This window comes from Nymphalis io, chromosome 19 (genome assembly GCF_905147045.1).
Source record: "Nymphalis io chromosome 19, ilAglIoxx1.1, whole genome shotgun sequence".
In the NCBI taxonomy this organism is placed as follows: Eukaryota; Metazoa; Arthropoda; class Insecta; order Lepidoptera; family Nymphalidae; genus Nymphalis; species Nymphalis io.
In genome coordinates this window covers 8,483,352-8,627,530 of record NC_065906.1, presented here as the reverse complement: position 1 = coordinate 8,627,530, position 144,179 = coordinate 8,483,352, and the positions used below count along the sequence as shown (strand labels likewise).

Below are 144,179 nucleotides of genomic sequence, written 5' to 3'. Positions count from 1 at the left end.
TATCGAGTAATAAGATATAATTGACCTATTTTGTGAGAATGTTTTTATCAAAAAATGATGTATCGTGGACAAAACACCATTAACTAATAAAAACAATTGATTTCATATGTCCTGAAACACTTTGGTTTCGTCATGTTTTCTTTTCACTTGTCAAGTGTAGCCACTTAATAAACCCTTACCATATTAACCGCCTCGGGGTAAATAGCTTCTGTGATGACGCCCCGCTGCGAGGTGACGTACTCGACCATCTCGAGCAGGGCGGCTCGTTTCACTTCCTTCCATTTTAAGTCCGACAGCGGTTCATCCGCAAAGTCGAATAGTAGGCAACATTGTCGCAGTTTCTGCACGAATAGCTGCTCCTGCTCAGGTGCCGGTGCATCTGTTAAAAGTATCATTTAGTCAGCAAAAGGGAGAGAAGAAAAAATAAATAGACTTTCATCAAAACGATGAAACAAAATGTATGAACGAGTTACAAAAGTCTTGTTAGGCAATACTTAAAATAACAAAATAAGTTTTTACTTGGCCGAGTTTAACGATAAGTTTTTTAATTTAAAAACTTTTTACTCCAGTAGTGTTTCAATGGAAATAACAAGATAAATTTGTACCCACGCTATTATTGTTTTTGTCAAGAATAAACCATAATTAAAAAATCTAAAATTACCAATGTTAGATGTAAGTGTTACTTGAATTGGAACATAATGGGATCATTACTACGATACTATCGTGTCCGGCTGTAGGTGTGCAATAGTTTCCCATTAAAGTGTATACCGTCGACTGACCCATCAACTGAGCTTGTCTAACGTAATTGAATTCCTGCATTGGTGTAATGGAAACAGTGTCAGTCATATAATCGTGTTCGTTTTATACAGAGCACTGTTTTGTCACGCCTTTGAAACTATTTCTTCACCTTGAAATATCATATCGAACATTACAGTTTACTGTTATCATATTTTTAGACTTACCAAATGAATAAAATAAACAATATCGTAATATGCCAAATCGGTAAATACATAACACATTTTAGCTGAATTTATCTAAACAAAAAAAAGAACGACTCGTGAAAGATATTTGTACCCAGATGCTATTTTGGAAAATAAACATTTATCTAAGCAATTTATTTTATATATGAAACTCTTCTGTTTTGCTAAATAATGGCGATAAGTAGGTACATACGATAATCCGGGTTCATAAGCGAATATGATCTAAACTTAAACATTTCACGCTAAATTGGGCTAATGATCTTAATTTAAGTGATTAAAATGTTGCAGGCGAACAAGTCAGATAAGAATGAAGTACAAATTTATATTCATGCGTCAAATCCGAAAGTCTTGTATTAAGGGATATAAACATATAAGAAGCGTAAGACGCAGAACGTCACATTCCGTTACCCATGCCTATAGTTATAATTTTATTGTAGCCGTCAACTGCCGGCCAACGATCGGTCGATATGTTTCTGCGGCGGTCTCGCCATTTGCTGAACTAAATTGCTTCAGCAAACGAAATATAATTTATTACAAGTATTCGCAGTTTGTTTTCTTCGCTACACAATTCACATTTGGTTATGGAACCTGCATGGTCGATAAAGTCATTGACACGTCAGAAGCATCCGCAAACTATTCCGTTTCACCAGAACATTTTTTTTGGTCTGATAAGACGCCACATAGTCGGCTACCGGTATATTTAAGAATATATAATACTGTGCTAATGTAATTTTCTAAGATGTAGTTGATAAATAAAATAACAATTTGTAATTCCGCGAACCTTTGAGCAACGGCAGCTGTACCATCAAGCTCTCTTTGTCATTATTAGGAGCTGGTGGGCGCTCGGGCGAAACGGCGACAGTGGCGACAGCATTGACGGGTGGTTGCGGAGAGCGCGCATCCGGAGGCGACGGCGCCTTCTGAGGCCCTTGGCCTTCCATACCGAATAGTGCGAAACGGAACGCGCGCGCTACGTCAGATACGCTCTCGGAGCGCTTGGTGCCCTGGTTGGCGACGAGATCGAGACCGGAATGGAACGACGGCGACTTAGGTATCCCAAGTGGCGAGACAGCGCGGCGCGGCTTGGTCTCAGCGGCGGCGAACATAGCGCGAGAGGGCGCGCGCGCGGCCGGCCCGGCGTGGACCATCGCAGGCGGCGGCCGGCAGCGGCATCCGAACGGGAGCCGGCGGCGCCGGGACCGGAGCGAGCTGCGGAGGCGGCCGGACTGGCACGCGTCTCTGCCCGCACCCGCACCCGCGCCGCCGCGATAGGTGCGCGCGCACTTGCTCGCCCCGCACCGCCTCACCCGCGAGCATCCTATGCAACCTCCGTTACCACTGCCTCCGACCCTTTTACACAACATATCACTATGCTTACGGAAGTGAGTTATTATTTTCATATTATGTTTAGCCGACTTAAAAAAGGACTTCGAAAAGGAGTTTACTAGTTCAGTTGCTTTTTTTGTATATCTGCAATAATCGATATCGTCGCCGATTGGGAACCAATTTTAATTTAATATTAATTTATTGAAATGTGTATAGTACGTACAATATTTTACAAATTTATTTATTATATCATTTCATTTGTTTTAGTTAGTTAATACCACCGAAGACAGCACTCCATAAATCTTCAAAGATAACGAAAACTGTACTTTAGTATAGCAAAATTTTTATCTTTTCAGTTGAATCTAATACACACTATCATACTACACATTTATCCCTATCCTTATCTTGTAATGATTAGAAATTAGAAATTAGTTATGCTAACTAACTAAAACAAAATCACGTCACAATCTTATAATCGGACAATAAAGTCATAACGTGACAATGTCAAACAAATTGCAGGTTTCTAGCAATACTGACGATTATTTAAAACTTTTAGACATCATAAATATATCGTAAATATATAACCAACTTGGAGGAATTTTTCCGAGAATCACTGAGGGTCGAAGTTTGTTTGGATGTCTGAGGGTAGAGCCAGTAGACAAGGGGAGCATTCTTGTGTCAGACAAGTTCCCCCTTGATTAAGCCATCGATCGGCTATGGGCTTTAAATATCCTGACTCATGCTTAAAAAGGACTTTATGTAAATCACCCAACTATGTAATGTTTTATGTTTACGTACGTTGTCTTGAACCAGATTGTTTTTTTTTCATTCAATCATTGATACTAATAAAAATTATATGTTTTTTTGATTAAAGATTGACAAAAAACCTCAAATATTGCAAGATTAAAAAACTTGAAAGGTGAATTTGAGTGATAAATTTATGACAATCATTAAGTGTAACGCTTCTATAATTTATGACTTTGCATACAAACGAATGTTTAAACCGTTTTTTTAAGCTACTTTTTTAGGCCACTTGACTTTAGTCTATCCGCCTACGTCTAACATAAAAAATACAACATTGTCTATGCGTTATCGCTTAATAGATGTGACAATAGCATAGGAGACCAGGGTCAGAGGAACAAATATCGCATCGTCAGTTAACCGTTAAACTATAAAACTTTATTATTAAATTTAAACAATAAAATGACATACAAAAGAACATATTATTAACAAATATTTTTTTTATTTATCAATAATCAATAAATAAATGTGCAATACAAGTCACTTAAAATTAATTTATAAAAAAGAAAATAGATAAGATACCCAAATATTGCCATTAAAAATATTATTTTTATATTAATCAGCCTTCATATTAGGTAAATAAAAATAATAATAATAGACGTCGTCTAATTTTATTATTATTATTTACTTCAATTAATCTAGACTGGTTAATAAACTGATTAAACAATAAAGCTATGGTATTATGATGGTTTTAAATACTTTTAAGGCTTTACTTTATTTATAAGAGCCGAGATGGCCTAGTGGTTAGAACGCGTGAATCTTAACCGATGATCGTGGGTTCATACCCGGGCAAGCACCACTGAATTTTCATATGCTTAATTTGTGATTATAATTCATCTCGTGCTTGACGGTGCAGGAAAACATCGTGAGGAAACCTGCATGTGTCTAATTTCACTGAAATTCGGCCACATGTGTATTTCACCAACCCGCATTGGAGCAGCGTGGTGGAATAAGCTCCAAAACCTACTTCTCAAAAAGGGAGAGGAGGCCTTAGTAACAGCCTGTGAATGTCCCACTGCTGGGCTGTACTGTACCCAAATATTATGCAAATAGTCTCGTAATCTCCTGGCTAAACTCTTTGCCGACAATTCCGTCATCGATGATTGTAGTGCGCTGCCACCTACAATACCTTCATGTGGCCATACGATGCCTGACATCAAAATCAGGCAACGTAATGTGCGTGCGGAGCTGCAATCACTTGATGTACGGAAAGCTAGCGGTCCCGATGGAATACCAGCCATAGTGCTGTGTTAGAGTTTCCGCCAAATGGGGCTCTGATAATCTTGTTGACTTTAATGCCAAGAAAACACAGGTATGCGCTCTTACGGCGAAAAAGTCAACATTTTCCCCTCTTCCCTCCCTCTGTGGTACTCCGCTGGTGATGCAAAGCAAAATCGCCACGCTGGGGATTGACGTTCGCTGCGACCTTAGTCCAAGGGATTACATCGAGGCTGTTATAAAAACAGCTTCACGGAAACTCGGAGTTCTGAACAAGGTGCGGCGTTTTTTCACGCCACAACAACTGTGCCTGCTGTACAAAACACAGGTACGGTCTTGCGTGGAATATTGCTCGCACCTTTGGGATGGCTCCGCAAAGTACCTACTGGAGGCCTTGGACCGGTTGCAGCGACGTGCAGTACGCATTATTGGCGACGTAAAGGTCACAAAAACCCTTGGACCTTTACAATTGCGTCGCGAGATAGCAGCACTGAGCGCTTTCTATCAACTGTATCACGGCGAGTGCTCTGAGGGATTATTCTCTCTAATTCCTGCTTCCCCCTTCCTTCTTAAGTCCACGCGAGCTGGTTCTCGATGTCACCGCCTAACTGTGACATCAATTCCATCGCGAACAAAGATATTTGGCAACTCCTTTCTTTGTCGCACTACCAAAAAATGGAATTCCTTACCAGCTCACATGTTCCCCTCCTCTTACAACCCGGGTTCCTTCAAACGAGGCGTGAAGAGGCATCTTGCGGGTCGGCAAGGCGAAGGCGGCTAGTGCAGAACGTTTTTCCCGCCTGTACTGGCCGTCGTCGCGTTTGGAATCTACTACCACTTACCATCAGGTGGAGTAGAGTCATTTGCCCTCCCGGCGAATATAAAAAAAAACGGACTATCTTAGAGCTTTTATCTTTCGCAAAAAATGTATATATATATATTTTGTATGTAATAAAATAGTTCTTAGCCGCGACTACTTGTGAGGGGAGGATGCATGTCAGATAGCCTACGTGAAAAGTCACATCTATTTCTACTTCAAATTTCATTCAAATCTATTCCTACTGAATAAATATTTTTTGAAATAATTTTTGAACTCTCACGTTTATAATATTAGTACGATTATGTTCTTTTAATCATGCTGTATGATCGAGTTTTCGAATTCGGGAAATAAAATGTCAAACTCCTCGCAGGCTTATACGTGGAACAAAAAGGAAAATTAGATATATATTTTATGAGTTTAATTATTATTATTAAAATAGTCTAACAGCCTTGGAAAGACAAGATACTATCACATAAGTGATAATTATCTTATCGCATTTCCAGTTTAATAACAATCAAATAAACAGTTATTAAACAAAACAATATACAAACGATCGGCCTGCACTCGGATGAATGCATATAGTTTTTGCATTTAAACACGAAGGAATGCATTCCATTTTTCTCAAATATTATTCAAAATGTTTTAGATAAAATATGTAGCCTTGGCAAATTCGATACTAAGTGCCTGGTTATAATAAACCAAGCAGATAACTACCTACATCGTACCGCATAGCATAATTATTTGCCTTTTTAAGACAATTTTTTTAAACATCTTATAATATGTTTAAGTTAAGGAGCACATTTTGTCAATAAATTTGACTTAGGCATAAATATGATTATGGTGATGATGTCCTCGGGATCGATGTCGGCAGTGGCATTCTCTCGTTCATAATCCGATGGGACGGGAATCCGACACGACCGAGGAGAGTTCAGGCGCAGGATTAACGGCTTTATGCGCTTTCCGAGAAAACTTATTAATCTTATTTCTATTTAATTCGTTTTTCTGTAAAAATGGTTTTAAATATATAATATTTTTTTCCGTTGCTATATACCATGACCATTAGTTGGCTATTTGCTAGACAGTCTACATATTTTTAAATAAAAAAATAAAAGAAACAAACGTTTAATGATATTATAATTCAATAAATATTGCAGAGAGGTTTAAAGTTATGTAAAATCTGCATATGTGCAAACTTTTCAGTTAAAATTTCTTGAAACAACATTTAGTAATATTATCATATGTGATTAATATTATTCGTTTATACTTTATTTATTATCTATGAATTATTAAATAAATACAAAAAAATCAAAGGTACTTCAAAGTTTGAACGAGATAATGCACAATGTAATTTAATTAAAGATAGAGAGAAAAGAGACCCCCTTTAATTCAAAATTTCCCAAAATCCTATCTTAATGACCGATTTTCCACTCGAATCCACCTTCATTAAAATATCTTGGTCATTAGAAATTTGGCAAAACGTGAATTCGTCTGTGGAGTTTTATCTGCTCGTTAATTGCTTCTGAGGGCAAGACATGGGATGAGAAATGTAAAGAAAATGTCAACATAATGTTTAACGGCATAACTAGGTCACGCGAAAACTGAAAAGTGGAAATAAACTTCCTAGATTCTTTTGAAGATCGTTCAAAGAGCGAATGTAGTTCATATCTTTTTTGCATATCTACTTATGCATCAATGGTTTTCTGCTCGAAAGAATGACACTATTGTCAGTTTGTTAAAGTTTATTTTTTAAGCACAATATTATAATTAGCAAGTTTTTAAAGTAAGGACAACTTATACTGCCACCTGTCAAACATCGAGCCTGGTTTGATTTGAAACGTGCATTTACAGCTACAAGAACATTCTTGGGTGCAATCCGAATAGCGGTCGAATTCGAATGCAACTTTTATATATGTAATGTTTTAAAATGAAACCTTTTTGATGCAAAAAAATACGTCAAAACAAGTTTCACATCTGCTGAGTTTACAGACAGTCTCTTATTTTTAGTCGTAAAACGGTTTTCATTTCGAACCTTTTAAACTAAACTCGAAAATTATTTCAGATCTTATATACTTACAGTTAACATAACGTTAACGATGTATACACATTATGTATATGTATTCAACATTATATATAAAGTTAAGACTTAAAAGTATTTAAAACCATCATAATATCATAGCTTTATTATTAAATCAGTTTATTAACCATAGTCTAGATTAATTTAAGTAAATAATAAACAAAAAAATAGACGTCGTACCTAATATGAAGGCTGATAAATATAAGAATAATATAACTAATAAAATTATTATAATCAATAGTAAAAATATGTACAATTAAAAATCTACATAAGTATTGAAACGAGATTGTTAAACTTAAAAATAATTACTGTATGATAACATTAAAAATTTTCACTAGATACTGCCGGAGGAGGTTTCCTTTAGCTTTATTATCAAGACATAAGGCGATGTCAAACAGTGGATAAGGTCAGACCGCAATTAAGATAAGAGGTCTAATTAGCCTTCTGTCGACAAATTAGCTTTTGTTAAACGACACAATTTATGGGCCACTAAAGGGCTTACACTATTCTAATGGTTAAATACTGTTCTCTCGCTCAATAACTGCCCACGAGGCAATTCTAATTGAATTGCACCCCTCGAACGCAAAGCCACGTGGTAGATAGTGCTCTTTTGTCCAGAAAATAAAAATCTAAAACCACACAACAAATGAACACAAACGTATGTCCGTTGACTTTGAATTTATGTATCTGAACTTTTGTGAATTTGTTTTTTTTTTTTAATTGCTCTTATAAAAGAAAATCAGCATTATGCAACTTTAAAGAATTACGAAATATTTCAGAAAAAATAATCGAAATCGATAAAAACAAAGTTGAGAGCAAAATGCGTAGTAAGCAAATACAAATAAACAAAACTCACTTTTCCATTTATAAGGATTTTTATTTTAAAGTTAAAAAAAACAGTTACGATTCTATTTTATGTTAATTAACAGCGTAATTCTGAAGTATTAGCTCTTTAAATTTCTAAAGTTTAAATTAAGCGTTCTTGCAAGATTTTAATTTTGAATAAGGGAACCTTTCTGTTTTTGACAAGTACAAGCGAGCTCAAGATAAATGTTCGCAGCAAAACTTAGATTACAGCCCGGGATATTTATTGCTAAGTAAACAAATATATGTTAGGGCGAGCGTAGTTTACGCTTTTAGATTTTAATTGAATTAATGCTTTGTTTAAAAAAAGGGCGATAACTCCTTTTGACTTTCAACCACATCTTAGTGAGTTTTTAAATACACATTTCCATTATTAACATTCATTAATCACTTTTGGTTAATATTATTTTATAACTTTAATACGGTTTATTTTAGCGACTTGAGACGAAGTGTCGTGATTTTTTATATATAAAAATATTACTGATCGCTGTCTGTACATGGAGGATATTCGTGTAAAGCTATATTATCGGGGGGCCTTTATCAACGCAATAGAACCTAAAACAATGATTGTTAGAATTTTTGTCTGTTTGTCTGTGCGTTTGTGCACGCTAATCTTAGAAACGGCTTAATTATTTAATTTATTAATTTTTATTTTATTTGTTAATTTATTAATATTAATGATTTGATGCGGTTTTTACCAATGTATTATGGCAAACTTCACTTAAAATTTAGTGTTTGTTTTATTTCAATCGGTGTATAAATAAGTTATGAAAGAATCACGTTGAATATTGATTAGATAAAAATGCTATAAAATTATTGTTCAGTTGAATTGCCTAAAACTTTAAGCTACCTAAAGAGTCTATCAAATGATAACCTGTAAAATGATGATGATTGAAAATTTATAGAACCAAAACAAAGTTAAAAATGGACAGTTTAGGAGATTTAGACTCTTCCAATGCAAATTGACCTCACGTCTATATGATGAGTCATATTAAATAGGGTTTAGCGTATGCTGGACAATCTGCGGTTAAGCGCGCCCACGCGTATATGTCAAGCGCTCCGTTTGCCGTGCTGCTACCTATAGCATTGAGTTTTTTTCTAGCGAACGCACGTATGTATGTAAGAGACGCACGGCGCTGTCTGGCAACAGGTACTTGGTAAAGCTCTCTTTGTATTCTGTGTAATAATAATACACATTTCTTTTATTTTTCGATACTAAATATTTAACTAGCTATTGCCCGCGGTTGCGCTCGGGCGTAAGTATACGTATAAAAAGTAAAACTAAGAATGTTGTTTATAGTGAAATAATATAAATCTGAACGTAGTGACTTCCTTAAGTTATACGTGGGTGAAACCGCGGACACAGCTAGTCATAAAATAAATGTAAATAAATATATCTGTTATTTGAAACTAAGCCAGACAACAAGAAGTCCCAAGTTAAAATTCTTCATGGTTCAAAAGGCAAAAGTAGACATCGAAGAAACAAAGCGAATTGAATTTGATTAATTGGTTTCTTCCTTATACTGGGCGCTTCTAAGTTGTCTAGTAAAGTGTACTGAATTAATAACAAGTTCAAGGTTGGGCGGTGAAGGAGAAAGTCGACCGGATGCGTCACTTGATGGCGAGCAACTTTTGTTTCTTCGCAATATCCTTTCTCACTTGGGATATTTTCAAGATTCACTTATAATTCAGTTAGATGAAGCCCTGATCTGTCTTTGTCAATTAACAATATCGCTAGCAGCCAGGCTATCATTGACATTGTGCATTGTTGGTGTAATGTAAAATCGACTTGTAAATGTTTATGTACACTGGCTCGCTTATCCGACAAATCTGTTTGGGTGCAGATTAACTGATATTGATGGTAGTGACTATCGACTAAATTAGCCGGACTAATACAAGTTCGCACAATTTCCTGCCACCATCAGATACCCGTAGATTCGTATTGGTTGGTTAGATAAACTCATGCATACGTATCACAAGGGAGATATAAAGAATCTTCTCACAATCTGTTCTTTACAGTAAGTCTACAGAGTTTATTTACAAAAGTATTACGGTCTAGTTTCAGCGACACCATTTCTATGTAAATCAATACAGACGAGTGTCGCTGTCAGACGTCTTATACAATCCACTTGATATGAATTTCCAATAATATTCATTCGCCATTATTATTTGGATGCAGGATAAACGCCCGGGTATATTTCTATAGACTGTATAATGTTTCTTCAACGGGTTATTGATAACAAGGTAATCATTGATATTTTTTGTTATAGTACTTCAATAGACTCAGCGACATTTTATATTTTTTAAAGTTACATAAAGTATTGGTAAAAAATAATCTTCCAGAAGAAACGGCTTTTTAATATTTACTGTGACAGACAGTGACGGGGTCAAGTGATTTAGATAAGGTTATCATATCTTCAATACAAAAAAATCCTAATATTATAAAGATATAAGGCTTATTTTGTTTTTTTTTTTTTTTTTTTAATTTATCATAACGGTAAGTGGTTACCACTTTTTATAATAACTACTCCAAATACCGTCAATGACAGGTAACATAATTGTTCTTAGGATGTGGTATCTACTCGGACGAGTTTACACGAGTCCTTTCCCAATAATAAAATAAATGATTTTTTTATGAATATTACAATTAGTAGACTTATAAGAGAGATTTATGAGAGAGTAAGTATATATAATTATGAAATGAGATGAAATATGTATAATTTATAAAGCAAAATTTAATTGGACACATGCAGCTTTTCTCACGATGTTTTCCTTCAATGTCAATAACGACATGAATTAAAAAACACAAATTAAAAACGTCAAACATACGAACCTACTTTAAATCTGTTTGGTTTATTCAATTTCTATAATAGCAAGCGTTACGCGTGTCTATATAATGTTAACTAAAACAGTAACAGCCTGTTAATGTCCCACTGCTGGTCTAAGGCCTCCTCTCCCTTTTGAGGAGAAGGTTTGGAGCTTATTCCACCACGCTGTTCCAATGCGGGTTGGTAGAATACACATGTGGCAGGATTCCAATGAAATTAGACACATGCAGGATTCCTCACGATGTTTTCCTTCACCGTCAAGCGCGAAATAAATTAAAAACACAAATTAAGCACATGAAAATTCAGTGGTGCTTGCCCGGATTTGAACCCACGATCATCGGTTAAGATTCATAGCATATTCATAGGATTCACGCGTTCGAACCACTAGGCCATCTCGGCTTTGGGTGTCCTGCTATCCTCGGTAAGTCGTAAATACGTGTAATTACCTTGGAACGTCATGAGGTGAATTCGACTTTGACCAAATCATAACTAAAAGTTGAGACAAAAATAATAGCCAACGATAAATTAATTATCTTCAGTATTAAACAATATGTTGTCGATGACGATAATTGAGTTCTCATCAAAAATAAATTATGCACCGATAATAGGTTGTCTATACAACCAAGTAATAATTACACATGTTCTTTAGCGCTACAGAATAATCATTGGAAGTGTCATCGTATCGTGGAGTCGAGTTTCCTCATGCGGACCAGACTCACGTTGATCGGAATTGAAAACATTTATTTTCAATTTAATTCGTATTGATTGAGGACAGCCTTTATAAATCGGCTTGTGAAACAAATATAGAGTAATTAAAATATAAATTATTACGTGTCGAAGTTTATATACATATATATACCTGCCATTTTGTAACTAATTTCTGAACTAATAATTCCACGTTCTGCTGATGGTTATTTCATAAAATGTATTACATTTGTATAAACAATGCAGATGATTAAAATGTAAGAAGCGTGTTGTAAGGTCTTATTTCTGATAACGTACAGGCGGTTGTATGAGACATCATGCAATTTAAATGTATGTGTGCCACATACAAGCATTTATGAAAATAATAACAATTACTATTATTTACGTTACGACTATGTTATTCATAAAGTTTATTAAATATTTTCAGCGGAATCCTTGTTTTGTTTTTATTTACCACATGAACAAACAGTAACACTACTAAACATGTAAAAACGGAATTGTATATTAAGAAAAATATTTAATTCTTTTTTGAATAGTTGTCAAACAGTACCCGTTAATGAGAAGTGCCCTTGCCCCGTTTGGCTAAGTGGCATACGTTCGTCCCGGCTTTTTGCCCGGCATCCTCTGCTTTGTGCTTAGTTCCGCTTCCTCTCCCATTCAACGAGCTGTTTGTTCCTCATGCCCACGTATCCACATGCCCGAGTACTATTCTCGCACACAACTCTCGTGTTGTCTATGTGACCTGTGACTGGTTGTGTCTACTTCACCACTCTGATGTTAAAACGTTCGTGTAGATAATCTATTTAATAATGCTTGACATTGAAGTACAATAGTATTTAGCATGGAGAACACAATATTGGAATAATTTTTAACTGTTTAATATTTACATTGAAGTTACCGGAGCAAGCTAAAAAAATAATTCAATCGGATAAAAATACTTGAAACTCGGCCAATAAGTAACTCTTACCTTTTAAAGGGGGTAGTTTGACAAGTTCTTGATTGTGATTGTGCACGTTGAAACGGCTGGAGCCGTGCCGCCGCGGTTGGCCGTTCCACCCGGGAGGGCGCGGACCATCTGCGGATTTTGGCACAATGGCCGCGGGCGGTGGCGGCCTTGTTCCCAGCGCGGGTTTCTCTGGACGACTCTAAAACGAGAAGAAATAAAAGTATTCTTTAATGATTTGAAATTGTGATATTTTTGTACTTTAATAAATCTACATATAAATAAGTAAGGAAATATATTGTGATAAGGATATAGAGAATCGCTTAATTATAATGAAAAACTGAGTATATGTAATTTCGAAAGTATGGAGTAACTAAAAAGATTAAGAATTTTGTTTTTGATTTAAATTCAAAATTGCAATGACAGCTCTGGTTTATCTCTCCTTTTTTACCTATTACCCCTATTAAAAATAATCTTTAACTACTTTGCATTGAGGTCCTTTTGTCTTTGATCCAGATTTAATTTCTTAACAATAGCATTTCTTAGAATTTCCTACCTGGTCTCTTTGTTATCTAATTTTCTCCTGAGTTTATGATTGTTACTGTACTTTTTATGTACCGATGGATAGCTAAGGAAACGCAGATGTTTTTAAAATGATCCGCACGATAAGAGCCATAGTGATTTTTACAAAAAAATTGCGAGTAACTTAAAGAATCAAAATTAAAAATCGAAAAGTTGTACAATTTTGGATCTGTAATTTAAAAATGCTTGAAGATTGTTTTTGTTTTATAACTGGTTATTATTAACTAGGATGTACCCTAGCAAGAAATACAAAAAAAAAAATAGGGAAAATACGTTGATTTTTTTTTTATTGAATTTTAGAATCTTAAACATCCTTTAAATAAAAAAAATATTAAAAAATTAATAACTCGAAAACGATACACTTTTGCATAAGCATTTTGGGGGTCATTTGATAGCTATTGTCCTGAACTATAACCCTTTAAAAGGATCGTGACATATTACCCTGTAACCCTGTATATTAAATGAATAAGTAAAATCGAATGGAGGAGATAGTAGGAAACTACATGGTCATAAATACATAAAAGTTGGCACAACTATTGTAATATAGTTTTATATCAGCATACATTCCGTTTTATTTTATATTGTCTATATGTTGTCGATGACGATATTAATTGAGTTATCATTGAAAATAAATTAAGACAATATAAAATTAGTAAATAGGCATGAATAAAACAATTCAATAGCTTTTTCTCTCATTTGTCAAAAAAAAATATTTCTTTTTTTTTTTCGTTTGGCAGGTATTGACGACCATTAATGTTATCAATAAAATAAACACTTTGAAAGTAAGGGGAAAGATATGTTTGAAACATGGCAATTCATATATGTATGATTTCATTAAAATTTTCACCAATGATCAAGGTCGAATTTCGATCACTGCGCGAACATAACTACAAAATAAAAATCTTTGTCAAGTACATTTTAATTAAGTATTTCTAATGATATACGGTAATCTGGACGAATATATATACCTCGGGATGTAAAACAGGCATCATATGGATAACATGTAGGTCAAGTGACGTAACGTGCCGTGGGTTGATCACAACCAATTCAATGTCAATAGAAAACCATTGGAATGACATTAACGGTTTGTTATTTTTAGCTCCGCCATCGGTTGCCTCATCACGGAACACTTTGAAACTTATCATGGTACAAACATAGAGTTGGGAATCTTCTGTTTTGCTTAACAGCTATATCGATATTATTACTGATGCTATAAGCTGATACCTCATCTTAGAGATGCCGTTACGTCACGACCTCGTGTGTACTGGATTTGTATATATTAAATCTATTCATTTTTGCACACAAATAAATCAGTCTGGTTAGTATGTGTATAATGGAAAAAATAATTGGCAGTTTTGTGCTTAATTTTAACGCTTCCACATTACTTAATCTTAGAATGTCTTTATTTAAAAATGTGACAGGTTCGAGGCTTAATTGACGATTCATTTTCATGCATGGAAATCTTTCTGAAGACTTAACGGTTCCAAAGGCGTTTTTTTTTCCATTTAGTCGAGCCAAAAAAAGGGCCAAGAAACCGCATCGTGAGCCCAGACCGCCCAGTGGCTAGAACAAGTTAATTTTATTTAACAGTTGTTGGAACAAACCGGTCAAACACCACAGAGGTTTCATGCCTTAATTTTGAGTAATAATTCTATCTCGCGTTCGGGAAGTAAGAATTATTAGATTAAAAACATAAAGAGTACACTTATTGTTGCACACTCACTTCGGTACTATAGTAATAATCGCATTTCCAATCCGTATTTGTCTACTACTTCATGATTAGGACACCGTGACTAAATTTGACCAGGAGGACCTTAAATTTATCTTCTCTCTATGCTTAGGAATGAGAAAACGTATTTTTATAATGACTAACTGAAAAAAGATTACTGAACCAATATACATAAAACTTATAATTAAAATTTACGTAAAATTAAATGTGTTTTATTTCGTTGTAAAAATATTAATTATTCTATGATATTATGTCTTATGCGAGTCGATGCAAGTAGCAATTGAATGTGCAGTCGGTTATGTACATGTCTATCTTAGTAAATACCCTTATTGCTATTATATACATATTTATATATTGTAACAACTGTTCTGACCAAGGTTAACACCTCAAACCATTGTCAATATGTAGCTAATACGTAACTAATTATATAACTTGTACCATTTACGTAATAAATAGCATGTGACCTTTATAAATTATTATTAAATATTTGATAATAGCATTATTCAAGTACCTCTTTTTAAAATTATTAAACTAATTTGTAACGTCTAGTACCTAGCTAGTTAGTATATCCTGAGGCGCTGGATTCAAATCCCAGGATAAGCAGTCCAGAGTTTGGAAGTTTATAGTATTTACAATTCCTTCGTAATACACTCTTGTTGGTGTCGGTCTGATGGTGAGAGTAGTGGAATAGAGATCTCCTTTGTTTATTCACTATAATATCGTTTACGCAACATGTTAGATTTTTTTTTCTTAAGATAACCTTCTTTCCCTAAAATTTAACTTTAAGCCTTAATGTTAAAAAAAAAGAACAAAAGCTCAAAAAAGAAAAATAGTCTACTATCTATATTATTGTAACCACGCAATATGCGTATTCGCATTACTATCTCTAGTTACCGCACGCACTCCTCGCAGTCACACGTGACTTATTAGTTATTTCTAACAGACTCACTAGATTATGCGTATTACTAAATTATTTTTTCAACGAATAAAAACTATATTTGTTATAGTTCTTAAGAAAATCATTTAAATGACTTGGATATAGTGACAGAGAATATAAAAAATTTAACTTTTTTTTTTATGTAGGATGGCAAATGACTCTACTCCACCTGATGGTAAGTGGTAGTAGAGTCCAAACGCGACGACGGCCAGTACAGTCGGGAAGAATGTTCTGTACTAGCCGTCCCCGCCTTGCCGGCCCGCAAGATGCCTCTTCACGCCTCGTTTGAAGGAACCCGGGTTGTAAGAGGAGGGGAACACGTGAGCTGGTAAGTAATTCCATTTTTTGGTAGTGCGACAAAGAAAAGAGTTGCCAAATTTCTTTGTGCGCGATGGAATTGATGTCACAGTTAGGCGGTGACATCGAGAACCAGCTCGCGTGGACTTAAGAAGGAAGTATTAAGTAATTAATATATTAATTAAGTATCACTTCAACTACCCTTCCCAGTTGATCTTAGTATAATTTAACAAAAATAATGGTTAAAGTACTGGATGTTAGGGCGCAATTACAATAGATTAGTCGTATTTGGGTGATAAAAAGCATATTGTTGCATAAAGTTACTTGTGTATATATAGGCGTTAACGAAATACTATACTTGTCTAGTGTGGATTATGGCCCAACGTACTATTTAAAATATATTCACTTTTTCATTTTGTTTTAAATATCATGTATTGGCTATTGTTTCGTAACTACTTAGCCATTAACGCTACCATTCCATACCGTTCTGAAAGTTCCAAATAACTGCCATCGTTACGAAGCGAATTTATTGAATAATCTAAACGATTTGGTAAATCCAAAATATATTTTTTCCAGTTATTTGTATTATTAAATGATCCTTTTTTTTCTCTTCGGATAAATCAAATACGTACAATATAATTACAAAATTGTTACATTTCATATCAGTTTTCCGTGTATTGCATATTCTTTGCACTTGCAGAATAAATAAGTAAGTTTCCCGATGCATATTACTTAACTTAACAAAAGCTGCGCCGAGAGGTAAAGATCAATGTTAATCGGAGTTATTAATGAATTTTTTTCTATTTCAATTTTGTTCCTTGTCATCAACGTTTTGTTTCGATTAAGTAAAAATAAACACCTTATGAGCAGTATTACCATAGATGCCTATGGCATATTATATTTTTCATATCTTGCAATATTAAATTTGATCACTTCATATTATAAAACATAGTCTTTCTGCCGCTTCTGTCTGTCTGTACGTGATAAACTCAAAAACTACCCAACGGATTTTCATACGGTTTTCACCAATGGCCGGAGTGATTTATGTGGGAGGTTTAAATATATAATCCATTAATGTTTTGTGTAAATTGACTGAAATATGACTTATTGAAGATGTCGGAAAAATTATGCTGACTGGAAGCTTTACTGGGGAGCTCCTCGTAAACCAATAGTTATATGTATTATATCATAATCGTTTTATGTGGACCCTTATTCTACCCGTGCGACAGGTAGCCACGACGAGTAGCTAGTATATATATATACTCGCTATCCGTCATACTATATAAATATATAGTATATAAATATATAGTAACGGAAATATATTATTCACAACAACATGAAATGTTTCAAACATAATAGCTTTAAAGAACAAATACATCTTAAAATATAATCTGTTCAGCTTCAGTTTTAAGTTTATGACAGTTGGACATTGCTTTTATTTGTAAACTCAGATGAAATCATGATCGAAGATATTTAAACACTATGAAATTACTTACTTGTTTTCCTTACGGAACTCAATATTAAAACTCAGATGAATGGAGCCATTAATTGTTTGTGCTCGCCAAGGTTACCTTTATTTATAGCTCTGTTCTTATTACATGTATATCATCTTCTATTGTAGGAGTATATTTTGTACTTTGTGCATACTTTAAATTGTACCGTAGTGTTAAAATAAATTGCATATTTTGTTTTATATAAGACAAAAGAATGTGAAATTCAAGCTTGTCACGTCAATAGTTTAAATTTAAAGAGGGTGAAACTGCGAAACTAAGTTAATAATAATGTTATATACTAAAACCTTCTCTGAAACGCGTTACAATTTCGGGTATAAGTTTTATGTATATTGATTAAGCAAAAATTCTTCTCCTCATTTATTAGTATACCTAAATTTATAAATGATTTAATTTTTCTTTTGTTTGTTGTGTGTATTTGGGCCCATGAGTGTGTTTTTATAGGTCATTATACTTATCAAAAACAAATCTGCCTAACGTCATAAAAGGAACCATTAATTTCATTTTCTAGAAAGCCGTTAGGCTTATTCCGGCACGGCTGTATCACGCCGCTGCATCGTTTCCGCATATGAGATGTATGTATGAATCGTAAAGAACACACCCGATGCGTTGCTTCTAAATGTTTTATATTCGAATTAACTTTTCAATATCATATGAAAAATGCCCTTTAACATTTGAAAGTTATTGTAAAACGTGTTAAAGATGAAGTCTTAGTCTCTTTGTGTATGTATGTATTTATGTGTTTTCTAATTTCTTTCGGTTCACATATCTTAAAAATAAAGGATTAACACGCAGTAAATGTTTCACTGTTTGCTGAAGTCTCCTTACTTCTTAAGAAGAGGTTTTGGGTCTCATTCCACCACGCTGCTCCAACGTGAATTCTCACATGTGACATAATTTAATTAGACACGCATTTTCTCATGACGTTTTCCTACACCGTCGAGTAGGAGATGAATTATAAACACAAATCATTCACATGAAAACTTAGTGTCAATTGTCTGGGTTCGTACCTGCGATCTTCGATTAAGAATCTCGTGTTCTAGCCACTGGACTCCAATCTTGAGAAAAATAATGATATCTATATTAACTGATAAAGTTGTCATCAAATTCAAATCAAACTGAATTTTAGATAAACAACACTTCAAAGCGCCAAACGAGAAGTTAATAGTATGAGCAAACCAAAGTTACAGGCAGATTTTTTTTGTCGTTATAACATGATTTCAAAGGCCGAAATGTTGACAGAAAATAGCTTTGTACAAAGGTCTTTCGTAATTCGAGAATACGTGATAATAACTTCGGGCCAGGTCGAGTTTGTAGTATAGATATATTTAATCGAAACCACAGTGTAGCCCAGCAAAGCTAACACGTACCGTCTTAACGAGCGTGTTGTGTCGAGCTTAAATATACATATATCTGCGGGTTTTTTTTTATAGAATAGTTAGACGAGCATATGGAATATCTGATGGTAAATGGTCACCAACGGCCATAGATATTGGTGACGATGTAAGACATATTAACCATACCTTACATCGCCAATGCGCTAGCAACCTAGACTTTGAAAATGTTATTAAAATGCGTAAATATTTTATTAACGGATAGATTAATCTTTTGTAGAAAGTAAGTTTGTTTGTTTGTTATGCTTTCAAGTCCTAACTCAACCGATCATCATGAAATTACAAATATAAACGTCAGAAATACAGAAGAGGACCTAGGGTACCTAGCACCTCCCACTTCCCCCTAACTTTTAGACGAAGCCGCAGACGTAAACTACCATAAAAAAGCTACTCACTATGAAACCCCTATGCGGTTCTGAGCCCATAGGCATACATTTACGAAAAGGTTAATCCGAGTCTAGTTCTCCATTCAATATTAAACAATAGACTAATTTCGTTACTAAAATCATAATTTAAAATAAAATAATCTCTTAATATTGTGATAATTTTTGAAAAAAAAAAAAACTATTGTGTGTAATTCCTACAGTGCTAATAGAAACTGATTTAAGAACTCAACTTTGCAAATAATAACTAAACCAGTATTTGTTTAGTTTGTTCAATCAATTAGCATCGTTTCTTACATTAGCTGTAATGTGAGACAAGGTTACGTCGCGATTCCCTACAAAAGACATTGTATCATTCATGTATAGAAATGTATGTGCCATTAGATAGACATATAAGTTTTATAACGTAAGATACTTAGTATTGAATATTCTATTATTAACAATAAAAAACGAAATGATGGATATAATGACATTACTTATGAACGTTGTTTAGCGAATATTTACTTAAACACTGACTTCCCTCTCTGTCATCATTGATTTGACATTCGAAAGAAGAAGACAGCATTGTTTAACGAATCGCCCGTTAAAAGAACATTGAAAGGTAAAGCCATTAGCTGTTAACAGGTCATTTTCATAACGACGAGAATTTTTTTTAATTGTTACAATATATGGCATATTATAAAACAAAACCGCTGTGTTTGTCGATATGTATAAACGCGATAAGCTCAAAAATTACCGAAAAGATTTTCATACGGTTTTCGTCAATGGATTGAGTGGTTCACGAGGAAGGTTTAGGTGTTAGTTAAGGTTTTGTGTAAATTGGCTAAAATATGAAGACGATCGTTGAAGATGTCACAATAACCATGTCCACTGGGAGCTCTATTGGCGTAAGCCGCGGTATTACGATATAAATACTTTATATGGACCATTATCCTAGCTTGTATTTTAAAACAAACATATATTTATAATGCCTCGTTGGTCTAGTGGCTTGATGTAAGGCCGCAGACGCAGAGGTCCCGTGTTCAATTCCCAGGTCGGGCCAATAAAAAGTTATTGGGTTTTTGTTTTAGAAAATTCTCAATAGCAGCCGGGAGTCTGGAAGTTGGAAGTGTGGACTCCCTCCTGCGCCTGAACTCTTCCGGTCGTGTCGGATTGCCGTCCCATCGGAATATGAGGGTTAGGGTCATCTGTGTTTGCACACACACACTTGTGCACTATAATATCTCCTGCGCAGTTGGCTAATCTCTCTTGAGATTGGCCGCCGTGGCCGAAATCGGTCTGGACGACATTATTATTATTATATTTATAATATGAAAATATTTGTTTATATATAACAATGCTTTGTTTAACATTTCATCGCATCAACCTTTGTTTACCAGCGATCGTGATTACGTAACTATATAAAGTTATTTTTACATGATTTTATTTATAGCTTCATTAGCTAATGTATGTAGCGCAAGGATCTTCAAACAAAGTTTTAAGCCAACACCAGCCAAATGATGGAGCTAAATTTCTGCACATTTTTATTGCTGGTTACAATATACTATTTAGATATGTTAGTTACTGAATATTTATTATTACTTTTAGTAAGTAGTAGTACCGTAACAGTAACAGCCTGTGAATGTCCCACTGCTGGGCTAAAGGCCTCCTCTCCCCTTTTTGAGGAGAAGGTTTTGGAGCTTATTCCACCACGCTGCTCCAATGCGGGTTGGTAGAATTCACATGTGGCAGAACTTCAGTGAAATTAGACACATGCAGGTTTCCTCACGATGTTTTCCTTCACCGTAAAGCACGAGATGAATTATAATCACAAATTAAGCACATGAAAATTCAGTGGTGCTTGCCCGGGTTTGAACCTGCGATCATCGGTTAAGGTTCACGCGTTCTTACCACAGGGCCATCTCGGCTTATAGGTGTAAATAGTAGTATTAGTATTAAATATTGCAAAATGACGATAAATAACAGCTAGTTTTTAAAAATTCAAAATGTTTTTTTTTTTTTTATTATTTTAACTATACTCTCAACTACTACTTGGTGGTGGGGCTTTGTGCGTGCTCATCTGAGTGGGCACCGTCGACAGCGACACATCAAATATTCTACCGCCAAAAAGCATTATATATTAAATTACATACATACATTATTTAGTGTATTATTATATATTGCAATGTTTCGATTTGACTGAACCAGTGAAATAACAGGCACATGCGACATATCATCTTAGTTCTCAGGGTTGATTGCGTATTGGCGATATAACCGTTGGAGTTTAGATTCTAGCGAGAAGAACTAATGTATACAATATCGATAGACATAGACATTGGCATTGTAAGAAATGTGAAGCGTCGCTTACATCACCAATGCGCCACCAACCTTGGGAACTAAGATGTTATGTACCTTGTGCCTGTAATTACACTGGCTCACTCACCCTTCAAACCGGAACACAACAATACCAAGTACTGCTGTTTTGCGGTAGAATATCTGATGAGTGGGTGGTACCTACCCAGACGAGCTTGCACAAAGCTCTACCACCAGTAATTTAAAAATTAGCATCGAGAACATACATATATAGTTACATATCGTGGCACTTCGTTTATGGAGTCATCTAGAAGACGATCCGATTGTATTTTTATCGAATGTAAACATTTGATTCCGTAAGTGTAATATAATACTTAGCAGTTCAAATGTAAGGTAGCAGAAAATATGACAGGATACATTTACTCTTATAATACTGCTTCATATTAAGTGTGAACGTATCGATATTTTACTCGTGCATGAATTACACGTATGCCTTCCTTTTATATTATAGTTAGGCAGACGGGCAAATAGACCACCAGATGGTAAGTGGTCATCATCGACGATAAACATTGGCGCCGTTTTGAATGTTATTGTATCTGCTTGATATGATTGCCAAACTCAAAGGCTAGCCAACTGCGCAGAAGATGATGTACAAGTGTGTGCGCGGTGACAGATGCATCGATTCTTACCTCACTGGACCGCATAGACCAGACACAGAACACAACTTTATATACTTTCAAAAGGCAAAGCTTTCAAGAGTCTAACTTAGACAACTTTTATAAAACTAGCTACTAGTTATTAAAAAGTTTTACTTTAAATAAATGTAAAAAAATCAGACGAGCAAATGGGCTCATCGATGGTAGGGGCTACTTTCGCCAAGATACTGGCACTACAAGATTCGGCCACTCCGCGAACCCACCACTACGCTAACCAAGATTAAAGATGGTTTATCCTGTACTTACACGGGCTTAATCGCGCCTCAGACGGAAACAGCAATACAGTGTTAGTATGTATGAATGTTTGGTGAGTTTTAGATTAAAAAAATTAAACTCGGAACATTGGGATCTAGAGCCTTATATATACCCTCTACACAGTTGAAGAATTCTTTGTGTATATTGTATTGTTTACACAAATAATTACTTTCCCTAAATTATTAGGTATTTATAAGATACATAAGGTCACGGCGAAGGTCGACCAAGCAGTCGTTAACATAAATCAATAACATATGTAAAATTGTTAGTATGTCAACTAATAACTACGATGGTTACGACACTTGTGAAGGACGTTTGCGGTACGAACGCGTAACACTATACTAAAGTTATATTTATCGTTATTATTTTAAATACATACAGTACAGTAACAGTAACAGCCTGTTAATGTCCCACTGCTGGGCTAAGGCCTCCACTCCCTTTTGAGGAGAAGGTTGTGGAGCTTATTCCACCACGCTGCTCCAATGCGGGTTGGTAGAATAAACATGTGGCAGAATTTCAATGAAATTAGACACATGCAGGTTTCCTCTCGATGTTTTCCTTCACCGTTAAGCACGAGATGAATTATAATCACAAATTAAGCACATGAAAATACAGTGGTGCTTGCCCGGGTTTGAACCCACGATCATCGGATAAGATTCACGCGTTCTAACCACTGGGCCATCTCGGCTTTTTTAAATACATACACACACATATACAGAGCATATTAAATTAACCGTACGTTTTTGTTATTTTTAATGTTCTTTTAAACATATTGAAATGTGAAGAAAATCATGTCATGAATGATATATGAATACTTTAAACGATTTCGCTTTGTGCAATAGAAAATTATAAGAACTACACTATATTTAACTAATCGTACGTAATTAGCTTAAATGATCAAAATGCTATTCATACAATAATTACAAGTTACATATTATGGCGCCATATAATTAAAGAAAACTGTAACAGAGAAGTGTTTTTTTTTTGTATATCATGCATTTTCTTTCTTTCTAAACGAGCACGCATCACGCGGGTGACCGGCGGGATTTTAATTAAATTCGATATGGCGATAGCTTCACGTTCGACATGCTTATAAGAATACTAGTTTCTATTCGCGACTTCACACCCGGGAATTTCCCCGGAATAAAATTAATTAAAATTAAAGTAACAGTTTATTTATTTACGTAAGATTAGATTTTAATTAAATATACAAATAAACACATATATCACAACAAGTATGTGTATAGCTTGAATGTTGTAACCGTTGATATCATACTTAGAGTCCCTCTGCACTATCAGCCACTCCACAATACGAAATTACATTTAGCGGCACATAAGCTACCTATACAAAACAATCACGTCAATATGTCGCTCAGTTAATTTGCGAAAGAAGAGCACACAAACAAACTTTTGCATTTTTTACATACTGCCTGCACAGCATGTGGTGCAAGGGCCATTTAAATCTGATCCGTGGTTAATATGGATATATTTGAAACGGGACCTCACTTTATAATAGTTGGAAATGGTTGGAAAAATCTCATTTTATTGTTATATCTCCACTCCCAACATCGTAGCGACACTAAAATACATATAATTTTAAAGCTTTTAATAATATTTAAGACAGATTTCATCAAAATCAATGTTTACGTTATTGTTAAGTTTATATATATATATATTTGTTCACCTTTTAAGTGCACTTGCAATATACCTTAGATACAGAGCATGGAACAGAGAGGTTAAAACAAATCAAATTTCAGCCACGTCCATAGACTCTAAACTACACAAAAACGGTTAGATCTCGGCATTAGCAACCAGTTTTTTATTGGGAATAGTTTGCCGGTGTCTCAGATCAAATAATTGACAGCGAACTTTTTTAATACATTTCCGTATTAACTGGTTTCAAAATATTGCTTAAACAAAATTTTCTATTTAGGATTAATGTCACAACGGAGTCCAAGGACTTACTCTCAAAGATAAAACAAATCTTTATTCTATACTTAAGATTATGATATTGTTCTAGAAATTCCGAAGGAAAGAGTTACTTTTCATTAAAACAGGTTCATTTATTTCTAAACTATGCAAATATAACGAGGATCTGTTAATTCCGTAAGAGCATTTCGCTATCGCTATTACTGCGATACATCGACCTAGATAAACTATACTTTACATAGAAAATCAAAACAAAATTCATGTATCCAATTTTATTTAGCGTCCAAAAATTTAGGTCACAACGCGCACTGAAGACGTTCGCGGATTAAAAATTATTATTAGCGTTTTGCATTTGTATTAATATAAAACTTCCAATTTCTTAGTAACAATGTTTTTGGGATATGTATTTTAGAAAAAAATATCAATTAAATGGTACCTCCATTATTTTCATTCAATTAAAATATTTTATATTTTTAACAATAATTATGGTACTTTATCAATTAAAAAATAATTTAATCGATGTTTAATTATTTTAAAAACAGAATAATTCAATTGCGAATGATAGACATCATTGACATGATATATTAATAATGTTCATAAATCCCTGCTTTGAGCACCCGAGTTATTGCTTGCAAAGCAAATTTTATAAAGGCCCCAAATCACTAAACCAAAATCCATGTAACTCACCATAATTAGAGGCCTATCGACCGAACGTCGCTTCTGGAACATGGCGGAGAGCGAATGCCGACTCAGGTTGGCGGAAGCCGCTGACGCCAACATTTTTGCCACTAAACACACTCTAAGAACCAACGCCGTTTCTTGAACTGCCTTACATTTATCCATAAACACTTTATTATCACTTGCACAAACGTATCACCTTAATCGTATCACATATTTTTGGCAAACTGGCAAAGCTTTAGAAAAAACATATGAGGTCTATGTAAATACTAGTTAGGTTGTTCAAGTCGCACTTCGACACTAACTTTCTCTACAAATGATTCACATAAACTGAATAGATGCTCGACGAACAGGATATTTAGACAGTAAAAGAATTATCGAGATCGCTTCATACAAAATTAGATGGTGGATAAATACGTCAACTAGTTTATTAACTAAAAAACGCATGCAGAGTAATCTTTTTTATATTTGTATAATATACACTGGTTTATCATGACTGCAAAATATAATTAATGAAATTAGGACGAAAGGACCAGTACATAAGCCTAAATAAAGACATTTAATTGCTAATGAAACACGTATATAACCCAACACGTAAAAAGTAACTAATGTAGAAAACCAATTTCGTTGCGTTTCAGTTTTATAAATCCGCATTATCTTGATTATTTACAACGTATAAAAACTAACACTGACATCATTGCTGTAAAAATTCTCGAGAATTATGTTATGCATTAAGCCACGCTTTGTGACCGACTCAATGTTAGCTTTGATGTTTGTACAGACAGACGCAAAAGTTTGTACACTAGATCTGAAACGTATTAGGCATCTACGTGTATTTCTACAAATATTATTAATAATTTTTGCAGTAGTTAGAAAACCTTTATAATAACTTAACGTTTATAGTAAATTGCGAGGGAAACTTCAAGCCCAGGAGGACTGATTTCTTTCATCACGTGTTGATAATTCATCTAGTGCCCAGTGGTGAAGGAAAGTATAATCAGGATATCTGCATGTGCCGGATGAAAATGTGACTCAATTGTATCCGTGGCCGCCTCCTCAATAGGAGACCTTAGCCCAGAAGTAGGATATTAACAAACTATTACTTTATGCTATGCCGTGTGGTGACGGCGACGAATATCACCACCCCATCTCATCCCGTGGGGGGCGTAGAAGTCGACCCGAGGGAATATACACCAGAGAACGGGCAGCAGCGTCTCTCTGAGTACTATGACTAACTTACTGCGATCGCCAACCCGTCTGCCAAGCGTGGCGATTATGGCATATCCCCTCATGATTCGCGCAACTAAACCACGGCCCCTAGTCCCCGGCAGCCCTGCTATTCCTAGCCTTGGTAACAGCTGTGGTAACGGCGAGGCAGGGGGTGCTAAGAATCCCCGGCAGATTTCGTGTTACCAACACCGACGAGAAGATCATCGAACTGGAGGAAGAATTGAGCAGGTTACACTGGGATATCGTCGGATTATCCGAAGTCCGAAGACAGGGGGAGGATACGATGATCCTGAAATCCGGTAACCTTCTCTATTTCCGAGAGAGCGATCAACTGTCTCAAGGTGGTGTCGGGTTCATAGTCCACAAGTACCTCGTTAACAACGTTGTGAAAATCGAGAGCGTGTCGGCTAGGGTGGCGTACCTTATACTCAGAATCACCAAGCGGTATTCTTTGAAGGTCATACAGGTATACGCGCCGACTTCGACACACTCCGACGAAGAGGTTGAGGTCTTGTATGAGGATTTATCTAAAGCCATACATACCAACAAGACTCATTTCACTGTTGTAATGGGGGACTTTAACGCGAAGCTGGGCAAACGATTCGGTGATGAGTTAAAGGTGGGACCTCATGGAATTGGAGACCGCAACCCTCGGGGCCAGATGTTGGCCGACTTTATGGAGAAGGAGGGACTCTTTATGATGAACTCCTTTTTCAAGAAGCCAAGTCAGCGTAAATGGACCTGGGTGAGCCCTGATGGGAAAACCAAGAATGAGATAGACTTCATCTTGTCGACGAGAAGACAAATATTTAATGACGTCTCCGTGATCAATGCAGTCAAAACTGGGAGCGATCACAGACTCGTAAGAGGCTCGTTAAATATCAATGTTAAACTCCAGAGGTCCCGACTGATGAAGTCTACGCTCCGACCATCACCTCTTCAAATCCGAAATCCCGAAGCCTTTCAGCTCGAACTCCAAAACCGATTCGATTGCCTAGCAGACTGCGAGGAAGTGGACACATACAACGACAGGCTTGTGGAAACTGTCCGTACGGCTGGGTCTAAGACCTTCAAGACCAGCCGTACAAAAGGAACCAAAAGGATCTCTGCCTCTACCCTACGGCTTATGGAGGAAAGACGGAAAATGATTCTGACGTCCCCAGCTGATGCTGCCGGCTATCGGCTGATCAACAGACAGATTTCAAAGTCTCTAACTCGCGACACTCGCCAATTTAATACAATGCGCTTTAAAGAGGCCATCGAGCGGAACAAAGGCTCTAAAGTGTTCGCCAGAGATCTGTCTGTTGGTCAGAGTCAACTGACAAGGCTGAAAACTGAGGATGGCAGAATAGTCACGTCAAGATCTGAGCTGTTGGAAGAGGTTGAGAAGTTCTACGGTCAGCTGTACACGACAGCTCAATCACCTGTCAGTAGTCATGCTGCAGATCCCAGAGCAAGACTAACCCGACACTACACTGAAGATTTTCAGGACGTCAGTCTTTTCGAGATTAGAATGGCTCTCGGACAACTCAAAAACAACAAGGCACCTGGTGATGATGGTATTACAGCCGAGCTTCTGAAGGCGGGTGGTACACCGATCCTCAGGGCTCTTCAGAGGCTTTTTAACTCCGTCATTGCCAAAGGTCAAACGCCAAAAGCATGGCACAGAAGTGTGGTGGTACTTTTCTTTAAGAAGGGTGATAAAACCCTTCTGAAGAATTACAGGCCCATCTCACTGCTGAGTCATGTTTACAAGTTGTTTTCGAGAGTCATTACGAATCGTCTCGAGCAAAGGCTTGACGACTTCCAGCCACCCGAACAAGCCGGATTCCGGAAAGGCTTTAGCACCATAGACCACATACATACGCTGCGGCAAGTTATACAGAAGACTGAGGAGTATAACCAGCCACTTTGCTTAGCGTTTGTGGACTATGAGAAAGCCTTTGATTCGATCGAAACCTGGGCCGTGCTGAATTCTCTTCAAAGGTGCCAAATTGATTATCGGTATATCAGGGTGTTAAAGTGCTTGTACGAGAACGCCACCATGTCGATCCGACTCCAGGATCAGAACTCAAAACCTATCCAACTGCAGAGAGGTGTAAGACAGGGAGACGTGATATCTCCGAAACTGTTTACCGCTGCATTGAAAGATATTTTCAAGCTTCTGGACTGGAACGGACTTGGCATCAATATCAACGGCGAGTACATCACTCATCTTCGATTTGCCGATGACATTGTAATTATGGCTGAGACCTTGGAAGACCTCGGCACTATGCTCGATGACCTCAGCAGGGTTTCCCAACAAGTGGGTCTAAAAATGAACATGGACAAGACGAAAATCATGTCGAACATCCATGTTGCACCCACTCAAGTCAAGGTTGGAAATTCTGCACTCGAAGTTGTAGACAACTATGTCTACCTAGGTCAGACCATCCAACTAGGTAGGTCCAACTTCGAGAAAGAGGTCAATCGTCGAATTCAACTCGGCTGGGCAGCGTTCGGGAAGCTACACGATATCTTCTCATCCCAAATACCGCAGTGTCTCAAGTCGAAAGTCTTCGACCAGTGTGTGTTGCCAGTGATGACTTATGGATCAGAGACGTGGTCGCTCACAATGGGCCTCATAAGAAGGCTCAAGGTCACTCAAAGGGCAATGGAGAGGGCTATGCTCGGAGTTTCACTGCGAGATCGAATCAGAAATGATGAAATCCGCAGGCGAACCAAAGTAACCGACATAGCCCGAAGAATTGCTAAATTGAAGTGGCAGTGGGCGGGGCACATTGCTCGCAGAACCGACGGCCGCTGGGGCAGAAAGGTTCTCGAGTGGCGACCACGAACCGGAAGACGCAGCGTGGGCAGGCCCCCTACAAGGTGGACCGACGACTTAGAACGAGTCGCGGGAAGCCAACGGAAAAGAAAAGGGAAGGATCGGCCAACGTGGAAATCCTTGGGGGAGGCCTTTGTCCAGCAGTGGACGTCTTTCGGCTGGTGATGATTACTTTATATCAATTCAAGAACATGAAATTCACGCTTGTCATGTCAATAGCCTAAAAAAGCGGGTGAAATTGCAAACCGCGGCTATTTACATGTGTATATAAAAACATAATATATATAATACGTGCTGCTTTTTCTGGTTTATTTATATAGTAGATTAAAAGATTATTAACTGATTGATCTGACGTTACAAAAAAAACCGTCGTGTTTATTAGTATAGATTGACAAATATATGTATATATATATATACAATACAATACATATTATATGAAAATAATCATTTATACTTGATCGTCTGCACTTTATTTTATCTTATAATATTAAATTGATGTGGAAAGCATGAACTTCTTGACTGTATTTTTTAAACATTTTATGGCTCAAAAAGAGAGTTTTATATATATATATATATATATATATGTTTTTATTTTATGTTACATAATTTAATATTTAAAGTATTACGTTTTTATTGATGTTGTACGTAAATCACATTTTTTGTTATAAAATAAAGTTATTCTTAGAACATTTTTTTTTATATAAAGTAGATAGGCGGGCGGTAAATGGTTAGTGACCAAAGCCCATAGACATTGGCGCTTTAAGAAATATTAACCCATCCAACACGCCTTACATAGCCAATGAGCCTTTCTTATGTCATTCATTGTTATATTCTCAGCGACAGTACTGCAATTCGCAAAGGAAATTCATTTAATGAATTAGATACGGAGCGGCGTACAACAAATGCGCGTTCAATAGTGATAAGGACAAAACAAGAAAACCGATGCTATTGTAAACATGTTTAGAGAGTAAAACGTAACTGTTATAATAATAAAGGCGTATAAAATTATAATTACGATGCAATTAAATCGTTTATCAACTATAATTAATCCAATAGGCTAAGGCTTCTCAATTTCAAGAAAATCAAATGGGTATGGAATCTCTTTTCTTTTAATAAATAAAAACATGGAGTTTGATTATTTTCATATTTTTAAAATTGATACATTAGCTTATAAATAAAAAGTTACGTATTTTTAAATAAAAACATTACGCTTTCGGTTGCAATGTCTAAAAATTCTAATATCAAAATAAAACAGATGACCTGCTCTGCTGCGCACACGCAGTTAATTTCAGCGGGAGACGCCCACGTGACACAGAGAAAGCAAATAATGACGCGCCAATGCCAAGAATATCCGCAGATATTTTTTAAACTCGCGGAGATCTTTTACTGTATATGGCAAATGAATACATAATTCAAGACATCGCCGAACAAGATCAGTGAAAGCGGCAACTTTACCTTGGAAATATATTAAGACGTGTTTTATTCAAATCGAGTCTGTATCAATCGATCTTCAAGACGCAACATGAAGATCTTGTAAAAATAAATTTTCGTATATCCTTTAGAAACTTACTGACCAATTATCATGTAAGTTGGCATATATTTTTATTTTTCCATAAAGAAGGTTTTAATACTAAACACTGTTGTAAATGCTACTGATGGCACTGCAGCTCATGAACTTCTATACCATTCAAGTGATTGCCATGAGTATTAGTATATATATAGACGGCAGACGGACGGACGGCGTCTGCCGGGTTTTCCTAGCAATCTAAATTATGGTGTAAATATATAGGAATGTTTTCATCGTTAAATCGTCTTCAAACAAAAACGACGATGCCAAACAAAACGACATATAATGACGATATGACATACAACGATAGATAAGGAGCAGAGGCTTTTTCTTGCTTCCACAGTTTAAAATCTGTAATTGAATAAGAACAATATTTATAACATGTAACAAACATTTACATTACAATAATTATATACGAGACTATAATAATTAGATACGAGACTATCAACAAATCTAACATTAAAACCAGCGAAAGTAGCGGAACACCATTTAAAAGCACTTCGTCATAATTATATAATCCGTTATATCATTCTTGAATTCTTTAACGTTTTTTTTTAATTTCCGAAACCTGCACAGTACAAATTAACATTAAATTATTCAACAGTTACCAATCCAGTTTCCGAATTACCCCAGACTGAATACGCTCACCTGTGGTTCTTACATTCGCAATTATTTAAAAAGAGAAAATTTATACATTGTCATTGTATATTTATATTAATCGCAAAATTAATAAAACCTTCGTGGGGCGTAGTATTCGTTTCTCTTGTAAGATACCGTAGACTTTTTATCTTAGCTTATCAATAACTTTAAATGTAACTTAAAAAAAAACATTAATAAACAAGGTTTATAACTCGTTAAAGACTATATAAATGATAAAATAGAGCGATGTTAGTAGTCATCAATTTTCATGAAGGGTAAATTACAAATTAACTGTATTCAATTAACATACATAATATGTTAATTGGTGGAAAAGAGTAACTAGTGTTTTTTATTTATTTATTATATTTTATTTTTTTATTATAGTATAGGTATGCGGACGAGCATATGAGCCACCTGATGGTGAGTGGTCACCAACGCCTATAGACATTAGCATTGTAAGAAATGTTAACCATCGCTGACATGGCCAATGCGCCACCAAACTTGGGAGCTAAGATGTTTTGTCTCTTGTGCCTGTAATTACACTAGTTCGCTCACTCTTCGAACCGGAACTCAACAATACCAAGTGCTGCTGTTTTGCGGTAGAATATCTGATGAGTGGGTGCTAACTACCCAGACGAGCTTGCACATAGCCCTACCACCAGTATTGAGTTTCTCGCTGGTTCTTTTCAGTAAAATCTACATTCCAGACAACTATTAATTAAAAATAAATAAACCTATTGATACGTTTATTGGTTTTTAATAGTCATATTACAAAGTATCTACTTAAAATATTTTCAAAGTTAAGCTACATAGCGCAAGCCCAGTATATTTAGGCAAATATTAATTATAGTCAAGATATTTTTTATAATATTACATATATTATATGTAATATTATATATATAATATATGTAATATATATAATATATAAGAACAAAATATTCTACATATATGTGCATGTGTTATTTTAACACAAAAGATAATACCTTTAACATTAAAATGCATTATCTTCTGATTACAATCTAGCCTCTGATACGAAGTATGCCCGAGTCTATTTTGAACGTAACTAATCTAAATAAACTGCAAGACAAACATTAACATGTGATAGTTTAAAATAGTTTAAAATAGTTTAGATCACACGAAGTTAAACATTACTCGTTGGAAACGTTTACAAAACAAAATTTTCCCAGTAGATTCATGGCGTCTGCTGTTTACTTGGTGAGGTAAAATAATTAATTTTCAAATACTTCACACCAATCGCAATAGTGTGTGTGTGTGTGTGTGTGTGTGTGTGTGCGCGCGCGCGTGCGTGCGCGTGTGTGCACTGCATACATACTTTGACAGAGTAATAAACTTTTCTTATGAAAAGAAAATAAAATACTATTTTGTTATCAGATCTTTCGCTCATATCTTAATCTGTACTCACATCTCTTATTATCATAAAGATACTACACAAAAATTACATATTAATTAAAAGAGTGCCCACATGATAACAATCTTTTGAATACATAAATATGTACGTAAAACACGTACCTAACATTATTTTATGATGACGTGCTATCGTTATAAATTCACAGAAAAAAAAAAACAAAGTACAAAACACACCAAAAAGCTTAAACACAAAACTTGACTAACATTTATCGTCCGGAATTAAAAATGAAAGGCGTATTAAATGATGTGCGTTTTACTCGAATGATAGCTCAGGTCGTTATGATTTGAATTTTTCTTGCAGGACCAATCGTTGTCCTCTCCGTCATTACACAACAAACACAACAATATATTGTAAGACATTTTTTTACTGACATTCCTTTCAGCAATAGTTGTACAAAATTACATTGACCTTTATCGTATCTTTCGTCTTATTGTGTTCAAAGTTCTGGAAACAAATAGAACATCTACTCGTGTTTTCGAGTTTCATTGATCCAATCCAATTGATTGGCATATTGGAAAGGCGCTATAAATAGAAGAGCAAATTCGCCGGTTTATTCGTCCAAGGGTTGTTTGGGGTTGGACGTGTGTAAATGTCGAACAGCACGATATCGAGTTACAGCCAATAGCCAATTAACACGCGGTGTTCTTAATTTGAAGTTCGTTAGTGGAATTGGGCAAGCAGCAGTTTCTATAATAGTATTTATAGTACATTTGACAATCTTTGGTATATAATAAGAAAAAGAATAACATTTCACCAAGATAAAAACTATATATAGTATATAGCACAGGACTATGCTGTACAGTTCTAATTACATGACTGAGATTAAGTAATATAAAAAAATACTTTCATTTTATATAATGTCTTTTTGAATAAAGTATATTGTGATTGATTTGTTTTTTTTTTTCTTGCACTTGAATTTAAAAGGATATCAACGAGATGATTGTACAATCAACTAATTTTGTTTTAGAATACGCGCAAACAGAATCATTAATATTTTTTATTCAAACTAAAATATACATTATGAAAAAAAGTCTGGTATCAGACAGCAATTTAAAATGATTGACATTTAAATGTAGTTCATTATCTGCTACCTTATTTATAGCTTTATATATATATTAAAACTTGTTTCGCATAATTCAATGTTTTAAACTTTGTTCTCAATACAAATTAAACGAGACTTGATACATGTTCTTATTACTTTATTCATCGATTTCAAATCTAGATTTCTAATAAAACAAAATATATGGTCCTATTTAATATCGCTTAAAAGTAATTTGAAAATAGTTTCAACATCAAGGAATGTCGATAGCCCATTCTTAATAACGTAATTATAAATACATGTAGCAGTAGTATATATTATTCGTAATAGCGATATCAGGTACCATTGAAATACAAGTTAATAAATAATTATTAGTATATTATTAAAATTTTTATACGTGAAATAACGGCATTTAAAACGTATACTCAGCTTATAGAACAATTTGAACTTAGAATTTATGTTTCCTTAATCTGCTTAATAAACTCTTAAAATGACTTACTAACATAATACGCACAGTCTAAGCCGCTGGGTCTAACAGGATGAAATTTTCCGTAGGTGAGCACCAAGAAAGATTTTTTTTTTCAAAAATCATCTTCTAAAGAGGTTAAATAGGGGTAAGAGTTTCGTCAGAGCGTCACGGTAGCGTGCGAAAGCGATCCCGTGGCGCTCCTCGTTAAGACGGAAAGGGTACCGCTGGTTTTTTAGTGGGTATTCCGATGTTCGGGGCGCACTCGGCGCCTTGGACACCGGCGAGCCCCACATACCCCCCCCCCCCCACAGTTCCCGTGGGGGAAATGCGTAACGCATTTTTCCAGCGTCAAAAAAGGGGGTAAGAGTTTGTATACAAATTCATCGTCTTTTATGTAAAAAATATATGGAAATCGGTATTTAGCCTTGTGGCTGACTAATGAATTAATGACAGTTGGTAAAGCATATTTGAAAATTCATCACTTAAGATAATTAATCTTATAATGAAAGTTTGTACGGAATAATATAACACTCAAGCTGAGTTCGGTTAGCTTGTTGTTCTGTTTCTACAATTTCCAATTTTGAAATCATAAAACAAACATCAAAAACATCGTGATGAAACCTGCATGTGTCTAATTTCACTGAAATTCTGCCACATGTGTATTCCACCAACCCGCATTGGAGCAGCGTGGTGGAATGAGCTCCAAACCTTCTCCTCAAAAAGAGGAGAGGAGGCCTTTAGCCAAGTAATGAGACATTCACAGGCTGTTAGGGTAAACAAACAAAACATATTTTTACATATATATAATTATATAGTCGAAGAATAAAAGATATTTTAATGAAATAAACCCATCCAGGAAAACAAATGCAACGTTATAAACCGCAATGAAATCTATCTGTTAGCGGTTTTAGTCATAAATATACAAAATAGATAGATATATAGTAGCAGTTCTAATTGCGTCGTTACTTTATCTTCATGAAATTATATTCTATTTTAAAACAATCGCAATACATTACGTTCAAATTATATCTTTATTTATTATATTTGTCACCAGATGTAAACCATCACACTTAGACTTGTATAAAGTAAGTGGCAAGTAAGAGCGGTTACTCTTTACACTGTCATTGCTCCACCGACCGAAAGAGAACCCGAGATGTATCCCTTGCGTCTTTAATTACACTGGTGACTGGCTCAATCAGCCTTCCAACCATAACACAAAAATGCAGTGTTGATGTATCGTGGTAGAACACACTTATTACTCATCCAGAATAGATTGTAACCCCGACCAACGGTTTAAAATATAGTATAATAACTATAAGTAATTAATTAATTGACTAAATCGATTACTAAATACGCTTTTTATAACTAACTATTGCGTTGCTATTTATATTAAAACAACTCTCTACTTACTTTGACATAATATGATATATCCCATTCAAACGAAGTCATAGTAATTTTCTTGTGTTCTATAAAACTGTATTATTATTTCTCAACTTCTTTAAACGGTATATAAAACGAAGGTTTTTTTTTTGCACATATACTCGTTTTTTGTTCGCTTACTATATACAAACTTCATTGTTAAAGAATATATTCTGTACGAAATCACTTCATCACACACCCGTTACATTACAGACTTATGGTGTTATACAATTTTGATGGCTGTATTCTTTAAATGTTAAAATTACTAGTCAATATCGCATATCACTTTCGGACATTTCACGACCGTTTTATGCGGTGAGTTTCGCGTTTGTTCTTACAGAATAACCCAATAGGTTTTAATCACTGAAAATCGAAGACAAATGACAAATAAACTTTTTACATCATTCACCGTACATAATTACCGATGTAAAATTTAATTTAATGAAATTGACAAAATAATTTCCAACGTCCGTTTTACTTTATCCTACGGGACATTGGTATATAATATGTGCCCTGCTTGCAGAGCTAAAAGCCATTAACGAAAGAAAAATGACGTTTATGCCATCCATATATTAAAAACTTAAACTACATATTCCGTTGAAACTATCACTAAGATTATAGACGTCGTATTGTTATAACTGTACTTGAGATAGGCGAACAATTATTTAGCAAGCGGTTTACACTCGCTGCGACATGATGACAACCACATTTCGGAGATACTTATAGAGCCGAGAGGCCCAGTGATAAAATAAAGGTATCATAACCGAAAATTTTAGTTTCAAATACAGACTTTCATGTGCTCAATTTATTTTTATAATTCATATAGTGGTCCGCGGTGAATGAAAACATCGTGAGGAAACCTGCATGTGTCGGTTGAAAATTTGCCACATGTGTATCTACCAATCCGCGTTGAAACGGCGAGGTGGAACAACCTTGAAGCCTTCTCCTCAAGCGAGAGCAGACCTTCCAGCAATGAAACATTTAAAAGCGTTACACCGACAACAAAATGACTGGTATGGATAAAACATGGTATGTACGAAACTAAACGGGCCTATGGGCTACCTGATATCGAGTTGATAAGAAATGTAAGCCATTCAAGATGACCCTTGTGTGTACAATTACATTAAATCAGTTATTCAGATAAAATAACTCATTATCGTTGATTAGTTCTGTTATAATTCTTTATTATAACGTTTTTATTGAAAACTTAACGCAATATGAAATGTTCATTTAAATTATATTGCGTCGCATTTTTTCTATTAATATAAAGTTCACGATATTAATTAATCTTTTTATATCGGTTCCCCTTCCGTACCGGTTGTATACTATAAATATTAATTTTATATATATATATGAACACTTGACACTTATTTCATAGCTATGGGTATATAACAGGTCATTCTAAGCTAAAAGAGATATGGGTCAAGCTTTAGTGAGCTTATCAAAAGCGAGCAACGCCAGGAATCGCTATTCAATGAGAAGTGAAATTCGAAGAAACGAGGTCCCTCATTCATCTTCATACATGAAGCTATGTTATCACCTTAATTCACTCTGTAAATAATGGCTTGAAGGAAGAAGTTATTATGTCGCTAAATAAATAAATTGTAGTTTTGATAAGGAAAAATATAACTGTTTTCAAGAGCAAAATTAACATCCGGCATTTATTTAATACGAATCTACCAACCCGCATTGGAGCAGCGTGGTGGAATAAGCTCCAAACCTTCTCATCAAAAAAAAAAAAGCCGAGATGGCCCAGTGGTAAGAACGCGTGAATCTTAACCGATGATCGTGGGTTCAAACCCGGGCAAGCACCACTGAATTTTCATGTGCTTAATTTGTGATTATAATTCATCTCGTGCTTTACGGTGAAGGAAAACATCGTGAGGAAACCTGCATGTGTCTAATTTCACTGAAATTCTGCCACATGTGAATTCTACCAACCCGCATTGGAGCAGCGTGGTGGAATAAGCTCCAAACCTTCTCATCAAAAAGAGGAGAGGAGGCCTTTAGCCCAGCAGTGGGACATTCACAGGCTGTTACGGTACGGTACGGTGTTACGGAATAAATTTACAATATAACATAATGAGACATAAAATTGTATTGTAAATCGACACCAGACCTAAACACTATATCCTATGATTGACAGCACATTAGCAAGTAATATTAAACTCTATGGGGCAGTGATTACCTAATACCATGAGACAGTAAATTCGTTAGTTACACTTCCCAGTATCCATAATATATATACGTATATAGATATATATATATATTGCACGTATATATATATACATATATATACGTGCAATAAAAAAAACTGCGTAACATAACCTAATATACTTTTCCATTTCATTGCTTTATTAATAAAAGAAATGCTTTTATGTAAGGCGATGTGCATATTGCATTATGCTGTCGAGTTTAAAAGGTATTCGGAGTAATACGCAGTGAAATTGTATTATAATTGTCGCTGCATTTACATCACTCGTGAGCATTGAAATAATTATTATAAAATGTATTACAAATTACTAAATTAGCTTTATTTACAATATTGCATTTTCTATGGTTTCGCAAATACAATATACGTATACATATTTACAGTGACCTCGATTTTTGGTACATTTAAATTTATTACAATTTTTAATTGATAATTTAAATTACAAATACCAGTGCCATATGATTTTTTACAATTAAAAAATTAAATACCGTCCAACACCAATGCTCTGTGTATCTAAAATTTTCTATTTACGTAAAACATAACGCGAAGGAATTCCAGAACTCTGCCAAGTTACCAAAAAAAAAAGTCAACATTTGCAAATATTACACAAAAAGTGCACTTTTCACACGTAAACAAACTTGACACGAGACACGACTTGAGTAGAAACTTAAAATATAAAAATTCACGATTCGAATACTGCTAGTGTTTGGAACACACGCATACAAACTGTGTAAAGAATAGAGAGTGCTGCCAAATCGTTGCAATAAACAACACCTATCACAACATGTCAGTCATTCATACGATAATAGCCTGTATTACTTGCACATACGTCATATAATTCAAAGTTCGCGATCATTGCGATCTACTGAATTGTAAGCTTCGTTACTACAATATTGACATTTCAATGATAATGTAGCCTTTTATTTCAATGAAATAAGGTTCAAAATAACGAAAATAAAACGTAATTCAGGTAAACATGTGATACTGAAATCTGATATCATGTTTGATAAAAAAATACATTTAACAAAAAGAATAACATATTATTTTTATTTATGTTATATGTAAACAAAAACAAATATTTCTCTTTGAGTGTAAAGTGTAATTTTTAAGCCTCACTATTTGTGAGGCATATTTACTCTGATGCACTTTTGTATTTCAATATTGCTTTAACAATTATATTTTTCTTCTTTATATAAAACCATATTATACTTATTCAAGTAGGCTCTTATAAGGACTTCTGAATCATCATTTCAAAAATATTTTAATGTAAAGATACCACTGGTTCAAAATGTACATAGATTCAAACAAAAAAAAAATTGCCTATACATTTCACATCAACATCTACTGACAAACCAACAGATAAACAACCTGTGCCTTCAATATTATTTAAGGATTAAATTTTCAAGTCTCTGAAAGATACAAACAGCATAGAAAAAGTTATTAAGAAATAATATAGAGAAAACATAATTTATAACGATTATTTTATAGTCAGTATTTTCTAATCAAAACTAAGTAAAACCTACAATTTTTTTTTATTACCTTTTATATATACCTTACCCATGGGCCACGTTTGCTTATTCTTAAACCAGCTAATATGAGCATATATTAAAAATAAAATATTTAAAACATGATCATAACATTGATATTTCCAATAAATCTTTCATATAAGGACACTGCACCATAACAAGTTATGAGGCGGATATTTATAGATAAAATCTTGTCTACTCGTCACTTAATTACCTTTAGAAAAATGATATAATACTAATAGCCTGTAAATGTTTATTGCCTGTTTTAAGGCCTCTTCTCCTTTTTTTTTTTTGAGGAGAAGGTTTGGAGCTTCTTCCACCACATTGCTCCTATGTGAGTTAGTGGAATACAACATATGCAGGCTTTCTCACAATGTTTTCCCATACCGTCAAGTACGAGATGAATTATAAACACAATTTAAGAGCATGAAAATTCAGTGGTGCTTGTCTGGGTTTGAACTCACGATTATTGGTTAAGATTCACACTTTTAAACCACTGGGCCATCTCGGCTATAATGATATAATATTAAGATTCAATAATATAATATGAATCTTGACTGCCTTATTGGTCTAGTGGCTTGATGTAAGGCTGCAAACCCGGAAGTCCTGGGTTCAATTCCCAAGACGAGCCAATAAAAAAATATTGGGGTTTTATGTCAGAAAATTCTCAGTAGTGGCCCGGAGTATGGATGATGGAAGTGTGTACACTCCAAGCACGTAAAGCCATTGGTCCTGCGCCTAAACTCTTTCCGGTCATGTCAGTTTGTCGTCCCATCGGATTATGAGAGTTAGAGAATAGAGTGCACCTGTGTTTGCGCACACACTCATGCACTATAATATCTCCTGCGTAGTTGGCTGATCTCTCTTAAGATTGGCCGCCGTGACCAAAAAATCGGTCTAGAGGACATGATTATTGTTATGAATCTTGAATTTGAAGTTACACTATATTTAAAAACATTTCACTTATAGATACTTGTTGAAGTTTACATGAAATAGGATAAAATATGAATATATATTAATAAGATTAATCTGGCCCACTTAGCACTTGACACACATAAATCATTTTGCTCACTCATTCATACCACTATCTATTTCTGGTTTTTATGTGTAATATGCATGAAAAAACGACTTAGCTTTAGCTTGGATTTTGATTAAAGCTGTTGATGTCCTTTTTATTAATATCGGCTACTGCGGCCATCTCAAGAGAGACTAGCCAAGAGATCAACAGCCTTTTATTTTAGTCACTATACCAATGATGCAATCAATGATTGATTTAAACCATTACTTGTATGTATACACCATTCTGAAAGAATGAGTAAATAAAGAGATTTGTATAATCATTTACTTAGAAGGTACTGATAAGGATGAAAGTAAGGCCAGATTTAAAGTTGTTTATAAAAACTGTTAAAATTATGTAGTAAAATCGAAATAATCTTCAGTAGCATGACATAAATTTGGAGTTACTCTGCCATATCTTAGGAAACAGGTAAAAATGCTTGATTTGTACTTGTATTTCCAAGTACAATTTCATTTGACAGAGGGAGGGTAATAGAGTTCACCCGAGTTTGTACACATACATAATTTTAGTATACTGTATTTTTTACATATTGGCTGAATTACTTTGAGAATGGTTGTTGTTGTAATCAGTCACTTGGACATATTAAGATATTTTATTATGATGAATTATTGTAATAGAATTTTAGCTTAAATAAATAAATGGGATGATCATAAGTGAAGTTAATGCGACATTTCTCTTTATTATAATCAAAAATATTACTCAGCAGTTTATTGCTAAATTAGTTTAAAATTTTTTTAAGACTAAGATTTTCTTATTTAATTTCTTTCTTAATTACATATGCTAAAACATGCTTAAGATGTTATCCAATTCTTAAAGAAATTTAATTGTTTTCTACTGTTATGTCATTACAATTTGTAACATTACCTTAATAATGTTTGTTTTTAAAGTCATTTGAAATTATTATTATATGTTCAGATATTTTTAAAATAAACGTGATTTTAATTTCATTTTCATTTCATTCGAGAGAAACCATCAATAGATAAATGAACCCTAAAAATACCGTAGAATGCGGACTAACTGTCAAAACTATGTCAAAAATCAGGCGGTAATTTTAATACAATGTTTTTGAATAAGTCGTGTAGACGTAATTATATATACACCAAAGCCTTATAACTAAAAAATAAATAAACAATTTGTAATATTAATATACCAATAACAAGTTAGAAAGATTCTCATACAAATTTCAAACTTACCTCAGTGTCACTGTCGCCGTTTTTATTTTTATCACTTTTAGTCTTCATCGCCTCCTGTAAACAACAGTCTTCACTATAACTTTCACAACACCGATATTAAATAAGTTCACGAATAAACTACAGTATTAAACACTTAAATTATGCAGAACCGCATACCATAAACGAACTGACATGGCATGGCATAGCTTACAACTCGCGAGTGAAGCGTATTGTAAACGCCGACAACACTAAAGTACCGTTTTTTAGTTTTTAGGACGACGCCAATGTCGCTACGAATTGTTTTTTTTTATACAAAATTTGTTTTTTCTTAGCTCACCTTGTCTTTCTTCGGCATCATTTAATTAATAAATAAATCTCAAATCATAACTTGTAATAGGTAATCGCTTTAATATATTTACAAATCTTACAATACGTACCGATAACTAAATTACTGACAATACGGATGTCAAATGTCAATGTCAAGCTGTACTGTGATTGGTTAGGAAAGTCACGTGATCATTAAATTGACATTGTCGGCGAAAAATAGAGATGGTTTTAATATCGACAATCGATAAAATTGTAACTTTAAACGTTTAAAGTATACATAATTATGAAGGTGGTGAACTTGTAAAATATTAAGCCGGAAAGATCTATGGTAAATGACTGATCACAAAAAAAATATTAGTGTTATTTTTAAAAAAATCCTTTAATAAAGGATTGTAATTGATTGACAACTAGTACTCGTAATATTTAATCAAGTAGTAATTTACTTAAGTTCGAGTTTATTTTAAGTATACAAAATGATTTTTAAGTAAAAAAATATTTTATGCTATAGGATATGATATTAATAACATAATTTTATTACATTAAATTCAATAATATGTTACAACTATTTATTTCTTCTTCTTTTCACCGCCCTTCTTTTTAGCTTTATAAGGACCAAGTTGACGGCGAACTAATAGTCCTCGCCACCAAGCTTGAACGATTATTGCAGACTTAGTCATGTTTTCTCTGTATAGACGTGCTTTTTCACGTTCTCCTTTAAACTGTATCCACTCCTTTATCATGGTCTTATGTTTTTCAATCTAAAAAAATAATAAACACATATTAGCTCATCCTTATAGTTTAGAACTAGTTATATAATTAGACTCAAGCTAATGTCACAAAGCGTACAAAATGAAAACTTTTATAAAGTATATATACCATCTCCTCTAAATTAATTCTCTTATCTAACATGTTTTGGTAATCATTTTTCTTAAGCTGTATTTTCAGTTCTATATTTTCCATATCCTTGTCATATTTATTCATCCAATCGTCTATTTTCTCTAGAGTTTCCTATGATTAAAAAAATTAATAACAGGCTACGACATGTACGACATAGAATAAAGAAAAACATTACGTTAATAGAAATGGTAACTAAAAGTTCCACTTCAGAGTGAACTCTTTGTTCACTGTCGGCTCTACGCTTATAATATTCAATAACTGTTGTTGGTAAAGCTTCTTTGTCGTAAATTGTCTGATTATGTTGCTCAGTACGAGCTACTTGCCAACGTTCAACGTAACGATTACGAATTTCGGCATTAAGATTTGCATCCTATAAAAATATTTATATTTTAAATAGGAATAAATATGTTCAGTATTGTGAAGACCGCATACAGTATTTCGATATAAAATTTTATAATTGTTATATATTATTGTATCATTACACAAAAGCAAATATATATATTTGATAAATAAACACGAACTTCAACTTCACTCCTAAGAGTATCAATGGTAGCATCAGTATCATAAATAATTGATTTGATATGATTATGTTGCTGCCTTATTTGCTTGTTAAGTTCACGACGCAGGCTGTAAAATAATTTGAGAGTAATTTTTCGAGATATAGTTAATTATAAAAAAAAACAATCATAATTGATATCCTTACACTTTATTTTTTTCTTCTTCATTACATAATTCTACGCGGTAATTGTCTAGATTTACTATTGTATTAATACTATTTTCTAAAGCTTTATATGTTTTTGTTTGTATTAAGTCTATGTAAGTAGTCGTGATTGCAGTGATTATTAACTTCCTGTAAATATTATTCTTATTATATGTGATCACCATCATCTAACAATAGATTATAAGCAAGAGACTTACCTATCACTATCAAGTTTGTTTATTTTATATTCATTGCAGTTTATTTTTCTGTAATCAATACTTTCCAATTCGTCTTTTATTTCGGGTTGAGATATTCCATATTTTAATGCAACCAGAAGTCCCATATCTGACATAGTCTTGGTCACACGCAATTCATTGTTACATTGAACTATAACATAGGTGAATGTATTAATTCAGTAGATAACTGGATATTTAATAATAAAAATTATAAAATAAAATACCCAGTATGCGCATTTCAGTAATAGTATCTTCTAAAGTATTAGCGAATAATGCAGCTTGTAAATATGGTAAGCTAAAATTGAGAAACATTATTTAATGATAATTGTTTGGTTAAAGTTATATATGTATTTTTAAAACAATGAATAACCTTTTATGACGTTCATAATTCTTATTTTCCTGGTCAATATTAAACTGAAACAGAAATGTGATGATAATAATAATAATAATATCGATATAATTTATCAACATATGCTGCACACAACACTAAAACTATCACTCCTGACTCCATCCAAGTGAATACAAATTGCAAAATGTTGTTGTTTTTTTATATTATGTTTTTGCATATACATAATTTATGTGCATAACTATTATTAAAAACACCGAAATCACACGAATGCTACCGTTGTTTAGAAGGTAATGCTAAAAAATGTAATCTAAAGATATTATGAGTTTTTAGAAATAGATTTAGTTTAAATTTGAAGACAAGCAATCGTGTTTGTTTAAAAATTAGCCCGTTCTGACTTCGCACGGATTGAATAAGGATCTAATTAAAATGTTTATAATAAAGGGCATAGAAAGAACAATTTTGTTTTTTTTTTTATTTTATTTTTTAATAATATAGTTAAATGATAAAATATCTACTTCCAGTTCACTTGAATCATCTTCACATACATCACCGGTTACAGTATTATCTAATTCACATACGCTTAAAAGCGACATATTATTTAAACAAACTGGATAGGTACTTAATAAGTGATGTCATTAGTCAATCAGTCTTTTTTCTTTTATGAGTGGCCAGTGCACTGTCATTATTTTTTATTATATCGTTACATTAGTATTTCGTAAATACAATTTTTTTTCTCGTGTTTTTTTTACTTTTTATATATTTATTTCTGTATAATCTGACAAGAATATTTTGGTCAAAATCGGAACTAATTTCGACATCGTAGACAGAGAAAATAATAGACGCAATGACGATTTCCTTCTCACTTACACAAGAAAGAGAACGAAAATTACGTTACAAATGATTTAGACAGAGATAGAATTATCAAATCTTTTGTCCCTTAACGCGTAACCAGTTTTAGTGTTTCGCTACTTAAGTAGCGAAACAAACTTGACGGTTGGTGCGTTCATTGTGTTTTTTGTTCAATTTTCGCTTATTTTTATATTAGAAAACGATTCTAATTCAGTGAAAAGGCCGAGAAACAATCCTTATATAATATCGAATGTTATAAAATGGTGCATTTTCGTATTATTTCATGTTAAAGCGATATCAAGAAAAAAATTGCCGGCGTGTGTTTTCACGCGTAAGTACGGCTATTTTGTCCCTAAATGTAATTGTAAATGTAATTCTCAGTGATGTTTATTTATGCCATAGCATGACGGAACCTTATATTGTATTAAAATCCTAAAGATAATAGGATTTTTCACTTTTTATCATTCATAACCTATAATTATTTATCATGTAAGTGCTACCAGCGTCACCTAAAAAAATGTCCCGATTTTCGATAAAAAATATGGACTCGTCGATAATGTAAACAAATAAATAAGGAGTCCAATAACCTTAAGCGTTTTGTTATATGTTAATATGTTATTTTAATCTATTCGTTTTCCTATTTATAATTTCCTAACGACAATATTATTTAACATTCTTCATGAATTTATAATAATATTAGATACCGAGTCAAGAGAAATATATGTGGTATTTACCTCTCTGTCCACGATTGACATCTTGTCAAATGTCATATTTTGACAGCCTGCATTTGATATCGATATATAGTAGGTATACCTAGTGATAGATTTACATCTTTAAATGAAGAGTTTGACATGCGACAATTTAATTTAATGATTGAAAAACATAGTTATAATAAAATAACTATGATTTATTGTGATTTTTTCGTTATGCCTCCTGGACCAGACATAATATCTAACATAGTAAATACTATTTGTATTAAAATATCTGCATTTAAAATCTAAGTTTATTAATTAGAGGTTTGGTTTAGTAGAAGGAATTTAATATTAAGAAAGATAACAAGTTACAAGACCTATTTAAAAAAATAATAATTTAATGTAATTATTATTCGCGATTTCATCAAATAGTGAAAAGTCGATAATAAGCATTAATGTATTGCCTAAAACTAAGGAAATTTTAATTACTGGTAGCCCTTAAATTACAACTAACCCTGCGTCAGTGTCCGTCACTTCCGTCAGTGTCATTGGATTGGATTAGCACAAGATTCTTGTCACACTATATGTATTTAAAAGTATAACTGCCTCGTTGGTCTAGTGGCTTGATGTAAGGCTGCAGACCTGGGGGTCCTGAGTTGAATTCCCAGGTCGGGCCAATAAAAAGTTATTGGGTTTTTCTGTCAGAAATTTCGCAGTAACAGCCCGGACTCTGGAAGTTGGAAGTGTGTTCACTCCCGTGCCTCGGAAAAGCAAAGCCGTTGGTCCTGCGCCTGAACTCTTTCCGGTCGTGTCGGATTGCCGTCCCATCGGGTTATGAAAGTTATGGAATAGAGAGTGCACCTGTGTTTGCGCACACACTTGTGCACTATAATACCGCCTGCGTAGTTGGCTAATCTCTCTTGAGATTGGCCGCTGTGGCCGAAATCGGTCTGGAGGACATTATTATTTAAAAGTATGTACCGTACTGTTTTACGTATATTATATTAATTTTATTCTACATGATTAGTTCCACATAGTTTGCGCAGCTTAAAAGTTATTGTATATAATATGCATTTTAATCTTTTATCCGTTTCTCTATTATTGATAAGTAATTATTAGAGGCCGAATAATATGCATATACGATATATTCATGACATAAACTCGAGCCACGGGTGGAAATTGGTTTACAATATTTTTCGGTAGGCTATTTCTGTCTTTACGTTATTGCCGGCCAAACCTATAACCGTACTGCTCTTAGAGCGCTCTCACCAGCCGCGGGTATTTTGTTTTGGTAGGATAATTGAATGAAATAAAGTAAGATGTGAAGTGAAGTGAAGTAAGTAGACAAACAGCTCCCCAGTTCTATACATATAAATTTAGGCACTGCCCAGTTACCTCAATAGAAGTGGGGCGACCTTTATGGCAAATACTGGATGTATTTTGAATGGTTGAAAACACAATCTTACTTCTAAGCTTTTGGGACAATAACCGATTGAATACGTTTAATTAAATAGTTATTAAATCCATTGTATTATATCGTCTATAAAGTAAATACATTCTGATGTCGTCAATTTGTAAATGGATACCTACGTAATTTATCAATTTAACAATATCCATGCACATCACAGTCCGCAATTATGTTTATATAGCATGACTATTCTTAACCTTTTTTCTTTTCTTTTGACTTGTATTTGTTTTTTTTCCAGTGTGCAATAGTTCCGTAACAGCCTGTGAATGTCCCACTGCTGGGCTAAAGGCCTCCTCTCCTCTTTTTGAGGAGAAGGTTTGGAGCTTATTCCACCACGCTGCTCCAATACGGGGTGGTAGAAATCACATGTGGCAGAATTTCAGTGAAATTAGACACATGCAGGTTTCCTCACGATGTTTTCCTTCACCGTAAAGCACGAGATGAATTATAATCACAAATTAAGCACATGAAAATTCAGTGGTGCTTGCCCGGGTTTGAACCCACGATCATCGGTTAAGATTCACGCGTTCTTACCACTGGGCCATCTCGGCTTTTTTTTTTTATATAAAATAGTTATATATTAATAATAATAATATTTTAAGCATTTTTCAATGTGCATATCAAGCTTTTTAATTGTCTAATTTATCTCTAGTAATTATAAAAATCAATTCAGTCTTATTGTTGAATCGAGAACCTCACCTTTTTTGGAGTCGGTTAAAAATAATTGGTAACTATTATATCAACGATTTTGTTTTAAATTTTTAACTTCATATGATTTCAATAACTGAATAAAACTAAAACTAGCATTCATTCAACACAATTATAATAACACAACATAATAATGAAAATATTTAATAAATAAGTAGATATATCTAACAAACAATAAATAATTCTATAAAAAATATTATTCATCGGGCTATTGGCTTATCATTTCTTTTTTTTGCCTGACTTTTCTTCTGGTTTGGGTGCTGGTCCTTTCTTCTTAACGATTTTATAGGGTCCTAGTTGCTGTCGTACAAGTAAGCCACGCCACCACGCCTGTACTGTAGTTGCGGCATTGAACATATTTACGCGGTATTGCCGATCTGCTTCTCTTTCATCCTTGAATTTCTTCCAGCTATTAATTGATTCTTCGTGTTCTACAAGCTAGAAAAGTTAGAAATTGTTATATTAGACATTATTCTGTAACATTATATTTTATGATAAATGTAGATAATTAAATATTTTTGTTGGTATTTTTAATGTATTTTGTTATGTAAAGCTTATTATTTAATCGATTAAGCAATATTGGACGAAGCGCCCTAGGCAAATCGCAATAATGGCATAAAAAACATACTTATGTAATTTGTATAAAGTTAATTATTCAAGATAACAATGCATTAATAATACAAGTCATGGTGCCAAATTTTCTATTATTAAGAAGCGCAAAACATTTCTTCAAAGCAAAAAATTAAGTTAAAACGAGTTTGTAATTGTTCAGGAACAATCAATATTGTGAATGAAAATCCCTTCCTCTTTCACCCACATTGGTGGAGAGTCGCTTCTAGTCGCCTAAATTGCATGAATGTGACTCGTCTGTTAGAAATATGTCTAACTGGTTCAAAAGTAGTGCTGTCCAAGGGAAAATCTTAGTGTCTTTAATTAATATCGGTCCATAAAACGCTATATTAGTATCGTCTGTGTCGGATAGCCTAACAGAATTGAATAGGTATCTATATAGAGTATTAAGAGATATACAAGACTAGATTAATAGTGGTAATAATACACCGTCCATATGCAATGTGGACGAGTAAGACGTTCAATGCAAACTGCTGCATGCAAACCGGGAACTATTATAAATGTATAATTATCGGATACAATTCTAACCATTTCTTCGAGTTCAACTCTCTTATCGCAAACAGCTTCGTAGTCATTTTTCTTCAATTGTACTTTTAGATCCAAGCGTTCAATATCTTTGTCGTACTTACCCATCCAGTGTTCGACTTCAACAAGGACTTCCTGACGAAATGAAAATTAGAGTACCATTTTAATAGAAAGGTAAACCTATCAAATGTCCCACTGATACACACGCTAAGCTAAGCTAAGCCTCTCTCGTTTTGATGAGATTTGGAGTTTACCCTACCGTGGGTGGATGGATGCACAAGAGGTATAATTTCCTGTTGTTGCTCTTCACCGTCGAGCACGAGATTAATTATTTAAACAAGAATCAAGCGTATGAAAATTCATCTTAGGTAGAACTCACAATCTTCGATCACATTCACGTGTTCTTACCACAAATGTGTGGTACTAGAGATGAGTCTTGTACCCGTAATATGTACTTAGCTGTCAGTGCGATTACTTAATAATATTTATATAACAAGAGTTAGACCAACATTGATTCTAATATTATTCAACAGTTCGATTTCGGTGTGGACGCGTTGTTCCTGGTCGGCTTTCATTTTAAAATATTCAATGGCATGATTTGGCTTGAACTCTTTATCGTGGATCATCTGGATGTGCTGTTCTGTTCGAGCTCCTTGCCAGCTAAGAACGTAGCGGCTTCGAATTTCAGAATTTAACTCGGAGTCCTGTAAATTTATTGTATTTGAGAGAGGAGAGAGCCTCGGGGCATTGAGCTCACTGCGGAAGAGCCTAGCGGTAGTAAATATATTGCTAGCTGGACAAATATCTATTCATATAATAAATGCGAAAGTATACGTGTTGGCAGTTGAGACTCGTACGAAGGAGAACCCATGAAATATCACAGAACGACTGTCCATCGTAAAAGGCCTGATTTTTGACATTTTTATCGTGGATAAGAGAATTTTATACTAATACACGGTGTCCTTGTTTTTGCGCCTTAGCGCAAAGAGGCTAATCTTGAATCGAGAGAATCTTGAATCGTCTCCTCTAGCGTAACAAATAATGTGTATATCTAGGTAAAACTTTTTTAAGTCTATGAAATAAATTTAAAAAAGCGGATAACTTATTATTGATAATATTACTTACTTCTAAATTAGATTTGAGGAGTTCGATGTCAACGTTAGTGTCATAAGTTATAGATTTTACATGGTTCCTTTGCTGGCGGAGCTGCCGATTTAGTTCGCGTCGAAGGCTAATGAAATAGAATTAAAAAAAGATATATATGATAGTAGGTGATAAAAAAACGCCTTGAAATAGTGTTAGTTAATTTATGCTGCATAAACAAAATTTAATTATAATCGCTGCTTTAATAGCACCGTGTTGGATAAAGCTCCTAACTGCTGCTCTGTTCTTGCACTGCAAGAAGAATGGAAGCTTATACTACGTTACTTCAGTACAATCTGAACTGACGTCAATTTACTTATGTTTTGGAGTTTTTGTTTTCATAAATATATATTCTATTACATTCTATTGTTAGACTCCACTTCAATAAGGTTTTTAAGATGACATTGACGATCCCAAATCCTGTTAACGTTTTCATATAATGCGTTGTATTGACATTTAAGTGAGAGATCCATGTACGTGTCTTGAAGGACCTTCAGAACTAAATACCTAAAAAGAATAAGCATATGGTTATTTATTAAATTAAACTCGAAACCGCGGGTAAAACTTGTTTAAAATAACATAATAAAAACAATTATGACAATCCTTACCGGTCCGATTGCAGTTTTTTCAGCTTATATTCGAGAGAGCCAAGTTTTTTAGGATCGATTTCATCAAGCTCGTTTATCACTGTTTTCTGTTTGACTCCATATTTACGAGCAAGGTTTTCTATCATTTCCGTTCTCATTTGAAGCACACGCAGCTCTGTGTTTATTTCAACTGTGAAGATGCGAATATGATATATAAATTATGCGTATAATGTTATGCATACAGTTTGTTACTTCGTTATTGAACATTATGATATTGAGGCCTGGTGCCAAAAGGGCTCATATTAATTAAGCTTACTTTTGTCAATCCGAATTGAAACAATGAACACGTGTCGTTTGTTTTATATAATCTATGAATTTTTGTATATTATTATTATTATTAAATTTATTCTTTTTAAAATGATTGGCAAGTGAAAAAATGTGGTTTAAATTTTACCCAAATATATACTTCGTCCCATTTAGCACCAGACCTCAGAATTAATACTGTAAATTTACTTCCATTATTTTTAATCACGTTTTTAGTTAAAACGGCTATTCAATTCAAATAATCAACCTTTCTCTGGTATGAACTACATTAATTGGCTCTTTAAAACGTCTTATGTGATATTGTCCGTATATATTCAAGCACGCAGCTCCACGGAGGTGGGTGATACAATACACGTGACAAAAAGTTATCCGACACAAGCAGGTTTCTGTATAATATTTTCTTTCACAGCCAAGCAAGAGATGAATCATAAACCCAGATATATTTATCGATATTCAAGCTCAATGATCTTACAGGGATTGATACTTGTGGTCTTTGATTAAGATTTTAAATGATATCTCGTAATCATATTTAAAAGATTTCACTAACTAAGAAATTAAATTATAATAACGTCTTATGTACATAGTACGTAGAGCTGAGCCATGATGTCCTCCAGTGTGGTGGCGAACAAGCTCGCTTTGAAGAAAGGTAACCTGGAATAAATGATTGTTTAGGAAATTTATTTACCTACAAATTAAAAAAAAAACACTGTAATTACATTTTCACCCTTATTCTATTGTAATTGTCTATATTTTAATTTTAACAATTAAGCTTATTAAATATTTTATTTTAACATAAGTTTGTTTATCTATTTTTATGTTTCACTAAGGCTTTCATAAACAAAATAGTAATAGAAAATATGTTAGGATGTCTCTGCGGTTCCGTTGGAAGTGTTTTTTTAAATGAATTTGAATTGGCATAATTCAATATTACCTGTGAACATTCTTTGTATTTCCGTCACGTGTTTCTAGATCCTGTTAACAGAATTAAAATAAAAACTGTAAAATAAGAGTAGCTGCAAATGTATAAAACTTTTTTTATGAAATAGGCGGACTGGCAATTGATGCTAAGTGGTCACCATCGTCCAGACATTGGCGATGTAAGAAATATTAACCATTCTGTACATCGCCAATGCGCCACCAACCTTGGGCGCTAGGTGTTATGTCCCTAGTGCCTGAAGTTAACTGACTCGCTTTCCTTCAAACCGAAACACAGCAATACTAACTTACATAGGCGGGCTTGCACAAAGCCTTATCACAAAAATATTGTTTACTTTACTTATAAACCCAATATGATGCATATAAGAACTCAGTGTGAGCTGATGTGATTTTTGCGTTATCATCTGTGCTTGCCAAGATTTTAATCTACAATTTTAACTAATATGTTCTTAATGAGTGAAATGTGTTTTATAATTACTTGGGATTTCGAGTCTCTTTCAAAAGAGCTTAAATCGCTAGCACGTCCCCAGGATGCTTCCACCTCACTGATCCTCTTACTCTGTGGATATGTCATTGAAAATAAAATATAATATTTATTAAATATAAATCAAAAAAATTACAAAAATACATGTACAAACGAAACTTCAAAAATAATAGGCAATAATAGTTGCCATGGTTTTTAAAACAAAAAAAAAATAGTTATGGTTTTTGAGGTCTGTTGACCTCATTTGCATTTATGCAAGTGTTAGAGGGGTAAGGTATAAAAAAGACTATGTCCTTCATTGGGGTCCAAATTTGCTTCATACTAAATTTCAACAGAATCATTTAAATGGTTTAGCCGTGAAAGCGTAACAGAAGGTCAGTTTGACAGACGCTTTCGCATTTATAACGTTATTATAGATAAGTATAGTAGTATATTTTAGGAATATGTCAAAACTTTAAGGAGTACTAAAAATTGTCTATGCTCTCATCTCGATGTCTTGACAATCCGCCTCCAAGGTTGCGTGTGAGCAAGGTCTATGTCAGTTAACTCGGTGACAACTAATTCGTTAATAGTGTATATACAAAGTCTAAGGACCAATTATAAAAATAATACAGTTTTTTTTTTATAGAATAGGAAGGTGGACGAGTATATAGGCCACCTGATGGTAAGTGGTCACCAAACGCCCTTAGACATTGGCATTGTAAGAAATGTCAACCATCGCTTATAGCCAATGCGCCACCAACCTTGGGAACTAAGATTTTATGTCCCTTGTGCCTGTAATTACACTGGCTCACTCACCCTTTAAACCGGAACACAACAATATCAAGTATTGCTGTTTTGCGGTAGAATATCTGATGAGTGGGTGGTACCTACCCAGACGAGCAGACGATAAGGTTGGTGGCCCTGGCGTGAGGAGCGATCGCTCTAAATGCTAGTTAGCGAGGGAAAATGTCAAAAATTACCTCCAGGCGTAAAAATCCTTCCGAATACAATTCACTTGTTCTTCTGAGGTTTAAAAGTGTTTATTTCCGAACGCGTTGTAGACTTTTTGACAGGTGAATGAGCTTGTCTTGAGGAAGTTAGCAGATATAACAATTTAAGAGTACATGGGCGCCGGAAAAAGAAAAGTGTCTCTGTTTGGTAGTAGGTTGTAGATATTAATAGACTGTATTTCATTTCTTGCAGTGGCTACATAATTAATTTAATGCTTATGTATTTATTACTAATGTTATATTTAATTAAACAGGTTTTTACGTCTAAAAAAACAGTAAAACAGGAGTTTTACGTCTGTGGTGGGTAATAGATTAAAAAAAAAAACAAAAATAAAAATAAAAATTTAATACCAGATGTATCCACAACTTAATTTATGACTTGAAATAGCTTTAATTCGTTTCAAAAGCTAATAAATAAAACTGTTTTGTTGGACAACACGGAATTTTAAAATATTTATAACAAGCTATAAAATCACAAAATAATAAAAACGCTTTCATGACAAAGCTATATTACTTACATACAAAATTACAATTTAAATTAGGAATATAACCTTAGCAAATCTAATTTTATAATATATCTGTATAAATTTCAATACTATATTTTTACACACTGTTCGTAAACAACACACCTTATCATTATGAAACTTTACAATAGTGCTGTTCTGTTGTACATGATTTACCACTGGTGTAGCCGAGACTTTATCCTCGAGAGCCGAGAATAATAAAATAGTGATATTAACTTTACGTTAAATATTTTCATTAAATAAGATGAGAATGAATATTTATAAATTGTTTCATATTATCTGGCTACACTCAATGCTCATGACAATCTTTAAACTAAAATGGCTATCCTTTTTCAAAAATACATGAGAGAAAGAGAAAGCCATAACGGTCCTGTCAATAATTGAGATTGTATGGAAAGACGAATTGTTATGTCTCATATTGGTTACGTTTATCTAAATAAAATCTAGTATAACAGTATTTACATCGATATCTTGTATATGTAATATGTGATGGTAGAGAAGTAAATCTTTTCGCTAGTAAAACATAAACGACATAACTTTTTAATAGTTTTTTTTTTTTTTTAAATACAGATTGTTCTACAATTCTGTTGGCAGTTATCACACAGCTAACAAATTTTACGTAATTCCCATTATATTCTAAATATTTAAAATTTTTGTGACAATTATTAAAATATCCACTTATTAAGTTAATTTCGACAAATCAATACATTTTTCAACATATAAATCTGATCAAGTCGTTTTTAGCTGATAACATTCAAAATTATTTACTAGACAAATACTGGCATTGAGCCTTACTGTTACAAATTAAAATTCTCCATCATCAAAAGTTGTTATTTACAGTAAAAAATTAATACAACAATAAATATAGTTATATAACATAGAAAATCTCTAGATATATTGAATTGAAATTTTATTTATCGTCAGTCTTAAGTTACAAACATCATACTGATCTAAAAAGACAACAACATATAAACGAAATCTAAAATGTCTATAATTTTAAATCAATTAAAATCTTGGCATAGTTACTTCAAGTTGTGTCACCCGGCATAACGCCAATGTCACATGAAATGGGTAAGTTCATCCGTTTAAATAAACTGACAAGTAATTTTCGATTTAATTAAAAAAAATTCTTTTGAAAATTGGATTTGTGATTGTTATTATACCAAAAGGGCAAATATAATATATATTACCAAAGGCTCGCGGACCGGCAAGGCGGGGGCGGCTAGTACAAAACATTCTTCCTGACTGTTCTGGCCGTCGTCGCGTTTGGACTCCACTACCACTTACCATCAGGCGGAGTGGAGTCATTTACTTTCCCGGTATATAAAAAAGGGCCAACTAACTGCTCAATTGAATTGGATGAACAACAACAAGTATTTTTTTTAATAGATTGAAAATTATAATTAACATCAGTGTAGTCGAGCTAAGAATTGCATTTAATAAAACATAATACTTAAGAATCAACTTAAATTAATATAAACTAATCTTAGAAAATATATTACAACGAAATGTCGAAATAAACACAATTAATTTCAAACATAATTCGAAATGAATTATGTAAAACAGTATTTCTTTTATTTTAGTCTATGTTCGAAAACATATTTGATATTTCTAAAAAAATAAACAGAAGAAACATGAATACATCGTTAAGGAAATTGAAATTTGTATTTAAACAAAAAAGTCATTGCAAAAATAATTTTATAATGAGATATTTCTTATATCTTATACATATAACTTTGCTAGTCCTCATCGTACGCGGGATGGATTTTACTAATGTACGTGTTTAATTTTTTAATGTTATAATTTTTTTTTACCAATAACATTTCATTATATTTAGCTTATACAGAAGTTCTAAAAATACAATAACTTTTTACAACGGCATCCGATTAACTGATCACATTCTCCAATTGTCATATCAGCAACCATAGACTATAAGTTGCGCTACCAATCGTTCGATCGACTCGGTCACGGTTCGGGCCTTGTGTACCCCTATATTTATAATCTGTATCTAGTGGCAGTTCGCTACGAGCACGCGACGCGCCTGCTGCCGCGCACCCAACATCACTTGCTCGACGATGGCTGTCCGCGTTCTGAAACAGATTATTTATATTATAATTATTATACTTTCGCTCATAGACGTTGGCACTGTAAGAAATGTTAACCATCGCTTACATCACCAATGCGCCACCAACCTTGGGAACTAATATGTTATGTCCCTTGTGCCTGTAATTACACTGGCTCACTCACCCTTCAAATCGGAATACAACAATACCAAGTGCTGCTGTTTTTTAATTATGTGAGAAATTAAAAAAAAATCATGTATTGAAAAAAAATTGAAAGTTTAAATAATAGTAACTTACTGTATTTTCTTACTGCATCTTCTCGTTCCTGAGCATCGAAATACCACAATGTAATTGCATATCTGTAATTAAAGTTATGGGAATTTTATAACAGTAGAATTTAAATGTTTGGCAAATTTTCTAGTATATATATATATAGTCCTCATTGATTTCAATGACGGCGACCCTAGAAATTATTTATTATTTCTAATATGAGCCCTAATGTTAGATATGTGCTACAGTTCAGTTGGCCCGCAGAGTTGTATGTACAGGAGGGTTTAGGTCTCTATTTACTTAACTGGCGCTTTTCGTCTAGTGCTTGGAGGCGGTTTACCTCGAACGTCTCGATCTTCTTGTAGATGGTAGAGCGCCACGATGAATTTCGAGCGAACATATAAATAATGAAGTGACATTGAAGTAATTATTGATATTTCTGAATTCTTACCTAGTTGCGTACGCAGGTTGTACCTCGTGCGGGTTTCTTCTATCTGACCAAAAGAACAGCATCCTATCGAAGATCGGCGCGATATCTGCCACCTGATTTGTACCTTCCGGGAACACCCTGTAAAAAACAATAAGATTAAAATTTAAACAGATTCTTTTGTAATCCGCAAGTTGCGAAACTCCGTATCATTTAAAAAATAATATTATATACAAATATTAAAAAAATTAATTCAAGATAAATTCGGGAAATCCGGGTTACGGCTTATCTTCACAAACCACAACTAATATACATTATACATTTTATAATATTAAAATAATTATTAAATTATTTACAAAAGTATGTTTTTAAAAGTACATATGTTAAATAGAAGGTGTCCTTTTATATTTATTTAAGACACTAAGCTGTTTTGCGTGGTTTTATCCGTTTTAAACGACGCTGCTTCTACCCCTTGGGTCGTAGCGTATTTACATTTAGTAAAACTTTCTCAATAAATAAGCTAATCTAATGTAAATATTTTCTAAAACGGACTGGTAGATCCTGATTAATTAAAAACTAGGTTATAATATTAGTATAGATGCCATAACATACAAAATATATCAGTATCTGAAACCTCCTAAGTGGTCCTCGGTCTGATTCACGATAGGTCACTAAACTGCTATGGAGAGAGCAATTTATAATGGAGAAATCCGTTGACGAACAAACATTAAGACCGAAATAGCTCGTAAGTTGGATGACGTAGCAATGAGCAGGCCACGTGATTCGATGGAGTGGTAACCGAATTCGGAAGAAAGGTCCTTCAATGGAGAAGACAAAAAAGAGCATATGATACCACCAGGTGGACTAAAGTCCTAAAAAAGACATTTTGAATCAGCCACAAAACCGGCCGAAATGGCACTGATTTGAGAAGGTCTATGTCCAGAATGAGACCCGATGGAAGTTGTTTATATACATATATTTTTATTTATAATTTGAATTATCTATGTTTTTAAATATGGATTCGCGAAAAAATTGCGTCGCATCGCATGGAATATGTATGTAAACTAATGTGTGTTTATCTTTACCCCTTCCTCGATTGGATAGGATATAGAAGTAATTGAATCGATAGCCCATCGAGTTCATCGAACAAAACAGTACATAATATTATATTAATATAGTAACTGGTATGAAGTTAAACGGTTTTGAATACAATGAGACCAAAATTTAAAGGTCGATTTTTATTTTCTGATTCAGTTAAATTTATTTTCGTATGCTTAGTTGAAGCAAATGATTGAATTTCAGTACAGGTAGCAACGGCCCTGAGGCATCAAGGATGCGGAGGCCCCCGATTAATAAAAAAATCATGTAGATAAATAGTTACCTAAGTAAGCCGCCATATCGCTTGACGTCCCAGTCAAGGTTAAGGTAGTATATTGCCGTTATACATCGCCCATCTTTATTTGGGTTATCTACATGTTTAACGTAATGGCTGCCAGATCCTGGGTAGCAGGCCACCATCGCCTGCGAATGAAAGATTAAAATTATAACTTATGTTTTAATACAATACTTCCTTCTATCACTATAATGTAACAACTTGTTTATGTCAAAATGCTGGGCAAAGGGCTCTCCTCTTGAGGAGATGATTTGGAGCCTATTCCACTAAGCTTCTCCAATGAATATAACAGATTTTCAACCAGCACATTTAAGTTTTCCCGCAATGTTTATCTTCATTGCCAAACACGAAATGAATTACGAGTAAAAACACAAATTAATCACACGATAATTCCATGGTTTGTACTTGCAATTTTCGGGTATGATTCCCTGTGGCTAGAATACTCTACGACTCTATGATACTTTGGCTCACGCACCAATACAAGTGAATATCCAGACAAATTAAAAGTAAAAATATTTATTTTATTTAGTTAGTATTGCACTTGCTTATTGATCGTCAAAATTCTACCGTCCTACCGGAAGGAAATACTCAGACCTGAGAAAAACGGATGACACAAAATCAGCGACATATTTTTCTTTTGTTCCTGGTATATAATTAAATAAATAATATCATTAACATTAAAAAAACCGTTAAATATAAAGACAGTACATATGCATTGGTATAGAAAAATCATAATATGATGGATTTTATTGTCATTTTAAAAGAATGTGACGAAAGTGATTTGATTAAGTGGGAAATTCCAGCCAATGATAACGGGCGGTGCCTAACCCTGGCAATACACAAGGTTAACTGTACACTTAGTACTGACTCCGTTTGTCTAGTTAATGTGTTTCAGACATTACACGTCAATCTAAATTTTTTTCATAAATTACCTACCCGTACCCGCTTTGTTATGGGTAGAATACGTATATGGGTAAATAACTATGCAATAATATTTAATACAACTCTAGTAAAGCTCCCAATTGGCATGATTTTTTCCAACATCTTCAACAATCACTGTCATGTATCAGCATTCTCAACCTTCCTCATCTCTTCGTCCACTAGTGAAAACTGTATTAAAATCCGTTGCGTAGTTTTTGAGTTCATCGTGTTCAAACAGACAAACAGACAGACGTGGCGGGGGGTCTTTGTTTTGTAATATATACTGATAACACGCATCATATAAAGATAAAAAGATAATATTTGAATGTCATTGTATTCAAAAATTATTATTAAATAATAGTAATCCTGTAGTAAAACAGCAAGGTTCCTGGGTTTGGCTCTGGTTGTCATTTACTCACTGTAACACCTTCCTTGAGATTCAAGCTTGCTTCATACCAAATTTTATCAAAATCGATTTAGTAAACTTAGCCGTGAAAGCGTAAAGGACAGACAGAGTTATTTACGCATTTATAATATCAGTATAGTATTTGAGTAAGTAGTAAGTAAGGAACAATTTTTTTTTTGACCAAATGATATTTGTGTAGCAAAACATATACGAAAACTTGCACAGATATACGAAATCGATTGGTGTTTTCATTAAAGTATCTAAAAACTAGAGTATTATAATTCGAAAAAGTTTTAAACTCGGCTAATATTGAAATAAGATCAAGTAAAAGCATACATTTATTTAACAAATCCAAACGCAACAGTTTTCCTCTTAGCGAGCAATGTTAGTTTAGCCAATGTACGTACATATATATTTCGTAATGGGTGTGAGATGTACGTTAGGGAATTCCCTTGAGCAAATGAAACTGGATTCGTTGACTTGTGTCGTACTTGTTTTATTAATAAAGTATGAAAGTCTTATTTTCCTTGTAAACATTTAAAAAAAAAAAACAATTTTTTTTATATTTATATTCTCTTACATTTATTTAAAATATTATTTTTTAATAAGTTTTAAATGATTTACCTGTAATAAGTATTTTTTATATTTTTTTAAACAGAATCAATATGAATGTGACGGAGATAAAGCTTTACATCAATAACGTTGCATTTTAAACGTCACATATAGAAACGTTGCTGTCAAATTCGATACTAAAAATTAAGCAGCTATATTTAATTATGTGAATAGTAATTCAATGGTGCTTGTTATGGTAGTTTTGATGTTACTACAAGTACATTATTACTTATGGCTAACATTGACATCTTTTTTAATCTGTTGTGTTTAATGTTTGCTTATAAGATATCGCCTCAAGCGTCACGATGTATTGGGCATGGACGTATAGTAAAAGCAGAAAGTACACAGTCTGTGAATATCACTACTGGTGGTAGGGCTTTGTGCAAGCTCGTCTGGGTAGGTACCACCCACTCATCAGATATTCTACCGCAAAACAGCAATACTTGATATTGTTGTGTTCCGGTTTGAAGGGTGAGTGAGCCAGTGTAATTACAGGCACAAGGGACATAAAAACTTAGTTCCCAAGGTTGGTGGCGCATTGGCTATACGCGATGGTTGACATTTCTTACAATGCCAATGTCTAAGTGCGTTTGGTGACCACTTACCATCAGGTGGCCCATATGCTCGTCTACCTTCCTATTCTATAAAAAAAAAACCACTGCTGGGAATATCCCAATGCTGGGCTAAAAAGAAAGGGAGGCCTCCCTTTTTTTTTGACAAGTACGTTTGGAGCTTATTCCACCATACTGTTCAGATTTTCATCCGCCTTATCCAGATTTCCTCACGATGTCTTCCTTCGACTTTCTACTTAAATATCGATTTAATGTTTATCTCATCTATTTGTGACCTTTGTGACACCGGCATTAATATTGTATGTAGAATACATAAATATGCAATAATAATAATAAATTGGTATTTAATACATACGTTTAATAAAGAAGTTATTTATATTTTTTAATATTGTGATTGAACATAGACGTTATTTAATTTCTTTATATATACATGAACAAGAAATCAGCTATGGCTAAAAGCACCTAATTACAATAATAAAGCTGTAAAATACAAGATCAGATAACAAAAACAATGATACGCCTTTTAAAACCGTTTAATACGAACTTGTATTTGGATTTTCCGTTTTACGAATGTTTTTGTTAATATTTATTGAATATACATAATATTATATGTTATGAGTAATTTTTATCTTTTGCAAAATAAAAACAGATAAATGTTTATCTTATTCCATGTCACCCATATAAATAAATAAAATAAATTTTACCCAAAGAAATCCTCGGAAACCTATGTGTATTTTGATCAAAGTTCAAGAATAATTTGTCAGGCACTAAATAACGAAACCACATTATACAAATAAAATGACGCATCTTGTGTCCTATGTAGCTAACAAATAGAAAGGTAAACAAACCACAGCATAATAACATTGCACTATAATATATAGTAGTTGTAAAATCGTTCTTATTGCTGTTGAAATAAAATACATATTAGTTTAAACGATATATTTCAGGGTCGTCAAACGCGCGCAAGATGCACTCGATATTGTAGTGATGTTATTATTTCCGTATATAATAGCACGTGCGCGTATTTACGTATACTATATAGTACTATAAGAGACAATAAAATTGTAATATATAATATTAAACGTAATATGTATTATAATTAAACATTGTTGAAGAGTATCTGTCATTTTTCATATTAAACAATAATATTCTACATTTTTAATCTGTAAACAAGAACAATGACAGATACTCTTTACGGCGGGAAGGATTTTATGATTGCAACGAATACATTAATTTCATCGAAATCCCGTTTTATTTCTGAGAATAATCTAGTTCTTTCAGTATACAGAGCCGTATTTATCATACTAGGGGTCTTGAGAATATAGAATTTGAGGTCATTGGACGCACAATTTGACGTATTTTTGAAAGACAAAGGCATATAATGGTTATAGTAAGTTTTTGCATTAAAAAGTACTATGAAAACTGGAGGCGTTGGCTAATTGAGTTATTATATATTTATATATATAGATTTTTTAAACAAGATAAGGAAGCATAATATAATAGTTTTAATTTATATAAATATGATTCTGAGTTACAACGTTTTAGTATATTTTTTGTACTCGTAACAGTTGCATTCATATTTAAAGTCCAATACATTGATTTTTTTTTAATAAAATCTTTGTCAACTAATTATATACTTATATAGTTTAGAGGTATAATATATAAAGAAATTCTAATCAAAAAAAGAGTAAAGACAATAAACAAATCTGACATTGAATCGACATTTTATCAGTGGTCGAGATCGAAAATAATCTAAGCTATTAATTGTGTAAAAAAAATGTCGGCAAAGTTGTTATCGGAACATTGTAAGTAAAATTAAAATAAATATAAATGTAATAGACAAATATATATTAATCAAGAACTGTTTGTATTGTATAATATAGAAGAGGCATTAGCAAATCGCATGGATTATATAAATCTATGCATTAGGAAGATTTTAAAAGAGTAGTAAGACACTAATTATGCATAATATTACATACAAAAGTGTAGGAAACAGCACTTAGATGAATAATTAGAGATGGCATTTGGCAATGTTAAGATGAAAATTATCCATCAACTAAATTCAATACAATTTAATACTACGAATAAAAGTAAATAAAATAGAGTAAGCGTTTTATTTATCTCATAGATCTAGCAAAATTTTCACAATAAAACCCTTAACTTATCTTACACACTAGCTACTTTTGGGACATTACTCAGAATTCACATTGTTTTGTTAGTGGACATTTGGTTACCTGAGCAAAACGATAGCCCGTATTTAACACATCCCTTGGCTGAGTAATGGCCCCCTTTATAAAGGAGGTGACGTAAAAATCTTCTTACTTCGAACCACTATTTAGAAATTGTATGAGAACTGTAATAAAGATTTTTTTTAATGTTCTCAAATTCGGGTTAATATTATATATTCTGTTTTGTTTACAAGATAGTCGTTTAAAGGCTAATGTGTTTGTAAGTTGGCGTACGTTCAAGAACCCGTGTAAATATCTCAATGTTTGGATAATACGTTCTACGTTAGCAAAGTTAGAGCAATATTAACAGAATTATTAAAATATTTCCTTAGTTTATATTTGAATTCCTTATTTATATTTGAACTATAATTAACTACGTGACTCAAATAAGCTTTTTATACTTTATACCTTGCGTAGTTTTCAAAAACAAATATATTAAATATTTTACATATTAAGAAATAAAATGAAATTTTAATATTTGTTAAAATCAATAATCAATGTCTAACAATACGTACACGTGGTGACATTTAGGTAATGCTACAATAAGGAGGGTACTTTATAGCGCGCATGTCGTCACCGTTTGTAAACATACGGGGGAAGCGCGGACGGCGTGTTCATACGGCAATGTTTACAGCCCACCGCCCCCGCCACCCGTCCGCCCGCGGGCGCCATGCCGTTGATCACGTACGCCGTACGGTCGTACCAGCGCCGCGCATGCGCCGCACCGCCCGCCGCCCGCTAACACTTATCAGCGCGATCCTAAACGATACACATTCACATTTGCCACTGATAACAGCGCAAATAGAAATAGATTGGCAACGGTCTACGCTTGTGCGAATCCGTTAGCTAAGCGCACGGCGCCAAACTATGATTAGTTGATGCGTGGGCTTTAGCGTAATCTGCACCAGATTAATATTTTAAATCTGCATTTTAGTTATAACGTGTTTCTTTAAATTTATTTCGCTGTTATTATGTTTTATTTTAATAATGTATCAACGAGTATTTTTCCAGAGGCGTCTTTACAAATAAACAATCATAATGGACGAGCGACATTCCATAGTAGGAAAAAAAGAAAGTATTCTGCCCTTGCTACCTAGCCCTTGATTAATTGCAACTTAATTGTCGCACCATCAAAGGTCATCAGAAAGGTCAAAGGTCATCGAACAGAACTATTTTTAAGTAGATACAAAATAATATGCTTACTCAAAGTTAAAATTTATTTGCTAAGCTATATACTTTTAATTTACAAGTACAAATAATTGATTACAATCCTAACATTGGCCTATAATTTGTTGATTTATTATCTGTGAAACATTTTCTAATATGTAGATACTTAAAAATATAAACCGCTTCAAAAAATGTCCTAGCTTAAAATTTAGCTAGTAATTTTTATTCTTTATATATGTTAGTAATATTTTACAATTTCCAATATTGTCGTTTTTTATATATATAATAGTTAATTACAAATAGGAAAATGTTCTATAAATCAGGATTAATATTAATCATTTCTGTGTAAATGAAGGAAGGAATATCGAAAAGCCGCCAAGGGTAAACAATAAATTAATTATTAATTAAATTTTATTAGTATCAAGATAATAATTGAAAAATATTCACTAATTTTTTATCGCTGGATTTTTAAAACTTTTGTCAAATGATTCAGAATTTTCGTTAAAATTAATGTCTGGGGAAAAGACGAGTTTTTGGATTACTTGGGCATGGAACATATTACAAGCAAAAATATTAATATTTCTGGCAACACTATTTTGACAAAAAGTCTTTATTCCATTGCAATATATGTAGCTTGCTACTGTCTATACAATTGTGATATTTTCATTTATTATTGGATCAAGAATTACAATTCTTAGTATTAATTTTTCGTACATTAGTGTGCATATATATGTCTTTTACAAGTAAAATGCATAATAAATGCATGCGCATGGGTTAAAACAACATTTTACACATTGCATTCATTTTTCTTTCGAAAATTATAATTTAAATATATTATTGATACAAATTCATTGAAGCAAATGATTAAGACAAATGTGTTAAGTGATTTCAACAAACAATTTATGCAATGGAATGTCATCAACTATTTTTAATATTATATAAAGTAATTAGTCAACCGCTTAGAGAAGAAGGCCTTATTGAGTTATTAATTTAATCTATAAGGTGCTAGTAACTGATTCTCAAAATGAGCTATCTATCTATACGGAGCCCGAGAAGAGTGAAAACGCTAAAACTCAAAACGAATCTCGGGGCAATTTTCATCGAAACTAAACTAAATCATAAGATTTTTGAAAATCTTTGTATTTTATATTAATGCACTAGCCGACAATGTCGCGAATAAGGATTAAACCTTGAAGAGTAATATGAAATGACATTCGTGATTGATTCCTCGTATATATATCAATCAACGTTAACAGTCAATAGTGTACGCCAAAGCGCGGTGTGCCGTGTGCCATCTTCAGAACTATAAGAACGAACTCGTATCCCATCGCAGAAAACGATCGTCAGATATCAGAAAGTAATATACGTCATTGACTTATAATATAAATAACATTTAAAGGATAAATACATTAAAATAACGTATCAGTATAAATCGATTTTAAACAATTCACGGAATCAGCTAGCGAAGTGAGTCTTACAGAATAGCACTGCTCTACAATGTTATGTATATGTACATACGGTGGAATAAATGTCGCGTGTAGGAATCAAAACAGGAACTTTAGACTCAGGTTCATTGATCAAAATATAGTGTCAGGGTTGTTTATTCAGTTAAAAATAGACATACCTGGCAATCGCCTAGTCCTTAAGTATATTGTATTTATTTTATAGAATTAAAAATATCTTACCTTCGTCCTACCGTTAATGATGTAGTTGCCCATTTTTCCATTGTCGACCATTTTATTCGCCGTCAGTATTATGCTATCGACCTGTAAAATATTCGATAATTTATTAAATAAAGAACGTATCGAGCTGTGGAGAGCATAATTTTATGAACACATATAATACAATCATATCATCTAATATTTCATTTTAATTTATTTTACCCCTGACAACGTGTATTGTAAAATTTTATGATTGGTTGTGTAGTTTAGTGATAAAAGCGTAACAAACAAACTCACTTTCGCATTTGTAATCTTAGTTAAGATTGTTATAGATTTATATACATACATACATATATACAGTATATATACTTGACACATTTTTTAAAGTTTTTATCACAGTAAAAAATATGTTTAAAAACAAACAAAAACGTGGACCAAATAGTTCTTTTCGTTGTCATATTTGACTGATAATTGTTTTTTTAATTAGCACACTTAATTACATATTTGTATGAATTCTTCGATCTTATATCTACGTATACATTATTTATTCATTTTGGCTGTATGTATGTTGCTTGTACATAGCTTTATATGTGTGTCCGACACAAACAGTGTGTTTGAACGTTTCAATTCAGATGAAATTCAAATTTCTTTATTTACTAAACAAGTACTTACTTATTGGTTGTGTTAGAATTGGTACCGGTTCTTAAAATAATTTAAGTTATAGGAAATACCGACGGAAGAAGTTCAGCGCGTTTTCTTTGTCATTATTTTATTATAAAATTTAAAAAAATAATTCGATGGTTAGTTGTCATTACCATAGATATTCCATAGATGGTCATTAACCTATGATATGACTATATAATTTATTAAACCATTTCTTTATATTCAATATCTATTACTAAAGCAAAAAATAAATAAAAACTTGCTACTATTAATATACTATAGAAACAAAAACATTGAAGCTCTTTATATTAAAATTGCCACGAACGATTCATATCGTGACAAATACACGAATCATCGTTAACTTTTATTTAACGATGTAATCATTAAACCTCTTTTATGTCTATTTGTCTATATCACAAAGCCGTTCCCCGATTGTTTATAAGAAGGTACATATCATAAAGGGCGATTACTCACGCCCTTGCAATTATCACGATGTTAATGATTTCCATACATTTTTCTATGTTTAGTTACGCCTAACGAAAGTGTGATGCTGGTCACGTTTGCCTCTCGTGAAAGGGAATGGGCATCGTGTATTCGTTTTGAATGAATAAGTCTAATTTTTTTTTTTTTCTTTTTCACACACGGCCATCTGATCCCAAATTAAGCTTAAACAAAGCTTGTGCTATGGAAACCAGACAACTGATATACTACATATACTACTTTTCTTTTGTAAATACATACTTATATAGATAATTACACCCAGACTCAGGACAAACAGACATGTTCATGCACACAAATGTCTGTCCTGGGTGGGAATCGAACCCACAACTTTCGGCGTAGAAGGCAAGTATCTACCAACTACGCCAACCAGTCTAATGCTAACATATAACGCAATGACACAGTTTTTGACAACGATAATTTCATAACACGCTATGGAGACTTAGAGATAATTGAATGTACAATAATTTATATACATATATACGTGTTTTGTTAGATGGACTTTGTATATGATGCACTATATTATTTACTAGACTACCCTACTTCACATCACAAAATATAACTTGTTTGCAATGTACTAATATTATTAAGTTATAATAATGTAACATTCATCGTATTACCATGTACGAATATTCGATTTAATTTTTTTGATCTTTTGAGAAAATAAATATCTCTAACCGTATTGTTTACGGATGTCTGTCTGACTACATTTAGATTTTTAGGTCACAAAAACCATTATACGAATATCATTATTCATTTATTTATATTGGGAAAGCTATTATGTTATGCCATTATCAACACAATAATTTTATCAATATTAGTATTATAAACACGAAAGTAACGGCTAAAACACTGAACCGATTTTAATGAAATTTTGTATAAAGCAAGCTTGAACCCTAAGGTAGCATTGGGGTAGGGCATTGTGTAAACTCCTCTGGAAAGGTACCACCCACTAATCAGATATTCTACCGCAAAACAGTGCTTGGTATTGTTGTGTTCCGGGTTTAGGGATGAGCCAGTGTAATTACAGGCACAAGGGACATAACAGCTTAGTTCCTAAGGTTGGTTGCGCATTAGCGATGGTTAATATTTTATACAACGCCAATGTCTATGGGCGTTGGTGACCACTGACCATCAGGCCCATATTCTCGTCCGCCTACCTATACTATAAAAAAACATAGGTCTTTTTACGCCTAACACCCCTCGCTCACCAAATATGCAATTTGTATATCACAAATCTTATCATAAGCTATATGGAGAGAACTCGATTAGAATTTGTCTTACGAATAACGTTTATGAATCAAAATAGTTTTAACTTTGTCCTCGGACTATCGAATAAAATTCAGCTTGAGATGTAAATTAATACGACCAGACACAATAGGAAATATAAATGAATAAGAAAAAACGAATCGAAATGAGACGAAATGTCCCCGAGGGTTTTAACTTAAGATCTTGGGCTTAAATCTGGACCGACGCCATTGAGTTTTCACATATATACTTTGTGTTTACAATTTATCTTGTACTCCTGATGCATATATCTAGGACACAAAATGTCGGATGAAATACTGCCACGTGTATTCAACATCCATACAACATGGTATATTAACTTAAAAAAATCAAACATTTATTTGAGAAGAGGCTTTGCCTGGTTGTAGTAGCATCTATGAGCTGTTATATATATGTATGTATAGAATATTATTGCATTGTACCAGCTACTGAAAGACAATGCAATCGGTGGCGCCATTAAATCGAATTATTATCAGTTCTTATCAGTTATAGAATTTCATAAAGATATTAAATCACTAGTCTGGTATTTTATCATATGTAAATGTAATGCGAATTTAAGTAGCGCATAAACAATAATAACGTCAACTTCATTAAAGCGTTTATTGCTAATCTTTCGAGTTCCTGAGCTGTGAGTCATAACACCATGATTACTATTTCAATAGACCAAAAGCATAGGAAGCGGTTTATTGAATTCGTAAGCGGCTGGTTGAATTAATGAGGTGTGCGAAATGAACAATTATTTTGAAGATCCTGTTATTTCGCGTATGCCTATATGATATTTGTGTACATTTGTGTATATTCATAATAACTAAGGGATTTCGAAAATACGAACAAATAGTTGAGAGTTTAAAAAGTTATTTTACATTTATGGCAAAGATTTGATAATTTCTATTAATACACCTTCTTCCTTGGACACTGATTTCTCTCTTTCCGTCATTATTGATTCGAAATTCAAAAGAAGAAGACCCAGCATTGTTTAACTAATCACCCGCTAAGCACTATATATGAATAAAGCTGTTAGTGTTTTTTTTTTGGTTCTGCATAACGTGTAATGTCACAGTAACGAAAATGCTATGGTGTTGTATTTAGGTTCTTAATTTGAATACTTACTTGGTTGATGAGCTGCCCTATGTGAAAGCAGTGGGGTTCCTTGCCATCGATCCACGTGATGCGATCGCTTCGTATCGTCTGAGCTTCTGTACTGCCTGGATTCGACACTAGTTGACCTGCCTGGGGAAGAGTTGTTGATATACATTCCAAATTTAATTAATATTTTTAGAAATAATGTGTTTGTGTAATTTTGTAAGAATGAATTCATTAGTCACTAAATTAGTAAATGGTTCGCTCGTACGCGATTTTCTTAATGAATTATATAAATATATTATAATCCGATTTTTTTTGATGTTCAATCTGCGTCTTTATAACAAAATAGAATTACATACATCGGATAATTAATTTGACTCAATTTTTTGGCGTTCATAATCGTTGTGTTTGTTGTCAGATATGGTAGTAAATATAATACTAAAACGAATTTCTAATCTACAATCGGACATTTAAGTACAGTTTTTTTATTGTTAAAGTTACATTGATCCTCCATTCCCATCGAAGAACGAGTAAAAGTAAACAAATACGTAAAACTGAGTATTCCATACGTTTTGCAAATAGCTCTGCTACATTATGCACTACAAATACTTTATTATACTAATACTTTATAACTTGACTACCTCGTTGGTCTAGTGGCTTGATGTAAGGCCGCAGACCCGGACGTCATGGGTTCAGTTCCCAGGTCCGGCCAATAAAAAGTTATTGGGTTTTCCTCTCAGAAAATTGTCAGTAGCAGCCCAGAGTCTGGAAGTTGGAAGTGTGTACACTCCCGTGCCTCGGAAAGCACGTACAGCTGTTGGGCCTGCGCCTGATCTCTTTCCGGTCGTGTTGGATCGTCGTCCCATCGGATTATGAGGGTTAGGGAATAGAGAGTGCACCATGTTTGCGCACACACATGTGCACAATAATGTCTCGTGCAGTTGGCTAATCTTCCTTGAGATTGGCCGCCGTGGCCAAAATCGGTCAAGAGGACATTAAGCTGTGCTGTTTGGCGGTAAATAAGTAATGACTGGGAAGTACCTACCCAGATAGGTTTGACAAAGCCCTACCTCGAGGTACACTTAAAAAGAAACAAATTTCCTTTCCTAAATATTATTTATATTTATCTATAATGTATTTTGTATAAGAATAAATTGTAAATAAAATTCAAGTTGTAGTCCATCGTGGTGGGAGTTAGGTAACAGTGATGACGTAACTTTATTGCAACCATGCAATATTGCTTCACAGTAACTTCCTGAGTAATGTCAGACATGTTATTGTCTGCATAGCAATATATATCTTAATTACATAGTTAATATTAAATTATCATTAGTGTGACAATTATTGTCTTAACTGCCTAGTTGATATGGCGTTTAGTAAAACTAGTTACTATTAATTTGAAATTTTAATAATATGGATATTATATATGAGAAAAGAAATTTCTTTTTCTATCGCTATGTAGTGACATTAAATCTTTTCTAAATTTAAAATAATTAATGTAATTTCAATAAAAAAACCATAAACAACCTTTTAAATGTAATTTTTGTCACCTATATTATGAAAATATTAATTAAAAATATAGTTTGTTATTTTGAACAAATGATAAAATAAAAAATCTAAGCCATAACCCCACTTTATTTACTACTTACCTAACCTAACCATATTGAAACAAGTTTTAAATTTTATTGTATAATAAATTAAATAAGTCCCAACTTCATTTTGTAATTAAATCATTTAAATATGGAAAGTGTGCCTCGTAATTTAAGACTTTCAAGGATAAGCCATTGATTATTATGACCAAGAAGAGAGAAAAGTATAGTAATTCTATTTATACTAAATATTTTTAATTCTATATAAAATAAAAACTTTACTACATATCAAGACAACCACTCATATTCATACTAATAAAAACATATTTACTACTATAATTGCATTATATAATATAAACAACAGCTTATTGAAATCATATATTTATAGTTTTGTTAAAAAAAACATTTAATTGTAATTCTAGAATAATCAATTTGAAAACTAGTACAATTGTGCTGCATATTTATTGTAAGCTCGTTTTCGCCTGCACCTCCGCCTACATGTTTCTATTGGCATGACAATTTGAAATTTTGCATGCTGGTTGCATTAGAAATTTCAGGATGACCAGTTAAGTAGTTTAAACATGAAAGCTTATCAAATAAATAAACAAACAAACTAATTTTCGCATTTATAATATTAGAAAGAATATAATTAACTGTTGTAATAGCTTTGCAAAATTATTTATTATAGATTAATTATAAAGCGACTTTTTTGTAAACATTGAAATAGATCTGTAGAAGTCACGTTCAAGTTGCATTATTTACAAAATAAATGTTTACAAATTTGTTTCTTGTATGGAATGGTATTAATATTTTTAATCTTTAAATGTAATTAACAATTTAAAACTAGCAACACTTTAAGTATCAATTGTTATAAAATAAATATGATTGTCAATATATAAAATAATAATAAATATTGAAGGAAACATGACTGTTTATAATTATTATTTTTAAACTAATCATATTAATTTCTACACCAGACTCATTGAAAAGTCTTATTGTAAAAACAATATGCTTATTATAGAAATGTTATTGATTTATTTCTATATTGTCTTAAGCATGACAACATAAACTCAGTCACGGCAATCAGTGACAAAATAAAAAGTTGTTTACTTCAATTATTTCTATGATAAGACTATAATCAATTCAATTTGACAATATATATTTGTATCTAGCTGAATTGAGTGTATCAGTGATAATATTTTAATTTAAATACTTACTGTGAATATTCCCGATCTGTACATTTCTAGAACTTCATTTAATACTAAGAGTCCACGTTCCTTGCCTAGGAAGTTATTTAACACACACACACCATATTGAGTCATGTCCCTGATTACTCTTTGACAGATTTCATAGTTTGGATCACTTGGATCCATGTAGTAACTGTTCATCATGTTGTTGAAGGGTGCTCCGCTACCTCTGAGTGAAGCTTCTGGGTATTCTCTCAACCTAGGAGGCTGCTCACTAGGTAAAGCTGGCATTTTTACATCGGTTTTATTTACCTCCTTCAAAACATTAGATGTACTTGCAGTAGAAAAATCCACTGTACCTAACTGTTGAGCTTTTTCACTCAATATTTCTTGTTCTGAAGATCCCTCGTGAGTTATGGCACTTACTTTAACAATGTTTTTATTACTATACACGACACTTGAAATTACACTACTGTCATTTAAGTTTGCTTTATTATGAGTTATAATCTCTACAGATTGAGAGGTATTTTTATTATCACTAGCAATGTCACTAGCCTCCTTTTTAACGGTTTTCTTTTTCGATTTTTTTAAACGTCTCACTTCGTTGCCTACTAGTATCGTTTCTTCTTTATTATTATTATCCACTGAAGTATTGATATCTATCCTTTTTTTTTCTTCGACCTTTATTTTTTTATCTTTTTGAGAAGATGGTTTAATAGCTTTGTCGTTTTGTAACTTTGGTGCACATTCACTTTTGTGTCTTTTCCAATCCTGTCTTTGATGTTCTGTGTTACAATAATAAATATTAATACACCGACCACATCTCCGATAAGTCTGCTGATTACAAACGGCGCAACAAGCAAGTACGCCCTCTTGATTCATTCTGATTCTGAAATATTCCGTGTTGGGTCGGCCCTTACGACTGTCAATTCTAAATGTCATCCCATTTTTTTTGAGTATATGACATGGACTCTCCTACTTTGACGCATAACCATGTTTGTTCGGATACAAGTTTATATATATATATAAACTTATATTATATATTATATAAGATTATATAACATTTAAGATGTGTATTTAATTATCTACATTTTAAAGCTACATTTAATAGTCAAAGATATTTGGTTTGGTACAAGGTATTCAATTTAAGAATGATGAAATGTTACGTCCGTTTTTGATTCTTATACTCAGTTTTTTTGGAAATATGATCGTTATTCTTGATTTCCATCTATTAGAAAAAGCGTTGATGTGTTTTCTAAAAGTTAGGAAATTTTATTAACTGGTAGTCCTATGGTAGTCAATGTTATTGGATTACCACGACACATGACTTTCGCTTTATTTATCTGTCGTAGCTTAAAGTAGGTCGACTGGGTAATAGTAATTACAGACTATTATTATATGTATTTGTTTGTTTCGTGCAAGTAAATAAAGCAAGTCACATTATATTGATATATATGTTATTAATATATACAAACATATATAAATATATGTTTTTTTCATTGACGATTACTAGCTGACGTTCACACGTACCAGCTTTATTAGGTTCGTAGTTACGTGTCAACTCGACATCAGTTATAAAATTTATTACGCATGAGCTTACCATGATAGTTGTTTTCAATACAGAAAAAAGCTTACAAAGTATATTTTACTAAAATAACCCAATGTTTAAAAATATTTCATATTAAAGATAGTATATATATATTTTATTAATTTTTTTAACTTCCCGGCCCCGGCTTTACAGGGGTAGAAAAAAGATCTACATAAAACTTTTATGTGTTATATCGTAATGCACCATGTTTTTTTTTGACATCTTCAACAATCATTGCCATATTTCAGCCAGTTTACTAAAAGTTTACAAAATCTTTATAAAATTAAAGGATCTAGATCATAAGCTATAAAAATATAATAATGAATAATGTCCTCCAGACCGATTTCGGCCACGGCGGCCAATACAAGAGAGTCTAGCCAGTTGCGTAGTTACGCAGGAGATATTATAGGTCACAAGTGTGTGAGCAAACACAGGTGCACTCTCTATTCCCTAACTCTCATAATCTGATGGGACGGCAATTCGACCCGACCGGAAAGAGTTCAAGCGCAGGACCAACGGCTTTACGTGCTTTCCGAGGCACGGGAGTTTACACACTTCCAACTTCCAGACTCCGGGCTGCTACTGATAATTTTCTGACAGAAAAACCTAATAATTTTTTATTGGCCCGACCTTGGAATTGGAATTGAACTCAGGACCTCCGGGTCTGCTGCCTTACATCAAGCCACTAGACCAACGAGGCAGTCAAATAAGTATAGTATAGAAATATATTGTGACAGCGACTGCAGCTAACTACTGAGTTTCTTCATCCATTTCCAAATTCTGAATGCCAATGAACTATACATCAATATTTTAAAAGTAGGTTCTCTCATTGTGAGTCAGTACACGGGGCCAACGTCGCCCAAAAATGCTGGCCCAGTATGCGAATCATAATAAAAAATATATATTTTAACTAAGTAAATTAAATAGGAAAATGAAAAGAAAAATAGGTGTTTATTTTTATTTGACATAGTAATAATACATACATAACATTAATCTATAAAATTAAATATTAACTTAAGATTAATTTAAAATAATACAGCTAGTCAGATAATTAAAATAAAATACAGAATGAAAACTTTTAAAACGATACATTGATTATAATTAGTAAATATGAAGTTATTTACAATAAAGTAATTATGTTTTTAATTGATAATAAGGAAGAGAAAACTGAATATAAAAAAGACTAGATTAGTTCTACGTCGAATCACGATCTATTAGGTATTTAAAATTGACATTACAAAATTTCTACTTTTTTTTAGAGCGAGACTCGACAAAAGATACTAAAGGTGCGTGTAGGCGTTCGTCGATTAGTTCGACGCACGCCACTTCGCTTTCTTAGTACTTATAAGCTAAAAATACTTACTAAACGGGTTTTTTGTAAAATTAATAGTGTAAAAAAATAAATGGTTTATTGATAGGCATTTGTCCCAGTCGAAGATATCAAGTTGAAATTGAATAATGTGTTGTTTACAATCTATTATCAGTGTATAACTTGTCTATTATTGTGCGCCCGAATTGTTTACAGTCAATAAATTTGAATCTACTCAGAAATTAAACAAAACAATTTACTAAAATCATTAAGGCAAAGTTACCTATGTAATTTTTTTTTTATTATCTATTATATTTTAATTTAAATAAAATAGAATGGTTAAGTGTTTAACATCACGAGTTTCTAGCCAATTGGACCCTATAATTATATATTATAATTATTAAAAGAAACGTTAATAAACATTTCACGAGCGTGTACCGCTGCTACACGCAAGTGTAGCACCAACTCAAAAACTTATTAGTCGACACCAAACACCAACACTAATATATTAAACATACCAACATATTAATCTATATAAGTAACATGAAATTCAGTGCCAACATTTAAACTTTCACCTTGTGGTCGATACACGTAAAAAATAGAACAGTCTAAACTTATAATGAAACAACTCCTGACGCTTTGAGTCACAATCTTACATTTTGGAAAAGCGATAGCGTCAGTGTTTTTTGCGATACTACGCCACCATGGATATTTGAAACATGACAGTATTAGCAATTCTTTAGTGTAAGCATTTTGCTCATGAATTATTTTATATTATTAGGTTATTTGCATTCAAATAAGATATAAGCCTCATTTACCTTTTTATATTAAACTATCACTAACGTATGCAGATTAAACTTGATATTGGTCATTTGAGATTTGAATGTTTTTGTAGATATTCATGCACTTAACACATTAATGAAAACATTTTTTTGATAGTAAAAAGATATAGTTCTTTTTTTATTTTATTTAGAATTTTTCAGACTTGACAAGATGTTTTTAGACACTATGCATGTTATTGAATAAAATTTATTTTACACGCCCGATTTTGTGTAATTGTAAATTTAATTATATATCTACAAGTATAAATTTCCAGAACAATATTTTAACAATAAAATTTAAGGCATTATACTATAATTATATTCTGTATATACTTTTTCTTCGTCTTTGGATATTCTCGACTAATTTTTTGACATCACATTCGAAAGTCTTTTCCGTGTGTCAAATCGAGAACTAAAAATCCATGAACATTAACATCACAAATTAATTTACAGAAATATTATCACTGAATATTAAATTCACAATGAGAGACGCATTGTTTCATTTATTTTAAAATTTTAACAGCTTATTAATTTAATTTATTTCAGTATGATTGTGAAATCGAAAGAACCTTATTCGAAATTTGAAAGCCCACCCTACACTCTCGAGTGATCGTCGTTAGAGGGTGGGACTGGTGCTGGAGGAGCATGGAGGACCCTTGCAAGTTCCGCCTTCTCATCCGCAGAGAGGACGTATACAGGGGGCGCTGCAGGTAGAAACCTTTCAGCTTTGTGAGGTTCTCTCTGTAATCTAGCCCTGTACAGCATGACAAGAACGCATAGTACACTGATGATGAAGGCTGAAGTTGCTGCTAAGACAATTAAAGCTGTATGATATGATGTTGCGGCAGAGACCTGGAAATAAAAAAATAATTGATACTCGAATCAATAATCTTTTGAACATTATATTCATTATATTTTTATGAATTACATCCAATAGTCAGTACTCAGGTGTTTTTCATTTTCATATTTCTATTTTTCAGATATTTTATATTATAAAAGATCAACTTACCGTTGACTCGCTCAATATTTCTCTCTGCATGGCTGGTGATGGTGTCACTAGTCTGTACTCGCTACGAATGACGTCAGCGCCCAAGAAACCTTCTGAATCTTTATTAGCTCTGGACATCTTCTCCTTTTTAACCTGTTTAACAAATTTGTTAATATACTTATCATTCTTTATCATTGGACATACATGTAGTTCATATCGAAAAAGCAAAGCGATGTTAACCATTAAAATATATCGGATTTAAAAACGCTGCTCAGCGGCTGTTTAGTTAAGCACTGATTTTGCTCTTTCTGTCATTCTTGATTTAACATTCGAAAGAAGAAGACACCGCAGTGCTGAACTAATCATCCGCTGAACAACGTTTGTAAGTATGGTCGTATAATAAGCAGATGAGATGTGGTTATTTTTTATTGAAATCTAAAATATTTTTTGATTTCCAATTTGCTTAAATTTGCTCTATTATTCTTACCGCGTTTCATTGCTTTTGTGACTTTTACTACGTTGACTAGTTTACATCTGTAATTCAAAATACCTGTAATTCTAGATGGTACACTAAGTCAGCAGCTCGAGGTCCTGAGAGCAAAGCACGTAGTTTCACCACCCCTCTGTCCTTGGTAACTGACACGGGCACTTGGGCTCCTAGAGCAGATAATCTTGACACCAGTAGTGCTTGTGCCTTGTTTGCTGTTTCTTCTTCAGCGCCTATTATTTCCAACTCCAAAAGCGCGGATTCGATTTGGGTGACCTCTGTTGTAAAAATATTTATTAACCAATTAATTTATAACATAAATTCTTAGCAAAGTCAACACAATCGTTATTTTATTTTGATGAAAAAGGTAAATAGAAGCGATGATCCTGGAAAGATTATCCTATCTCACTCACCACAAGGGTCATTCGGTAGAGCAGCTGCACCAGTTCTTGCCTGACCCGCTGCATCTACGCACCAACAGCGAGCTCGTCCACATTGACGTGGTGAGAAGGAACCATCTGGGAGACATCTAGGTCGCCAGCCCTCAGCACCTTGGATAGCAAATAATATAAATAAATTAAATACTTCTGTCCGCCGTATTTTTTTTATTTGTATTTGTTTGTTTATGTCTTTCAATCGCTCAAAATTATCAAATAAATATTGGACTGTGGGTTATGGTCTGGTCAAGATAACAACTGAATATTTCATAATTTAAATTTGGCAAACTCAAAATAGCTAAGTAGTGGATAATTAATTACAGGGAAGTATTTTTGTTAATTGTGTACGTTCTTGGATCATTACATGAAATAATACTAATAACATACCATTGTCAATTTCTTCTTGCATCAATTGGCATTTAGTTTTGAAGTTAACTCTATCCGTCACTACTTCGACAGGGATCAATTTCCTCTTCGTAGTCTCCGCTAGTTTTGGTTCGACAACTTCTGATAGCAGGGAACTGTCTTCATTGGATGATACCTCTGCTGACAAATGCTCACTGTCTCCACGGTGCTCTCGTTCAAGTTCGATACTGTCGAAATCTTCTTCTTCTTCGAAATCATCTACCCTATACGCTGTCATCTGCCTGATTAACTCTTCTAGCACTAAAAAAATAACCAATAAAATGATTGCCTTTAATATTTTGAGAAAACAGTTTAGTACTATTTGAAATTAATTAGAATCATTTGGTTTTGGATGACATTAAAACTAGATTAATTGTATCTTTTTATTTTATTAATATATTTATATATTTACATAAGTAAAGCTTTTTTCCAATTAAATAATTTAATTGAAATTCATACCTTCATCAGCTCTCGCTTTTTCATCAAGCGGGTCTCGTCGTACCCACTTGCGAGCTTGTCTGAAGTTACAGGTCGGTTTCGCTCCACGTACCAGTGAGCCCTTTTGAGGTTCTCCTCGAGCACTCACACACCAACACACATCTATGTAGCGAGAAATGTCAACGGTTTAGAAACAACTTTAGATATAAGGACTAGAACCTCTTTTTATTAAAAAGTTGTAATAGTTTGTAAAGTGTCTTTTTTTCTTCTTCATTCCAGAAGAAGATTTGTTAAAAACTAAAGTTAATAATGTTCCACCACGCTGCTCCATAGCTCTCCATGTGTGCATACGGCTATTTTATTTAACTCAATGAAAACTCTGCGGTGTTGGCCCGGCTTGCACCCAATCTTCGATTAAAGTTCGAATATTCTAAGCAATAGACCATTTTTTGTCACACATGTTTTAAATAACTGCAATGAACTGAAGATTTATTGGAAAAAGATTCTTAAAATTGACAATATCTATATGTGCCACAGACTGCATTTTTTAAGTACCAATTTTATTAGTTAATAGTAACTTGATTAAAGTTCGAATATTCTAAGCAATAGACCATTTTTTGTCACACATGTTTTAAATAACTGCAATGAACTGAAGATTTATTGGAAAAAGATTCTTAAAATTGACAATATCTATATGTGCCACAGACTGCATTTTTTAAGTACCAATTTTATTAGTTAATAGTAACTTTTAACACATAAAAATAAATAAATAAAGTTAAAATAGTGTGTAGCTAACCGATATGAGACATGCACTGCACGGACTCCCAAGCGCCACTTGCGTCGCACTTCGGCACGAAAGTACCTTTGCCGTACTTCTGTACCGCTGCTTCATTCTTCTCGCGTAATCTCTCACAAGGACTCAAAACTGGAAACGATATAATTAAGATATATATAAAAATACCCTAAACTCATAGAAATATAGCTATTATATAGCCTATCCCAATTGAAAAAGGAGTAAAGATTATTAAACCTTAGATTTACGTATTCCATGCGATTTGCTTATGCACTACAGTTTGTAGATTAATATATATTAATAATACAAAAATATTTCACATAACTACGTATATGTACTTTTATTTTACGACCAGTTTGTGTTTACTCCCCTTGTGGTTGGAATAAGCTAAAGTTTTGTTAATTTGTATATAATGAAGATTATAACACATTATTAAATAATCTAAAAGTAAAACAAAATGAATTCAAAGACATAATCGTGCGGTTAACACTAGTTTAAAATATAACGTGCAATGAAACAAATATGTGAAAGCATAATTATCTACTGCTGTTGCCTGATTATGTTATACCATTGACTTTTACAATTTATGGAACAAGTCAATAAATCTATATAAATTAGCCACATGGTGCACCCAGATCTACTCTTGTATTGTCACCAATCGTTCCAAGCATCTATAAAATATCGAAAACATGCCTTCCGAAATTTTCACTTTTTGTTCTGGCTTCTTCGATATCGCCGTTGCGTTTACTGTTAAACACATTTATTTATCATTAAGAACAATATATATATCAAATTTAAGAGCTCTAAGTCAGTACCGATATGAGTCATGTAATTTTTAACCAATTTATATCCCGGAGCCCCATTTTTTATTACTATTGCTATGCTATATAATATGTATATTTAATTAAGATGTTTACTTTTAGTTTGCCGACCTTGCCTTAAATAATAAAAAAAACAATGATTAGCTTGTTTATAAGAAAGTTAGATGATATATTATTATAAGTCTTTTATATAAATAAAGACTGCTTGGTCTATATATAGGAGAACTTTAATACAAATATGATACAATCTGTAGGTAATACAGTTCTTACCAGGGCATACGGAGTTACATTCTTCTTTGGTGCGGAAGTTGTTATGGTTGCCAGAACAGCCGTAGTAGCGGAACCGTTCGCAACGGTTACGCTCGTTGTTGAAGTGCCAGCGTGTTGTGTTGAGACCTTCGCTGTTAACACATTCGCCTTCATCTTTGCTTTCCGAGCAGACAGTTCCTGTGTCAAGCGTTTTATTGTCAATTCTTCAATCTATTTGACTTATACAATTATGTTATATAAATAAGTAACCAGTTACGTCAAGATTACCTTTAAATAAATAGGTCTAAATAATAGGCTGAATAGGAAAACCAACGCTGATTTTCGGTGTAATGAAAATATTGTAAAGAAACTTGAACATCGAATGGATTTGTGCTATATTGGTTTATACTTTATTTAAGCTCTTTTATAATTTCATATACAAATTATTACAACGTACGTGGCTTAGGACAGCAGAGCGAAGGTCTAGAGTCGTGTGGTGCGAAGCGACATGCGTGTGTGGAGGGACAGGCGGCAGCGTTTGGGCCACAAAGGAGGGCTCCAGAACCATCTGGAGCCTGGAGAGGTTCTCCTTCCGGGCATTGAGGAGATGGCGAACAACGAGCTAAAGGAGGGCAAGATTCACCCTGAAATAAAATAATGTGTTTAATTTATTTAGGTGAAGTATTAAATATTTAATAATTGGAAATAATCATTATCGAAAAATATGTTTTGGTTCATTACATTACGGCTGCCGTTGCTCCGATTTTGACACACGTAACAAATATCACTAAATTAGCAGATAAAATTTTAACTGTTTAATATTTTTCGATAAATTAGATGATAGTTATTTACCTCGCAATCTAACGGAACAAGTTCACAAGTCTCATCGTCCCTACATTTTGCTTCAGCACACGGATCTCTGCAGGAACAGGTCGGGCAGCCCTTATTATCCAGTTCTGGTCCATGGGTACAGATTTCTTCTTCATCACAACCTGGGTCTGGACATTGATTGGGACTATCGCAAGATGGTGTGGAGTTTGTCGATCGTGTGCCTGGAATCTATTAAATAGAGTGACCATAAATATTTACAAATAGGACATTATAAGTTAGTAACGTGTAATTTAATTTTGAATTATGATAGAAAATACTTTAATGAATCCAAAAAAAAAGTTTATGCACTCTGTAAAAGAATACAAATTTTTGCGTATTTTTCTTAAATATTTCCAAATTGTTTTCCCCAATCGATTTTAATCACTCACCTCATTACCAGCTGAGTCCACACACCAGCACATGTTGCTCGAACCACGACACTGAATACTTTCGTAAGTTCCATCTTCCTTACACTCCGGTACCCAAGTCCATGACGGAGGGTTGCCGTTCTCTGCTGCAGTGTGTAGAGCAACAGCTCTGAAATTTGAATAAATGCATTCTATAAAATTGTTAGTACATTTTCGTAGGTCTCTCAGTGACTCGTCAACGCAGGTTTGTTGAATTCAGAAAATAGACCAGATATCATTAGCGTTAGATCAAAATGACACAACATGTCGTGTATGACACGACGACAATATTAATCATATTATTATGGTGATATTGATTGGTTTTTTTAGCGGGTCATATTAAATTAAATTAATACTCCCACTTATTTTATATAAACTTTGTAACTGATGGAAATCATTAATCTAATATGAGTGTAGCGTTGCGTACCTGCGCTGCTGGCAGGCGGTCTGGTGCACGGCGGCGGTGCAGGCTGTGCCGCAGCCGGTCGCGCAGCAGCGCTGCCCCGCGCCGCACTCCGCGTCCCCGCGACACGCCCACTCGCACGCGCCCGTCCACGGCACCAGGTACGGACATTGACCGCTCTTGCGTGGTAGGCCTGTATCATATAAGTACTCTTTCGTAAGAACCAATAACCATGTGTTTCGTAAATTGTAAATTATTATCTGAGCCAGTGCTAAAAGATTTTCGACTAATACTTTTATTTTATTCTTTCAGTACACTTCAGCTCTGTGAAAAAGACGAACATTGTGAGATGTGTTGGATGAGATTCTGTGTTATATTTATCCGCGACTGTATTAAGATAGAGATAGACAGCAATTTTCTTAATAGTGCGACGCCAAATATATTAAGATTTATTATAAATTAGATAAAACCTTACAGGCTGGTACAGGCGGGCAGTAGTCGGCATCGCAAGCGACGTCCACAAGCGCACAAGCGCGTCCCGTCGGACACGACACTCCGGCACACGGGTCGCGACACTTGCACGTCGGACAGCGTCCCGCACCCAGCTCGAAGCCGTAGTCGCAACCCATGCGACACGTCAGCTCTAGGCATGTCAGTTCTGAACGTAGTCTGAAAATAATTAAGTGTGTAAAATTCTTTGTACATTATATATAGGAAAAGTGAGGGGTGAAGGTAGAGCGAAATATCTGATGGTCAAATTCAATTCAAAACTTTTAAATTACCAATTATTTATATTCTATTCAAAACATTGACACTAAAGTAAATAAATAAAATTACCCATAAAAATTTTAGTTAAGCAGGTCAATAATAGCTTTTTAATCCCCATAATTCTTTTAATAAGTTAAATTTATAACATAAATATTTAAAAGTATTAGTAAGTAGCAATAATTTGTTTAAGCCCATACTTATCACAGTTCACGGCTGATGCGTTTCTCGTACTGGTATCAGGTATCTCCGTGCCGAAGGAATCGACACACCAACACCGTCCGTTAGCGCATTGCTGGGTCGTGAAAGAACCATCGGGTTGGCAAGTTGGCGCTGGAAGAGCCAGTTTCATACCATCCACAGTGCCTTCCATTTTCTCGTCAAAATCACGAAGGTATTCACACACTGCGGGACAATCGTAAAGTTTACTAACATGTTACTTATCCTCAATTAATTATAATCGAATTATTACAATAATATATAATCCCGTTATTGTTTACTGCTGGTTAAACTTATGTCTTTCCTGTTGCAGGGAATAATTAAAGCTGTTTATCTACGTATAATGTTTTTTATACATCAGGAAGGTCAGGAAAACAGCTTATTAATTTATCTCCATAAAATCAAAATATTATGAATACAGACAGTACCATTGATATTAATAGTAAAGTTCAAATGAATGCCGTCGGAATGTGGATTCCATCAAAACATACAGTCAAGAAGTTTAGTGGTTACATTATCTCTTCTTTTTTTTATAGAATAGGTAGGCGGACGAGCATATGGACCTAATGGTAAGTGGTCAAAATGGTGGTGGAAATGTTAACCATCATTTACATCGCCAATGCGCCACCAACCTTGAGAACTAAGATGTTTTGTTCCTTTTTACACCAGCTCACTCACCTTTCAAACCGAAAAAAAAACAATACCAACTACTGCTGTTTTGCGGTAGAATTTCTGATGAGTGGGTGGTACCTACCTGGTAGTACAAAGCCCTACCACCAGTAAATACATAATATATTTATTACATATATTTACATTTACTGCTTAAATGATGTCATATGTATTATCACCTTAAAATTAGTGGTTATTATTTACTTACTAGTAGGAGTATCATCAACTCTATCCGTCTGTAATCGCATCTTTGCAGAGTCCACACATACAGGTCCACAGCTCGCAGTGGAACAGCAGACAAGACCCTCGTCACACACACCATCAGTGCAACTGCTTGTATTGTTCATGGTGCAAATTGTTTCTGCTTCCGGACCGCAGGATTCGAAATTGATCTATGGAAAAGATATATTATTTAAAAAATGTCAGCAAAACTGTTTGGCGTTTCAATTTAAATAACACTTTTTACCAGTACTTTCTAAAAAAGTTTTGTGACGGCGTACTTAAATGTAGTAGTTATTGCTATATCTTATGTATTTGGGTTTACGAGACTCGCCTCTAAGAGCTCGGCGTCGGTGTTGTTGTCGGCACTGGGGTCAGGGCAGCACACAGCGGCGCCGGAGCGGCGTGTACGCTCACACACATGCGCCGCAGGGCAGTCGCGCGCGTCACCGCACGACACCACTGAGCCGTCTTCGTCGGTAGCCGGCACGCCTACTTCGCATGGGTTGTCGTATGAGATTTTCGGTCGACCTGTCAAGGACATGATATTTGCTGATATTGAAGAGTTATTACTTGTATGCCAATATTTATACACTTTTGTGACTTCCGCAATGCCTATTATTCATTTTAAATATTGATTATAACATTTTCAATTTTTCCAGAAATTACGTCAATGTTGCACATGTGTTCATGAGCCGACTAAGAGCGCGGCGCGCTATCCGACGTTAACTGCGCGAATTTTTTGAAGCTGCCACCATACCAAAAACTTATGTAGTCGGCGACTCTCTCAGTCAGCTCAAGAGCACGACAAGTGCTAGTGCTTAATTCAAGTTATTATATTATATGAATACTATTGTTCGCGCATTTATATAAATAAGCGTTATGCATGTTAAGATTAAACGCGAAGGCCCGATGATTGCGATCAAACTAAGGATTTATCACTGTCCCAGTGTTTCTAATTTGACTCATTAAGCGTTGAAAGACTGTGACGAATGAAGTTATTTTAATGTTGGACACATTGGGATGAATTACAGCTCAGCTTTAATAAAAACAAACCAAAAAAACTCTTATAAATAAATTATAAATACGTTACCAACGACATATTTTTACTACACCACCTTTTAAACCGAAAGTCTTTTTTATCTGTACTGACTATACTATACATATCACATTCATCACTAACCCTTCGTTTACGGAAGTTATTTACTAGATAAGTATTGTATTACCTAAAAAATATGTCATACAATTTATACTCACATACGGGATATCCAGTACATAGTTCTCCTGAACAATCCGAATCTCGTACCCTTACACACTCCTCCCCATCTGCACAAGGATATCCAGCACATGGATCGTCACATTCACAGGTCGGACACCCATCGCTTCCAGTCTTGTACCCATACTCGCAAACTCCTGCACAGAGGGCTCTAGCACAGGAACTCAAGCTCCTAGCACCAGATCTAGCAGGACGAGGTGTTGGAGAGCATTGGACTGAGGCTGACGGACCCATTGAGCCGCGGAGTTTATTTCCATCAGTATCTACACACCTAGAAATTTTATTTAGTAGTTAAAAACATCTCAATTTTTCAAGTTTTTTTACTACATTTTTATTCCAAGGGAATAAGCTTCTAAGCATACTAAAATAAATATATCAGTGAAAATAGAAAAATCATTATATCAGTACCCTACAGAAAATCTTACCAACAAACCAGTCCATTTCTTGAGCACTGTTTCGAGAGGAAAGACCCATCAGGATTGCATTGCGGTACATAACCTCGACCTTCCTTTTCGCTAACAACGAGCAACTCCGCCAACATCTTCTGTTGAGTGCACATTGTCACATTATGTGGTAAAGTACAATGCCGGCCACATTCACCACCGTCGCAACATTTCTGCATAGACGGACATTCCAGATCATGAGCACAAGGTGTTCCGCAGTCCAATTCATTAGCAGAAGATGGTTCAGGACAGGTACCAGCTTTCTGCAGCTCCAAAGAAGCGGGGCAGCAGACACCGTAGTCGTTTCCTATTAAATGAAGTTTGTAAAGCTGTTTAGTTTCAAGTATGAATGTAACATTGATATTTTTAGGCATAGAATGAAGACTAATGGTGATAAGATTTTTGCTGTGCTTATATTATATTGATACAAATATTGCTTAAAATATAATCGATGGGATAGTATAGTATGTAACTTGACATGGTTCGTCAATAGTCAAAATTTAAAGCTGTTGATACTGTGAAACACATTTACTTAAAACAATGATATTATATTTAATATTAAATGTAAGCAAAACGCGCTGTACCTTCTGGTATTAAGTTTTTTTTTTATAGAATAAGAAGGCGTACGAGCATATGGGCCACCTGATGGTAAGTGGTCACCAACGCTTAGACATTGGCATTGTAAGGAATGTCAACCATCGCATTATATTTTAAGCAATAACCATCGCTTACATATCCAATGCGCCTTAACCTTGGGAACTAAGATTTTATGTCCCTTGTGCCTGTATTACACTGGCTCACTCACCCTTCAAACCGGAACACAACAATACCAAGTACTGCTGTTTTGCGGTAGAATATCTGATGAGTGGGTGGTACCGACGAGCTTGCACAAAGCTCTACCACCAGTAATGTATATTGGTTTAGTAGTTTTCAGTTAGGCATTACAAAAAATACGTCTCCTTATTTATTAGTACAACATACAATAATATTAATTTTGTATGTACTTTTTAATTTGGTTTCAAATTTAATAACTTTAAATTTAAAGCTCACGTGTATATTTTTTAGTAATATATCGTTACAGTGCTTTAAGAGTCTAATAAAAAACAAAAAATTTGAGAATGACACTTACAAAATGAAATATGAAATATTTAAAAGTGACAACATCAATAATGGATGTCGCTTATAGAAAACTACGTGAGTATATATTAGCATGAATGTCATTGTCTCTCCATAATGCGTCGAGTACTTTAAGACAACAATGGGCAGTTGATAAATAATAAATTCAACGTGTCATCACGTACCTGACTCGACTAGACATCTGTAAAGTGGGGGACAATTCGGTTTTCCTGGATCAGTACCGCATAAGAACGGCCGACTCGTCTCTGATATCAGGAGAGGTTCACCAACAGGGCAAATGTTTTGCAGACTACGTCCCCTTTTACCTGGAATTTAAGTACTAATAAAAATAAACACTTATAATTGATATAGACTAATTTACTTTGTAGTCTAAATGATAAATTTAATAGCAATAATTTCGGATTATTTAATTTATTTTATTTAATATCCCCGATATTAACCATTAAGACAAAACCAGAACGGAGCTTATATTACTCATACTTACATGTTGGAACAGGAGGACACGGTGGTCTCAAGCAAGGAGCTTCTTCCAACTGGCAAGACAACTGACCAGGACAAGTAACTGTCGAACATGGATCTCTACACTTGCATAGTGGACAGCCACGGTTGTCTAAGTCAAAGCCCAGAGGACAAAGCATACGGCACGTATGGGCAGCGCAAGGAGCTGTTCGTGTACAGTTGACTAAGCCAGCTGCTGGTGCGCGAGTACCTGGCACCTGGAGATGGGATTATAATAACAAGCTTTTAATAATTACCTTACTTTCTAAAAGCAAAAAGCAGTACAATGTTTACAAAATGTTATCGTTATGAGAACTAATGCGAGTTACTTATACTCGTAACTAAAACTATATTTATTTTAGTCAAGCCTTATAAAGAAAATCTTGCAACAGTTCACGATCAAAATTATCTAACGCGTTTAAATCATTCTTTTACACGGCTTACATTTTGGGTTGGAGTTGCTTTGCTACCCGCTGAGATGAAATTTATTGTTGTTGTTTTAATTAGTATTAAAAATGTATAAGACCATATTTCAGTTTAATAGCATATTTGGAATAATAATGTAAAGGTCCGATAAGGATTTAATCTAAGATTTTGGGTAAGTGTACCCCTGGCAATATAAATATCACAAAATCTATTTGTTTGTCTATTATAAATTTAAAGTTTCAACAGTTTCAGTTATGGGCTAAGAGTCACTTAGTGAATGTCCTGAACATTGCTTTTTATATTTATTGAGATTTATATAACTTATATTACACAAGTTATCTCGATATCTGTATTTTAATGGAAAACTAAAGAGTCCGTATAGTTGAACGAGCTAATAATAATAGAATATTTATCTTTCTTTGTTTCTTAGTAACATTATTCAGAAAGGTAGGCAATATAGCTTCACAATATGACTATGAAGCTGGAGTAGTTACAATAAACGGATAATATGAATCAATATGGAAAACAGTATGACACCAGTACATCAATGCTATGTTGTGTTGGGTTCACACCGACTTCGAACCGACTTAAGGTGATTCGCTATTTTGATGCGTATATTTGTAATAACTGCATAGTTATCATACTTTTCTGGTCTAAGCAATTACAAAAGTACAGTTATAAATGGATTTAAATAAGATTTTTTTTTAAATGACGCACCTCAAATCCAGCTGTATCCACACACCAACACGTGCTGACGATCTCATTATCGCACTGGATCTCCTCAAACTCTCCGTCAGAAATTCTACATCGTGGTGACCTCAGTGAGCGAACAACACCTCGTCCACTTCGACTGTTCTCTGCAGCGAGGGCACGTGATATCCGCTCCGACGATAGCTTTATATTTTCACAACCTGGTATATACATAATTAAATTGTTATAACAACTCCTAATTTTCCCTTTCCCCAATCATTTAGGAAATAAGATTTAGAGCTTCTTTCACCAAGTGGTCATCATAACTTCCTAAAATTATTTTAGTATTTTTTCTGTTAGGTTCTGCTGTGAAGGGTCCGGGTCTTCAAATGTGTCATAATGGTAGACTAGGGTGATGAGATATGAAGCCCTATCCTACCAACCACTTACAATATTAGCCATGCCAAGCGGTCATTCATTCTATAAAAGAGTTTTAATCTAAAATTGTACATTATCAACGATCACAGTGTTTTTAAATGAACTAATAATTGATAGATTTAATTATCTTTTTGTTTCCTTTTTTTAATTAAATTAATTATGACATTGATAAACTTTGCCATCTACTCTTATTTATTTACAGATTATTACCTAATCTGTGGCGGCATCTAAATGTCAACAATGAAGTAGTTGACATATCTGTTTCTTTATTTACCTGTATATAATGGTTCTACACATGATCGTCCACAGGAAGTATTGCAGCAGATTTGTTCCCCGCAATCGTCATCCTCATTACAGGGTTTTGTTCGTGGTGGACAGGCTGCATCTTCAGCCGGACATCGACCTCTCAGCTCGGCGCTTGCTGAATTATAATAATTTTATTTTACATATTAAATTTAAATATGTATTTAAGCGTATGAGTAATTCAAAACTCGAAGAAGTAACTATTATATGAATATTTTTAATCATAATAATGTGTAATATAAAAAAAAGCCATAAACGAAGTCGTATTGGTTTTTTTTATACTATATATCATACAATAAACTCAAAAACTACTGAATGGATTATCATTCAGATTTCAATAGATGTTCCGCCAGTGGTTCGTCCATTGATGTAGTAGGTGTATAATTCATTAAGGTTTTTTGAAAATTGGCTGAAATATGAAGATAAATTTTGACGGGAAAAGATCACGCCGGATGAAAGATTATGATGAAAAACCATTATATAATATTCTGTTTCCATTGTTTATTAATTTGTAGATACTAAGTTTAAGAGATATAATATACCTTGTTGTAATAATAACAGGCATGCGCAGAGCAGCACCGCCCTCACCGCTCGCGTCGCCATCGTTGCATTACACAGGCGACCCCTGCAAGAAATTGAGAAATTGATAACAACTTTGACGCATATCTCTTATGCTATTTTTTATTTTGTGTGAATGATATTTGGTTTTTAAGATATTGTATACATATTTCAGTTGTACTATAATGTATGTATATAATAACAACAACAAAAATTCCGGAGTGAAGCATTTAATTTTTTGTATAAATGTATACGAAGATCACATATCTACACAACAGAACTACCTTTGTGGAAGTTATATAGTTATATCTATTTGGTAGATCTTCTACACTTGCACAACTTTGAGAATTTATCCGCCAAGCGGAACCATTTATAAACCTACAGTACTCTGTGTCTCTGTCTCTCAATTAAGTGACTGCTGTCCTTTTTGCAGTCTCGTTACACATATGTACTGTCATATGTAGCACTAGCTTTTTAAAACAAACGCTTCTCAGTCAATATTTAAATTTAAAAAATTCTACAACGATTTTTTCGTTTTTTTTTTACACATAATTTTTTATTAAGATATATAAATTTTGTTTCTTGTTAATTTATTGTAATAATCGTTCCGGAGGATCTTCTATACCACGGACCGTAATAAATTACCGTCAAAGATCTCTCATGAATAATGCGCGGGTGTGTGTATGAAAGCGCCATTTTTAACAATGTAACTTTCCTAACAAGGGTCACGGTTTTAATATTCACTTCGAGTAAAATGTGAGTCATTATAAATTATAGGCGAGTATCTCCAGCCGAATGCATAGCTGGCCTTGTAGGCGATTGTAAAACGATGTACTTAACTGCATCGCGGTTGGGCAATCGTATAATATGATTTTATAATTTCACAATCTAATACGAATGCCTCGTTATTATGAAATCGTAATGTTTTATTTAATTTTCATATGTAACAATTCTATAATAGTAATTTATTATACATGGGTGTGGGTGTTGGTTGCACGCATACGAAACTTTTGATGCGATCAAGTATAGTTTTAAAATTACATAAGTTTGAGTATATTTTTATACTTTTTTTTCACTGAGACTCCACGACGTTGTTTAAATTGCTGTCAAATTTGTAAAATAAACTTTATAATTTCTAATCTTACTTTAACAGGCGGTAGTTTTTAACAAGATTTTTCTAGCAACGGCAATGCTACTGGCCACTTTTATGTTACAAGTGTTAAAAAAAGGTTATATAATATAAGTCATTACACAAAAAAGAAGGTTTAATTAATTATTATTATTTCCTTAACTATTGTAAAATCAAGTTTAGTTTTTATTTTTATTTATTCTAACATAGCCTGTTTTGTGAGAACAATGAACGAATTAATGAAAGAGCCCGCTTAAACAATATTGACATAGAATTTATCAATTTCAATCTCGGGAACATATAAATCTCTAAAACTAAAAACACATAATACCTATAGTGTACGTGCTATGGTGTGATGCAGTTTATTCAATCTTTATAAATATATTATATTATCATATACAATATCACGCTCTGAGAGCAGCCATTGTTTGCTTATCATTACACCGAAGAGCGCTTACGTAATTTTAAGTAGAGCATTATCATGCTAATTCTGCTTTCTCCTGCTTGCACTCAATTTTCTTATATAGGTTACTGAACCCAAATTAAAAAAAAAAGAAATGAAAAAAAAATCATATGGACATAAGGCACAGTATTAAGTAACAAAAGTCAAAAATAATATATTAACGGTGAAGTATTTTTTCTTGTATCAAAAGTGTTTGTAATATGTTTTTCGGTATCTACATATATTGTTATAACGAGATAGCTACAATTGTGAAGTAATTACTTTTTATCCAGCAGTGCTATTATGAATTCGCTTCATTACTCAACCTTGTAATTTTGACAGGCGATTTATGGTGTGTTATAATTGTTATGGGCATTGTCGTACATCACTTTTTGAAGCTTGTTCTTACAGAATAGGCCTACGAGTTTTTAATTTTACAAATTTTAAAAGTCAAAATTATGCAGCTTCACACACAAACACACACACCGTATTAAATTATAGATTAAAAAGTTTATTATTTGAGGTTCGAAGCCTCGAAGAATAATTTTTGTTGCTTCGTAAAATTATCTGATACCAAAATTATCTTTTTAAATTTGTGTTCCTGAGACATAATGAGTTTTATACTACTTGAAATATTTTATGGCTTCACCTGTTTATAAACGGCATCTGCTTAATAATTAAAACATTAATACGTTTTAAAATATTTAATAACTAACGGCTTAAACTATAAATTATATTTAGGGAGTATTTAACGTTATAGTTTTTGTAAATTTATTGTACACAATGGATCGTACAAGAAATAACAACAACAAAAAAAACGTACAAAGACTGACTTGTCCCAGTAAGAGATCTCTTGTATTCAACCTTTGAGGTACTAAAAGGAGAATATATCAAATTACGGATAGCCAGTGTACAAACTTAAAGCAAAATATAAATAAAGAAAGTAAAATATAAGTAAAAACTTCTGTTTAAGAACATCGATGAGAATAAATAAATAAATATAAGAAATATAAGAGTAAATAGTAAAGATATTTTATTGTATATTGTCGACATACAAATGTCATATACATTAAGACAATGGAGTCTGTATTAATTAGCTCGATAAAAGTAAAATAAAACTTTATGGTAGTAAAATATCAAATATATACTTCGTAAACAAAGGCATATATTATGCATTTAGACGTTAATTAACTTACAAAGAGACTTTAAATATTTCGAGCAGTACTTTATAATAAATGCAGAAGACTATACGAATGTTTCAAAGCTAGTTTTAACTTGCATTAGTTAAACGTGCTTTCGAAATAATAATATGCAATACTGCATACAATAGTTGATTCATGGAACTAATTCTAAAGATTGAATAATAGAAAAATAGTGGACATTATTTATTTGTTGTTCTTAATTTTTTTATTAAATATAAATTGAAAACTAAAGTAATTCTAAACGTACTCGTAATTGATGAGGTGTAGTTTTATATGCACTTAATAATGTTATACGATGAAAGTATGTAATAAATCTTTGTACACTCGTAACTCATAAAATGAAAACAGAATGATACCGCACAGTTTTCCGAACATGTCAGTAAAACCCAACAACAGTGAACCCGAAGCTTGAACGAAAATAAAACATAAAAGTTGTTTGTGTCCGCTATTGGGCTGAACATCCACGTGGGAATGAATATTGTGCGATCTATCGCTTATTACAATGTCGGGGGCAGTGATTTAAAACGATATGGTCAGTTTTAGCTGGCCATGTCATGAAATTATCTTATGTTTCCCGTATCTTATGTAAGTCTGTTTTAACTTGGGTAGCTTAGGTAAAGATTTTTTTCAAGCATGCGAAGGCGATCCCGTGGCGCTCCTCGTAAGATGGAAAGGGTACCGCTGGTTTTTAGTTGGTATTTTGATGTTCGGGGCCTTCCCGTTCCCCACTGTTCCCGTAGGGGAACGCGTAACGCGTTTTTTCAGCGATAAAAAAAGGAAAATATTTTTTGCTGTTATGTACTTAATTGTATACCCTATTTCAAGCGGAATAGGAGTAAAGGTAAACAAATCGTAGTAAACAAATTGCATCCGATTTTCTAATTGTTCTGCTGTATTACGCACTATAAACAGTTCTTGATTAATTTACCTTTGTTTATAATACAACACTATTCCATTTAATTAGTTATAACCACATTAATTTAATTTTCGAAATTCCGATTACAACTTTGCGGACATTGAAAATGTCATTTTTTCGCGAAGCCATAGTGAATCACAGATTATTCAAGTTCTCGACCAATGATATTGCGTCAATTGATATCGGTGTCAAAGTTGTTTCTTTGGGTTTACTCCTCTTGTGCCAGGAAAAGGTTATTAATACCCACAGTATTTGAGTTGGTTATTTTACAATAATTAATTTGGAAATAAAATATAATATTGTATTGTAACTTCGGTTACGTGTACCATGCAATTTTAAAAGAGTTTAAAAGATTTTTTTCTTATTTTAAAAATAGCATTAAAAAATATCATGTTTATATAACATCAAAAATTTAACATTAGTTAAGCAAATAAAAAAAAAAACAAAAGCACAATTTTAAAATTATTTAAATCATAAGAAAATTATAATATATGTTTTTGATAATTTGGCTGTTTATATACTATCGTATTAAAAAAAAATCTCATTTACGAAAAATATTTCTATTACTAAACCTAGAGTCCGGGCTAAGCTCTAATTGAGATTACAAAGTGTGAAATACGTAAATTATTTTTAAAAAGATATAAAATTGTCAACTACATATTCAGTGGTCGATAAGGCTTATGGGTAAGTTTTAAAGTGAGTGAACTCTAGCGTTGTAACGTCGTACTTGAATGACGCAAGACCCGGTGTTTTGAGTGAAAGGCAACGAGATGCGTTTTCGTTCGATGTGCAACTTTCTTCTTATTTTATAGAAAAAAAAAAACAAAAATATATAAAGGCTTGAATCCTCTTAACAATGAACTAGCCATTGTTACTATTAAAGATAATCTGATCTTATCTGGACATACTTATGATACGATTTTTCAAACACATCAATTTTACAAACATAATTTCGATTTGATCTGACGATAGCCCAACTTTGTCAAATATTTTAATTAAATTGTTTTAAGTTATCTCTTATGTAATTATTTAGAGTAATGCTTTTACATTGTTCAAAACTTTGTCGACTATCATTCTAGTTAACTATTCAAGTTCGTGGAACTGTTATTAATCTTTACGATCAAATCTCCTGTAGGTATATTTTTTAGGTTATAATTTTTTAACATTGAGTTTTCTTTGAATAATAACATTTATATTCCATTCAGAATAAAATACGTAAAAAGTAAGTCTTTCGACTACTTATACTTTATACAGAATTGTAAATTAGTTGGTAGAGTACGTTGCATTTGGCGTCTTGAACATTATAATAGTTTTTATTACTAGCCACATTTAATGGAATTCATTTAAATTCTCTTATCTTTTGCGTGGTAGATATCAAATAGTGGAATATCCTATTGGATTTAGCGTAAGCATTTTATATTTTATTAATTCGAAAGTTTTTGGTCAATCAATATATGTAATAAAATTTACAAATATATAGAATTTACAAAAAGAAATTTTATGAATCTAAAATCCATCTGTTCTTATTTAGCTTTAAATCAACTGTATAAATAAGCATTTAGTCTGAATTAGAAAGTGAATCGTTACATTTATGGAATACAAACGATGACGAATCAGACTAGACACGACTTCGAAATGACTCGTGAGCGGTTTCACTTCAGTTCTTGTAAAAATAGCCTCATGGTCGCTGAAGTATCTTTCGTAAAAAAAAAAAACTTTTTTAATTATTTTGAAGTAAAGTATTATTCAGCTTACTCATTCATAATAAAACAAAATATATCTATTTTTTATATAAAAAAACTGCATTAAATATTTATGTCAAATATTTTTCAACGTTGTATATATAGGTAGGTTATATATTATACTACTGAGCTTAATATTTTAATTAAGCATTTCTATAAAACTTTCACGCATAAAGAAAATTATACCGTCCGCTACTATTATGACGTATGTATATTAATAGTTGCATTCGTTTTTATTTTATTGTTAAATAAGAATTTGTTCTAAATTGACGTATGCGAATCCATAGATAAAAAAACTGGTAAAGTGTGAGTCGATATCGCGTAGAGAACGTACGCATATTACGAGGTATTATGATAGAAACGTTTAAATAATAACAAATAACGTTATAACAATAAAATAATTACATGACGACGACTACTTAACTCGCGACGCGAAAAAGCTCTCATTTATATCACAAACTAAAACCACATTAGAATTTGTTATTACCAATAGCATAAGTGTTTTTAAAATATCAGCTTAATCGGTTGATTCGAACTGAGTTAATATTTAATTACAAAACTTGTAATCCTTAAAAATTTTATAATAGCTTTCTAAGTATGAATAATCTTATGAAAAAATTGATATGGCATACAAAGAATTTAAAAAATCAAAATTTAATAGAAGATTTGTTTATATCCGCTGATAATTATGATCCGATCACTAAATTCAGTAACAAATCTCAATCATTTTATTCAGTAGATATATATATACATATATTATAGTCAAAGGTTGTCCATTGCCATACAACGCGGAAATGCGGCCTGCATTATGGGCAGCTTTGCGTCGGGTGGGAATCGGGAGGGACTATTTTAAAATTTGACTAAAATAATAAAAATTAATAATGTAAATTTAAATCAAATCCTATGTAATGATCATGATTTCTGTAATGTAATAAAATGTTTGAAATTAATTAAAAAAAAACTATTTACAGTAGTAAATTATAACATCTTAAATTAGTGACAATTATAATATTATACACTTTTAAACTAAATTCAGTAGATTCTGTGTAAATAGACTGTAACATATTGTTTATATGACAGCAGACAGACAGATACTAGTGATTATATAAGGGTTTTGTATTTTGATCGGATATACGAAACCCTAAAAACATCACCGAACATGATTACTATGGAGATGACTTATTGTATGTAAATTTTAATTGTGATTGAAAATCATAATAGATATATTATAGTTATAGTGCTCGTAAAACTTTCGAATATGAAAATAAATCGAGGTACATAACTTATATATAGTTTAAAAAACCAGTATGTGCACATGTGTTAGTATATAATCAAATATAATACTTATGATTGACATAGTTATAAGTCCTTTAAATATATTGCATATTCACGAATGAAGTGTGTGTCTCGAAGAACAAAATTGTCCGATAATTAAAAATCCTACAATTTAAAATCAAAAGGAAAAGAGTTCGCTAAGCTTTCTTTTATTTTAATGTAAAAAATATGCTAAAAAAATAATATTCGAAATGGCATTTATTTATGTTCAGTATATCCAACAAAAATAACAAAAGCTGAAATAACAAATATAAAGATAATAAAACTAAAAATAGGTAATTCGAAAATTGAATCATAGAGTTATGCCTTAAGAGGTATAAAGCAAAATTGTTAATCTCTTATTTTTCAAATCCAGTTCAAAATTAGAAATAAAAGGTTATATGTATAATTTAACCTTATTATATTTTTCAGCGGTTAATAAAATTTAATCTATTACATCTTTAGATCTCTAAAAGATTTAGATTCAATTTTAAAGATTAGTAAGTATTTACAATTTTTTTTATTTATAATTATATTTACAAATTAGCTAGTGCTAAGCAACGATGAAAAGTTTCTTATTTTTTCCGCGAAAAACCACATCTGTCGCATGTCAAAGAATAAGCAAAGAAATATTTATTTTTTAAATCAGACGCTGTGGCGCTGTTAAGACGAGAGTATTACGGAAAAAAATTGTCAGCGGTTTTTATTAGTTACCATATTGCGCTTTAAGCGCGCTCGTAATGTTACAGACCTAATTGACCTATTATATTAACCAACAAAATTAAACACAAAAACAATACTTTCTACTCGATCCTATCGCCTTGAGTGCAAACCAGCAATTCCGCAAAGCTATTAAGCTTTATTTTATAGAAGGGTGAACTAAAAAAAAAAAACTTACAAATATATATTTTTGAATTCTTAAATTAAATTTTAAATGTTTATTTACTGTGTCGAGATAAATAAAATCAGGGTTTCCTAATAAAATAAATACATTTTCTCGAGCAGTGGCATAGAATGACAATATAAGAGAGCGTCATGCCATTTTTCTTAATCCAAGGCACGCCGATGGATGTTCCACATCCAAAGACATTTTATAATAATAAAAAGGAAACAGATAATTATCAGATAACAAATGAGTTACGTAATGTATCCCACTTACCGAATCAATACATTTAAAAAATATAATTTCGATCAATTCTGAAAGATATGTTATAGGGCTAAAATATTATTTAAAAATAGTTGCATATTCACGTAAAACATGTGATACGAAAACCACAGAATTTAGTCGATGTTAACAACCCCAGCCACGTTCCCAATATATAGATCTCATCTTCATGTCCGAAGTTCTCACGAATGAAACCGTTTGTACTCTTCGTTTATAAATAAAATATGATAGTATGCCACTTCCGTTTTTTTCTGTTCTTAGAAATAATCCATAACTGGCCGGTTCAAGTTTCACTGGTCCGTTTTGGCTTTCGTTTTTATTTACAATGCGACAATGCGTCGTCGACACATGTGACCTTTGGTGAAATCCAGTTTCGCTGTGTGCTGAGTACGTATGTGTGTATATATACACATATAATAAAACGAAAACGGCGTGGTGTCTGTTTAGGAATTGCTTTAGGAGGTATATAATTTTTTTTTATTTGAATAAATTAGCCTTAGAAAGGTTACTCATTTAGAAAGGTTAATAATAATGTCCTCCAGACCGATTTTGGCCACGACGGCCAATCAAATAGAGAGATTAGCCAACTGCGCTGAGATATAATAGTGCACAAATGTATGCGCAAACACAAGTGTGCTCTCAATTCCCTAGTTCTCATAATCCGATGGGACGGCAATCCGACCCGACTGGAAAGAGTTCAGGCGCAGGATGAACGGCTTTACGTACTTTCTGAGTCACGGGAGTGTAAACACTTCTAACTTCCGAGCTGCTACTGAGAACCCAATAACTTTTTATTCGCCTGTCCTGGGAATTGAACCCAGGACCTCCGGGTCTGCATCCTTACATCTAGCCACTATACCAACGAGGCAGTCAGTCAGTATAAAGGTTTATATCACATTACACTACAAGTTACGACCCACGTGGGCCGAGCAGGAACGTTTAACTCAGGTGAAACCGCGCGGTTTAAGTAGTATTACATACCCCAGTTATTGAATAAAACAATTAGCGTCGATAGTCTATGGTTTACGGGTCACATGTAAAGTCGCAGATCTGACCATTGTCGTCCCCACTCCTAAAACAAACTCTATGTACGCTTAATTGGTAAACGGGAATATATATATCTTTTTTTTAGTCAGCCCATCACGTCAGTCAGAAAGGCTTGCACAATAACGTCTGAATCGTTAATATTAATATAACGGCTATAAACTAAGCATATAACAGCTTAGTTAACAAAATTAAACGTAGGTATGTTAAGTATATACATATATTAACTTACAAGGGCTTAAGGTCAATGTGGGTCAAACTATACGCACATCAGAATTCCTCAAAGGTTCTAAAGGGATAAAGGTCTTGCTGACTAAACTTCATAGCTTTGGGAATTACATTTCTGTATAATTATTATTTTAGTTTTACACATTATACTCGTACTTATCTAAACATACTTATTAATTTTGGATGGCAGTTTAATTGCTAATATTACTTAATAAATGTACAGGTGGTATAGCTTTGTGCAAGCTCTTCTGGTAGGTACCACCCACTCATTAGATATTCTACCGCAAAACACCAGTACTTGGTATTGTTGTGTTCCGGTTTGAAGGGTGAGTGAGCCAGTGTAATTACAGGCACAAGGGACATAACATCTTAATTCCCAAGATTGGTGGCGCATTGGTGATGTAAGTGATGGTTAACATTTCTTACAATGCCAATGTCTATGGACGTTAGTGACCACTTATCATCAGGTGGCCCATATGCTCGTCCGCCTTTCTATACTATAAAAAAAACATCGTGCACAGATACTGGTACCGATATTTATTATTATACAATGTCTAGCTATTCTGGCTCAAGTAACCATTTACACTTTCAATGTTTCGCGAAACCTGTTTGATTGATCTAAGACGTTATCGGTTTAGTAGTTAAGATGTAAAACCTAAAAAAACAAACTCACATTCGCATTTATAATATTAGTAAGGAAACTATTGAAATTAATAGTTTCTCTTGATAGATTTATTATTTATGACCACTGTCGTTAATTATTTATATTTTTATAAAAAAAAATGCAAATATTTTCAATTTCAAACGACGCTCTGTCATTTTTTGCATCTGTCTGGGTTGAAGAAAGCATTAAGCCGTAAATATATTAACTATTCATTTGAAGGTGAGTTGAATTTCTGATACTTTTTGGTAGAGCTTTGGGCAAGCCGGTCTGGGAGGGTACAGACCCATTACATATTCTACTACCAAACAGTAATATTGTTGTGTTCCGGTTTGAAGGATGAGTGAGCAAGAGGCGCATTGACGATGGATGGGATGGTTAATATTTATTACAATGTCAATGTGTATGGGCGATGGTGACTTACCATCAGGTGATCCGTCCGCCTTCCCATTTTATATATAAAAACTTTACGCTTTTCTTTAATTAACATACATTTCGTCCCCTTTCAAACGTTCCTTTTACATGAAATTCGAACAGACTAGCTGAAAGAGATTGCGCGAGGTATTTACGTGCACCGCTCCTTGATCAGTACGGCATATATATATTACATGTACTATATTTACGAGTACATTAAAACTTTTATCTACACAAAGACAAAATTGTTATGGTTGAATTCTAATATTTAAAATTGCTTATATACTCTTATTATGGTGTGTAATTTTGCTTTTACGCACACGTAAGTAGGAGACGGTGTATGAAGTAGCAAATTTTATCAACAAAACTTTAACTTAGTCTCAATAATAAAATTAATTAAAGTGACGTAAACTGTAACGAGCGGCGAGTAGCAAGTCTTACTTGTTAATGTTTTATATAAAGCTGTCAATTGTAGAAAGACACCGCTACGGGCGAAAGGCTAGTGGCCAGTAATTATTAAAAGGAAAGCTAGTCGTGACAAACAAACCGACACACACATGGGTCATTGAGTTTGCGCATACACTTTCACCATTTCTCTACTACTCAACCATCCCTGAGTTAATCATTGAATATTTTAAACTTACGATTAATATGGCGCTACGTAAAAAAAAGGTTTTATACTTTATAAAATGTATGAATATTTTAGAAATTTTTTGTGGAAAATTGCTTGTAGGTTGTAAAATTTTAAATTAAAATTATGTCAATTTTTTATATATATGTAGTCATCGTCGTGTCTGTTTGTGATCAGAGAACTTTCCAACGACTTGACTGATTGAAATCATATTCACACAAAATATTTCTGTCGAGACGATGGTCCATATAAATATAAAACAAAATACATGGTATCCTTTTCAAACCTTCACCGAAGAAAGAGATAACTGTATTTGAGTTCTATCAAATCGAGTGTACAAAAGAATCGAGACTGATATCTTTAAAATATTTCCATAAACTGAATTGAATGTTTCAATATCGCTCCGGAGGGATTTAAGTATCCTAGTTGTGTGCTATTTTTATAAAAGCGATTTTTAAAAATTGATGCATGAAACGACATGCATCTATTAATATAATTAATGTTAATATTTTCTGTATAAAATATATATATTTTATAATCATATACAATTCGTAAATGTCCTATAGTTGGGGAAAGGGTTAACCCACCACGTTATTGCACTGTATCTTGGGGGCAATCCATGTGGGTGAATATCCAACATATGCGTGATGTTTCCATTTACTCCTTGATGCGCGATACGATACTTACACATTTATGTCATAATTACAAATTAAAATATAGATGCCATGATCTCTACAACAGCGTTGGTAAAAAAAAAGTCGGGCGCTAATTTATAAACCGTCATTTTGTTGGTGAACAGAGAGGTAAATTAATTAATTATTGGCACGACTTTTGATTTATTGCCTGTGTTCAATTATGTTTTTTTAATTTTTAAGAGTAATTGGGTGAGTAATTTACATCAATTTGTATTATTTGGTGTTCATTTTTTAATAAAGACCAATTCGAGGTTTTTGTAATACTTTTTTTTTATATTCGCCGGGAGGGCAAATGACTCTACTCCACCTGATGGTAAGTGGTAGTAGAGTCCAAACGCGACGACGGCCAGTACAGACGGGAAAAACGTTCTGCACTAGCTGCCTTCGCCTTGCCGGCCCGCAAGATGCCTCTTCACGCCTCGTTTGAAGGAACCCGGGTTGTAAGAGGAGGGGAACACGTGAGCTGGTAAGGAATTCCATTTTTTGGAAGTGCGACAAAGAAAGGAGTTGCCAAATTTCTTTGTTCGCGATGGAATTGATGTCACAGTTAGGCGATGACATCGAGAACCAGCTCGCGTGGACTTAAGAAGGAAGGGGGAAGCAGGAATTAGAGAGAATAATTCCTCAGAGCACTCGCCGTGATACAGTCGTTAGAAAGCGCTCAGTGCTACTATCTCACGACGCAATTGTAAAGGTTCAAGGGTGTTTGTGACCTTTACGTCGGCAATAATGCGCACTGCACGTCGTTGCAACCGGTCCAAGGCCTCCAATAGGTACTTAGCGGAGCCATCCCAAAGGTGCGAGCAATATTTTTAATACCAGATATTCTGGATGCCAAATATATATATATATATATAAGTATATTCTGTGGCGCTTTTCCCAATCCAAGAATTCCTTCCAATATGCTGCCTTGACTCTCACTTTACTATTACAAAGTATGCGACGCAATCATAAAATTTTGAATATATTTCAGGTTAAAATAGCATACAAATTCATCTCGTGTTAGTTCGCTGAAGTTTCGACTTCCGAATCTCTTCGATGAAATTTTGAGTCGTATCTAAATTTTAATTACATCAATGTAAATTTGAGCTCAGCTCGGAATGTAACATAACGTTTGATGGCTCGTAAAATATAATTAAACTTTGAAATTAAGCGAATAGCAATAAAGCATAAAATATAGACAGGATCCAATGTATATGCTTAATTTGGTTTTTAATTCATCTCGTGCTTGGCGGTGAAGGAAAACATTGTGAGGAAACTTTGCATGTATCTAATTTCACTGAAATTCTGCCACATGTGTATTCCGTCAACTCGCATTGAAGTATGTGGCGGAATAAGCGCCAAAACCTTGTTCTCAAAAAGGAGAGAAGCCCTTAACCCAACAGTGGAATGTTCACATATTGCTACTGGGTAATTTATAAAATGAAATATAGTTTTCCTGGCATGTACATCTAGTTTCAATTTTCGAGAAACAGTAAAATACACAAATGCATTTTTACGTTATTGTATCCTATAATATTAAATTATTAATTCTGGTACATCAATTTATTTCGTTTATCTCGGAAACAACTCTCACGTTTTGACTGTTTTCAAATAAGGTTTTATTTCATCGACAATCATTTAATTTCATCTATACAAGTGTATTTCTTAAAAAAATATCATAAAAAAATATTATTTCATTAATTTTATTATTATATAAACTCTGTTGCGTACTCGGTAGGTACTACTAATGATAAAACTATTAACATATTTTTTTTTCTATTCGATTTTCGATTGACACTGTTTGTTATTTTCCTAAGACCTATGTATATACATACGTTCACCCATCATCATTAACTTTATTTCATTTCAGGGTCAATTTAGCCATACTGGTACGATTGGCACACATCATTCAGAGTTTATGTACATATTTCTTGGAACTTATTCCACCACTCAGCAGCATTGTGACTCATGTAGGTTTCCTTCGTCGTCGAGCACTATATAAATTATAAACACAAATTAAGCTCATGAAAAATCAATGGTGCTTGCCCGGGTTTGATCCACCAACATTCAGACAAAACGTGACGTTTTCACATAGCCCGCGGCGTGACACTGGCGAAGGGGATAATCGAAAGGTCGTACGATATACTTGTACCCTTAACTGTAACACGTTTCCATCAATAAATGACATTTACCACTATAATAAAATTTACGAGGTACGTGCGCTTCGTGTTGTGAATATTTACGAAACAAATTTTGCCACGTATGTTCTTAATTTCCATCTGGCAAACAATACAAAATTTAAATAAGCACGTGTCAGAATATTAAAGTCCTAAACTAAAAAAATAATTAAAAAAAAACATGAAATCTTTTTTCGCTTAAATAATAATTAATTTGTCCAGAAGAAACAATTCATATTTTTATTTAAATTAAATAATTGTGTAACTGTATCATGTATGTAACAAAGAATGTGTATTTTTTATATTTATACACACATTGTTACTGATTACTGTTTTTTATTCACTCACTTTATCACCATCTTCATCGCTTGCGAACGTCTATGGACGATGGTGACCATTTATCATCAGGTGGCTCAACTGCCCATCCACGTTCCTATTTTATATACAATATAAATACATACTCATATTTATTTCTAGAACTAGATCAAATTTAGTGGAATTATTTTATTTACTTTAGATACGAATGAAATATTTTTACAATATTTTTTCGATTGAACTGAAAGCTATATTTGGCAGGCACTGACCGTAACTAATAGGATTGGTGTATTGAAATTTCTATAAATATTTATTTTTGCGAAATAATAATAAAACGATGGACCATTTAGTTTTTAGGCTTAAAACATTGCTTCTAAGTACCGAAATTTCCCATTTCTCCAAATATATTGGTAATGTTCATCTATAATAGATTAAGACGAAATAGTTCAGTTTTATGAACCGATTTCCTCGTTTTTTTTTTAAGTTTAGTAGCTATTATAAATATATAATATAAAGAAGCTTTGGAGCTATCATTAAAATATTGAAAAAAGAATAGAAAATAAAATGTTCGAAACAAGGAAATCATATATGTCTTCCTAAAATTTTCAATAAATGGTCAAACTTCTATCGCTGGGCGAACAGTAGTAATAATATTATATTAACGACCTCGATTTTAAGTAGAGCACAAAAAAAAATTGTACCTCTTTAAAATCATACAAGTAATAATTATAATTAATTATGTCTTAAGCATATAATACTGTTATAAAGAGATAAAATATAATTCACAATCATCGTTCTGAACGTCCGAATACTTTCACCTGACTCATGCGACGAGCGCGTGAAAATTTAACATTTTAGAGAGTTTGCGATTAAGGTTTGTTGTTGGTTGATTTTTGTTGCTAATGTACTGTAAGAGATAAGGCGTTCATTCTTGTTCCCTTAGCTTAAACTTTTTTGGCGTACAAAAGCAATTTTGATTTATAACATCTGCATTACGTATCTGTCTCATCGATCTAGTAGCTGCTCTTTGGCTGCAAGTCATGAAGCCCCGGGTTCGAATTGAGGGATTTTGCCTATAAAATTAATTATGTTTGCGTGAAAATCTCAGTAGCAAAAAGGAAAATTATGGCAGGTTAGCAGTGTTATGCTCGAGTGGTCACGGTGAGCACATACATAGATAATTATTGTAAACCTGAATTTTCTTCGGTCGTATTAGAATAATTTGTCTTAACAGTTCCTGTATTTATGGATGTAGTTACTTGATGGTACCATCATAATAATTGACTGACAGTCTCCATTGAATACTCAATGACGCCACCTGAAGTGAAACCTTTAAACATCACGAATATATTACGTAGGTATCCAATAACGTATGACTTTCAAATGACTACGTTAATAGAGAATTTGCTTAAATAACTAGAATCATAACTTTATATATTTGATATTGCTATTTCAAAAAGGAATTTATTTAATAAATAAAACTGAAAATGCTGATAACTTAAACGCAAAAGAGAATTTGCTATACGTTTTACGTCAGCCACTTCTAAAATCATCCGCTTCGTGAATAGCAAATCGCATCTCGATAAACCAACGGAGCTTTTACTGCTCGCTACTCCGGAGTTATACTCAGTTATGATACCATTTTGTTTTCTATTGTGAAAACTGGCGCTGCTAAAATTACAATCACGTAATCTGTATACTTAAACGAAATAAAATTAACACATTGGAAGGATATTTTGTACACATTAATATAGTTATTTTAAGGAATAATTGAAGAGAAATCGGATATATTTTTTAATTTTATTCAAGAAGACAAATAACTAAGAAGTCTACCTGATGTTATGTATGATTGCCGAAACACAGTAACGCGAAGTATGTTAGTTTGACGTAAGATTAACTCACGCGCAGGTAATATACTATAGATTTCAGTAAAATTAGACACAAATAGATTTCCTCACAATGTTTGTCTTCACTGCCGAGCACGTGATGAATTCCCGAAAACACCCGAATATTCAGTGTCGCATGCCTGGGCTTGAAGCCGCGATCATCGGTTAAGATTCAAGCGATTTGTGTAGTCCAGTGGCTATCTCGACTCTTCTACCGGTAAAATATTATAATGGAGACGTACAATTTGTATGTTTAGATTATTATCATGCTAAAATAGCTTCACGGATTATATCGTTCATTAAATATAAGGTTCGATTCATACAAAACTGTTATTATTTATTTTCAATCGCAGTTTACCGAAATTTTGAGTGAACGCAGCTCTCACAATTTCACTGACAAAAATTGTGTGTTTAAATTTTAACCCGAATTAAATTAACAACTGCAGGCATAACGAAGTTATGAAAAATTCTTACTCTAAAAATGTTTTGTGTCGTTTCAAATAAATAATATTAAATAATACACATATCAAATCTGAGCAGACCAAATCATGGCCAACTCAACTCAATACGGCAAATGATAAAGATTATAAGATAATTTATTTAATTGTTTATCTTAGAACAATGATCGTACTCGGCTTACGAATTCCTACTGTTGTTTGTATAAACTATATCTCTCTATCTCGTTCGACTTGGATCACTATTGCGTTATAAACAAAACTCGTGGAACATCGCTCCTGTAGCCTCGAGGCTTTTTGTTTGTTGTAAATAAAATTTAATTACATAGAATATATTTCAGATGTCATTTGCACTTTCAAATAGTCAGTCCCTGGCTGACCGAGCTTCGTTCGGCTATAACAATAAGTTATAATAAGTAGTCGTTCGAAATCTTCGCTAAATACAAAATTTAAGCCAAATCGTTAGAGTCATTTCCGAGATACACGAAACAAAGTTATATGTAAACAAGAATTGCTAATTTCATTAGATGTGTAAACATAATTTGTATAAAGTCAGCAAGGTAAATTATATTTAGCGTCGTTGGTCTAGTTGTCAGCTCTTTATGCAATTCTCAATGTCTCAGGTTCAAGTTCGGGGTCGGGCCAAGTTATTGAGTTATGTGGGTTGCCGATAGTACACTGATTTGTGCTCAATTTATGCACATTATCATGTCCGGCGCAGTAAGCTAGTCAATAGGAATAGCTGTCGTTGCTATAGCATGGGTAACGCAAGCACAGGTATACTATAATAACTCCTGCGTAGTTGGATATTCTCCGTTCAGAATGACCGCCGTGACTACTAACGATCTAAATCTTACATGTTATTGACAACAAAAATCCTAACACAAATAGATAATTTATTCTTTAGTAACATTTCATTATTCCTTATACAACAAATAATTGTCTATTATATATTAAGGCATTTTTTCTTGTAACAATAATGATATCAGGCATTCTTCAAGAGAAGAAGACTCATTATGAAAAACTTGAAGAGTCTAAACTTAGTAGTGATATGCTCCTTCAGTGAAGACCCTCGAGGTAACAATCCACCTTCTTTAGCTGCAGCGCTTGACCTGATTTCGCTGGTATCTTGCACTAAGCTAAGATTGTAACCCCCTTTCAAACCCTTCTACTCTTTTTTATAACGATTCCATTGTTTGTTTAAAACGTGAGACCATGACATTTCATACGGCCGTGAAATTTTTACATAGTTTTTATAGTTATTTTGTTTAACATTATATGAATTTATTGTTACTTGTGCAATACATGTAGAAGATATTAAATATGTCCTTTATGTAATACTAGTTATATGCTGACAATAGCCACGGCTATGCTCGCGTCATAATTGGGAATGCCACAATACTAATAAATACTGATTTTTTTCTTTAGCTTTTTTATCAAAAATAAAGAATTTTCATGCAAAACTTTATCCCCTTAGTGCTAACCTACTTTGTAAAAGGAACCCGTATGCAAATTTTGCTGTGCGGTGATATGTCAGTCAGTTATTATTTTATACATATAGATTGATGCAAGTTAGAACATGGAACTCGGGGCGTATTCAGGAATATTCGCTTCTAACGGTATTAATTGCGTAGGATCCGCCCGACGCATATTAGTACTACGTAGTAGCCCAGTACAATAAAAGCATGAATGTTAAGGTTACATTAAACATTCTAGAAAATTCGAAATGAACAGAAGGTACATAGTAGAGTAGTAAATAGACAAAAAATATTAATTTTTCAATTATTTTCTTCAATTCACCCGCTCAATGTGATAACCAAAATTTGAAAATGAAAATACTTGAACACTATCATTAAACATACGTTTCTATTTAAAACATATTTAAAGTAAATAATATTGCAATCGATTCGATTAACGGATAAAAAAAATTGAATGCACAAATTAGGCATAGGCTTAACTATGATTTCATTCGCTGCACATCCGTTACGAGCGATGCGTTCACTGACCTACACGCGGATGCACGCTGGGAACATTGCTCGTTATAGCGGGTAACACCGATACCAGTTCAGCTATTGAAATAGCTTCTCTTTTTCTAACCAATCGAATGTTTTCTACGAGAAAGTTAAGAATCGTCACATTTTTTACTATTTATGGTAAAAGATAAACCTAGCCATAGGTTTTGGTTATTTTCTAATCAATTAAAAAATACAGCGTCTGTTTTTTCGATTCCATTTGCAACTTTGAATATTATAACTCTTTTATATAAGTACTAATAACAGAAGCACGAAGGTAAATTTTCATTACATGTCATTTTAGTTTCGAACTATACTCAATTTCAAGAAAGTTTTAAGCTAAGCCGAGCGAAAGCGGAATATTTGCTGAAGAAATTTGATTGCCATTATTTGACAATATACTTGTAACATTTCAAGAATGTCAGTCTGCCTGTAAGAAAATTTAGGTTGTCTTTGTTGAAATACTTTATAGCGTCAGTAATAAAATTATAAATACAACGAGTTATCCTCGTAATTAAACTGATAATGAGATTAAAATTGATGAGTATTTTAGTCAAAGATTTTTGATGAAGGCAGACGAGTAAATAGGCCATCTTTTTATACATACATACATATACGTAGGCAGGCTGGCAATTAAGCCACCTAATGGTAAGTGGTCACCATCGCCCATATGCATTGGCATTGTTAGGTACCTTATCTAACATCGCCAATGCGCCACTAACCTTGGTGCCTGTAGTTACATTGGCACTCAGCCTTCAAACCAGAAGTGGTACCTAGGCGGGTTTGCACAAAGACCTCCCACTAAGTGATGGGAAGTGGTCACCTTCACCTGTAGAACAGAGACTCTAAAAACAATAAACAACTTCTTACAATAACCTCAATCCACCGCTAGATTAGTTGTTATGAAAATATTAAATTGTATTAATTTAAAACTGAAACACTGCAATATAAAAAATAATTTAACGGTAGAATAATTGCTTATAGGGTGGAACCTACCCAGATAACCACATACAAACATAACAGTATATAATGGATACGAAGCATTCGAAGAAAATTCTAAATAGAAAAACAATGCGTAAATATTTATGGTGAGCACTTTCTAGCTTCATAATATATACGTAGAAAAAAAAGTGTTTTTAATGTTCGTTTTATTTTTTATATTATTGAAATTATTTTTTAACCCGTAAAATAAAAATATCTATACAAGTCATATGTCGTGAAATAGGATACCTGTCCACTGTGTTATTACTTTTTAATTAAAAACAAATTGATATATTAAAGCGGCCATGTAAAGCTTGTAAAGCTAGTTTAATTATAATTTACTACGTCGATTAATATGATAAGGAAACGTGACCTAAAGGTGATTGCAAAATTAAGGCAATCTTAACAGCCCAGATTACTTATAGTTAACATACGTATATAGCTATGCTAATTTAAATTGGAACTTAAGCAAGGATAAGACAGAATTAATATTTGACGAATTAAGCATACATCTTTGTACAAAGATAACCTAAATGACAAGGCCTTCTTTTATTTTTAGATTGTAGAAAAGACAAATTAAAAACGTATCTTTCTTTTTATGTTCCTATTTTTAAGTAATACTTGGAGCACCACTAATGCTCTTTCTATCAACGATAATGCGTTGCTTTATTTATTTATAATGCATACATTAATTAACATTGCCCATCTTTAGTTAATACCAAAAACACAATAGATAACAAAAATAGAAGCTACTAAGTATATTACTTTTTCCAAATATTTTAAATAAAGAAAATCATTATAAAAAATAACAACGAAAATTTAAGTTAACGCAAAGTTTTATATTCGAAAAATCGATTTATCAAACGCTAAAAACTAAGTGCATATCAAGTTTTGGCAGTGCATTATGTTGAATGTGGGTCAAGCAAAGTATCTGTACATAGAACGGTCAATGCGGAAGACATTTAAGAACACACCGAAGTGTTTTGTTTATACATATATGGGATGGTATAACGCTAGAACCGCCATTTTGGTCTCAATAAAACAAATTTAATACTTATTCGCTCTGTACTTTTGTGATCATAAATGCTGTCATTTAAATAATAATGTCTGCATAACTATATGTGTATATTTCTCTAATATACCATTTTCATTTCTCGTGCTACGATCATTTTATTGGCGAAATAACGTCCATAAAAATAATGACTGCGTACGGGCCGCGAATACAATCGCTCGCAAATGCGGTTAGCACAATTTCAAGTGGTTATTGCTAGTGCCGAGATACTCCGTTAGTCCGGTATATAGGATAGGAAATAATGTTTTTAGATATTGTTATTTATTAAGATAAAATATATATTTTTAAAGTTTTTAGATATTTTATGGACAGAAACGAGGTCATCATTTTTGTGTTCGTAATTTTATTTATCTTTTAAAATAATATTCAGTGGAATACATTTTTATAATATGTATTTTTTATCATACAACGTGAAGTTCTGGTATTTTATAGTCCTTTTGTCATAAAGTCACACATTGTATTAAAGTTGGCACGAGAGTAGACGGGGTGACAGCGGTGTCAGGAAGGATATATACCTTATTTTTATTATTGTATAATACATATATGCATATATGTTAAAAGAGTACTATTTTCTGTGAATGTACATGACTATACGGATGGACATTTATAAGTGAGGGGTGACATTTGGCTGAGTGTATATCTATAGATAGAGATGTGAAGAAAAAGAAAACAAACTATATTAACAAAAAAATTAATAGAATAAGAACAAAGCTATTTATTATCGAAGACAAAATGTATCGTGTGAAGACATTTTAGACAGTTTTATTCAAAACGTTACAGGTCTAAAATAAGGATCATTCGCAGCCGCAATACGCTGACTGCTTCAGTTTGTACCGTCAGGACTGGACCAGTGGACCGGTCCGTTACCACGGTACTTCGCAACTGTGGGTTACGTTTACGGCTCGATGCTCCACGCGATCTACATATCACGTTATTATCAAATCACATGATTAGGTCTACAGCTAAGTAGTGATATATCGGTTCAGGAAATATTACGTTGATTTTAAAACTTGGTGCTAATGAACGATGATGCTGAAAGTTACATATATTTATAGAAATCTGGGATTGAATAGACTATAACATATTCCTTTTATATTCTGCATTAATTCAACTCTATATTGATATATGTCTTTATATAATAGACTTTACTTGCTTATATGTTTTTATAATATATTTTCAAATACCTGCGAAGTAAATTATTAAATTTTAATTAATAGAATAAATAAATCAATGACTATTAGATTTAGTTTTTTTAGTTTAAGCTTTTGTTTGAAAATTACACAAATTACTTTGTTTTTTGGAATAACTAACCTCGTTACGAGTACACTTCATAATTCAATTCGGGTTAAAATATAAACATATTTCGGCAATAAAATAAATTGAATGATTGTGAGAGCTGCGATTCATATAATTTTTTTTAGTATTATTTAAAATAAAGTTTGTTTATACGTATATACATAATTACGAAAATAATAATGAAAATGTGTAATTAAAAAATATTACCAATTTCTATTCAAACATTCAAACACATGTTAACGTACCCGTTATAATCGTAATATCAATAAGATACAATTTCGAAATCATTTCAATACAAAACTGTAATAAAATTGACGTTTTGTTGTTCTAACAAGATTGAGGTATAATGAAATAAATAGAACCGAAATGAAAGGAAAACAACTGTCTTTCGATATTATTTACCGAATCCTTTATATATACACACTATACCTATGTATCTAGTATCGGTGCCATAACGACAAAATTTATTGCGCCGTTTTCAAGATATTGCCCGTATACTTTTACGATCATTGCTTCAGATGATGAAGAATGGGCTTCGGTTTTTAATTAAACATTTCTAATATTATTAAACTTTAATACATATTTTTTAAAAGAAATATTAAGACTTCATAAAATATTAAATAATAAATACTAATAACCTTTATAAATTATTATTTTAATTCATATTTGGCTATATGATGTATTTTAAAAATATTAAGTATATGAGTGTATGAAAGTAAAGACTTCGTAACGGCAATCAGTATCATTTAATAAGACGCTTACTTACGTTCGGAACTTAAAAAGAATTCAAATTTTTTGACTAATTGTTTTAATTTGAACAGATGCAGCAGATTTACACAGTAAATCGTATATAAATAAAAGATACAGCGCTGTTGGACCATCATATTAGTTGTGCAAATTCATTTATCAAAGCGATGACCATCCTGCAGCGGCGCCATTTGAAATGCAATATGTATACAAAGTGGAGCAAATACGCTCGCAGATATTAATTAAAGCTGACTTCTTTATTACGCTTAAATTATTAAATTACAATTCCAATATTCTAAAATATATTTGATATCCATCTATGATATATTATTACTTACTAGTATCTGCTTGCGGCTTCGCCCGCGTATTAAGAGGAGAAGCGGGTATTAGGTAAAAAAAATACCTATGTCCGTCCTTAGGGTTCAACTTTGTTGACCAAATTTTATCTAAATCGGTTCATTAGTTTAGCCTTGAAATCGTAACAGACAGGGTTACTTTCGCATTTATAATGTTAGTATAGATATTCGTTAATAACGCAATTTTTTTTTGAAGTCTAGTGAGTTTTGCCTGACTTAATTATCAAATTAGAGCAGCTGTATGCCTCTTTTCCTTTGCCGAGCATTGGTATACTTGCAGGCGCTTACTTTTATATTTATATATATTTTCATTTCTCTCTATTATCTTCGCGTAAAACTTTAACGTTTATTTACATTATTTACTGGTAGAGCTTTGTGCAAGCTCGTCTGGGTAAGTACCACCCACTCATCAGATATTCTACCGCAAAATAGCAGCACTTGATATTGTTGTGTTCCAGTTTGAAGGGTGAGTGAGCCAGTGAAATTACAGGCACAAGGGACATAACATCTTAGTTCCCAAGGTTGGTAGCGCATTGGTGATGTAAGCGATGGTTAACATTTGTTACAATGCCAATGTCTATGGGCGTTGGTGACCACTCACCATCGGGTGGCCCTTATGCTCGTCCGCATACCTATTCAATAATAATAAAAAAAATATATAATAAATAAATAAAAATCACTAGTTACTCTTTTCCACCAATTAATATATTATGCCTTCCTATTCAATAAAAAAAAACATCTATGGTACTAAAATCCATATGGAAATTTAGGTAAACTTATATTATCTTGCATATTAATACAATGCAATCAACAAACGGCACCCGACCTAAAATTAGGTCGGAGCATAAATTTTAACTATGTGAACTCGGTCCCTTACGGGCCACTTTTCATACTCGACTGCAGAAATGCTCTTTGAGGTTTTTTTCTTGTTTTATATAGAGAAGTTTTGATTAAACTCTAAGATCGTACATATCGTTTATTCTCTTGTTTTATTTATAAAACAAGAGAATAAACGATATGTACGTCACATTGGTAGTAATAAGTTAATTAAAAAATAATTTCTAGAACGTGGCAATATGATGTACATAAATAAACCACGTCTCAAGTTCAATTAAGACCTGCTCTTATTACTACATTGCTGATCGTTCGTATAATTAATTCGTGGTTTTTTATTTATATCTTATTTATATTGAGTAAACATGCTTATTTGGAGAACTGGAGCCTGAGGTTTATTTGCAAGGTAAGAAGCATTTGCCCAGCAATGGGACGATGTAACAGTATTCTTGTGTCGGTTGCCTGTATGCTAATTGGATTGTATCCATGTGTTATGTACTTTTTAATCCTTGGTGTACAATAAAGTATTCTATCTTTCAACTTTCGTGTGTAAATTTAAACTCGGTATTTGAAAATTAAACAGTCTGAAATTAATAAATACTTTACTGTATTCTGCGATTATATTCGTACATTTATCGGCATTCCGTCGCTGATGTGGAAATTTAACAATATCGTTATACGACTATCATATAAACTCTGAATACCTTTAATGCCATTTTTTAAATAAAATCCCAAAATACAAATACTTTTGAAGTAATTTATAAATAGATAATCCCTTTCGATACGACGCAAGACGTCAGAAGTGAAAAGGTTTCTGGAAATACCCATTTATATTTCGTTTCTGATGTGAAAATCCGTTTACCATTACTCCTCTAAAGCCAGCGAGTGGACAAAGAAATCTTTGGACGTCAGCCAGTGAATACATTATCCGTGTACGAAACTATTGAAATTTTTACTTATGTGTATTAAGCTTATGTCTTTGTACAAATATATTACGTTTGCTTTGCTCATATCATGCAAAATTAAATTAAAAAAAATATATAAATTTTTCCTTCGATTTTATCTTGTAATCCAACTTGGCAGAACCAATTAGTATTATATGCCATGAGCATCATATTCTATTTACTTATTATTATTTGTTTACCTAAGTTCTTGTATTTTTTTTCCAATTAGTATATATTTCTTATTAATGGATATCGTATTGCTCTAAAGCTTGTAATGGTTATAAAAAATATCGAAACAAGTCAATTTAGCACAATGATAAAACTTTTTTAGATTAATAGTAACAATGTATGTGTGTGTTTCGGATCAATGTTCAATAATTTACTGTAGAATATTATTTTGAGACAAAGCCTGTTATTTCAGGGTTAGAATTGAACGATTAATTTCCATAATATCATTAAGACCAGTTCCAAGGGATTCAATTGTGTTATTTTATTGTTTTTCAGATGTCCAAATGTTTTTTTTTTTTTATTTGAGAAATTTCTCTATCTAATTTTATCGCGTATGTGTTTTGTTAACAGAAATATTAAGGCTAAATCAATCATTATTTTAGTGAGAGTTTTGTGATCAACTATGAAGTACCTATTAAAAATATGTAAATTGTGGTTCAATATGACTTAAGATTTACGTAACTTACATTAACTGTTCCTGTACATGTGTATAAATCTGAGTACCCTTACTAATGTTATGTTTACTGGTGGTAGAGCTTTGTGCAAGCTCGTCTGGGTAGGCACCATCCACTCATCAGATATTCTACCATAAAATAGCAGCACTTGGTATTGTTGTGTTCCGGTTTGAAGAGTGAGTGAGCCAGTGTAATTACAGGCACAAGGGAAATAACATCTTAGTTCGCAAGGTTGGTGGCGCATGCAGTGATGTAAGCCATGGCTAACATTTCTTACAATGCCAATGATTTTGGGGTTTGGTGACCAATTACCATCAGGTGGCCCATATGCTCGTCGTCGTATTTTATAAAAAAAGGCAAAAGTGAATCTTTTTTTATTTTTTTGTTCGTTTGTATGTTACGCTTTCACGTCTTAACTACTCAACCTATCATTACGAAATTTTGCAAATACGCAGTCAGGGTTATAGAAGTCTACCCCCTTCACACGTTTATATGAATGTTACCTATGAAGTGAAACTATGTACTATGCAGTACCGGCGATAAGTATGTGTATGTAATAGAAGTAATCTAAAACTTATGAGTGGGTATTGCAGTCACACAGTTATACAACGAATTGGGCTTTAAGCATTTCGTTAGGATTTTTGTCTTACAACCGGTGACGCCAGGCCAGTAATACTAAGAGAAAAACAATTTAAAAAGTGGTGATTGATTAAAAAAGGGATTTTTTTTATTTAGTAATATTAACGCCAAAAGCAATGCCAATCTGGTAATTCTATAAAATAGTTTTCAACTGCTCAGTTTTTTTAAATTTCTTTCTCTGAAAAATAACATTCTAATTTCTAAATGTACCTTTTAAGTGATTGATATAAAAGCGTATAAAGGCAATATCTTTAAGCGTAATAAATAACCCATATAAACTGGGCAGCTATAATCTGATATGCAAGCATGTTTACACGAGGTCAGTGGGGCACACGGATACGAGAGAAACCAGTTCGCAAATACTAACTTATGATTGTGCCTTAGAAACCACCAGAGTTTCTCCTGGCTCGGACCTTTCACCAAAACCTATCTCGTGTAGGTAAATGACTAAATAGGAAGATTAATATAATAATATGACGTAATTACATAACAGAATAGCTTGCAATATTTTTTTTAATCGTTATAATTATGACTTTTTTCTCCTTTTTTATATTTAATTCACATTAATATAAAGTTTTCGTATTCGTATTTCTTATGTTATTTATTCATTTATTTAAGAAACTCCGTCAGCATCTGCACAAATTAAGCTACAATTGTTAATTATATTTTAGTATTTATTCCCGATATAAAAGCCGAGATGGCCCAGTGGTATGAGCGCGTGAAGCTTAACCGACGATCGTGGGTTTAAACTCGGGCAAGTACCACTGAATTTTCATGTGCTTAATTTGTAATTATAATTCATCTCGTGCTTGACGATGAAGGAAAACATCGCGAGGAAACCTGCATGTGTCTAATTTCACTGAAATTCTTACACATGTGTATTTCACCAACCCGCATTGGAGCAGCGTGGTGGAATAAGCTCCAAAACCTTCTCCTCAAAAAGGGAGAAGAAGCCTTAGCCCAGCAGGGGGACATTCATAGGCTGTTACTGGTAGTATTTATACAACGTTACAGACATTTACAATTATATAATAAATAATGGATATCTAATAAACAAACTATACATGAATTAAACATAAAACATTGCAACTTAAATACTGCTTCTAATTATTTTTAAATATCTTAAAGGTTAAAGTTAAAGCTAAAAATGTCATTGTCATGAAAGTTTTTATTATTGTGGGTCCTTGAACAGTTGTATTGTATAACTTATATGTATCTATGTAGAATTTATTTAAATAACAATTTCATTATACGTAAAGTGATGGAAAAGTGAAACTAATAAATTTCTTGCCTCTGTAGGTTGAATCAACATTCCGAACCGGTAGTAGCTTTACATTTATTATTCAAAATTGCTATGATGCCTTCTTCTATAAATATTTGTATTTGATATTATTACACTTAAAATAAAAAAGGAATAAGTGTTATGTGTTCTCAGTAACATCAAATTGCTTTTGATTCCTAAGTCGACGTCTAAAATAAATCGTAGCTCGGTTAAAATGCACTGGGCAGAAATGTGACCCTGTTTCAGTTGTTTTGTTTTAATGTTGATTTTATGTACAAAACAACAACACAGAGACAGATAAAATATCTTTATTGGTAAGAATTTTTGTCATACCGGAATATTTTTGATAACGGCATAATAAAATATAATCCCGGAATATGAGATGGCCCAGTGTTTAGTTCTTCACCAAAGTTTACCCTGCTAGGACCACTGTATTTTTATGTGTATAATTTGGGCTTATAATCAGAGGCGGATTTCCCTAGAGGCTGAGTAGGCCCGGGCATAGGGCGGAAATAAGTATGTGTCCATAGCATGTCACAAAAAAATCACTCGTATGAAGAGTCTGATTATTAAATAATTCAACTAGTAGAAAGCCGGAAACCGTCCATCGGCTTAGAGCAACCTAGGTGAAATCCTCCAATGATTGTAACTCATGTCATTCTGGTGAAGGAAAACATCTTGAGAAACCTGTTTGTGCTAGATGAAAATCTGCCGCGTGTGTATCCACCAGCCTTGAATCAGCGTGATGAAATACATTCTAAAACATTCTACAAAAAAAGGTCTCTTCTCAGTTGCAGGACTATTGCAAGAGTTACTTTAACTTTAACACAAAATATTCAAACAACAATCCTAATCAAAGTTTTCTAAATTGTTTGTAGTGTAAGTAAAGATAGTAACATACAAACAAACGAAATAAATTACTCCTATTATCTGTTTGATAACAAATTGGTGCACAGTTATCGAGTCACAAAACGGCAATTTTCCTTTCGCCGAGATCAAATCGAAAGTGACATATAAATGAAAGAATGCGAAAAAAATTACAGCAAATATCAAAAATAGAAATGCAAATGAACGACAAACGAGACACGAATGTTTCTGCACGAGTTAATTACATTTTACTTGCTAAATCAAGCGGTAAGTTGCAACGTCTCATATGAATAGGGTCCGAGTTAAAATGCATTGAGACAAAAATGTGACCTGTTTTCGGATTCATTGCTTTTTACTAGACAACCTTTTCGCTATTCTATCATGATACCTCTTACTCTCAGTATTTCATCTACGTATTTCAGTAAAATAATGCTAATATATGTATCCCGCTTAAAGCAGCTTGGATTTTTTTTATCAACTTCACTGCCATGTTAAGAAGTATAACTCGTTTGTGACCATAATTAATAAAATCAATTTAATATAAAATTTCCAGATATGTAGTAACGGGTATCAATATATAATTTACGGATTGATATAATTTATTCTTATCAAAATATATTCATATTTTGGATTGTGAAAATCCAATTGTGAAAGAGATTTTATATGAAAATTCCATGTTATCAAAGTCAACAACCGCTGCTTTGTTTTTAAAAATACTATTTTAATTTAAAAAAAAAACCTATTCTTTTTAAATTATACTAGGATCACAGGACAATCAAAGGAATGCATGACTGGAAAAAGATTAATACATATCTGCAGTTTCGTGATTTGTCAAATTTTCGTAAATACAACATTAATATTATTTGGTAACTGTATCAAATGGGACACGACATTGAATTCCTTTCGAAGACCTGAATTCCATTTAATGTTCTGATCTTAATAAAAGGAAAAGTACACCCACAATAGGTATGGAAATGGTAATAATTATACTTTTTTCTATCTACGCGATCAAAGCGAAAGCAACAAATGTATGTGTGATAAAAACAGTCGAGAAATAAAAGTACAAATGGAACGTGAATTTTTCAGATTTAATTGTTACACCCAGCTTGTTAAACTATGTGAAAACGTATCGCATGAAACTGAGTTGAATTGAATGATGCAAATATAACTTTCAATACATAGGTAACATGTTGAAGCCAATAACTAATAGTTAATTACAATCGTTGCAAATTTGTTTTAACTTCTATTTTTATGTACTTTAGAAATACGTAGATACAATTTTTACATAACGCTGGCAAAAGCGTATTTCGTTTTTAAACATTTTTATGCATACAGACAAAGTTAGCTTGGAGTATGACTGATTTTTTTCTCGGTAAAATGCATAGGAACGAAGTCGAGGGTAAAAGCTAGTATCTAAATATTTTAATTAGGCTTCGGTCTCCTATTAAATGCTCATAACGTCCGACTTCAGCGTAAACGACCGATTGAAATGACTGCCTCAATAGCGGAAGACGTCTCGATCACAACAATAGTCGATTAATAGCTAGACACCTTTACGCTGCAATGGTTAGAAATAACTAAAGACGCGGCCTAGAGCTTATAAACGACTACGACGTCAATATGTCGAGATCAACTTTTGAAAGAGACGACTTTACATTTCTATAGCAACGTGACGCGGCGTAAGGTGTGACGCTGTTAGCGCCCGACGGCAATTATAGGATACCACAACCTAAGCCATCGTATTGTGAAAGTTTCATGGCGATGGGATTAGTATGATTACTCGTTAGTATGAGTCGTTCTTACAAATATAAACATCATTATTCAAATATAGAGGTTGTTTTGTTTCGCTTTCTATCTGAATATTTTATAGGTAAGTTACAGTACCCAATTAAAGTTTTATAAATGAGATAATATTAATGACGTAGCGTGATTTTTCCTCATTAAAAAATGGGTACAATTTAAATATTATTGGGGCGGATAGCTAGTATTAAACTAAAAAACAACATCAATAGTTGTTGATACTTTCACAGTTGTATTTATATTTTAAAGTCGTCGATACGATTTATAAAATATATATGAAGCGGTAGAGTAAGAACTTTCCCACCAGTCACTACAAAACATTGCGAAGCAACTGCCCCGCCGGGAGGGCAGAGTGGGCACACAAAGTTCATAACTAAGTTCCCCCTCCTTGATTTTGTATCTGTAGTCCATGCTGGGAATAATAATTGGGACATTTAGTACTAATCGTATAGATTAGTTTATGAACTTAAACCTAAAATATTTTTAGAATATTATATTAGTATATTGTATATAAGCCGAGATGGCCTGGTGGTTAGAACGCGTGAGTTTTAACCGATGATCGTGGGTCCAAACCCGGGCAAGCACTACTGAATGTGCTTAATTTGTGTTTGTGTTTATAATTCATCTCGTGCTTGACGGTGAAGGAAAACATCGTGAGGAAACTGTGCCACATGTGTATTCTACCAACCCGCATTGGAGCAGCGTGGTGGAATAAGCTCCAAACATTCTCATCAAAATGGAAAGGAGGCCTTAGCCCAGCAGTGGGACATTAACAGGCTATTACTTTTACTTTTACTATATCGTATGGCTGTAGATAAACTTTATATGAAATGGTAGGACATTTCATATAAAGTTACATATTTAATCTGATGCACAAAAAATAGTGATATTTGTTAACTATACAGTGAAGTTTTGTATGATATTTTTTTAATGTTTAACAGTGAGCAAGCGAACAGCGTAGAAGCGACTAATTCCATAAACCAGGTCCAAGGAAATAACAAACTACTATCAATCTATCTAACAGAACTTCTTTTTCATAATTAATCATTCATAATTTCCTAACAAAAAAAATCAGACACATAAACACCCTTGCGTATTTACACTTTCGCATTTAACAATGAGCATATTGCATAATAAACAATGTTAAGTAAAATAAAAATATGTTATTGAATATTGATAATGCCTAAAATATTTTAACGCACTTGGTCGGCTTCGCTAAGGAAGTAATCAGAAACCATAAAACATTGTAATAAGAGAACATTTTTTTATGGCACTTTGAATAAAATATCAGTTTTATTATTGACTAAGCGACCCAACCCGGCTTCTTATTGCTATTAAAAACAAGGAAAAACCATACATAAAAAACAGAATTGTTTACCGTTTTAAAAAAATGTGCGTCTAATCAGAATGACGCTACAGAATAATTTAGTTTAGAAATCTTTACCGCTGTGATCCCAGAGAAATGTAAAACCATGTTGACCCCATGATGAACAAACGCCATGGATTTATGTTGTGATATCACGCGATAGTTAACGAGTTTAAGCTCAAATAAATTTATAGTGACCTTAAAAAGAGATTTGGGCGATATACTGTTTAAGCTTTTAACTTTTGGGTTCATTTTGTAACTTCAAAGCGTGAAAACCAAACAATATAATTTTTTTTTAATAAAGAATGATTCAAAAAAGTGTTGGAATCAGCATAAAATGATTCAATAAAACTGCAGTTAACTTTCGAAGTATTTTTTAAGCGCATGACGCATGTTACATTCATCTCGCCGAGAAACATTTTATGTACGTTGTAAATTATACCTCGACAATTGAAACAAATGAATTGCAGTAGTGTTTCAATTGGCCCAGTGGATTTTAAGCCAAGATCAAGTCCACGCATCAGAGACTTTTCATGTTTATATATTATCTCGAATTTATCTCTCTTGAATGAAAACATCGAGACTGACAGCAGAAATCGATCGTGAAATGTCAGAAAGTGATATGCGACATTGACAATAACACTTGATTGATAATAGTGCTAAAAATATCGATTTATGTATTGTTTTTTTTTTATATTATAGGTAGGCGGACGAGCATAAGCACCACCTGATAATAAGCACCAACCTAGGCAACTAAGATGTTATGTCCCTTGTGCCTGTAATTACACTGGCTCACTCACCCTTCAAGCCGAAACACAACAATACCAAGTACTGCTGTTTTGCGGTAGAATGGGTGGTATCTACCCAGACGAGCTTGCACAAAGCTCTACCACCAGTATATATTTATATAATGTTTTTACGTATTTAATTCACATGTATAAGCAGTCACTTAATATAAAATAGTTTAATATTAGAAAGTAAAATAACTTAAACCCAAAACTAATTTAAGTGAAATATTTAAATAAAAAATAATTATAAATAAAATGAAATATTTTTTTTTTTATAAATTATATTTTTTTGAATAGTATCAGTATAGTATAGTTACATGGATCGAAAAATAATATTGTTATTTAACACATACATCAGCGCTATTCATAGAATAACGTTGTACAAAATTTATATCCGTAGTATAATATAATTAATGAAAATAAACTTTGTGTTCGATATTGGCCTTTGATAATATTTAAGGTTATTAAATACTCACAGTCGAATACATGCGATACGATGTAGGGTTTCGGTCGCATAGCTTAATATTATGTACCCATGCGATACCGTTTCAAAGTACAGGGTCGATTCTACTAAGTTATAACGATGACGATACGTTCCCGATTCTATTCCTCGCAAAGATAAACAGCTGTATCGTAACTGAGAGCCAATTTATATCCTGTGACGGTTATGATAAGTCCCCAGTGGAATTGGTCTGGTTAAATCGAGATGGCCCAGTGGTAAGAACGCGTGAATCTTAACCGATGAACGTAGGTTCAAAACCCGGGCAAGCACCTCTGAATTTACATGCCACGTGTATTCCACCAACCCGCACTGGAGCACCGTGGTGGAATATGCTCCAAACCTTCTCCTCAAAAAGGGAGACAAGGCCTTAGCCCAGCAGTGGCACATTCACAGGCTGTTACGAGATAAGTCCTAGAGGATTAGGTTACATCAGTACAACTTGATTACTCTGCGATAGACTATAAACACGTAATCGCCATTTCGCTAAATCAATTTGTTAGGTCTATCTGTATCTTACGAACCGCTATCATTGTTATTTACGGTGACATTATTAATGCAATTCTATTTATTGGAAGGCTTTATAGCGATAAAAATAGAGATTTTGTATCTATCTATAATGCTAATTATATATCTGTGCCATTTGCAGTTGAAACACTCGTAATAATAGTGCAAGCCGAGATGGCCCAGTGGTAAGAACGCGTGAATCTTAACCGATGATCGTGGGTTCAAACCCGGGCTAGCACCACTGCATTTTCATGTGCTTAATTTGTGATTATAATTCATCTTGTGCTTTACGGTGAAGGAAAACATCCTGAGGAAACCTGCATGTGTCTAATTTCACTGAAATTCTGCCACATGTGTATTCCACCAACCCGCATTGGAGCAGCGTGGTGGAATAAGCTCCAAACCTTCTCCTCAAAAAGTGGAGAGGAGGCCTTTAGCCCAGCAGTGGGACATTCACAGGCTGTTACGGATAATAATAGTGCAAATACCTTTAATCTAAAATCTTTTTTTTTTTAATAAATGTAACCCTATCAGTGTAAACAATGTAGTTTATCGTACTTTAAGTGTAAGTCAGGTGGATTATTTGAATAAGAAAGATGTATCATTAAATTGAAAGCTTTATTTCTTAACTAGTTAAAAGTTGTAACGAGTAGGTATTTGAAGTATTAATATATAATATTAATACTTCAAATATATATACTGGTGGTAGGGCTTTGTGCAAGCTCGTCTGGGTAGGTACCACCCACTCATCAGATATTCTACCGCAAAACAGCAATACTTGATATTGTTGTGTTCCGGTTTGAAGGGTGAGTGAGCCAGTGTAATTACAGGCACAAGGGACATAAAATCTTAGTTCCCAAGGTTGGTGGCGCGTTGGCTATAAGCGATGGTTGACATTTCTTACAATGCCAATGTCTAAGGGCGTTTGGTGACCACTTACCATCAGGTGGCCCATATGCTCGTCCACCTTCCTATTCTATAAAAAAAAATATATATATATAAAAGTGTATGTTAAAATCCCACAGATAGGCTAAAGTCTCCTGTCGCCTTCAGATCAAGAATTGGACATTAACACAAGATTGGGCGATCTCGGCTGTATTTATATATAAAAATGTATACTAGTTTAATAATACATATGTAGTATATAATAGTATGTATATCATACCACTTATAAAACTATTTAACGGAAGGCATTGACAACGGTCCCATTGTAGCAAAAGAGAGTCGTCTGCCGTGAGAATTAGTTAAAGCGTTTGTCATTTGGTTCCGTCTGCGATCATCATTGTTACCGTCACCCACACTATATCATGTGCATCGTATAAAAAATATATGGGATTTCTATATTGTTTTAAAACACGCTTTGTTTTTTATAATTAAATCTTTTTGAATTTAAAATTCTTAAGCTTAAGTTACTGTTTCTATGATTATGTTAAGGTATTTTGTGTGGTCAAAATTCGAAATGGTCCAGTGGGTTGTGGTTGACCCGGGTTCTTTTCGGTAGAATCAAAATGATATTCTTTGCATTTCATTTAAAGTTTAGTTATTCAAATGTGCTTATATAAGTCTGCCTGAAAAAAGAATATTTTGATTTATTTTAATCCTATAACATGATGGTGTTAAATTGCTCATAAGAGCCTACTTGAGTAAAGTATGTTCGATTATGGTAGAAGGGAGTAGTTGTAGGCTAAGTAAGCTGTTTTACCTGCAAATAACAAAGCAAATTTATTATTAATACAATTTAGCTTGCTAGTTATCTTTGTTTACCAAATATATATAATTTGAAAATTTTAAGCCAAGTAAATGATTCAGAAAACAATCATAACGGTCTATCCGCCTGTACCTCCTGTGCTAATACAAATTAATGGACGCCTCTCGTGTTTTCTTCTCAGCTGTTTATTAAAATTTTAGAGAGGAAAACATATAATATCAATTTCCGTTTAACAATCAATCTTATCTAAAATTAGATTCCATTACAGCTCCTCGGTTTAATCTAATTATTATATTAATTAAATAGAAATTATGCGATCAATTACCTAATTTACTAGTCTGTATTTTAGACTAAATCGCACGTCGTTTCAACCCACAGCGCCATTTATCAAAGCGATGGTCTGCAAACCATTGTGCGGACGGTCATTTAAATATTGATATGTTCGTTGCACAATCACCTTTATGACATACGTAATAAGGTTTAAAGAGCTAAAGTATTCGAGGTACACCTTACTCTCAGAGAATTTGGTGATTAAATGGGCTTTTCATGACAAATCCAGTGTGGATTTGTCTTGCCAAATCGTCTCCTTTAGAAAAAGGTCACTTTGACGTTTCAACATTTATGAAATTCGACGATTGCTTAATAGTTTAAATATTTATTTATCAATTAATAGCTAAACTTTACATCTCCCATTAAAATATTCACTTTTATTTGTACCTTTGTGCAAAATGAAGTAGCGGAACGGATTTTTATGAAACATTTTTATATTTATAAAGTTTTAATATCTCAATTACTTTTAAATAAAATATAGCTCTAAAGATAAACATCAAACAACGATATAAAGAAAATGTTTTTCAAACACATGTACTTATATATATATATATATATATATATATATATATATATATATATATATATATATATACATATATAAGTTCTTTCGTACCTTAGAATAGAAACATGAAACTCAAAGCGATCGCATTGTCATGTAAATTGATAAGGCCTTTCGGCGAAATATGCATGTTCTGTTGTTAAACTCTTGAATTTGCAAATACAATCGAACATTCTATAAAGATTCGGATCTGTAAAGTGAAATTATCCATATATAAATATATAGTGTCTAATAGTTGACTTTAGTATTGTGAGAAAGTTTGAGCAATATAGGTCTAGATGGCGTTAGCAGTAGATTGAATCACGCTATCGTTTTGCATTTTTCAAATCTTATAGGTCATATGAATATTTTACTAAGTGTCTATGAGTTCTGGGTAAAAGCCTTCATTTCCCCTGAATTTGTAGAACTGAGGCGTATACAATTAAGATGTCTAAATACAGCATGCATGCTGCATTAATATTGATGATTATTATGATATCGTCCCTGATAAGTGATAACTTTACTTGAAACTAGCATCGCCAAAAAAATAGTCGGGTTTTTCCAAAAAATTAGAATGAATTCAAATGATAATGTTTTTCCAAAAAATTAGAATGAATTCAAATGATAATTTATACATCGATTTCTATTCAGACCGAACTTGAAAGTATATAAGTGTGTTTGTTTATCTTCGTTTATTTATTGTATATATATATTTCATTATCTAAATGTTTTGTCAAATCAAATATATTAGTTAAAATTTTAATAATAATAATAATTATTATTTATTTATTTAAGTAACAAGACTCATATACAAAATTACAAAAAATAAAATAAACACTACTATCTATCTACTTATATAATTTACTGGTCCAGCCGAAACTATACTTACAACAGCGGTTTATAAATATACAGTCTAGTCTGTTAGCTACCATGATTAGAATTTTGTTTGAGCTGGCTCGGACCCTGTGAACCAAGGATGCACACTTTTTTCGCATTAATGCGTAAAAACAGTCTATATTCAATTCAGCGAACATCCCTGAAGCACTACAGAAGCGAGGCAAACCCATCAGCAATCTAAAGGCATTATTGTACTGGACACGAAGAGCATTGTATGATTTTAATGAATAGTTAGCCCACAAACTACAAGTATAAAAAGAGGTACAGTAAGCGCGGAATAATGTTTTTTTTACAGCCCTTGAAGCACGCCCAAATCTTTTGGCAATCATGTTAGCTTTTATTGACAATGCTCTCCTCTCCCTTTCAATGTCATTATCATCCTTGAGATTGGTGGTTAGTATATGCCCAAGGTATTTAAATTGGAAAACTTGAGTCAAGCTCAGATTATTAATTTTTACCGAAGGTATTATTTTTGGACATTTATTACCACTTTCAAATATAATTGTCATGCTTTTTTTACATTATATGTAAGTCCATGTGTTTTGGCATAGCCTTCACAAGTTGCTAATAGTTTTCTTAGACCATAAACTGATGAGCTAAGCAAAACCATATCATCAGCGTAACTGATATTATTGACGTTAACTCCATCAATATGGCAACCAACATGCTGGTTACCGAGTATATCAATGAGCTCGTTAATATAAAGATTGAAGAGCGTAGGTGATAATGATAATGATAATGATCGTTGACAGTAGAAACCGTCTAAAGTAAATAAATCAAGACTGCACACGTGCCAATACAGCTCCAAAGTACCACACATTGTTATGTAGATCGTTTCAATATTAGAGGTAGCACGCGCCCATGTCTCGTACATAACTCTGTCTCGGACGAAGACGATCCCCTCGGGAGATAAGTGTCTTGACTTTACAAAACATTTTGACTAAATTCCTCTATCTCCATTCAGGACCGAATAAAACAATGTATCAAAATAAAACAAACGTTAAACGAAAACTTACGCGAGTGCTAAGTTAAGTAACTGGAGTTACGTCACAAGATTTTGTAATTAAGCGAAGTTTCCCTTTTACAAAAACGTTCGTGTATTAAGGAATAATTCTCGTTTAAGAACAAAGGATACAATAAAGACTACAAATTTTGTAAATTTAATTTGCATAATAATAAATTGTAAGCGTGAGTCAGATGCGGTTGCGCCGCACACGTCATATTATACTTGCATTAACATTCAGTCTTCATTTAATAACGTACATTACATTCAATTATAATAGATAATAATATTTTAAATGCTCGAATAGTTTATATTTGCCAATATTTTATTTTATTTTATTTTATTTTATTTTATTTATGTACCATTTTTTAACATAACCAATAGTATAATAAAAGAAAGCTTATGTGTAATAAGTAGTTATAAGTTATATAAGTACATACAATGATTTATAATTATACTGATTTAGGTACTGGAAAAATAATAAATTAATATTTAGATACATTACGAGTGCACTCCTAAAAATACTAAGCCTACCATTAAATTAAAAAATCTCTTTCCGCAATATATAAATATATGTTACTCCTTACAATAGACTAATAAAAAACTGGATTCAATTAACTATCGTATATTTCACTCGTTCCGTTTTCCCGCTTTCGAAAATGCCATTTCATTTTCGTCTTTTATTCGTAAGAGAAATCAAACTTTTTAATTGAATCCGCTATATTTCTCGTTGCCTTAAAACATGAAATTACTAGAATTTTTTAATAATTAGGAATTTGAGAAATCTGAGCAAGAAAAATACATCTTTATTATTACAAATACTTTATTAAAAGCAACAAGTCACTTACAATTGTTCACTTTTAATAAAATGTCAAAGAAATAAATCGGTAAATAAAGTGCTCGACAAATACGCGTCGAACATTGACCCTTTTTTTGCCGTACCTAATTGTGTGCCGTCCTAACCTAAATTTGTAGCATAACTTAAACAAGCAACTTGCGAATTCCTGATGTAGAAATACTGAAGTTTTGTTATTTTGTTTAACAATAAATAAATATTAATTACCTTTCAAATAATTTGGATGGGATTTAGATTAATTTTATCTTTGTGTTTTTCTAAGTAATGGAATGGTAATTACTTATACACGATATATGGACAGAAGTAGTTGCACGTTGAGTTTGATTCAAATGCTTCAAAGATTTAATGCTTGAAAGTTCTATTCAAACATGTGTACATCAATAGGAAACATTTGAATTTGAGTGCTATCAGTTCCTGAGCTTGTATATAAAGGCGTACTATCAAAATCAATACATTGATTGAATGAAAAGCGTAGGTGTCATCTCACTGAATTACTATAAAACTATATTAAATACAACTAACATTCCATATGTTTTTGTTTACTTCCAGAAATGTGTTAATTAATATTCATATAAAAAACGAAAAAAAATAGATATAATTTTATTCTACTACTTATATCGTCTGTTAAGTATACATGTACATTATAAGTATATAATTATTATATCTTTTAATATTATGTATGTATATTTCATATACATTTATATCTACTAATAAATGAGGAGACATCTTTTATAACGCTTAACTGAAAAAACTGAAGCAATCTAAATAAAATTTATACCAGAAGTTGCAGTACATTTCGGAAGATGTTTCAGTATATAATCTAATGGCTTCGCAGTTTCACCCGCTTTAAATTTAGACTATAGTCGTGACAAGTGTGTTACATACATATATAGTCTATGTACATAGCACTTGTACTAACCGATGTGTCCTACAAGCAAAATATAGCGGTTTTCTAGCAGAGATCACTTCTTATCTTTAATGATTTATTTTTTTACCATTTATATATGTATGCAATAAAGATATCGATTATTATGAAATTGGAAAAAGGCGCTAAAAATAGACAGTTCTAAATATTTTACTGAAATGATCAAATGTATATTGATTAATTATGTATTTATTATAAGTTACCTCTGTTCCAAGATATTGACTATATTAATGCTTCAAGGTAAAGAACATTACGTATGAGTTATATTTTAACATGAAAATTTCTACGCACGCGTAAGAAATTACATAAATTGTTATAAACCAGTTACGTTTTGTAATTAAACGTCAAATTATATAATTAGAGTTTCCTCTTTGAAGTCGCAAATTCAGAAGAGGGAATTCGACAAAAAGTAAAAGATTAAACATTTCCCTGGTTTCCGCATTTTAGCAATTAATTGATCAAAGTATCGTAATTAAAAAGGCTTTTTACTTTGTACTTTACTACTGTGGTATGGTAGAGCTTTGTCTTTTTTATAGAATAGGAAGGCGGACGAGCATATGAGCCACCTGTGGGTAAGTGGTCACCAACGCCAATAGACATTGGTATTGTAAGATATGTTACCATCGCTTACATCACCAATGCGCCACCAACCTTGGGAACTAAGATGTTATGTCCCTTGTGCCTGTACTCACCCACTGGCTCACTCACCCTTCAAACCGGAACACAAAAATACCAAGTACTGCTGTTTTGCGGTAGAATATCTGAGTGGGTGGTATCTACCTCGACGAGCTTGCACAAAACTCTACCATCAGTAAAGTAAGTTTAAATACATCTGGGCACGTGGTCTCCATTTACTAGTTATTCATTCCAGAAATATTGGAACAAAGTTTCTTATCGCACTTTACACTCCACTGGCACTTGGCGAATGAGAAGTCGAAATGAGTATAATATTTTGACCGCTACACTTTTACAATGTGTGTTTGTGTATAATTACAGTGCGCAATTATGTCATTCAACACTTTATAAGCGTTTTATCATATGTTAAATGTTTTTGTTTAGCTTCTTAGCATATAATTATTCCGTTTTGATATTAAAAACCCCTAACTGCTTTTACGTTCTCTTAAAAGGGTATCTAAATAAATCCATCTGACAAACTCAACGAAGCCTTTGTTTAGTACTAAGTAAATAGATGTTTTGTTTTTGCCGGCTGTGTTATTTCAGTCGTGAACATTTTCTATTACGTTCGAATTTAAGGTGAAAAATAAATACTTAGAATAATTACTTTTAAATTATATATTTTTTTTAATTACAGCGTTTTATTAATTTAGGCAATACTTTAGGTTTATGTAAGATTTGTTCTTATTATTTTTAATTTAAGTTTCTTTGATTCATTTGTTTTTGAATTGAAAAACAAAAACGTTTTTTAGATTCAAGGAAAAGCATTTGTCGCTTTATTCCTAAGCGTATATTTTTTTCTTTAAAGCAGCTGCTTTTAACATACTTAATTAGTTAACGTACAGAAATTGATTTTACATATAGCTATTGTATATATATAGTATTGGCGATGTAAGCGATGGTTAACATTTCTTACAGTGCCAATGTCTATGGGCGATAGGATCACTTACCATCAGGTGACCCATTTGCACGGCCACTACTAAAAAATAAAATCGAATCAAACATCTTCCAAATTAAAAACTTCTTTTGTAATCAATATTTAAACAAACAACTTCGCCTAAATTATTTAGTTAAAATACCGCCGGAATCGAGTTGCCCAATAAAAACCCGCCTTACGGTTCGTTGCCGGAACCATGAACAACCGATTTTCTTCTAACAAATAAGTTACGAAAACTTGGGTTATTAATTAGGAACAACCGGATACTAGGATTTTTTTTCTAAAGGTATGATAAAGTGCCTTAAATTAATTGGAGCTTATTATTTTTGTCAGACAAGCAGTTTCGGCCCTTAGTCAAGAGATCCTTTGATCTTTTACCTTCAAAGTTTTCTATAATATTTTCTTTATTTTATAGCCTTGTCTTTCACAATAATAGAAATTAGGTAAGAATACCGTTAAATATATATAAAAACGGATATAGATTATACAATAGTATAAATACACATATATGTAATAGCTTGAAAAATTTGTATAGCTATATAAAATTGTAATAAAACGGACTTGACGTGAAATATTGCTTTAAGGGAAATACGGTGAGATAATATCAAAAACATTTTCAAATTCACACAAATGTTGTAGTCTCCTCATATTAATAAAAACCACGATAAAACATATCGTACATCAAAATTCTTAAGACATAATAAGATGGAGGAGAAAATACGCCTTGAATGTGATCTCATTAAAGTCAACATTATTAAGATTATTGTTTATTCGGAAAGAAAATATTAATGGTTTTATTTTCATATTAATATACAAATAAGATATCAGAATATATCAGAATACGAATCTGCGTGTTGGGGGACATCTTATATCTTTTATAAGTTACTGGTGGTAGGGCTTTGTGCAAGCTCGTCTGGGTAGGTACCACCCACTCATCAGATATTCTACCGCAAAACAGCAATACTTGATATTGTTGTGTTCCGGTTTGAAGGGTGAGTGAGCCAGTGTAATTACAGGCACAAGGGACATAAAATCTTAGTTCCCAAGGTTGGTGGCGCATTGGCTATAAGCGATGGTTGACATTTCTTAAAATGCCAATGTCTAAGGGCGTTTGGTGACCACTTACCATCAGGTGGCCCATATGCTCGTCCACCTTCCTATTCTATAAAAAAAAAAAAATTGCCTCCTCTCATAAAATACTCTACAAATCTAAATATCAAATACTCTACAAATCTAAATATCGAATTTTCTATTTCGTTTCATTGATAAAGTTAATATTATTTACTTTAAATAAGGTAGAAATTGCTTCTAATTTTTTCTTTGAAATCTTGCAATAAGTACTGAAACGTTTGATATAGAGCTATTACATTATGATAGCTGCAAGTTTCGAGATAAACGTGGATGATATGTTTATGGTATTTCATAAATTTTTTTTCGAAGATATGTACTACTTATGATGTTAAGGATAAAATCATAAAGACATAAAACAAGTATATACTAAAAGTACATATATAGGCTACGGATTAGTTACATTTTAAGAATAGCTAGGTAATTGAAAGTATTAGGATTACTCGTAATAACAAGTCCAGTAATCATTTTTAGCGAAACATTGAGAAGTAAAAACTGTATAATTCCTCAATGTAATAATAACTCAATGTTCATCCTTATAAACGTAAATGAATAGATATTTTTTTAATATTTCTTGTTGTGAAACATAAATATCCATTTTAACCTTGAAAAAGTTTTGAATCATCTTTTAATATTAATAATGTACAACGTATTAGTTTACTTAGTATAAACCGTACAAAGCATAAGGCATAGGACTTGCAGTGAGATGTATTGAAGTAAGCAATGTTTAGCATGGTCGGTTTAGATCGGAGAGATCGACTTACGCGATACTGTTTTTATTAAATTATTTAATTTTATCCATAATAAAATTAACAAACTTGTAAATTAAATGTAATGAAAATAAGTAATATGTATTGTATGCTAAGTTAGAATTAACTTATGTTCAAACACGACACTTTGTTTATTTATTTATTTTTAAGTTAACCATGCAGTACTTATATTCGATGTCTATTGAAATAATAAATGAGCAATAAGCAAAAAAAAAATTAAACGAAATATTATATATATAGAAAGTTTACGCCACGAAGCTTATTAAACAATTAGGGTTTTACAATAAATACAAACAGATTTACTTATTACTGGCAGTATAGCATTAGTATAGCATTTGTTTAATTAAAACTATATATATAGATATTACGATGTAGACTAGCACAAAGGAGGACAACGAAATTTAATTACGTTTGACCAGCAAGTTAGATTTCAACGGCAACCCTATGCACTTTTTTTAAACAAATTTATAATCTGATCTACTATATGACAAAATATATTTTACTACACTGGCCTCCAAAAAAATCGACCCACCTACATTATTTGTAAAAAAGCTATCGTATGGTTTTAAACTACCACATATTTATATTTTTAAGATTGATAATGAAAAAATGCAATTGTAGGATTGTACAAAAACAGAAATAGTGCGCAAAAAATAGGTTTTTAGGTAAATATGTGACAAAACACAAAAACACAAAAAATTACGCAATTTTATTTTTTTGTGTACAAAACGATTATGCCGTTTGTTTTTAAATTTGGGTGCCTAAATCTTACTTTAATAGGGAGTGTTTCCTCCTCTTGACCTAATCACTGCCTGCATACGCCTATTAAGTGACCTGATTAGCTTTTTAATGTCTTCCTGTGGGGTCCGTTGCCATTCTTCAGTTAGGGCAGCTTCCAGTTGATTCAGGGTTTCTGGAATTGGATTTCGTGCTCGAACCGTACGTTTCAGCTGGTCCCAGAGATGCTCTATCGGTTTAAGTCCGGACTATTGGCTGGCCACAGCATAACTGGAATTTCGACTTCCCTGAGATAGTCTTTAACAATTCTAGCGACGTGAGGTCGTGCGTTGTCGTGCATAAGTTGGAAATTATCCCCAATATATCCAGCGTTAGGCATCACATGAGGCTCCAGAATGTCCGTTATGTAAGTTTCAGCATTAACAGCACGATTACGGAAAAAAACCAGCTCTGTGCGTCCCGTCAAAGAAATACCTCCCCAAAACATTGTAGAGCCTCCACCAAATCGGACTGTTTCTCGAATGCAACACTGAGAGTAGCGTTCTCCTGGCCTTTGCATGACGTTACGTCGTCCATCAGAGCCTACTAGAGACATTCGGCTTTCATCACTGAACAATACTGTCTCCCATTGGTCCAGTGTCCAATCGACGTGCTGCCTAGCAAATTGTAGTCTTGCTTGTCGATGGGATGCTGTGAGTTTTGGTCCTTTTGCTGGCTTGTGAGGGGTTAAGTTTTGCTCTCGAAGTCTTCTTCTTACAGTATTTTCACTCACAGACACTCCACGACTTTCTCGGAGTCTACCTTGAACGTCAACAGCCGAAAGATGTCGGTTTCTTAAAGACGTCAAACCAATAAAACGGTCATCGGTCGGGTTCGTGACACGCCCCCTGCCAGATCCTGGTCTCCGGCGATACTCCCCAGTCTCCAAGTAGCGTTTGTACACTCTTCGCACCGCTGAACGACTTAATTTTTGTGTTCTAGCCACATTTCGCTGACTTAACCCCTCATGAATAAGAGCTACGACTTGAGCAGCTTCTGCTTCAGTAGTATCCATTTTTTATGTTTAAACTTATTAAAATTATTGTTTTAACAAAGTTTCATACACTTAATCAATAATAAACATCGAACCGAGATGACTCCGCGTTAAGAACTGGAAATAAACTAACCATGCACTTTGTGCACAAAGTAACGTTTTCTTATCAATACTTTAAAAATATTCCAAATATCCTCAATAACACTTACAACTCCTCCAAATCAATATCAAGTGGGTAATAAAATGTTAAATGTATGTCCCATAAGTAAAACAATCCACCTAGGTCGTCGCATAGTTAAGATAACAACTGTGTAAGTAAAAAAATAGGGGTGGGTCGATTTTTTTGGCGGCCAGTAGTTTTCGTTCGCGGTTTCGCCTGCGTGTTAGGAGGGAGGTGTAGGGCAAATGTTATGTATAAAAAAGCATATGGAACCATCCTTGGAGCTCAAGCTTGCTTCATATAAAATTTCACCAACTTCAGTGGTTTAGCCATAAAAGCTTAACCGACAGGCAGAGTTACTTTCGCATTTATAATATTAGTGTAAATTATGTTGGTAACAATTGCATAATTTTCCAACATTCAAGAATACACCAAGAACCCGGAAAAACAAATAAATATAACTATAAAATGTTTATGTTGGTATAAAACCTTAATTCTCAAGGATACATGCGTTATATATATATTGTAGGTGTACATTGAAAATTTTAACGAAGCTTGTAGAAGAACATTTTAGTAAAATTTTGTATAGTAATGAAATATAAAAGCATTAAATTTTAAATGTTAATTTCAATTTCAATGTCTCGTTTAAAAACGAATAGTAATTTTCCTTTGCACTTTTTAAAAGTGACTTAATTTGTCCTTCTGCGTACTCTGGCGAAAATCTTCTATGAAGAATCCAATCTAGATTTTAATGAGGCAATTTAATAAATACGTTCCTTTTTACCTCAATTACATTTTTTTCACTTCGTACGCGACTAAGTCCAAGTTTAAAATATAAACACAAGTTGATGAGGTAAATGCATTAATTAAAAAAATTGAATATAATTCGTTTTTTATTAAAAAAATATTTAATGTTGGAAGATAATGTAATTCGTAATCTTATATTATATAATACATGTAGGTATACATATATAAGAGTAGTCTCCCCCGCAGCTTTTTCTGTACTAATGACAACGTGTATGCAAAATTTCATCTTAATCGGTGGAGTCATTAAGACTAGAAAGCGTAAAAAACAAATAAACGAATCTTCGCATTCATAATATTAGTATAGATTATAAAAAGAAACAACAACACTAAAATGTTTATGTTTCCATTTACGACGAAGTTCTTAAGTACTTGAATTTATTTTAAGATAAAATGGACCGTAAAACTGAACGCAGTTCTAATTAAACCGCACTCGAAATAACTTTGATTAAAATAAAACATAAAAAATATAAGAATCTAATTTTATTTTAAAAATTACATTAATATATTAACAAATTATACGTTTTTAACATGCAAAACTGTGATTAATAAAATTGTCTTAAAAACGTTATTCTACTATTTACCCTTGACCTTGTAAATTACATGCTAATTACTAATTATCAAAGTAATAACAGCGAACTTCGTTTTTATAGTTCATTTCAATAGGTTCTGTGTAAAGAGAGACGCTACATTCATTTAATATTTGTTTTAAGATAATTAAAAAACGTACAATTCTATTGAAATGGACTTTGTATTACTGTACTTTTGTTTAAGTAAATATAGCGTATTTTTTTTACGAATTTTATCATTATCGTATTTTAGCCTTTATGCCTTACTTTAACCCGAGTTTTCTTCACGAATTAATAAAATTTATGCTCTCTTCAGTTATATATCTACCAATAATATATTTTCTTAAGAGATTCATTGTTATATTATTTATAGAAGAATTAATTTGTAATGACTGTCAGTTAATACGCTTAGAGAAAGTTTGTTCATCAGAATGAAACATCTTAAAAACAATCAAAATAGCTAATTAATATCTGGACATGACTTAAACACAATAAATCATTCCATACATTACAGAGCTAACTGGCGTGACCATCGCGATACGAGTAACGTATCGTTTGACTTTCACATTTTTTTACATGACCAGCGAAATCTTTAAAAAAAAGAACAAAATCGTGTATTCGATTTTTAAAAACATACAAAAAATTAAACGAACCTCAGTAAAAAAACGTAAGGCTCCAGATTTGAAAGGTATTCCAACACACAGGTTCACAAACACACGGCACTTTTCACTCGCGTTGCTTTTCGCGCCGATACGACTCTGGCCCGACACGCACTCCTCTCACAAACGCCTGGCAGAGACTGGTGGAGTACGCCTGAGTCCGGTTCGGCGCTAGGTTCGGAACAAGGCCATGCAAAACGTTGCTCCCATTTCCCTCATTGGAAAGTGTTCGTATCCGTGATCGTCCGGACAGGTGTGGGAGAAAGCACCAAAAAAAATTATCTGAGTCATTCGCGAGAGATGATTCTTTGTATCTGTCGTTAGAGGTTATCATGGAAAGTGACCGGACCGGTTTTCGTGAACTGTTATTGAAATTGAAAGGTTATGTTCGAAAAAATAATAGCAAGTTTAAATCACGTTGCCATGTATTCGTGAATAAATATGGAATAATTTAAGTGATTCATGATAACCCATATACTTAATTAACTTGAAAAGCTTACTTCACATTTTTATATTCATTTTATATTTAAATTAAATTAATGATTTATATCATGCAATTTTTTTTAAAGAATAAATATAAAATAAATGCAAAATCATTTTCTATAATATTTAATTTAAAAAAAAATACTTATTCTTTGTGTACTTCATAATTTTTTTTTTTTAATTATGAGCAGTAAAGAACTCTCAAAGTTTTTATAAAATTATATAATATTAAGGTTTGAATAGTCTGCAAGCGAAATGAATTACGTTGTCTCGACGAAACGTTATCTATTCAAATACAGACTGGATCTTTCTTAAGACTTACCAAGCCCTGAATAGTAATTAAAAAAACTGTTTATATCTTGACCGTTCTTAGATTTTTCTAATGCTCACGTGAATTGAGTACAATTACACCTTAATTTATACTTATACTATGAAAATATAAAGCTCTCGTTTGAGAAGACGGTCTGCGCAACACATATAAGTTTCCTCATGACCCTTCGCGATGACGAACGACAATGAATTATATACATAAATTAAACGCATGAAAACTAACCATTATTATGCTCGGGTTGCCTGATATAATCACAAGATCACCCCGGCTTTATATTGAAATATAATGCACTTGCATTATATATGATATAGGGATATCATCAAAGACACAAAGGAAATCCATCAATTTCATCCTTTATCTATACTTAGATAGAAAACTCATTGTTAAGACGTTCGCAACCCTTATATCTCAGGAAATTCTTTTAGCAAGAAAATATCACAATTTTGAATCTTCGTTCGCTACAAAATCTCTGAAATTACTTAAGTTACATTTTGTACAAAATTTATCATGATCATATTTCTACGGAGATATGACAGCATTATTATTATGGGCTTTACGTTGATGAAATCGTAATTAGTATAAAAGTTTGATGATTTAAGATGTTTCAATTAATTTATAATTTAATTATATTTTATTTACACTTCTATTATGTTTGTTTTGATACACTTTTACGTGTTGTGCGTGTCATAGTGTTCTTTATTATAATTGAAAGAGACAAATATACGTTAACATCTAAACTAATGTATATGATACTAAATGCGAAAGTAAATCTGTCAGTTACCTCATCGCCACAAAACAACTGAACTTATGAAAAAAGATAAATTGCAAAAAGTACAGGACAAATAATACGTGGATTGAGTAACGGGTATCGATTACTTGTTATATATAAGCACGTTCATACATACGGTCCGTATTTACAGGATCGGTTTTAAATGGACCCGTCGGTACTGGAAGATGTTCACATCAAACAGGACAATTTTTAAGCCTATCTGACGGACCTGTAAAACGGACCGCTGTATATTTTTTCGGATCGGCGTTTTTACTGGACCTAGAATACTGTTGTGTGTGTGTACTCGTTCGTAGAATTACATATTACATAAATACACCATCGCCGAAAATAAAAACTTGTAACTTTAATCTGTGTGAGTGTAGCCTAATCGTTAAATAAATATTACCTCATATGAGTAAATCGTTTATATTTAAATATGACATAGTACTTGAAAAATATTTAATGATTCTTTTTTACTATTTATAGTAAAATGCGCCAACTTCGACATACTCTGATGATGTGGTCGAAGCGATGTACGAGGACATCGCAAAGGCCCTCAACGACACCTCGAGGCCCACTACAATGTTGTTATGGGAAACTTTAATGCTAAAGTGGGAGTACAAGATAGCGGTGAATCGAAAGTCGGACCTTACGGCTTGGGCTGCAGAAATCACAGGGGGCAAATGCTGGTAAACTTTCTCGAAGCGCAAGGGCTTTTTTTGATGAATTCTTTCTTTCAAAAAAAGCCTCAGAGGAGGTGGACCTGGCGAAGCCCCGATAACGTGACAAGGAACGAGATAGACTTTATCATTTCGAATAAAAGGCACATATTTAGAGATGTTTCAGTGATCAACAAGTTTAATACCGGAAGTGATCACCGCTTGGTTCGAGGCACTCTAAATATCAACTTAAAAGCCGAAAGATCGAGAATGATGAGGTCTACTCTCCGACCTATCATGCTCCAAGCTGCTCAAGGCTCCGAAAAGTTCCAAATGGAACTTCAAAATCAATTCACCGCGTTGGAAACCATAAGCAGCATTGATGAGAGAACCGACACGCTGGTCAAAATACTGCAAAACACATCCCGCAAGTGTTTTCCGCCACAGAGAAGAGACAACGCACCAAAACTCTCTGCTGAGACACTCGAGCTCATGAGAAAACGACGAGAACTACCATCGTTTTTGTCAGATAAGGCCTTAAACCGAACAATAAAAACGCTGACGCGACGCGATCTCCGACGCTCCAATACCCGTGCCATCAAGGCTGCGATTGAGCAAAATCGGGGATCGAAAGTGTTCGCTCGCAAGTTTGGGAGGCCGCGTCTGACAAAACCTAAAACTGAAAATGGTGGAGTCGTTACCTCTAGGCCTGAGATTATCGGAGAAGTAGAGAGGTTTTATGGGCAGTTGTTCTCTTCAAGATCGGATAAACCCGTGGGAATCAGTATTGATGACCAGCGCGCCCCTCTTATGCGCCATTACTCCGAGGAGCTCCCGGTCGTTGACCAAGGAGAGATTAGGGCGGCTCTAGAACAGCTTAAAAACAACAAAGCTCCGGGAGATGACGGAATCACAACAGAGTTGCTTAAGGCAGGCGGGACTCCGGTCCTGAAAGAGCTAGCAAGCCTCTTTAATTCCGTCATCCAACATGGCAAGACCCCGGAAACGTGGAGCGGGAGTGAGGTGGTACTGTTTTTCAAGAAAGGTGATAAAACCCTCTTGAAAAACTACAGACCAATCTCCCTCCTGAGTCACGTGTATAAGCTGTTCTCAAGAGTCGTCACGAACCGTCTCGCCAGACGACTTGACGAGTTCCAGCCCCCAGAGCAAGCCGGCTTTCGATCAGGCTACAGCACCGTGGACCACATCCATACTGTTCGGCAGATTGTGCAGAAGACCGAAGAGTACAATCAGCCGCTGTGTATGGCATTTGTGGACTACGAGAAAGCCTTCGACTCCATCGAAACCTGGGCAGTGCTCGACTCATTGCAGAGATGTCATATCGATTGGAGATATATCGAGGTACTGAGATGTCTGTACAACGCCGCTACAATGACTGTCCACATCCAGGACTGTAAGACGAAGGCGATCCAACTGCGCAGAGGGGTGAGACAGGGGGATGTAATATCCCCGAAACTGTTCACCAACGCGTTGGAAGACGTTTACAAAACGCTGGATTGGACTAGGTATGGAGTCAATGTAAACGGCGAGTACATCTCACACCTTCGATTTGCCGACGATATCGTCATCATAGCAGAGTCGCTGGAACAACTCACCGAAATGCTGCGTAGCCTAGGCGAGTCTTCCCGGTGTGTCGGTCTCGGTATGAACTTGGACAAGACCAAGGTCATGTTCAATAGGCATGTCGTGCCGGGACCGATATACGTCGAGGGGAAACCTCTCGAAGTTGTTAGTGAATATACCTACCTAGCACAGATAATACAAGTCGGTAGGAACAACTTCGAGAAGGAAGCCGATCGAAGAATTCGCTTGGGATGGGCAGCATTTGGCAACCTTCGTCAAGTCCTCAAGTCGTCTATACCGCAATGTTTGAAGACGAAAGTCTTCAACCAATGCGTCTTACCTGCCATGACATACGGTGCCGAAACGTGGACACTAACTGCGGGACTAGTCCACAAATTCAAAGTCGCTCAGCGTGCTATGGAGCGAGCTATGCTCGGAGTATCTTTGAAGGATAAGATCAGAAATGAGATTATCCGGAAAAGAACCGGAGTCACCGACATAGCTTGCAAAATTAGCAGGCTGAAGTGGCAGTGGGCTGGTCACGTATGTTGTAGGACCGATGGCCGTTGGAGCAGACGAGTCCTAGAGTGGAGACCGCGAATCGGCAAGCGCAGCGTAGGGCGCCCTCCAGCCAGGTGGACCGACGACCTTAAGAAGGTGGCGGGCACCAACTGGATGCGGAAGGCGGAGGACAGGGAGCTTTGGCGCACCTTGGGAGAGGCCTATGTTCAGCAGTGGACAACGATTGGCTGTTGATTTGATTGATTTTACTATTTATAGCGGAGTGGTGTGTTTTTGGGAGTTAGAAACAAGGTAAGACCGTTCAAATCTATTCAACGATGACGTTTGTTGAAGATGAAAACATATTTAAATCGTTAAATCGTTTAATCGCCTATTATTTTTTATTAAATAATTATGTACTTACAATATCTGTATAAGAAGATTAAATCTTATAAAACATAAGGTTTTATTTTAGAATCTATGGACGAGAAGGTCAAAAGTCGAAATGAGATTTAAATATCTTCAATTAATTTTGTGTCTCGTGTTTTAATTATAAGCAACGCTTTCAAAAGAAAATGTATAATTTATTTAACTTTTCTTCTTATTACTTTGTTAATCTATAAAAATATGACATAAAAATGTTAGTACATTCACATACATTACTATAGCCAATTTACCAACATAAAAACATACCTACTCCATATACTCGATAATCGATAGCCCTGGACCATTGAAGAACCAAAAAACAAAAATTTAATGTTAATTCAAAGGCAATAAGTAATTATGAATTTAAAAATAATCCTTAAGAAATACGTTTGTTTTGCGTGTTAATTGTACCCGCATGATAACACCATCTCTGGCCTTGTTCTCGATCGATTCACAGCAATTTAATAAAAATAACAATAGAAAAAAATAAAAATCTAATCATGAAAGATCTGTTAAGGCATTTTACTGTTTTTTTAAACTAAAACACAAAATAACAAATTCTTGCATTTTGTCGGTAGAATATGTGATGGGTCTGTATCGAAAACAAGCGACTGATACTCGTTTACTGAACTTAAATAAGATGTAAATAAACCTCGCCTCTTTAGACTGATTTAGTAAAATTATTAATCAATGTGAAGTGACAAACTAAATTATAAGATTCCAAATATATATATAATGGTAACACTTAATTGATAATTTCATCATTTAGAAGTGTCAATGTCATACGGACTGTGTCGTTATGTGAAAGTTGTGTGACGTTAATACGATTCTCTCGAGCGATTGTCAGCCTATACCAACTTATACGATTATTTAGAAGGTAAATAGAATTATAAAACAGACCAGGCAACCAGGCACAGTTTTTCAAAAGACGTGTAATCAATCTCTCGTTGAACAATGAGTTAAATTATCTACAAATCCTTTTTTAAAAAAAAAAACTTGAATTTAAGTCAAGATCCCACTTATCAGTTGAGTCTTTACGATATAAACTGTATTCTGTTTTCGACGGTTATACATAAGTCGATTTAGTTTCATTTACAGCAGGATGGAACAGCGAATGATAGGAAACGAAACGAATGATACGAATAACCGTAACAGCCTGTGAATGTCCCACTGCTGGGCTAAAGGCCTCCTCTCCTCTTTTTGAGGAGAAGGTTTGGAGCTTATTCCACCACGCTGCTCCAATGCGGATTGGTAGAATTCACATGTGGCAGAATTTCAGTGAAATTAGACACATGCAGGTTTCCTCACGATGTTTTCCTTCACCGTAAAGCACGATGAATTATAATCACAAATTAAGCACATGAAAATTCAGTGGTGCTTGCCCGGATTTGAACCCACGATCATCGGTTAAGATTCACGCGTTCTTACCACAGGGCCATCTTGGGCCATGATACGAATGAGTAACAAAATTAACTTTATTATTTTATATCTAAACATAAATTAAGTAAATAAAATTTAAAAAATCTTTAAAATAAATTATCATTGATTAAACAAAGTCACAATTGTTGTGATTTTTTATTTAAAATTCGAAAGTTATTCGCTTGCTACATTCTTGTCTTTAATAGTTATTTTTAATAAGAAAAATAAAAAATACCAAGACATTCCTTTAACTAACATAAAACCACAAAATGTAAAACAAATGTGAATACATAAGTAACACCAATATACAAGGATATATACAATATCTATTTACACATTCTTGTTGTGCTTTGTAATAGCACAGTGTCTTATAAAGAAAAGAATTCATACACATTTAAAAATATATGTATCTTAATTTTAAAATCACATTACATAACATTATGGAAATTATGTATCTGTTTACATTCATTAAAAAATATTACTTTTAGGTTTTCATTTTTCACAAGTTAGTCGGCATTAAGTAGATCAATCGGTAAGATACATACAAAAAGTGCGTAATTTTTAACTAGTATTTACTAGTAGTTTAATAAATGTTTTTAAAATAAGTATGTAAATAATCATGAGAAATTACAATTATTTTTACGAGTTTATATACGAACTCGAGGCGAAAAGCTTGTATAAAATATTTTAATAAAACAATGATGTTATATTATGAAAGTTGTACCTAATTTTTATTCATCCAAGTATTACTGGAATTTGTGTCGCAAGTTTCGACTGTAAGTAGATGACGTATGTTCGGATACTGTAATGGTTTGTAAATTATAACATCGGAGAAAGACTCAGGCAACACGGATGCAGTTTTGGCTGAGTAGGTCAATGCCAGTTTTAACGTAAGCAAAGAAATAACATTTCATGAATAAGAAGCTATTGGGTGCTTAAGCACTGATTTCTCTCTGTCTGTCATCATCGATTTGACATTCGAAAGAAGGACACACGGCATTGTTTAACAATTCCTTATTGTAATAGACGTGTTTTTTATTATGCATTTTATCGGCTACTTAAATAGTAGGCAAACGAAAAGTCCAAAACTAAACTGGTCCAGAATTTAAATTACGTATATTACATAATAATATGAGTTTAATTAAAAAGTTGAAGAAAAAAGCCAAAATGGCCCAGTGGTAAACCCGGTTGTCAAGCACCACTGAATTTTAATGTGCTAAATTTGTTATTATAATTCATCTTGTGCTTGACAATGTAAATGACGGAATACACGTGTCGA

The 144,179-nt window shown here is 33.3% G+C and overlaps 5 protein-coding genes across 12 annotated transcripts in view; all 5 read right to left on the bottom strand.

Moving 5' to 3' along the window:
• Positions 1 to 42,275, bottom strand: part of LOC126775962 (serine/threonine-protein phosphatase 2A 56 kDa regulatory subunit gamma isoform-like) — a 56,801-nt gene extending 14,526 nt beyond the window's left edge. Inside the window, exons 1-4 of one of the 6 annotated variants that reach the window (XM_050498195.1) lie at positions 42,207 to 42,275; positions 41,891 to 41,944; positions 12,584 to 12,761; positions 180 to 379 (exon numbers count right to left, since the gene is read on the bottom strand). In XM_050498195.1, the coding sequence (XP_050354152.1) occupies positions 180 to 379; positions 12,584 to 12,761; positions 41,891 to 41,944; positions 42,207 to 42,227 (453 nt within the window). In that variant the 5' untranslated portion in view covers positions 42,228 to 42,275. The other 5 variants (XM_050498194.1, XM_050498192.1, XM_050498196.1 and 2 more) reach the window with 5 other exon arrangements.
• Positions 42,276 to 42,762: 487 nt separating this feature from the next.
• LOC126776184 (dynein regulatory complex protein 9-like) lies at positions 42,763 to 44,341 on the bottom strand. Its single transcript, XM_050498485.1, has 7 exons — positions 44,254 to 44,341; positions 44,012 to 44,180; positions 43,797 to 43,943; positions 43,615 to 43,720; positions 43,269 to 43,463; positions 43,073 to 43,204; positions 42,763 to 42,954 (listed from the first exon to the last, which is right to left on the bottom strand). The coding sequence occupies exons 1-7, from the start codon at positions 44,339 to 44,341 to the stop codon at positions 42,763 to 42,765; spliced, it is 1,029 nt and encodes a 342-aa protein (XP_050354442.1).
• A 3,964-nt stretch (positions 44,342 to 48,305) lies between these two features.
• Positions 48,306 to 52,872, bottom strand: LOC126775988 (dynein regulatory complex protein 9-like). 2 transcript variants are annotated; one of them, XM_050498235.1, is made up of 9 exons: positions 52,719 to 52,872; positions 52,236 to 52,276; positions 51,885 to 51,955; positions 51,002 to 51,170; positions 50,754 to 50,900; positions 50,376 to 50,481; positions 49,760 to 49,954; positions 49,254 to 49,385; positions 48,306 to 48,533 (listed from the first exon to the last, which is right to left on the bottom strand). In XM_050498235.1, exons 1-9 carry the CDS (start codon positions 52,812 to 52,814, stop codon positions 48,315 to 48,317), a joined length of 1,176 nt encoding a protein of 391 aa, XP_050354192.1. In that variant the 5' UTR covers positions 52,815 to 52,872; the 3' UTR covers positions 48,306 to 48,314. The 2 variants fall into 2 exon arrangements, with proteins under 2 accessions (XP_050354192.1, XP_050354193.1); XM_050498236.1 differs by having other exon boundaries at positions 48,306 to 48,526; positions 49,355 to 49,385.
• Positions 52,873 to 54,047: 1,175 nt separating this feature from the next.
• LOC126775977 (egl nine homolog 1) lies at positions 54,048 to 73,197 on the bottom strand. The gene is made up of 7 exons (XM_050498217.1): positions 72,298 to 73,197; positions 69,519 to 69,638; positions 65,985 to 66,065; positions 58,382 to 58,521; positions 57,025 to 57,141; positions 56,601 to 56,662; positions 54,048 to 56,330 (listed from the first exon to the last, which is right to left on the bottom strand). The coding sequence occupies exons 1-7, from the start codon at positions 73,147 to 73,149 to the stop codon at positions 56,302 to 56,304; spliced, it is 1,401 nt and encodes a 466-aa protein (XP_050354174.1). The 5' UTR covers positions 73,150 to 73,197; the 3' UTR covers positions 54,048 to 56,301.
• Positions 73,198 to 74,899: 1,702 nt separating this feature from the next.
• LOC126775931 (prestalk protein-like) lies at positions 74,900 to 136,859 on the bottom strand. Of its 2 annotated transcripts, XM_050498113.1 has the most exons (25): positions 136,723 to 136,859; positions 89,909 to 89,991; positions 89,338 to 89,484; positions 88,653 to 88,846; positions 87,496 to 87,727; positions 87,176 to 87,316; positions 85,857 to 86,181; positions 85,413 to 85,702; positions 84,490 to 84,686; positions 84,145 to 84,328; positions 83,249 to 83,453; positions 82,759 to 82,952; positions 82,308 to 82,476; positions 81,863 to 82,010; positions 81,456 to 81,662; positions 81,061 to 81,247; positions 80,625 to 80,801; positions 80,227 to 80,280; positions 79,537 to 79,665; positions 78,762 to 78,902; positions 78,285 to 78,563; positions 77,874 to 78,011; positions 77,524 to 77,738; positions 76,995 to 77,126; positions 74,900 to 76,837 (listed from the first exon to the last, which is right to left on the bottom strand). In XM_050498113.1, the coding sequence occupies exons 2-25, from the start codon at positions 89,967 to 89,969 to the stop codon at positions 76,580 to 76,582; spliced, it is 4,404 nt and encodes a 1,467-aa protein (XP_050354070.1). In that variant the 5' UTR covers positions 89,970 to 89,991; positions 136,723 to 136,859; the 3' UTR covers positions 74,900 to 76,579. The 2 variants fall into 2 exon arrangements, with proteins under 2 accessions (XP_050354070.1, XP_050354071.1); XM_050498114.1 differs by lacking the exon at positions 80,227 to 80,280.
• Positions 136,860 to 144,179: the final 7,320 nt, after the last annotated feature.

Bases quoted from the DNA above. Each gene is read 5' to 3' on its own strand.
- LOC126776184 (XM_050498485.1), bottom strand. From the start codon at position 44,341: ATGTTTCTCAATTTTAGCTTACCATATTTACAAGCTGCATTATTCGCT. The intron at 44,181-44,253 runs GTATTTTATTTT...CCTATGTTATAG, and splicing joins TACTGAAATGCGCATACTGG to TTCAATGTAACAATGAATTG. The intron at 43,944-44,011 runs GTAAGTCTCTTG...TAATATTTACAG, and splicing joins AACAAACTTGATAGTGATAG to GAAGTTAATAATCACTGCAA.
- LOC126775988 (XM_050498235.1), bottom strand. From the start codon at position 52,814: ATGACATATCCACAGAGTAAGAGGATCAGTGAGGTGGAAGCATCCTGG. The intron at 51,956-52,235 runs GTAATATTGAAT...CATTTATTCCAG, and splicing joins AATACAAAGAATGTTCACAG to GTTACCTTTCTTCAAAGCGA. The intron at 50,482-50,753 runs GTAATAGAATAT...CTATTTCATTAG, and splicing joins GTGGAGTCTAACAATAGAAT to CCTTCGACGCGAACTAAATC.
- LOC126775977 (XM_050498217.1), bottom strand. From the start codon at position 73,149: ATGAATCAAGAGGGCGTACTTGCTTGTTGCGCCGTTTGTAATCAGCAG. The intron at 57,142-58,381 runs GTAACTATTTAT...TGTTTTTTACAG, and splicing joins CGATATGGCGGCTTACTTAG to GGTGTTCCCGGAAGGTACAA. The intron at 56,663-57,024 runs GTAAGAATTCAG...CTTTAATTACAG, and splicing joins CAACCTGCGTACGCAACTAG to ATATGCAATTACATTGTGGT.
- LOC126775931 (XM_050498113.1), bottom strand. From the start codon at position 89,969: ATGGCGACGCGAGCGGTGAGGGCGGTGCTGCTCTGCGCATGCCTGTTA. The intron at 79,666-80,226 runs GCATGTTTTCGA...TATCGTTTCCAG, and splicing joins AAAAGTGAAAATTTCGGAAG to TTTTGAGTCCTTGTGAGAGA. The intron at 77,739-77,873 runs GTGAGTGAGATA...TTTTTACAACAG, and splicing joins TCTACCGAATGACCCTTGTG to AGGTCACCCAAATCGAATCC.